Source organism: Coregonus clupeaformis, chromosome 19 (assembly GCF_020615455.1).
Source record: "Coregonus clupeaformis isolate EN_2021a chromosome 19, ASM2061545v1, whole genome shotgun sequence".
Taxonomy (NCBI): domain Eukaryota; kingdom Metazoa; phylum Chordata; class Actinopteri; order Salmoniformes; family Salmonidae; genus Coregonus; species Coregonus clupeaformis.
In genome coordinates, this window is record NC_059210.1 from 3,605,852 (window position 1) to 3,750,030 (window position 144,179).

Consider the following 144,179-nt stretch of genomic DNA (forward strand, 5'->3'; position numbering starts at 1 on the left):
CTTCAGAATTGTTTGTCAATTTTGGCTACTCGTGGCTGTAGATTAGAGGATTTGTGTGCTAAGGGCTGGAATGAACACTGACCCTCCTGGTTTGGAACCTAATCTGAGTGGGAATGTGGGTTAGTGTAGGGGTTCTTGTCAGAGGAGACTGGTCCCGGCCCTATAATCCTCCCTCCTGTCAGTCCTGTGCCTACAAAATAGTGGACAACATTATAAAAACTTGCAGACTTTATTAACAAATTGTCCAACTTCAATGGTATAGAACAGAAATCAAAACCAGGGAAATGCACTGTTATTCTGTTACATCTCAATCAAATACATGGCATAATCAGAGATGAAAGCAAAGGACCTACATAAATTTATACACAAAAACATAATTACAAAACATATTTTTCATCATAATCTTAAATCATATGTTATAGTCATTGTTTAATTTTGACTGGATGAAAGCTTTTCACAGACAAAAATAACAGTAAGTATTGATAGATTGAACGACTCAACAGAATTCAATGCTGTCTGGGTAGCACAAGAGAGGAGTGCTGGTAAAAAAATAAACGCAACGGGTTCTCCCAAACTAGGTGTCTTTGTTGGAGTGTTTCTTCCCAAGTCTGGGGTGTTACAGCTTTGAGGGGCGCACGAACGCACACACCTCTGCTCAGTTTTAAGGGGTGTTAGGAGTAGGCTAGGGGCTTCTAATATGTATGTATGTATGTATGTATGTATGTACGTACAGTGCATTCGGAAATTATTCAGACCCCTTGACTTTCTCCACATTGTTACGTTAGCCTTATTCTAAAATTGATTAAATAAATAAAAAATCTCAATCTACACACAACACCCCATAATGACAAAGCGAAAACAGATGTAGAAAATGTTGCTAATATTTATAAAAAAATAGTAAATAAAGACCTTATTTACATAAGTATTCAGACCCTTTGCTTTGAGACTCGAAATTGAGATCAGGTGCTTCCTGTTTCCATCCCCCTTGATGTTTCTACAACTTGATTGCAGTCCACCTGTGGTAAATTCAATTGATTGGACATGATTTGGAAAGGCACACACCTGTCTACATAAAGGTCCCACAGTTGACAGTGCATGTCAGAGCAAAAACCAAGCCATGAGGTGAAAGGAATTGTCCGTAGAGCTCTGAGACAGGATTGTGTCGAGGCATAGATCTGGGGAAGGGTACCAAAAAATGGCTGCAGCATTGAAGGTCCCCAAGAACACAGTGGCCTCCATCATTCTTAAATGGAAGAAGTTTGGAACCACCAAGACTCTTCCTAGAGCTGGCCGCCCGGCCAAAATGAGCATTCGGGGGAGAAGGGCCCTGGTCAGGGAGGTGACCAAGAACCCGATGGTCACTGACAGAGCTCCACAGTTCCTCTGTGGAGATGGGAGAACCTTCCAGAAGGACAACCATCTCTGCAGCACTCCACCAAATCAGGCCTTTATGGTAGAACGGCCAGACGGAAGCCACTCCTCAGTAAAAGGCACGACAGCTCGCATGGAGTTTGCCAAAAGGCACCTAAAGGACTCTGACCATGAGAAACAAGATTCTCTGGTCTGATGAAACCAAGATTTAACTATTTGGCCTGAATGCCAAGCGTCACATCTGGAGGAAACCTGGCACCATCCCTACGGTGAAGTATGGTGGTGGCAGCATCATGCTGTAGGGATGTTTTTCAGCGGCAGGGACTGCGAGACTAGTCAGGATCGAGGGAAAGATGAAAGGAGTAAAGTACAGAGAGATCCTTGATGAAAACCTGCTCCAGATTGCTCAGGACCTCAGACTGGGGCGAAGGTTCACCTTCCAACAGGACAACGACCCTAAGCACACAGCCAAGACAATGCAGGAGTGGGTTCAGGACAAGTCTCTGAATGTCCTTGAGTGGCCCAGCCAGAGCCCGGACTTGAACCCGATCGAACATCTCTGGAGAGACCGGAAAATAGCTGTGCAGCGACGCTCCCCATCCAACCTGACAGAGCTCGAGAGGATCTGCAGAGAAGAATGGGAGAAACTCCCCAAATACAGGTGTGCCACGCTTGTAGCGGCATACCCAAGAAGACTGGAAGTTGTAATCGCTGCCAAAGGTGCTTCAACAAAGTACTGAGTAAAGGGTCTGAATACTTATGTAAATGTCATATTTACGTTTATTTTTTTATACATTTGCACAAATTTCGAAAAACCTGTTTTTGCTTTGTCATTATGGGGTATTGTATGTAGATTGATGAGGGGAAAAAACGATTTAATCCATTTTAGAATAAGGCTGTAACATAACAAAATGTGGAAAAAGTCAAGGGGTCTGAATACTTTCCAAATGCACTGTATGTATGTATGTATGCATGTGTATATATATGGGGGATTCCTATCTGGGAATGTCAGAATAGGCACACATTGACAAATCTACCTTTTGCATGGTTACAGCGGAGGCCATTTTACAAGTACATTTATCAACTGTTTTTACAAGCAAGGAGGGAAGCGCTCACAGCTCACAACAAATCAAGAACAAGGCAATGACATAGTAGCAATGAGGGGAAAACTACTCTAAAAACTCATTTACAAGGCATAACAGTTTGTTTTGAGAAAACTATTGTTGAATCATCGTGAGAACGCATTTCAACTCCTCCTCGAGAGGAGGGCTTTCCTCTGTTTGGATTGGTTAAAGTTTAGATCACACCTGAATAAGAACTTTTGAGTTCAGTAACTAAAACCGAGCCAAGATTCTCCTGGAGTGACAACATCCAGCACCTCCCCCAAACTCGTCCCCACCACCACCGCCCTCTTCCCCTAACCTCGGCTCCCAGGCTTCACTCGAAGGTAAGGTGAAAGCCTGTGGCTACTCTTAACCTGGTCTAACAACAGGGTACTTCACAGGCAATGAAGAAAAAAGGCAACGAGAACAATCAAATCAAAAAACGACTCACCAACTTTGACCATTAGTAAACAAATAAATAACGCTATTACCAAAAATACATATACATACATACTACCAGTCAAAAGTTTGGACACACCTACTCATTCAGGGTTTTTCTTTATTTTTACTATTTTCTACATTGTAACTATGAAATAACACGTATGGAATCATGTAGTAACCAAAAAAGTGTTAAACAAATGAAAAAATATGTTATATTTGAGATTCTTCAAATAGCCACCCTTTGCCTTGATGACAGCTCTGCACACTCTTGGCATTCTCTCAACCAGCTTCATGAGGTAGTCACCTGGAATGCATTTAAATTAACAGGTGTGCCTTCTTAAAAGTTAATTATTTCCTTCTTAATGTGTTTGATACAATCTGTTGTGTTGTGACGAGGTGGGGGGGGGTTTGCAGAAGATAGCCCTATTTAGTAAAAGACCAAGTCCATATTATGGCAAGAACAGCTCAAATACGCAAAGAGAAACGACAGTCCATCATTACTTTAAGACATGAAGGGCAGTCAATCCGGAAAATGTCAAGACCTTTGAAAGTTTCTTCAACTGCAGTCGCAAAAACCATCAAGCACTATGATGAAACTGGTTCTCATGAGGACCACCACAGGAATGGAAGACCCAGAGTTACCTGTGCTGCAGAGGATAAGTTCATTAGAGTTACCAGCCTCAGAAATTGCAGCCCAAATAAATGCTTCACAGAGTTCAAGTAACATACACATCTCAACATCAACTGGTCAGAGGGGACTGTGTGAATCAGGCCTTCATGGTCAAATTGCTGCAAAGAAACCACTACTAAAGGACACCAATAATAAGAAGAGACCTGCTTGGGCCAAGAAACACGAGCAATTGACATTAGACCAGTGGAAATTTGTCCTTTGTTCTGGAGTCCAAATTTGAGATTTTTGGTTCCAACCGCTGTGTCTTTGTGAGATGCGATGTGGGTGAACGGATGATCTCCACATGTGTATTTCCCACCGTAAAGCATGGAGGTGGTGGTGTTATGGTGTGGGGGTGCTTTACTGGTGACACAGTCTATGATTTATTTAGAATCCAAGTCACACTTAACCAGCATGGCTACCACAGGATTCTACAGCGATACGCCATCCCATCTGGTTTGGGCTTAGTGGGACTAAGATTCCAGGCTGTGTAAGGGCTATTTTACAAAGAAGGAGAGTGATGGAGTGCTGCATCAGATGACCTGGCCTCCACAATCCCCCGACCTCAACCCAATTGAGATGTTTAGGGATGAGTCGGACGGCAGAGTGAAGGAAAAGCAGCCAACAAGTGCTCAGCATATGTGGGAACTCCTTCAAGACTGTTGGAAAAGCATTCCAGGTGAAGCTGGTTGAGAGAATGCCAAGAGTGTGCAAAGCTGTCATCAAGGCAAAGGGTGGCTATTTTAAGAATCTCAAATATAACATATTCTTTCATTTGTTTAACACTTTTTTGGTTACTACATGATTCCATATGTGTTATTTCATGTCTTCACTTATTCTATAATGTAGAAAATAGTACAAAATAAAGAAAAACCCTTGAATGAGTAGGTGTGTCCAAACTTTTGACTGGTACTGTGTGTGTATATATTATATATATATATATATATATATATATATATATATATATATATATGAGAGAGAGAGATAGACATAAAATAAAAATGTGCAATGGTTCCAGTATCCTTTCAAACTAAATCTTCAGATCTCTATAAGCGTTTATATTTATTTTATATCTTTTTTTTGTTTATTGTTCTTGACCCTTTGTACCACCAACCATTCTTCAATACCAATGTAACACTGCGCTACCAATACCCTTGGTTTAAACCTGCTACCCTGCAGGTTCACTACTTGAAAACTAGATGGGACGCTTTTTAGAAGCCAGTTTTCAAAAGGAGACTTATCTTTCTGCACCATCCGTCAGTGTTGTGTCCACTCAGACAAATAGACCCAGCTCTCTGTCAAATGTTCATTGTTAACTGAGTACCTTGAGAGAAATGTGTGTGAATACTAGTCTGGTGTTCCAGCTATCTGTTCGATGTAAACCGTTTCTCTACCATACCACCCATTCGGTTAGCATCATGCTAACCCTACCACAAGCCAAGCATGGAGTGACTGGAGTACCGTTTCAGACTGTACTAAGCAGGCATCCTTGGCACTGGAGCCATCTATGATACACTGCCAGGTCTGTCAGCATAACCACGAATAGAGTAATCAATATTATTATCATCAGCTTTTAGGAGTGTAAGACTGATATAATATACTGTAGGCTGTAGGACTCCTATCCCATGAGGCTCAGTCTGTGGAGGGCATCTCAACACAACACAACACCTGGCAGTCCCATGGCAATTCAGTGAATCTAATACACATCGGGCAACCTAAAGTCAGTCAACCACCCCATCCTCTCAGGAGAAGAACAAAAATTTTACAGAAAAACAGCGTTAATACTCCCCTTCCACACACTGTCAAACACACAGTCACACACTTTCATTCTCACACACAATCGCTCTTACTAATATCAATCTATCAGCACTGAAATCATTGAAAGCCTCTTAGGCAGGCCATAAGTAAGGAGAGGTTCTTTCTCTCTCACATAATAACTCTTCATGCTTACTGAGAACCCACCTCCCCTTCTGACCCACCAACCCCCCACAAATGAAATATTACTTAAAATAAATATTGCATCTAAATGAGGTGAAGAAAAAAAAGAACACTGCAAAAGAAACCAAAAGCAGAATCCAAATCAATAAATAATGCTTATGCCCAAGCAGGCTGGCCTAGCCGGGCCGCCTGGTGGTACAGGTCTGTTAGCGTTAGCTGGTTAGCAGTGGAGTGATAGAGGATAAAGAGGTGGCGGCATCGTCCTTCTAGAAGTCTGCTGTAGAACATAACGTGAAGACTTGGCTTTCATCAGTCAGACACTGGAATAGGGTTGGAGGGGTTATGTGTCAGTCTCACAGTCGGGGCATGTGGGCTCTCATACCAGTGAAGCTGGGAGACCAACCACCATAGGGGAGTCTGGGTAATGTAGGCCCCAAAGTAGCCCTCCGACAACATAGCGATGATGACAGGGAAGCTTGAATGGCTCCCCCATAAAGCCCAGTCTCAGGGAGTGACGTGGAGGAGGCTGGGGGGTAAAAGTAGGGGGACATGGTTTGTACATGGAGCCAGGCTGAGGTGGGAGTAGTTGGGGCTATGCTGAGGGAGGGGAGGGCCCTGTCCAGGTTGTTTTGCTGTTGTGGCCCTCTGAGGCCCCCCTCTCTACCTGTCCTTCTGCTCCTGCATTACTCGCTTGGTGATGCGGCCACACAGCAGGCCGAACAGGAAGAGAACGCACACGCCCAGGCCAAACATAGCCAGGATGTAGTTCTTGGAGGGTGATGTCATCACCTGCATGGCCAGGTCTGAGAAGCCTTCGGCTGGGGCCACCTGGGAGGGACAGAGAAGGAGGGGAGCAGGTGTGGGTGTCAGTCAAAGTATGAAAAAGTAGAGAGGGTTCAATGTGAAATTGTGTGTTCAATGCTAGACCATAGGAGGGTAGCATCCACTGTAGTGTCGCACGGTATACCGGTAATATCACGGTACCAAAACCTCATGATCCCAACATTTTTTAATACCGTAGTACCGTTTCATATGATAGTGCAGACTTTTCCAGCCCTACCGATCTAAAGAACCTGCTGGTGCCTGTTTTAAAATGTTGTATAAAGTCAGTTTTGTTTAAAAATTCAGTTGAATTTAATATCCACTTTACTTTAATGCGCATATACGTGTGGCAGCTGTAATCAACCAGCTGCATCCCCTACCAGCCCTCACTCACCTGCTTCTCTCAGCCTACTCTTCATGTGCATCTATTCCTCCATCAGTTTTTAAAATATAATTTAGCTGTGATGGCGATTGGGGATGCAGACCCAGACCCTGATGAATCTTCTGTTGTTAGATTTGTACATTTGTTACATCGGAGCAGCGAGCAAAGCAAGCAATGTGGATACATTGTCTTATTTCATCGCCTGTTATAACCAAGAGCACAGACCAGTCTGAGTATGTGAGCGGAGCTGGAGGAGAGCGTGCCCAATTTGACTGGAGCGCGGAGCGAGATTCCCAAAGGATGGAGCGTCGGCCTTCTCAACCCCTCCAATTTCGCTCCAGTAGCACTCACTTCACGAGCTCAGGGCATGCCCGGCCCAGCATGCATTTGCAGTCTACTTGTGTGCTGCTATAGACCCTTGCTTTAGCTACTGTCATGGAGTTCGCTAAATATTTTCAAAGAAACTGATAGAACACACAGGTGCTAAATCAAGGTGACTTACAAAGATGTGGACCAAGAGCAAGAGAGGGAGAGCAGTGATGTAATGTCCACAACTAAATAATCACTGTGGAATCTGAAAATACATGATGGTGTACTTACTATGTGCATATGCTAAAAGAAAGGAATGAGGTGGGTAGATAACTAAGTGTGTCATTGTCACAAAAGTATTTATAATATTTAAAAAAAATCTTATCTCTTAAACGTTTAATTCATTTTTGTTCTATGATCTATACAATAGGCCATAATTGATTTTGGCCCAATAGGCCTGGCATATTCCCATGTTCAAGGAGCTTTCCGTTTTGATTGGGTTATTTTGCCTAAAAACCTTCAGGCCTACCTATAGAAAAATAAAAAATAAAACTGCATCTCTGCCCAGCCTGGCCAAAAGGGTGTTTAGCATCCCCAGTGGCTCTGCAAGTATGGAGAGGATATTCTCCACTGCTGGCATGCTCTCCAGGCACCATCGCATGAGACTGAAGCCACAGACTGGCCAAACTCGTGTTTCTAAAAATGAATTAAAAAGGCACTAAGTCATTTTTCATTTCATTTCATTCTAAGTAAGTCACAGCCTACAGTGCCTTGCAAAATAATTCATCCCCCTTAGCGTTTGTCCTATTTTGTTGCATTACAACCTGTAATTTAAATGGAATTCTATTTGGATTTCATGTAATGGACATACACAAAATACTCCAAATTGGTGAAGTGAAATGAAAAAAATTGTAAATAATCAATAATGGAAAAGTGGTGCGTGCATATGTATTCACCCCCTTTGCTATGAAGCCCCTAAATAAGATCTGGTGCAACCAATTACCTTCAGAAGTCACATAATTAGTTAAATAAAGTCCACCTGTGTGCAATCTAAGTGTCACATGATCTCAGTATATACAGTTGAAGACGAAAGTTTACATACACCTTAGCCAAATACATTTAAACTCAGTTTTTCACAATTGCTGACATTTAATCCTAGTAAAAATTCCCTGTTTTAGGTCAGTTAGGATCACCACTATATTTTAAGAATGTGAAATGTCAGAATAATAGTAGAGAGAATTATTTATTTCAGATTTGATTGCTTTCATCACATTCAGAGTGGGTCAGAAGTTTACATACACTCAATTAGTATTTGGTAGCATTGCCTTTAAATTGTTTAACTTGGGTCAAACGTTTTGGGTAGCCTTCCATAAGCTTCCCACAATAAGTTGGGTGAATTTTGGCCCATTCCTCCTGACAGAGCTGGTGTACCTGAGTCAGGTTTGTAGGCCTCCTCGCACACGCTTTTCAGTTCTGCCCACAAATGTTCTATAGGATTGAGGTCAGGGCTTTGTGATGGCTACTCCAATACCTTCACTTTGTTGTCCTTAAGTCATTTTGCCACAACTTTGGAAGTATGCTTAGGGTCATTGTCCATTTGGAAGACCCATTTGCGACCAAGCTTTAACTTCCTGACTGATGTCTTGAGATGTTGCTTCAATATATCCATATAATTTTCCTCCCTCATGATGCCATCTATTTTGTGAAGTGCACCAGTCCCTCCTGCAGCAAAGCACCCCCACAGCATGATGCTGCCACCCCCGTGTTTCACGGTTGGGATGGTGTTCTTCGGCTTGCAAGCACCCCCTTTTTCCTCCAAACATAACAATGGTCATTATGGCCAAACAGTTCTATTTTTGTTTAATCAGACCAGAGGACATTTCTCCAAAAAGTACAATCTTTGTCCCCATGTGCACTTGCAAACCGTAGTCTGGATTTTTTATGGCAGTTTATGGAAGAAGGTACTCTGGTCGGATGAGACTACAATTGAGCTTTTTGGCCATCAAGGAAAACGCTATGTCTGGCGCAAACCCAACACCTCTCATCACCCCGAGAACACCATCCCCACAGTGAAGTGTGGTGGTGGCAGCATCATGCTGTGGGGATGTTTTTCATCGGCAGGGACTGGGAAACTGGTCAGAATTGAAGGAATGATGGATGGCGCTAAATACAGGGAAATTCTTGAGGGAAACCTGTTTCAGTCTTACAGAGATTTGAGACTGGGACAGAGGTTCACCTTCCAGCGGGACAATGACCCTAAGCATACTTCTAAAGCAACACTCTAGTGGTTTAAGGGGAAACATTTAAATGTCTTAGAATGGCCTAGTCAAAGCCCAGACCTCAATCCAATTGAGAATCTGTGGTATGACTTAAAGATTGCTGTACACCAGCGGAACCCATCCAACTTGAAGGAGCTGGAGCAGTTTTGCCTTGAAGAATGGGCAAAAATCCCAGTGGCTAGATGTGCCAAGCTTATAGAGACATACCCCAAGAGACTTGCAGCTGTAATTGCTGCAAAAGGTGGCTCTACAAAGTACCTTCAAAAGTGGTAGGCATGTTATGTAAATCAAATGATACAAGCCCCCCCAAAAAATCAATTTTACATTTACGTCATTTAGCAGACGCTCTTATCCAGAGCGACTTACAGTTAGTGCATACATTATTCTTTTTTATTTTCATACTGGCCCCCCGTGGGAATCGAACCCACAACCCCGGCGTTGCAAACACCATGCTCTACCACCTGAACTACCTCCCTGCCGGCCATTCCCTCCCCTACCCTGGACGACGCTGGGCCAATTGTGCGCCGCCCCATTGGTCTCCCGGTTGCGGCCAGCTACAGCAGAGCCTGGATTCGAACCAGGATCTCTAGTGGCACAGCTAGCACTGCGATGCAGTGCCTTAGACCACTGCGCCACATTTTAATTCCAGATTGTAAGGCAACAAAATAGTAAAAATGCCAAGGGGGGTAAAAACTTTCATAAGCCATTGTATATGCGCAATTTATAGACTATAATGATTTAATACAACAAAATGTTGTTTAAATGCTGAGCCCTTTATGTCCCTACCAGCCTATTGTGTCGCACTCGCAAATGCTTCACAATGTATTTCTTTGTAGGCTGTAGCCTTGAAGTAATTGAAATAATATAGCCTAAATAATTAATTTTCATTCCTTCCTCCTTCGGCTCCCTGTCTGGCTCCTGACCTATTTAGAATGTGTATATGCTGTTTAATATGACATGTAGACTATTTGAAATGATGTGCGCTTCTTACATTCACCTTTTCATGTTTATTAAAATACTTTTCATTCAAATCCATATGATTTGGTTTCAATACTTGAAAACCAAATGGTAGGTCCAGGGAGTCACAAAATTAGATTGGTGTTGGTTAAATTGTGATTTTAATGAATGAAGCGAATTTGGAGTGGCAGTTTTTTTTACTGTGAGCACGGAGCTGTTTTTAGCAGAGCGGTTGGAAAGGACATGGAGCTCCAGAGCGGCGAGCAGGATTTCCAACCGTTCAACTCCGCTCACATGCTCTGGTCTGCAGCTTTACATCTAAGAAAATGGCTTGTCTCTAGCCTAAACTGTAAAAAAATATATATATACAGGTAAAAGTCAGTAAATTAGAATATTTTGAAAAACTTGATTTATTTCAGTAATTGCATTCAAAAGGTGTAACTTGTACATTATATTTATTCATTGCACACAGACTGATGCATTCAAATGTTTATTTCATTTAATTTTGATGATTTGAAGTGGCAACAAATGAAAATCCAAAATTCCGTGTGTCACAAAATTAGAATATTACTTAAGGCTAATACAAAATAGGGATTTTTAGAAATGTTGGCCAACTGAAAAGTATGAAAATGAAAAATATGAGCATGTACAATACTCAATACTTGGTTGGAGCTCCTTTTGCCTCAATTACTGCATTAATGCGGCGTGGCATGGAGTCGATGAGTTTCTGGCACTGCTCAGGTGTTATGAGAGCCCAGGTTGCTCTGATAGTGGCCTTCAACTCTTCTGCGTTGTTGGGTCTGGCATTCTGCATCTTCCTTTTCACAATACCCCACAGATTTTCTATGGGGCTAAGGTCAGGGGAGTTGGCTGGCCAATTTAGAACAGAAATACCATGGTCCGTAAACCAGGCACGGGTAGATTTTGCGCTGTGTGCAGGCGCCAAGTCCTGTTGGAACCTGAAATCTCCATCTCCATAGAGCAGGTCAGCAGCAGGAAGCATGAAGTGCTCTAAAACTTGCTGGTAGACGGCTGCGTTGACCCTGGATCTCAGGAAACAGAGTGGACCGACACCAGCAGATGACATGGCACCCCAAACCATCACTGATGGTGGAAACTTTACACTAGACTTCAGGCAACGTGGATCCTGTGCCTCTCCTGTCTTCCTCCAGACTCTGGGACCTCGATTTCCAAAGGAAATGCAAAATTTGCTTTCGTCAGAAAACATGACTTTAGACCACTCAGCAGCAGTCCAGCTCTTTTTTCCTTAGCCCAGGTGAGACGCTTTTGCGCTGTTTCTTGGTCAACAGTGGCTTGACACGAGGTATGCGGCAGTTGAAACCCATGTCTTTCAAGCGTCTCTTGGTGGTGGATCTTGAAGCCCTGACTCCAGCAGCTGTCCACTCCTTGTGAATCTCCCCCACATTTTTGAATGGTTTTTTTCACAATCTTGACTAGGGCGCGGTGATCCCTATCGCTTGTACACTTTTTTCTGACCACAGTTTTTCCTTCCCTTTGCCTCTCTATTAATGTGTTTGGACACAGAGCTCTGAGAACAGCCAGCCTCTTCTGCAATAACCTTTTGTGTCTTTCCCTCCTTGTGCAATGTGTCGATGGTCGCCTTTTGGACAGCTGTCAAATCTGAAGTCTTCCCCATGTTTGTGTAGGCTTCAGAACTGGACTGAGAGACCATTTAAAGCCCTTTGCAGGTGTTTTGAGTTAATCAGCTGATTAGTTTGTGGCACCAGGTGTCTTCAAAATGTAACCCTTACACAATATTCTAATTTTGTGACACACGGAATTTTGGATTTTCATTTGTTGCCACTTCAAATCATCAAAATTAAATGAAATAAACATTTGAATGCATCAGTCTGTGTGCAATGAATAAATATAATGTACAAGTTACACCTTTTGAATGCAATTACTGAAATAAATCAAGTTTTTCAAAATATTCTAATTTACTGACTTTTACCTGTATATGCCCTTATTACCAGAGAAGCCTTATTTTTCCTTTCTATCGGGATTCGGGCGCATTTGATATAATTTCACAAACCATGTCGTGGGCCATTTTAAACTAATCCTGGGTTACTAATTATTGGTGTTGTTCAGTCCTCTTACCTAGCTAGCTAACAACCTGGTAATTTGACAGTAGGTTTAAGCAAAGTTGATTGTCACAGGAAGAAAGGAAAATGGTCTGCTACTCATGAGATGTGCTTGAAAAGGTAAGATTCATATAGGCCTAATGTAAGCCTAAACTATATTAAAAAATAAATATTTCTGGTGCTTCTTAAATTCAGTTTGTGTGTGTGTTTATGAGAGTGAGGGAGACAGAGAGAGTGTGTGAGGAAGGGAGGGAGAGCGTGTCTCCGTTAACTGAAGAGTAAAAAATCAAATCAAATCACATTTTATTGGCCACATGCGCCGAATACAACAGGTGCAGACATTACAGTGAAAGGCTTACTTAAAGCCCTTAACCAACAGTGCATTTATTTTTAACAAAAAATAAATAAAACAAAACAAAAAGTGTTGAGAAAAAAAAGAGCAGAAGTAAAGAAGGTTTCATGCAGTGTTTTCCCCTTACCGACACAATGAAATGCAGATCATTATGAATGTATATCATAGGAGGTTGGTTGGACCTTAATTGGGGAGGACAGGCAAGTGGTAATGGCTGTAGTGGAGTAAGTGGAATGGTATCAAACACATGGTTTCTATGTGTTTGATACCATTCCATTTGTGCAATTCTAGCCATTATTATGAGCCGTCCACCCTTCAGCAGCCTCCACTGATGGGGGGGTCCATAATAAATACAAATACTGATGTATATTCCTTCCACCAATTCCTCCAGCCAAATCTCAGGTAGGCCTTTGCAAATATGAGCAAATCAGCCATTCTATGCAGTATTATATTATACACTGAACAGTGTGAAGTTAAATTGAAATATGTTGTATTGAGTAGAAGTGTCAATTTCAGTGACAGGTTTTTGGAGAACGTTTGGGAAACATGAAAAAGCGTCCGGGGGACGGGGCGAACAGGATGCTAGACAACTGTGGTACTGTGATACTACTCGGTATCGTGACACTTGGTCTGCTATCATATTGTTTGTAAGATTTTGGTATCGTGACAAGCCTAATCGACTGATAATTCACGACAGAAAATGTAAGTGCTTTAAAAAGTACAATGTAACGTTCCATAGGTTCTCTCTTGTTTTGAAGGGACACGGGTGTGAGTGTTTAGTCAAGCTAGTGACGTGTTGTTGGTGTATGTGTCTTGTTCACCTTGGCAGCGTAGCTCCACATGTCGATGCGGTCCTGCAGTCTCTTCTTACACTCTGGCTGCAGACGCACCCTCTTATCCTGCAGAGCCTCCATCAGACAGGACATCTCTGAGGAGGAACGAACACACACCGTCAGGTAAACAAATCAAATATACACATATATACATAAATCGCATACACATATTATCGCAGGTGCAGCGAAATGCTTACGTTTCTAGCTCCAACAGTGCAGTAAGGCCATTCAACACAGAGGAAAAGGGCCAAAGGGGTAAGGGATGTGTGTACTAGGGACAGAGGTGTGTATACAAATTGACTGTGTGTGTGTGTGTGTGTGCGTGTGTGTTACTCACGGCGTCCTCGTCCTGGTGGGATGGCAGCACAGTGATGTTTGATGTCCAGAGCACATGCTGTGTGGAGGACAGGGTCCACAAAGATGTCTGCCTTACTCTCCTTCAGTATGTTCAACACCTCCTGAAGAGAAAACAGAGAAAGTGGTGAAGAAGAGGGAGTTTATCAGACTATTGACTCCAAGAAAGCGGAACATTGTCAGTTTGAGGAGATGAGAAACACCCACCTTCTTGCAGCCCTCCACTTTGATCTTGAGCAGGTTGACTTTGAGACACTCCTCTACTTGACCCGTCTGTTCCTGGGCCGCAGCCTCCTCTGGACACAGCCGAGAGATCTGACACACACACACACACACAGTGTGTTACTCAGTGACTTACCCAATGTGTAAAAAACCTTGACACGTGTGTAAACAGTAGAAATAGTATTGTGCAGGACCGGCCGGCCTACTCACCTCGTCAGTGCAGTGCACCTGCAGCTGAGGGTCCAGTCTGTAGTCCAGAGCTGACTCCTGTAGGATCACCCTGATCTGATCCTCACAGTCAGGAGACAGACGCTGTGGACAACATTACACGTTTAGTACACACACCCAAACAGAGAAATATGCAGAAAAAATTGAAAACGCCTCAACACAGTAGTAACAACCCCCCCCCAAAAATGGTGAACGAAATAAAAAGAACCAGTGCCTTCTGACCTGGTCGGCGTATTTGAGTTTGAGGCAGGAGACGACCTGTCCCTCCAGCTCACTGTCTCCTGTAGCCTTGTTTAGGATGCTCTGGCAGAACTTCGGGATGTCAGCCTTACACGACTTCCTCAGCACCGGGTTCAACCTGTAGTCTGGACAGGACACACAGGAGAGGAGACAGGGTGAGAACCCCGGGTTTAGAGACCAGGTGAGAACAAATAATGCACAAATAATACTACAGAGGTGCTGTGTATGCATGCTGGAAGCCATAATCTCTGCTCATATTGTGAGCAGTAGTGGCTGGTGGGAGGAGCTAGAGGACAGGCTCATTGTAACGACTAGAATGGAAGAAATGGAACAGCGTCAAATATGTGGTTTCATATGTTTGATACTGTTCCATTTATTATATTCCAACGAGCCTGTCCTCCTATAGCTCCTCCCACCAGCCTCCTCTGATTGTGAGCTATAGTGTGTGTGTGTTCAGTATCTACCCGTGTTCTGTGTGATCTGTCTCTTGGTGATCATCTGTTTACACTTGGGGTCCATCAGCTCACTGTTCTTGTTCTGCTTCAGGCACTGCAGCATGTTCTTGGCATCAGCCTCAGCGCAGAACCGCTGGTAGAGACACAGACAGACAGAACACTATGAAACTCAGATGAAACCCTGATGAAGGCAGTGTAGCTGTCGAAACGTTGGTTGTTATTATAAATGACGTTCATTTCAAGAGAGCCACAGACTATGCAGCTTTTCTCTTGTAAGAGACCAGACTATAAAAACACTGGGAGAGAAGACACATGGGAGAGACCAACATAGACACCACAAGCCACAGTCATCCTGCCTGTATGACAGTTTTACTAACCGCCAGGAACCTCTTTTTCAGAAAATTATAATTATACAAAATACACTAACATTTTATTTCAAATGCAATGTAATCAGCAATCATGGTTTGACTGAGGCGCCTTTGAGCATAGCTACATTGTTGAAGACTTCCTTACAATGTTTGCATTTGCCTTGTGTTTGGACCTGTGTTATGCTAAAACGACTCAGTGAAAAGTACATACCCGGATCATCTGCTTGCAGACCCTCATGAGTTGGTAGTCCAGCTCTGGGTCCATCATCTCTACCTCCTGCAGCTTAAACACCCTGTGGTGACAGCGCTGGGTCAGCTGCCTCTTGTTCTCCTTCAGACACTCGATCACCTATTACAGAGAGAGGGCACTCATCTTCATCGTCACAGTCATCAATAATTCTCATGTAGAAATATTATAAATTAAATAAATAAATTGGTCATTTAGCAGACGCTCTTATCCAGAGCGACTTACAGGAGCAATTAGGGTTAAGTGCCTTGCTCAAGGGCACATCGACAGATTTTTCACCTAGTCAGCTCGGGGATTAGAACCAGCGACCTTTCGGTTACTGGTACAACGCTCTTAACCACTAAGCTACCTGCCGCCCCATATTACCGTTGCTAAACGCTTTGGTCTAGGGCACGACTGACAAGTGAGGCTGTAGTCAGGCTGATGGGGATCAGATGGAGGGAAATGCGTTTAGAATCCTCATTAATAATACTGACCTGTGCGTTCCCGAAGGCCACGTTCTGGCACAGCCTCCCGATGTCCTGCTTACAGGAGTCATAGAGCTCAGGCTCCAGACGGACATCCTCAGACATCTCCAGCTCCTCCACCCTCAGCTGCTTACGACACTTGACAGACACACGCTGCTCCTTCATGTCCTGCAGAGTGTCGTTCCTCACCGTGGTGCTCAGACAGAGCACTACGTCCACCCTGGAGGGAATGTGAGAGAGGGGGAGCGAAATAACGTTTGTTTGACAGTTTGTTCAACTATTTCCGGGTTCTCACTCAGACAGCACTCACTTCTTCTTGATGTTGGGGCAGAGTTTGAGCACGTCATCTTTGCAGGCCATCTTAAACTTGTAGGAGAAACGGAAGTCCTTAATCTGGACCTGAGAGGGAAGAGCAAAAGGAGAAGGAAAGAGCAGAGAAATGGGAGTGAAGCAACGGTCAAGGTCGTGGGTTCAATTCTCGCAAGGATCACACACATACTATGAAGAAAGCGTTTGTTAAGTGGCATATATTATGTTTCAGATCCACACCAGTGTTGGGAGTATTTTTGGAGTTGGCCCACAGACAGACTCACCAGTTGGAAGTGTGTGACGCCCACGGCACACTTGTCGTTCATCTCCTTCTGGTGTTTGTTCTGCACCAGACACTCCATCAGATCCCCCGTGTCGATCTGGTTATCTGCCACCTCCTGGGAGAGAGGGAGAGAGAGAAAGAAAAATAGAAAGTGGTCAGGAGCCAAGACTATAAGGAAAAAGGTTAGAGTACTGATAGAGTCAAAATACAAAGCCATTGAAATGCAGTATATCTCTTGTCCTTATAAGAGTCAGTGAAATCAGTTAAAGATGCACTATGTAGAAATCGTTCCGCCATTTCCTGGTTACAAAAATTCTAATAGTTCGCCTAGTTTCAGTTTATGTGACAAAACATGCAAGTATAGTGTAGAGAATTATTGTACCATCTAAACCGCTGTGAAATATATTTTCCATAACCAGAAATATTGTATTTTCAGCTGTTTGAAGCTGGTGTACAAAACAGAAAGTACAAAAACTAAACTTAAAAACGGGAAGCATAGAAATAGAGCACATAGAACAGATCTACTGCTTCTTTGGCTTGCTTTCAATGAGAATGACCGATCAATGAGAAAACTCACATTTCTATTTGAATAATGGATCATTTGAAATTCTAGACTCTTGACAGGAGATATATCCCTGTCACTGGAAGTGGAAGTGGAGTTGAAGGGGGGTTGATGGTATGAGAAGCCCTGAGAGAGCGCTCAGGGCTGGGGTAGAGGTAGGACTCACGTGACAGTGGGACTGGATGACTGGCTCACAGGCTCGCATCAGCAGGGTCTCAATCTGAATGTCCTGGTGGGAGGAGAGAAGAACACCCTTTTACCATGTGACCAACCATAGTTCACCACAGCCAGTTCCTCATACAGAGCAGTCAGTCAATGTGTCCCTGGTACTCCTATTTTACCTCAGACTCCAGTTCAGTCAGGTTGCCCACCACATCTCTGCACTCTGACACCAGGTCCTCTAGGTGGTCCTGTAGACACTCCAGCTCCTGGAACACGATAAAATGCCATGTCAGACTTCAATACAGAAAACGTACACCTTGGTTGTGCAATTATTACTGTCCCCCTGATCTACGCCCAATACGGTTGGCCACATGTTATAGTTAAGGAGTATGTAGCGTTCTAAATAAAAATGATCACGTCAGCACTTACAGGCTACAATAAAATAGATGGATGATATTATTTAATATGCAAGTGATAAGAATGATGTGTGACAAATAGCAGGTGGTCTCCTCCAGTACCTGTCCAGACTCGGCCTTCTCACTGCACCACTTCCCCAGGTCGGTCATACAGCGTCTCTGCAGCTCCGGGTCCAGCTTCACATCCAGCGCCCTCTGGTGGAGGATACGCTGCACCTCCACTTTACAGTCCCGAGACAGCTAGGTAATATCAAAGAATAGAACTCAACATTATAGAATTCAGGATCAGGGTTTGGGTCAATTCCATTTCAATTCAGTCAATTCCAAGTCAGGCTACTTCCTGAATTGAAATGGAATTGAGGCCAACCCTGTTTAGGATGCAGGACAAGAGACAACCAGGCAGTAGGGGAGATAGGAGCCCAAGAAAGATAAGCAAGTGCCAATGCTAATGGTATGTCCCATCAAAATGAATGATGTGTTTGCTTGTAGTGTACCTTCAGTATATTGATTGGGTGATCACAAGACATAATCCCACTGTTGTCAATGAGACCAAGCAACCATTCCAGTCTAATATTCAGAGATTATTCAAATGATAGTTATTTTCATTGAAAGGCTAAAGATCATTCCTGAGTATAGAGACAATTACATTACCGAATTCCACTTCTGACACCAATGACACATTCAACATGTAAAGGTGCGCACTGATACATTAAGCCATTAGATAACTAAATAATTGCATTTTCAGAAATGTGTTCGAATTGACATTCCTCAACAACAAAACATCCATAATTTGCCCTCATTTTGACTAGAATAATCTTCAGGAATCAGAACCCAATCACATCATGATAATCATCACCACTTAACTTACTTACAATGAAACCATGTTTTCCTGTTTGTTCCACTGCATTCCCCTTTTAAAAGGACAACACTTTTAGAATGTACTGAGGACAGATGTATAGTATTTCTAAAGGTCTTAGATCACTTCAGACAATAGTTATTTCTGTGATTATTGTAAGTAAATCTATATCGCTATTCCTCTACATTAGGTACTGATGCGTTTCCTGTGTGCAGTGCGGTGCAGTCAATCATGAGTATATGAAGACATAGAAATATATATGAATGTATGCATGTCTATGGGTGCAGTCCCACCCGCCGTCCCTGCTCCTCTGTGCGGTAGGCGTGGCGGTACAGACAGGAGAAGATGGCGCCGGGTGGCATCATCTCGCTGGTCTCATTCCAGCCGTGGGTGTGGCACAGGCGGGAGGCGTCGCCCTGGCACTTCTTATACAGGATGGGGTCCAGTCTGGGAGACAGAAAGTGTGAGGATCAATCAATCAAATGCATTTAGAATGCCCTTTTTACATCAGCAGTTGTCACAAAGTGTTTTACAGTCATCCGGCCTTGACCCCAAAGAGCAAGCAAGAGTACGTCGGAGGAAGCCATACTAGGAAAATGCACACTGACCAGGCACACTAAAAACCCTTATATGGAGCCTGGTCAGGCTACTATATTAACGTTACAGTGCTTAAAAGGCTTTGAATGTGTAGGATCGCCACGTGTGTGGAGGATCACCATAAACTAGTGTTGCCCCTTACTTCCAATCCCGCGCTATGAAGTACTGCAGCTCCAGCAGCCTGTGTTCACAGTCCTCCACCATCTTCTCTGTGTACAGGTGCTCCATCAGACAAGACAGGATCCTACACACGTACAACAAACACACATTACTAGAGCTGAAGTATGACAGATTGTTTTTTTAAATCACTGTTCTAGTAGTTCTCTTTCCTATTATCTTTGTAAAGTGAGCAGGAGAGTGGAAGAGTTTGGTGACTCACATGGGGTCTCCGTTGCGGATGTGTTTGCAGGCGGTCTGGATGACAGACTCACAGGCCTCGTTTAGGGCCCGGTCGATACGGTAGTCTGCCCCAGGGTCTGCCTCTTGGATCAAGGTCTGGAGCTGAGGGGGGGAATAACAACAACCAATCAATCGATAGAAATAAAAGTAGGAAAAAAACATGATTTGAAGTGGATACCTGTGTACAGTATGTCTTTTTGTTCTGGTCCTTGGCTGCTCTTTAAAAGCTCCACGCTAAATGATTGTGCTCTTAATCTCAGTCTAAATAACGAATCTCCTAATATCTATGGTGAGATTTTGTAGGTGAACTGAACTCACAGCTTTCTGGCAGAGGTTGTCGATGGCGCCCTGGTCTCCTCGGCCTACCCTCATCAAACAGTGCAGGGTGCGTCCCTTGCGGTGGAGGCCGGAGCAGTGGGCCTCGATCTCCCCACGGCAATGCAGCACAATCTCTGGGCTCAGAGAGAAATCCTCCATCAACATCCTCCTGTAGTCCAACATCTCCCCCTGACACTCCCCGCTCACCGTACGACCTGGAACACACACAGGTCAGGAAATGTCATACAGGAACTGCAAGTGGGGCACTTGAAAGACATTTCATTTAATTATCTGGAGAAAAACACTAAAAGTAACACCAGTGTGACACCATATGAGAGTTTTGTAGTCCAAATACCGATATAGATTGACAAAACATAAGAGACAGAACAGGTAGACACACAGACATAGGTTAGGAAGACAAGAGCCAGCCCAACCTCTGTGTACGGCAGACTCCAAACAGAGCAGCAGGTAGGAGAGGCGGGCCTCGCGGGCGCGGGGCATGTTGGTGTCTGCGCTGCAGCGATACTTCCTCAGGTCCGTCTTGCAGGCCTTGGCCAGGGAGTAGCTCACCTTGTAGTCCTGGGCTATCAGCTTCTGACGAGTGGTCAGAGCATCTCTGCACTGTGGAGGACAACCACAACACACCACAGCTCTGGTCACAATCACTATCTGACTCATTGACTAATGGCCAGAAGAATGGAAATATAATTACCAGAACAGACAATCCAGTGTTTCCCCTAGGATTTGTGGGCATGGCCAATGGCACTGCCTCAGGCCAAAATTTTAGAGGCCCTCCTCTTGGCCGCAGAGACAACATTTTGCTGTTTTAAAGTAACTGCCCAGTGTTTCCAGATTTCTATGAAATACGACCTATAATTACTTACAATACCAGTGAAACAGTTATTTCCCAAAAATATTAATTGATTGTGTTAAAAAGCAGCTTTTCTGTGTTGGAATGGTGTGGGTGTACCCAAACAACAGAATGGTGTGGGCATATACCGGATTTTGAAGTGTTTTTTCTCCAATTTATACTTTGGCCACAAAACAACATTATTTGTGAGATTTTCACTGGGCAGATACTTTAAAGCTAGTTTCCTGCAATTCTACACATTTTGCAGGGCTCGACATTAACATAAAAAAATATATATAAACGCAACAGGAAACAATTTTACTGAGTTACAGTTCATATAAGGAAATCAGTCAATTGAAACACATTGATTAGGCCCTAATCTATGGATTTTACATGACTGGGCAGGGGTGCAGCCATGGGTGGGCTGGTGTCCCAGGTCTAAAATCAGTCCCTGATTAGAGGGGAACAATGAAAAAAAGGCTTGATTCTTTCGACATACTGTAGAGACACGGTTCGTTCAGATCAAATGGTCACAAGACCGGAGCGTGAAGGACAGTGCCTGTTGCGCACCGCACATCACCCACCTTGAATCTGAGCGGAGGCGATCAGCATTTAGAAACTATTTAACCATAAACTTCATAGTTTAAAACCTGGACGCTGTGTCATTTTTGAAGCATGTCTTACCTTGTTTCAAAGTAGCCTAGCCTAGCCAAAATACGACCATAGAAATATTGAGGGAATTATTTTATAAACACACTCATGTTCTATTGGTTTTCAAATCAAAGTTATTTTAATGTCCAGCAGCCAAAGGCATAATCCCAGTCATATTAGTAATATATATTTTAATCTCTGTCACATGAAACCGCTTGCCCGTGCAATGCACTTTTGAGAACAGTGTTTTCCCACTAATTGTATTTTGGAACATTCGCGCGTAGCCTACAGCCATGTGCGCATTGTTGAGCTTATAAAATAAAGAAATACAACTTTAGCAGCATTTTAAGCTAAAACGGTCTGATCTGTTGCATCAGCCTCACTGCTTTTTATTTATTTATTATCATGTGCAGTCGTATGAATTTTGGATCTGTCGACCCAGAACTTTCCCAGAGTCTGTTTTAAACCGTCCTATACATCTTTTTTATTGTCCCAGAGATGACTGGACGCCCTTAATTTCGAGCCCTCGAGGGAATTATTTTATAAAGACATAAGAATTATTATATTTGGTTATAATTGTAATGTTGCAACATTTTATAGGCTACCAACAGTGACCAACCATCCTCCAGGAGAGCCTTAAAAATGGGGCAGTGTTGTATTTTGAGACAGGCTGATTATTCAAAGAAGCCAATAGGCAGAGGGTAGCCTACATTTTTGTCTGATTCTCTATGGTAAAAAGGTTAGTAATGCATTATATTTTGTAAAGTGGTTCCTACAACAATGTAAAAATGGTGTTACAGACCATGCAGTCCTACTTGTCAGAAGGACAAGTGGCTAAAAAACTTAAATGTCAAGCCCTGTTTTAAAATATATAGCTCCATTATTTTTTCTACACACTTCATTTCCTGGTTGCTAAAAATCGAATAGTTCGCCTAATTTCAGTTTGTGACAAAACAAGCAATGTATAGTGTGAAGAATCATTGTACCGTTTAAACCACTGTAAAATACACTACATGACCAAAAGCATGTGGACACCTGCTCATCGAACATCTCATTCCAGAATCATGGGCATTAATATGGAGTTGGTCACCCCTTTCCTGCTTTAACAACCTCCACTAGATGTTGGAACATTGCTGCGGGGACTTAGGCCTGGCTCGCAGTCGGCGTTCCAATTCATCCCAAAGGTGCTCGATGGGCTTGAGGTCAGGGCTTTGTGCAGGCCAGTCAAGTTCTTCCACACCCATCTTGACAAACCATTTCTGTATGGACCTCGCTTTGTGCACGGGGGCATTGTCATGCTGAAACAGGGAAGGGCCTTCCCCAAACTGTTGCCACAAAGTTGGAAGCACAGAATCGTGTAGAACGTCACTGTATGCTGTAGCGTTAAGATTTCCCTTCACTGGAACTAAGGGGCCTAGCCTGAACCATGAAAAACAGCCCCAGACCATTATTCCTCCTCCACCAAACTTTACAGTTGGCACTATGCATTGGGGCAGGTAGCATTCTCCTGGCATCCGCCAAACCCAGATTCGTCCATTAGACTGCCAGATAGTGAAGCGTGATTCATAACTCCAGAGAACGCTTTTTCACTGCTCCCAGAGTCCAATGGCAGCGAGCTTTACACCACTCCAGCTATGCGCTTCAGCACTCGGCAGTCCCGTTCTGTGAGCTTGTGTAGCCTACCACTTCGAGGCTGAGCCGTTGTTGCTCCTAGACATTTCCACTTCACAATAACAGCACTTACAGTTGACCAGGGCAGCTCTAGCAGGGCAGAAATTTTACAGTGCCACGTTGAAAGTCACTAAGCTCTTCAGTAAGGCCATTCTACTGCCAATGTTTGTCTATGGAGATTGCTTGGCTGTGTGCTCGATTTTATACACTTGTCAACAACGGGTGTGGCTGAAATAGCCGAATCCACTAATTTAAAAAGGGATGTCCACATACTTTTGTATATATAGTATATATTTTCAATAACCAAAAATATAGTTTTTTCTACTGTTTGAAGGTGGTGTACAAAACCAAAAGTAAAAGACGCAAAAACGAAACTCAAGAACGGGAAGCACAGAAATAAAGCACATAGAACATATCTACCACTTATTAGACTTGCTTTCAATGAGAATGACAGATCTATAACTAACATTTCCATGTGGATTTGTTAGAGTAGCCCAAAAAGTTCCATATGACCTTTTACCATCCCAAAAATTATTTTGTCAAATATATTTTTGGGAGTGGTGGCCCTGATTTAGCAGAGGCGGCATACCGCTGCTAAATGAATATAGGTGAAAGACTGCATTACCATTTAACTCTGTTCACTTGATTCTACTTTAGCCAACCATGTTGACAAAGTGCCTTGCAATCGGAGCATTATTCATATGGACAAATGACAAGTAGCAGACGATGGATATGATTATTTTGGTAATGACTCTCCATTGGGAAATTCCAACCAGGCTCAACAGTAGAACACGTACCCTTTCAGACATGGCCTCCTCAAACTTGTGATTGAAGAGACACTTGTAAACTCTGCCCTCTCCAGCTGGAGTCTAGAAATCAAAGACAATGGAATTGTGATTCAATTAGCAATAATTTTTCACATTCACAAAGTGACAAATACCTTTCAGTGAGCTGAAGGTTCAACTCTGATAAAAGTATGAATGTATCAAACTCGGAATCTTAATATTATGCCTCTTGAAAGAGACGTGAGGGAATAAGAGGAGGGGGGAGGCAAGGTACTCACGTTTTCACAGAAGCGCTCGCGGTCCTCCCGGCAGGAGAAGTATAGGTATCTGTCCAGGTGGAAGTCGTCTGAGGAAAGTTCGGCCACGCGCATGATGGCCTTCTTACAGTTGGCCCCAATGGCGTGGGCCGCAGGCTGCTCCTCTGCCTCCCTGACCAGACCCTTCTCCAGGCACGCTATCACCTCGCCCTGGGAGTGCACGTCCTTAGGTACATGGGGAGAGTGAGATGGATAGGTTCAAGTTGGCTACAACACTGATGGGCCTTTGTGTATTGATGATGCATCTCTGTGTGAGGCCTGAAGAAGCGTTTGCTCTCAGAGTAGCGCTTTGAATCAGTTATAACGTTTTCCCTTTAAAATGATTTTTGTGTGCAATTTAATATAACACACAACCACAAAAACATACAAACAGCCAGAGGGGAGGACAGACGCTAGTAAATATAGAAAAGTTCAATATTTAAAATAAATAAATAATATTAATTCAGCGTGATGAGTTATTGCTGTTGTGTTGCCCTGACAACCGGCATTTGCTTTTCGAAGGCATGGTCATTAATCATCTTTTATAAATGAATAATTCATTAGAGGAAGCCAGGATAAAAAATATGTTTTATTTAACACTGGGAGTATAGGAAGCGTGGAAACAACATTTGTCATCAATCATGGAGGTACAGTGGATATCATAAATACTCACCCCACTTGGATTTTATTTTTTATTTTGTTGTGCTACGAAGTGGGATTGAAATAGACTTAATTGATCTACACAAAATACTCCATAATGTCAAAGTGAAAAGACAATTACACAAATGTTTACAAATTAATAAAAAATTCTATAACTAAAATATAGTCCTTGCATAAGTACTCACCCCCTTTGATTAGGTAAGCCTAAATTAGTTCAGGAGTAAAACTTGGCTTAACAAATCACATAAGTTACATGGACTGTGTGAAATAATAGGGATTGTACGTATGTACACTACCAGTAAAAAGTTAGGACACACCTACTCATTCAAGTTTATTATTTATGCATAGTCAGTTTAACTCTACCTACATGTACATATTACCTCAATTACCTTGACTAACCGGTGCCCCCGCACATTGACTCTGTACCAGTACCCCCTGTATATAGCCTCCCTACTGTTATTTTATTGCTGTTCTTTAATTATTTGCTATTTTTTATTTATCTATTTTTTCCTTTATTTCACTGTAAGGTCTACACCTGTTGTATTCGGCGCATGTGGCACATTTGTCTGTGATTTATTTATAATTCAAGGCACACTTAACCAGCATGGCTACCACAGCAATACACCATCCCATCTGGTTTGGGCTTAGTGGGACTATCATTTGTTTGACAACAGGACAATGACCCAACACACCTCCAGGCTATGTAAGGGCTATTTTACCAAGAAGGAGAGTGTTGGAGTGCTGCATCAGATGACCTGCCCTCCACAATCCCCCGACCTCAACCCAATTGAGATGATTTGGGATGAGACGGACGGCAGAGTGAAGGAAAAGCAGCCAACAAGTGCTCAGCATGTGGGAACTCCTTCAACACTGTTGGAAAAGCATTCCAGGTGAAGCTGGTTGAGAGAATGCCAAGAGTGTGCAAAGCTGTCATCAAGGCAAAGGGTGGCTATTTGAAGAATCTCAAATATAAAATATATTTTGATTTGTTTAACACTTTTTTGGTTACTACATGATTCCATGTGTTCTTTCATAGTTTTGATGTCTTCACTATTTTTCTATAACATAGAAAATAGTAAAAATAATGAAAAATCCTTGAATGAGTAGGTGTTCTAAAACGTTTGACCGGTCTGGATAAGAGCGTCTGCTAAATGACGTAAATGTAAATGTAATGTATGTCAGATACTCCAGTGAGTGTAATTGGCTCCAATGAGTGTAATTTGCTAATAGGAATTGAAAAATAAAAGTTGACATAATTAGAAAGAAGATACTCCTCTTTTCTACTGTATGTATGGAATTCAACATTTATTCTGTTTTTTGCTATCGATATTCATAAACACATTGGGAAGAGAAAAAAAAGTGAACCCATTGCAGTACCTCCGCGGACCCCCGGTTGAATACCCCTGTCTTAGAGTGTTCACACACTTGGTCCCTTTCAAACAATTTATGTGAACTCAGCGCGGTTTTTGTGCCATGTGAATGCTCCAAAAGGAATTCAGACCCCTCAAAAGAACCCTCGAAGCGAACCGAACTGAGACCATCTCGAGAGGTGGTCTGAGTTCGGTTCGCTTGAATTCTGTGGTCCGTTTTTGGATATTGATTATCGATTGTCAAGGAAGCACAGAAATTCCCAAACATTTGTAGAGTTTTGTACCAACACGATGTTCCGATTATTTGTTTGCAATATGTGATCTATTAGGCTAAGAGAGCTTCATAAGCTGTTTATTTGATTGTGGGCTTTGAATAGTGTGAGAAGACAACATCTGGTGAGAATCACAACATAGGTTACAAAATCAATGCAGTAGCCTACATTGGATGTACAATTTTCAATTACATCATTATTACATCTGCAGTTATTCTTCTACTATTTATAATATTTACATGTTATTATCTTCTGATGCATTGTTGGTTAAGGGCTGTAAGTAAGCATTTCACGGTAATGTCTACACCTGTTGTATTCGGCGCATGTGGCAAATACATTTTTATTTTATTTGACTATATACTGAACAAAAATAAGCGCAACATGCAACAATTTCAAAGAGGGCCAGTTCATATAAGGAAATCAGTCAATTTAAATACATTCATTAGGCCCTAATCTATGGATTTCACATGACTGGGAATACACATATGCATCTGTTGGTCACAGATACCTTAAAGAAAAGGAAGGGCATGGATCAGAAAACCAGTCAGTATCTGGTGTGACCACCATTTGCCTCATCCATGAAGAGCACACATCTCAAGCGTGCCAGTGGCCATCGAAGGTGAGCATTTGCCCACTGAAGTCGGTTACGACCCTGGTGAGGACGACGAGCACGCAGATGAGCTTACCTTAGACGGTTTCTGACAGATTGCGTAGAAATTCTTTGGTTGTGCAAACCCACAGTTTCATCACCTGTCCGGGTGGCTCATCTCAGACCATCCCGCAGGTGAAAAAGCCAGATGTGGAGGTCCTGGGCTGGCGTGGTTACACGTGGTCTGCTGTTGTGAGGTCGGTTGGACGTACTGCCAAATTCTCTAAAACGACTTATGGTAGAGAAATGAACATTCAATTCTCTGGCAACAGCTCTGGTGGACATTCCTGCAGTCACCATTCCAATTGCACGCTCCCTCAAAACTTGAGACATGGGTGGCTTTGGGTTATGTGACAAAACTGCACATTTTAGAGTGGCCTTTAACTGTCCCCAGCACAAGGTGTACCAGTGTAATGATCATGCAGTTTAAATCAGCTTCTTGATATGCCATACCTGTCAGGTGGATGGATTATCTTGGCAAAGGAGAAATGCTCACTAACAGGGATGTAAACAAATTTGTACACACCATTTTAGAGAAATACGCTTTTTGTGCATATGGAACATTTCTGGGATCTTTTATGTCAGATCATGAAACATGGGACCAACACTTTACATGTTGCGTTTATATTTTTGTTCAGTATAAATATTATGTCTCATCTTTTAACTAAATGCAATCTATTAGCTTCCAAAATGTAAGTAAGTATATCTAGCTGTCCGATAACACAGAATGGCTTGTCCTGCACTTTGTAAAAACCCAGAGTGCATTGAGTGAATGTTGGAAAAAGATCTTGGTTCCTTTCTAAACATAGCAATGTGAATTCAAAGAGGACTCAAAAGAGGTGAGTCCTCATTCAACGGCAAGGGCAGTGTGAATACAAAGAACAGCGTGTACCCCAGAGTTCACTTTAAAGAGGACTGAGATCAGTTCTTTTAAAGAGGACCATATGTGAAAACACCCTTAGAGACTAACCCAAGAAGACTCACAGCTGTCATCGCTGCCAAAGTTGTTTCTAACATGTATTGACTCAGGGAGGTGAATACTTATATAATCAAGGTATAGTGTTTCATTATTTTATTACTTGAAGAAATGTTCGATTTTTCTCCCCATCCTGACAGTGTATTTTGTGTAGATCGTTGACAAAGAATGACAATTAAATCAATTTTAGTCCCACTTTGTAACAACATGTGAAGAAATCCAAGGGGGGTGAATACTTATAACACCCACTGTAGGTAAGTTTGTGACTGTAGGGAGAGCAAATAGACATTGGCCAGGAGACTAGCCTAACACTGGAGCTCAAGTAGCACAAAGGAGGCAAACCCGACCACCCTATGCCCAAACCTCATGTAGTCATGTCATGTTTAAACACAAGGTGTCAAATAAAACTGAAAACCAAAGTAACAAATTAGAAACCAGCACAAACAAATGGGCATATCCTGCGCCTGTCTGTTTTTGTGTTACCTCTACATATAGCACAGAGACAGATTCACACAAATCCAAAGTTTGAGCAGCTACTCCAAAAAGGCATCTTGACCAATTCCTGTGGCTTGTTCTATTTTTATAGACCTTATTAGATTTTACAGGTCACTGCAAATTGTACTTGAAAATGTGCAAAGAGACCAGTGTGTATGAAGGCAAGAGCCAGCCTATTACCTTCTCGCCGGTGGAGATGCTGCCACAGTGCAGGGTGTTGATATCCTCGCGACACTTGTCCATGAAGCCACAGATGAGGCGGTAGTCACTGAACACGATGCTGGTCATCTTGATGATGTACTGGTTGCACTGGTACTCTGTGATGTTGCCGCGGTGATCCACCAGGCAGGACACCAAGTAGCCCTTCCCTCTCTCCTCCGCTGCACATTCTTTTATCTGAAGGAAGGAGGAGGAAAGGAAAATGATAGATTGTGTTTCTCAAGGTCACAATATTTTTCTTACTTATATTATACGTAATTCACATAGGAGTCACGGTTTGTTCTAGGACTGCACAATTAATCACATTATTATCGAAATGGCAATATTGACATGTGCAATATCCATATCGCAAGTGGCTTCAATTTTTCAAATGTAACAAGGGTCCCCTGGGAAACTCTGACCAACACTTTGGCTCCTAGATAGATAGCTGGCTAGCTAAAAAGCTAGCAACAAACCAAAATATCGTAGATTGGCATACCCTAAATACATTTTTAAACGGATGAGTTCTTTTGATGTAAAAAAAAATAGAGCAGGTAACGTTGCTATTTGGACCAGGCTGCTGCATGCAGACTGCCATTTTTGTGTTTATACTTTTTCATAATAACAAGGACAAGTCGGACAACAACAATAGAACGTTCATGATTTAATGCGTGCCAAAGCCGGTAAAATGAAAGGGGACATTTATACTGAGGGGTTGGCGAGAACTTTAAATACATTACCGCAATCATGACTAAGTCGGTTGGCGGAAATAAAAGTAGAGGCTTTGTTTAACGGCAATACCTTTTAGTCTGCAAAAAGTTGGCAGGTTTTCGTCTTGGTTTGAAAGGGATTTTAGTTTGGACATCAAAGTCCTGTGAACATAGGGATTAAGCCAAAACGAATCCATAATTAAAGAAATGAAAGGAAAAAACTATTAGAGGCGGACCCCTTTTTTCTGTAATTGAATCATTTCCAGCTAAGTGCATGGGTGCTTTAGGCCTAGTTAACGGTATTCAAAGTGGTGTGTGTTGCTACTAGGTGTTCTACCAATTAAAAGTGCTGTGTGTTGCTAGGTGCCAGGGACAGTGACACTTGTAGCATGAGGGACCTATAGTCAGAGCCATAAAGCTAGCTAGCCAGCCAACTTACATCGGTGATGGTGGACTTGCACACCTCCACAGCCACAGACTCAAACTTGGGGTCAGTCGTCAGGTTCAGTTTGTAGTTCCACAGGAGCTGGAGGAGACATTAGGCATTGAACAAGTTTATTGATAGCTCAGAGAAAAGCCTAGGAGTACAAGGCCACCGTGTGTGGGGAATTTCAGTAGGGGTGTGATAGCCAGTCTGACCACTAGAGGAACTAACAACGCTGTATTAAATCATGACTCACGTTCAGTTACACAAACTGAAAGGGTGGTTTAATGAAGCGAGGGAGAGAGATCAGAACACTTACATGGTTGCAGTCAGCAGCGATCTCCGTTTCCTGGAGAGAGATAAGAGATAAGACAGTCAAACTATGATCATAACCATAAAGAATATAACTTGCAGCCTATTCGCTGCTGCTTTTTCAAAGCCTGTCAGATACTCTAGTGAGTGTGATTGGCTCTACTGAGTGTAATTTGCTCAATATTAGGAGTTGAGAAATAACGTTGACATCATTAGAAAGAAGATATTCTCCTATTTTCTATGTTGTTGGTAGCGATATTCATAAAAACATTAAGATCACTTATTTATTTTTGTATCTTAATTGATCGCTACACAGAATTTTCTCTTCTTTTCTTTCCACGTATTATTTTATTTATATTTTCACAGACCCCCTACAGTAGAGGTCTGCAGACCGCAGGGTTGAATAACCCTGTTATGAACTCCGAATGGCGCAGTGGTCTAAGGCTCTGTCGCAGCCGGCCGCGACCGGGTCCAGCGTCAACCAAGGTAGGGGAGGGTTTGGCCGGCAGGGATGTGGGTTCGTTTCACACGGGGGGCCAGTATGCAAAAAAAATTATACATGTATGCATTCACTAACTGTAAGTGACTCTGGATAAGAGCGTCTGCTAAATGACTAAAATGTAAATGTAAATGAACGTATCGTTTAATTTATCGTTATAATTCAGTCAATTTATCATGATATGGATTTGTGTCCATATTGCCCAGCTCTACTAAGCCACACTGATTTATGGATGGGATAGATGAGCTGCCAGGACACTCTGTGTATCCATACTAAACACCTAGGCTACATTTACATTTACATTTGACATTTTAGTCATAGGAATACCGTATTGCCCCTTTACCAATGCACCCAGAGCTTCTCTGTGCTGTTTAATTCCAATCTACAAAGTCTGTCACATTAGGGCTAAGGACTTCAATCTTGGGAAAAAGTCATTAAGCAAAGCCATGGTCAGTGTTTTGTGTGGGACCAACAGGCAAAAATCTCAATTAAAGATGAACTGTTGAACTTTGTATAATTTTAGCCAGTAGTTTTGAAAGTAGAGCTCACGAGCCAAAAGTGGTCTCCGAAAATTGCGTACTACGTCACAGACTTGAACACAGCGCGCGACACGGTTAGCTATTGTGGCTGGGACCGCGGATTGTCCCGGGCTTGTGGCTGTCTAGATCCCTGCTGTTTGTTGTTGTTTTCAATCTTCCTTGCGACCTGCCCTGTCTGGAACTGTAGGAGTAACAGCGTAACCTACGTTGTTGACTGTAAGGGCAGGTCGCTGCGACAGAGCCTTAGACCACTGCGCCATTCGGAGTTCATAACAGGGTTATTCAACCCTGCGGTCTGCAGACCTCTACTGTAGGGGGTCTGTGAAAATATAAATAAAATAATACGTGGAAAGAAAAGAAGAGAAAATTCTGTGTAGCGATCAATTAAGATACAAAAATAAATAAGTGATCTTAATGTTTTTATGAATATCGCTATGTAAACTTCTGAGCCATTGGAATTGTGATACAGTGAATTATAAGTGAAATAATCTGTCTGTATACAATTGTTGGAAAAATTACTTGTGTCATGCACAAAGTAGATGTCCTAACCGACTTGACAAAACTATAGTTTGTTAACAAGACATTTGTGGAGTGGTTGAAAAACGAGTTTTAATGACTCCAAGCTAAGCGTATGTAAACTTCCGACTTCAACTGTATATACTGAGATCATGTGACAATTAGATTGCACACAGCTGGACTTCATTTAACTAATTATGGGACTTCTGGAGGTAATTGGTTGCACCAGATCTTATTTAGGGGCTTCATTGCAAAGGGGGTGAATACATATGCACGCACCACTTTTCCGTTATTTATTTTTTTGAAACAAGTTTCATTTCACGTCACCAATTTGGACTATTTTGTGTATGTCCATTTCATGAAATCCAAATAAAAATCAATTTAAATGACAGGTTGTAATGCAACAAAATAGGAAAAACGCCAAGGGGGCTGAATACTTTTGCAAGGCACTGTATAATGCACAATGTCTCAGGAAAGTCTGGGTTGGCAAATCAGTATAGAAAACAACCTGCAGGCCAGCAACCTGAACCTACAGGGTGTGGTGAAAACATTTGCACACAAAAATACAAGGCGACAAAGTTGCATAGTATAGATACTATAGGCCTCTATGTAGAAAAAAAAGAAATGGAAAGTCTGTCTGTGCTTCTCTAAGAGAAAAAGAGAGACATACAGTGCATTCGGAAAGTATTCAAACCCCTTGACTTTTTTCACATTTTTTACATTATTATAAAATTAAATAAAAAATCCTCTTCAATCTACACACAATACCCCATAACAACAAAGCATTTTTTTTTTTTTTTTTTTGCAAAATCATTCAAAATAATACAGGATTAACTTCATTACATAAGTCTTCAGACCCTTTTCTATGAGACTCGAAATTGAGCTCAGGTGCATCCTGTTTCCATTGATTATCCTTGAGATGATTCCACAACTTGATTGGAGTCCACCTGTGGTAAATTCAATTGATTGGAAATTATTTGGAAAGGAACACACCTGTCTACATATGGTCCCACAGTTGACAGTGCATGTCAGAGCAAAAACCAAGCCATGAGGTAAAAGGAATTGTCCGTAGAGCGCCAAGACAGAATTGTGTCGAGGCACAAATCTGGGGAAGGGTACCAAAAAATGTCTGCAGCATTGAAGATCCCCAAGAACACAGTGGCCTCATATCATTCTTAAATGGAAGAAGTTTGGAACCACCAAGACTCTTCCTAGAGCTGGCAGCCTGGCCAAACTGAGCGATCGGGGGAGAAGGGCCTTGGTCAGGGAGTGGCCCAGCCAGAGGCCGGACTTGAACCCGATCAAACATCTCTGGAGAGACCTGAAAATATCTGTGCAGGGATGCTCCACATCCAACCTGAAAAGGCTTGAGAGGATCTGCAGAGAAGAATGTGAGAAACTCCAAAAAAAAGAGGTGTGCCAAGCTTGTAGCATCATACCCAAGAAGACTCGAGGCTGTAATCTCTGCCAAAGGTGCTTCAACAAAGTACTGAGTAAAGGGTCTGAATACTTATGTAAATGTGATATTTCAGGAATGTTTGTTTTTTTCTCCTTCATATATTTGCAAACATTAATAAAAAAACGTTTTTGCTTTGTCATTATGGGGTATTGTGTGTAGATTGATGAGGGGGAAAAAACAATTTAATCCACTTTAGAATAAGGCTGTAACGTAAAAGAAATGTGGAAAAAATCAAGGGGTCTGAATACTTTCCGAATGCAGCATTGAGGACTTCAGGAGATCAGGGGAGTCTCAAGTTGGACTTTTTTCCCCCATTGTTACTTTATTTGAAAAGTTTATAAATAGCAGCTAAATATGGTATATAGCTACACACTGAGTGTACAAAACATTTAGAACACCTGCTCTTTCCATGACAGACTGGCCAGGTGACTCCAGGTGAACGCTATGATCCCTTATTGATGTCACTTGTTAAATCTACTTCAATCAATGTAGATGAAGGGGAAGAGACAGGATAAAGAAGGATTGTTAAGCCTGGAGACAATTGAGACATGGATTGTGTGTGTGCCCTTCAGACGGTGAATTGGCAAGACAAAAGACAAGTGCCTTTGAACAGGGTATGGTAGTGCATCAAATCTTATTGAAATGCATCAATTTGTTCCCCTAGTAAAGCTGAATCACACCGAATGGTTTCAAACTAAAACGTATCGTTCCTGTATCGTATCGGAGCCCAAGTATCTAGATGCGTATCGACTCGGTCATGAATATGAGATTAATATATAACTAGTGACCATCAACCCGCACGACCTTGAGTGTCACAAATAGAACACTAGAAGTCCTGTGTATTACAGAAAGGGGAAGTATATAAATACACTAAACATTGTGTGACACTCTAAACTGAATATGAACTTCAACTTTATTGATCTTAAATCTCTATTACATGGGCAGGGCTAAGCTGACCTTTGTTACAAGGAGCACGTACACTGAGTACACAAAACATTAAGAACCTGCTCTTTCCATGACAGACTAACCAGGTGAATCCTGGTGAAAGCTATGATCCCTTATTGATGTCACTTGTTAAATCCACTTTAATCAGTGTAGATGAAGGGGAGGAGACAGGTTAAAGAAAGATTTTTAAGCCTTGAGACATGGATTGTGTATGTGTGCCATTCGGAGTGTGAATGGGAAAGACAAAAGATTTAAGTGCCTGTGTCAAAAACTGCAACACTGCTGGGTTTTTCACACTCAACAGTTTCCCGTATATATCAAGAATGGTCCACCACCCAAAGGACATCTAGCCAACTTGACACAACTGTGGGAATCATTGGTGTCAACATGGACCAGCAACCCTGTGGAACCCTTTCGACACCTTGTAGAGTCCATGCCCAGACGAATTGAGGCTGTTCTGGGGGCAAAGGGGGTAGGGGTTCCTAATGTTTGATACATTCAGTGTATATGCACCTACACTATATATACAAAGGTATGTGGACACCCCTTCAAATTAGTGGATTCAGCTATTTCAGCCACACCCGTTGCTGACAGGTGTATACAATTGAGCACACAGCCATGCAATCTACATAGACAAATATTGGCAGTAGAATGGCCTTAATGAAGAGCTCAGTGACTTTCAACGTGGCATTGTCATAGGATGACACCTTTTCAACAAGTCAGTTTGTAAAATGTCAGCCCTGCTAGCGCTGCCCCGGTCAAACTGTAAGTGCTGTTATTGTAAAGTGGAAACGTCTAGGAGCAACAACGGCTCAGCTGAGTGCTGAAGCGCGTAAAAATTGTCTGTACTCGGTTGCAACACTCACTACCGAGTTCCAAACTGCCTCTGGAAGCAACGTCAGCACAAGAGCTGTTCGTCGGGAGCTTCATGAAATGGGTTTCCATGGCCGAGCAGCCACACACAAGCCTAAGATCACCATGCGCAATGCCAAGCGTCGGCTGGAGTGGTGTAAAGCTCGTTGCCATTGGACTCTGGAGCAGTGGAAACGCGTTCTCTGGAGTGATTAATCACATCACTATCTGGCAGTCCAACAGATGAACATTTTACTCACATACTGGTATGCACATAAATATTTTGCTGTGCGACCTGGAATTAACCTTGCTCTGCACAAAACTGCAGTGTGAAATGAAATGTCAACACCACATTTCCTACAGTGATTAAGGCTGGATGTCAACATTTAGGCCTATTTGCTGTAAACAAAAAAGCAGTTGTCAGGATCAATGAAAAGCTATTGCATTATAGGGCCAATAATATCCTTTTGGGATTATACTTTTAACAAAACTATGAGCTTACAATGCATGTTTAGCTCTATTGAGACTATAAATAGCAATGAAACTCTTCAACCTGAGAGACATTGCAAAAATCCATCAAATTCCCCCAGAAAAGCTTTTTCAACACAGAACTCTAGAGGACTTTCAGAACTAAACGAACCAAGCCATGATTCCTGAAAGTAAAGCCACACTGCCATGGCCTCCCCCCTACTCTGTGAATGGACCAAGTAAACAAAACCACAACTACCATGGAGACTGGCAGTGAGCAGCAGCCTGGAGACAGGGAAATTGCTGTGTGCCTCTCTAAACCTACCCACACCAAAAGAGCTGAGCCAAGACGACTGACAGCCACCCCAATTAACATGCCACTGAAATCTGGTGAAAATAAATTAAGTAATAATCATCAGCATTATACAATGAAGAGAGAAACCACCAGTCATAAACAGAGGACAAGCTCCTCACCAAACTAAATGAACACCAACCCCCGCTCTAAACTACAATAGATAGACTCTAGACTAGAGTATGTCTACAGAATTACTAACAATCAAGGAAAACAAACCAAAAAGTGACTGCTCATTACTCTCAGACCACTGCAGGTACTAGCCCCTTGAGCTAACAGGGCCATTGCCTTGAGACTCAGGCTGCAAACACCTGATTAGGATAGACTGTCTCACATCAGTCTAGCTTTCTGGCCCCAGGCAGAGGTGGCCCCTCACCACATATTACTGGAGAGAAAGGCCATTCCCAAGCCTTTCCATAACCATTGGCTGGAAGTTTACAAAATGTCACTGAATCTACACATCTCCTCCTACATCCTTCTATCCTTCCTCTGAAAAGGACATTGCTGGAAATGTTGGCTCTGATAGGTAGTAAATATAGGACGGCAAATGTTAGACCAGGAATGGTCATGACTCACAACATATCATTAGAGGCTCAAGCTAGCCATTGCTAGTTTAATAAAGGTCATCATAGTTAGTTTGGCACATCTGTAGGTATTAACGTTACAGTAGCTGCCTAGCTAGTTAGTTAGCTAGCTAAACTGATGATGACTTCACTTTACTAACGTTACCACGGTCCTAAATGGCTGGTAAAAAAAGTGGCACTATTTTCAGTGGCTATATTCCTCGAATGATGAAGCTCTCAAAACATATTGAATAATCAATTGCAATACCCTATATCCTCTTTTTGCAACCCAACCAGCGAGATAGTTAATGTTAGCTAAGTAGCCAACTAGCTAATAGTTAGCATCGGCTAGTAGTTAGCTAGCTAACGTTAACTGAATAACGTTACAGCTAGCTTGAGTAAAGCCAAGGCACACCCAAGTTTTAGTCGGGCCACAATATCGCCCACACTCCAACATACCTCTTTCCTATCCTGGAGGCACTCAAGCACAGCCAGGTTATTGTTCCAGGAATGTTTCGGACAAAGCCTGGTCAAGTCCTCCCGACAAGCCCCCTCTTCCGCCAGCTTCCAGCCGCTAGTGCGTCTACGAAGTGGCAGGGCCGCGAGTACTTGAGCTCCATTTACAGCAGCCGGTGCTCCGCCTTGATTTTGAGCCGGGATATCAACACTAACTGCAGGCTTGGCGAGTCCATTAATCGCAGATTTCTGTCCTCGAATCGGATGCACATACAAAAAGAAAGACATCAAAAGCAGGAGAAGAGGAACACGTCTACAAGCCGCCATCTTCGGATAACTAGCCAGCTAGGATTGCTAGCTGCAAATTACGACTACAGTGAGGGGACGTTTTCGTGCATACGTCGGCGTGTGCGTTGTTGGCAATCTCAGTCATAGATCTACATTTACTAGACTGAAAATCTAACTGAGAAAACAGAGACGGTCTGCTTCGTTACTGTTTCTCTGTAATAACTTCAAAGACAATGGATCACCATCAATCACCCTTTTACTTGCAATGAATAAACACAGTTGGGAATCTAGACCACTAATACATTTTCATTAGCCATCTCTATGGGGAAATCTAGCACTTTTGTTTCCATTATCCGACTCCTGTCGGCTCTCATTTGTTCCTGACAACCCCTGTACTGATACGGATAATTCGCCTATGAAAATACCAAATCATTGATTACTGATCTCTAAAATATAGTTCTAGTCAGAATGCAGACACGGTTGTAAACACATTTTATTTAGTGAACATTTTTTAAAAATGTAAATAACGTTAAACATTGTGCCTCATCTGCAGTATCAATCACAAATCGGGATGAAAAATAACCAATGATTAATATTTTATTACATTACAAATTGTACACAAACATTTGGTATAAAATATACATGTATATACAATTTCCTCAAACTAAAATAAGGAAACAAAAAAACAAACCCATTCAGAATGATTTTTTTTATACAGCTTGCTGATCAGTTGCGCTAATCTGAATCCAGGAAATGTAACACTTGTTAGCTATTGATGTCCTGATTTTCATCCATGGATCTGACTCTAACATCAGAGATTAAACACAACGTTGAAAAATTAAAACATCGGCAGCATGAATAACTGACAACACCAATTGACCGTCACATGCATAAAAAAAGAGAGGGCAAAATAAATAAAAATTATAGGATGTTTTCTGTGATTCTTAATGTAAACATTTTGGGCAGTGGTGTATCTGAACAGGCACTCCAGTTATCAGTTCCTTCATAACACTGCAGCAGTGTGATGGCTCTCCAGTACCTCCACTGCAATGCAAACCCAATAAAGGCTAATCTGTAGTCACTTTGGGTAAGAAAAGGCTGTATTAAATGGATGCCATTTATACAGTGCAGCAGCACGCTGCTCATACATGTTCTATGCTGGTGGTGTGTGTGGTGTCCTCCATAACTCCTCATTCCCACTTGTAGATTTTGAGCATCTTCTCAGTGAGAGAGGCCAAGTAACTGCCCTGGTTCACCTCAAAAGGGCAGATGTCCAACACAGGGAGGTCAGCAGACAACTTCTGAATCAGGGATCCACTCCCAGCATCCCACACCTGGAAAAATGAAATGAAATGATTAGAAACAAAGGATCAATGTGAAGCTCTTGAGACCGTTTCATATTATTCAAACTATCCCCAAACTGCCTCAAATCAGAGAGTCAAGCCTCTCACTATTATGGAGTGCTTTCAACCACAAAACAGTTGAACCATTGATCCTTCCCCAATCTCAGCAGTGGAGTAAAGTTTAAATGAGCCTAACTCCTAATAATAGACCAGCCAACCTGGAAAAAGCGCTTGCTTTTTTGTTGTTGCTTGTTACAGGCTGTCAACCATGTTATATCAAACAATGATGGAGTGATACACAAAGTAAGGCCGGATGTCACGTAAATTTTTGCTTTTCTAGGGGTCAAATGTCAAATCTGGTAAAAATGGGCATAATGGAAATAGTAATAGATTTAGGGCAAATATCCTGAAATTCTTAACTAAAACTGAGTAGATTATCAAACATAAACACAGACTTCTGAATGCATTAATACACTATATATACACAAAAGTATGTAGAGACGCCTTCAAATTAGAGGATTCGGCTATTTTAGCCACACCCGTTGCTGACAGGTGTACAAAATCGAGCACACTGCTATGCAATCTCCATAGACAAACATTGGCAGTAGAATGGCCTTCCTGATGAGCTCAGTGACTTTCAACATGGTACCGTCATAGAATGCCACCTTTCCAACAAGTCAGTTCAACAAATTTCAGCCCTTTTAAAAGCTGCCCCGGTCAAACTGTAAGTCTTGTTATTGGAAGCATCTAGGAGCAACAACAGCTCAGACGCGAAGTGGTAGGCCACACAAGCTCAAAGAACGGGACCGCCAAGTGCTGAAGCGCGTAGCACGTCAAAATAGTCTGTCCTCAGTTGCAACACTCACTACCAAGTTCCAAACTGCCTCTGGAAACAACGTCAGCACAAGAAGTGTTCGTCGGGGGCTTACTGTAATGGGTTTCCATGGCCGAGCAGCCGCACACAAGCCTAAGATCACCATGCACAATGCCAAGCGTCGGCTGGAGTGGTGTAAAGCTCGCCGCCAGTGGACTCTGGCACAGTGGAAAAGCGTTCTCTGGAGTGATGAATCACGCGTCACCATCTGGCAGTCTGACGGACGAATCTGGGTTTGGTAGATGCCAGGAGAACGCTACCTACCCGAATGCATAGTGCCAATTGTGGAGTTTGGTAGAGGAGGAATAATGGTCTGGGGCCGTTTTTCATGGTTCGGGCTAGTCCCCTTAGTTCCAGTGAAGGGAAATCTTAATGCTACAGCATACAATGACATTCTAGACGATTCTGTGATTGCAACTTTGTGGCAACAGTTTGGGGAAGGCCCTTTCCTGTTTCAGCATTACAATGCCCCCGTGCACAAAGCGAGGTCCATACAGAATGGTTTGACGAGATCGGTGTGGAAGAATTTGACTGGCCTGCACAAAGAACACCTTTGGGATGAATTGGAACGCCGACCGTGAGCCAGGCCTAATCGCTCAACATCAGTGCCTGACCTCACTAATGCTTGTGGCTGAATGGAAGCAGGTCCCCGCAGCAATGTTCCAACATCTAGTGGAAAGCCTTCCCAGAAGAGTGGAGGCAGTTATAGCAACAAAGGGGGGACCAACTGCATATTAATGCTTGTGCTGGGGACAACAGGCCACTCAAAATGTGCAGTTTTGTCACAACACAATACCACAGATGTCTCAAGTTTTGAAGGAGAGTGCAATTGACATGCTGACTGCAGGAATGTCCACCAGAGCTGTTGCCAGAGAATGTAATGTTCATCTCTCTACCATAACCCGCCTCCGTCGTTTTAGAGAATTTGGCAGTACGTCCAACCAGCCTCACAACCGCAGACCACGTGTATTGCGTCGTGTGGGCGAGCAGTTTCCGGATGTCAACGTTGTGTACAGAGTGCCACAGGGTGGCGGTGGGGTTATGGTATGGGCAGGCACAAGCTATGGACAACAAACACAATTGCATTTTATCAATGGCAAATTTAACACACAGAGATACCGTGACAAGATCACGAGGCCCATTTTCGTGCCATTCATCCGCCGCCATCACCTCATGTTTCAGCATGATGATGCACAGCCCCATGTCGCAAGGATCTGTACACAATTTCTGGAAGCTGAAAATGTCCCAGTTCTTCTATGGCCTGCATACTCACCAGACATGACACCCATTGAGCATGTTTGGGGATGCACTGGATCAACAGCGTGTTCCAGTTCCCGCCAATATCCAACAACTTCGCACAGCAATTGAAGAGGAGTGGGACAACAGGCCACAATCAACAGCCTGATCAACTCTATCCGAAGGACAGGTGTCACACTGCGTGAGGCAAATGGTGATCACACCAGAAAGTAACTGGTTTTCTGATCCACGACCCTACTTTTTATTTATTTATTATTATCTGTGACCAACAGATGCATATTAATTTATTTCAACTGACAGTTCCTTATATGAACTGTAACTCAGTAAAATCTTTGAAATTGTTGCATGTTGCGTTTATATTTGTGTTCAGTATATGAACATTCAGATGTGTTCAGCTACAGTTGTGGTCTGTAGCGCCACCTAGGACCAATCTCAGATGATGTAGACCCTTCTCAGAACACTGCGGGAGACCACATTGACCCAGGATAATTTTGCCTCGTAAGATTCTGACTCTGAGCCAGAGATATTGAAACTGTAATGTAATTGTTAAGTGGTAAAACGTACAAGCAGCGAAATAGAGATGGTCACAGATTCAGACCAAATTTACTGAGCAAGTAAATACAAACTTAAATCATACTTTAAAATCATAAATACATTTATAGTTGCTTTTGGCGTAACTATTATCCTTAATGCCATGCATATAAACAGATAAAGCATATAGTATGTTCCATCATATTGGTCAAACTTGGGCATTAGCAAACCAAAATAATTCCCAGACAGTGTAGATTCCCTCTAACTACTCAGAGAGACACTTCTGAACAATAAGCACTTTACCTTGTGAGGTCCTCTGTACCTTGTGAGGTCCTCTGTAGCTCAGCTGTAGCTCAGCTGGTAGAGCACGGCGCTTGTAACGCCAAGGTAGTGGGTTCGATCCCCGGGACCACCCATACACAAAAAAAATGTATGCACGCATGACTGTAAGTCGCTTTGGATAAAAGCGTCTGCTAAATGGCATATTATTATTATTATTATTATAGATATTGGGACTAAGGATGTCAACAACTACAGACCAGTATCCCTTCTTTCTTTTCTCTCAAACTCTTAAGCGTGCCGTCTCTAGCCAACTCTCCTGCGATCTCTCTAAGAATGATCCAAACCAGACAGGTTTCAAGACTGGTCATTCAACTGAGACTGCTCTTCTCTGTGTCACGGAGGCTCTCCGCACTGCTAAAGCTAACTCTCTCTCTCTCTCCTCTGCTCTTATCCTTCTAGACCTATCTGCTACCTTTGATACTGTGAACCATCAGATCCTCCTCTCCACCCTCTCAGAGTTGGGCATCTCCGGCGCTGCTCACTCTTGGATTGCATCCTGACAGGTCGCTCCTACCAGGTGGCGTGGCGAGAATCTGTCTCCGCACCACGTGCTCTCACCACTGGTGTCCCCCAGGGCTCAGTTCTAGGCCCTCTCCTATTCTCTCTACACACCAAGTCACTTGGCTCTGTCATATCCTCACATGGTCTCTCCTATCATTGCTACGCAGACGACACACAATTAATTTTCTCCTTTCCCCCTTCTGATAACCAGGTGGCGTATCGCATCTCTGCATGTCTGGCAGACATATCAGTGTGGATGTCGGATCACCACCTGAAGCTGAACCTCAGCAAGACGGAGCTGCTCTTCCTCCCGGGGAAGGACTGCCCGCTCCATGATCTCGCAATCACGGTTGACAACTCCATTGTGTCCTCCTCCCAGAGTGCAAAGAACCTTGGCGTGACCCTGGACAACACCCTGTCGTTCTCCGCTAACATCAAAGCGGTGACCCGATCCTGCAGGTTCATGCTCTACAACATTCGCAGAGTACGACCCTACCTTACACAGAAAGCGGCACAGGTCCTAATCCAGGCACTTGTCACCTCCCGTCTGGATTACTGCAACTCGCTGTTGGCTGGTCTCCCTGCCTGTGCCATTAAACCCCTACAACTTATCCAGAACGCTGCAGCCCGTCTGGTGTTCAACCTTCCCAAGTTCTCTCATGTCACCCCGCTCCTCCGCACATTCCACTGGCTTCCAGTTGAAGCTCGCATCTATTACAAAACCATGGTGCTTGCTTACGGAGCTGTGAGGGGAACGGCACCTCCTTACCTTCAGGCTCTGGTCAGACCCTACACCCAACGAGGGCACTACGTTCATCCACCTCTGGCCTGCTAGCCCCCCCTACCTCTACGGAAGCACAGTTCCCGCTCAGCCCAGTCAAAGCTATTCGCTGCTCTGGCACCCCAATGGTGGAACAAGCTCCCCCACGACGCCAGGACAGCGGAGTCACTGACCACCTTCCAGAGACACTTGAAACCCTACCTCTTTAAGGAATACCTGGAATAGTATAACAGTAATTCTTCTTTCCCACCCCCTCCCATTAAAAAAAAGAAATAAAAAAAAAGGGGTGGTTGTCCCACTGGCTATCCTAAGTTGAATGCACCAATTTGTAAGTCGCTCTGGATAAGAGCGTCTGCTAGATGACTAAAATGTAAAATGTAATGTGTAAATGCAGTCGAAGTTGACATTTTTGGGGTAATGATAAATCTTTACCATATTCACTGAATAAATAAAAAACACATGTTCATCACATGCATACACACACACACACACACAAATAGCTCACCATGGTGGAGTTGGTGGCCTCGTCCCCGGCACACACCAGAGTGGAGCCCTCCCCGGCCGGGCTTCTGAACACGGCATTCTTGGTGAGCAGCTTGCAGGAGGAGCCGGCGCTGAATGTCTGGACTGGGTTGCAGGAATACGAGGGCTCCTGAGCCGCGTCCTGCTGGGGGGTCCTGTTCAGCTCCATCAGAACACAGCGCAGCGATGGTTTGGAGCGCCCTGGACGGGATCAAACACACAGACTGTCAGTCTAAATACTAGAGCAAGTGGTCACCTACCCTGGTCCTGGAGAGCTACTGGGGAGTGCAGGCTTCTGTTCCAGCCCAGCACTAGCTAAAACAAAACACCTAGAATAAATCATGCAGCAAGTAGAGAGAAGCCAGGACAACAAAGACCCTGGCAGCAGTACAATGCACACAAATGATATGCATATACATTTTATTACACACACAGGCACACATATATACACAGTACCAGTCAAAAGTTTCTACACACCTAATCATTCAAGGGTTTTTCTTTATTTTTACTATTTTCTACATTGTAGAATAATAGTGAAGACATCAAAACTATGAAATAACACATATGGAATCATGTAGTAACCAAAACAGTGTAAACAAATCAAAATATATTTTATATTCCTCAAATTAGCCACCCTTTGCCTTGATGACAGCTTTGCACACGCTTGGCATTCTCTCAACCAGCTTCATGAGGAATGCTTTTCCAACAGTCTTGAAGGAGTTCCCACATATGCTGAGCACATGTTGGCTGCTTTTCCTTCACTCTGCGGTCCAACTCATCCCAAACCATCTCAATTGGGTTGAGGTCGGGTGATTGTGGAGGCCAGGTCATCTGATGCAGCACGCCATCACTCTCCTTCTTGGTCAAATAACCCTTACACAGCCTGGAGGTGTGTTTTGAGTCATTGTCCTTTTGAAAAACAAATAATAGTCCCACTAAGTCCAAACCAGATGGGATGGTGTATCGCTGCAGAATGCTGTGGTAGCTATGCTGGTTAAGTATGCCTTGAATTCTAAATAAATCACAGCAAAGCACCCCCACACCATAACACCTCCTCCTCCATGCTTTACGGTGGGAACCACACATGCAGAGATCATCCGTTCACCCACACCGCGTCTCACAATGACACAGCGGTTGGAACCAAAAATCTCAAATTTGGACTCCAGACAAACGGACAGAATTACCTCTGGGTCTTCCATTCCTGTCGCAGTCCTCATGAGAACCAGTTTCATCATAGCGCTTGATGATTTTTGCGACTGCACTTGGAAGAAACTTTCAAATTTCTTGAAATGTTCCATATTGACTGACCTTAAAGTAATGATGGACTGTCGTTTCTCTTTGCTTATTTCAGATGTTCTTGCCATAATATAGACTTGGTCTTTTACCAAATAGGGCTATCTTCTGTATACCCCGCTACCTTGTCACAACACAATTGATTGGCTCAAACGCATTTAGGAAAGAAATTCCACAAATTAACTTTTAAGAAGGCACACCTGTTAACAGAAATGCATTCCAGGTGACTATCTTATGAAGCTGGTTGAGAGAATGCCAAGAGTGTGCAAAGCTGTCGTCAAGGCAAAGGGTGGCTAATTGAAGAATCTCAAATATATTTTTTGGTTACTACATGATTCCATGTGTTATTTCATAGTTGAAGTCTTCACTCTTATTCTACAATGTAAAAAATAAAGAAAAACCCTTGAATGAGTAGGTGTGTCTAAACCTTTGACTGGTAGTGTACATACACACACACACACACACACACTTTAGGCCCTTCATTGCCCCTCATAGTCCTCCCCAGGATGGTAGTGTCTCACCTGGTCTGTAGGTGACCAAACAGTGTCTGCTCTCTGGCTGCACCTGGATGTCTGTGCAGCATCCCGTCTCCAGGGGCAACATGTGGGGTCTATAGGTGGTCCCGTCTACTTGCTCCCAGAAGCAGCCCCCCTCCAGAGAGCCTGAGATGAGGCCACCACATGGGAACGAGCTGGAAGCGGTGCGAGGCACATAGGACAGGGATGCCACGGGACACCTGGGAGGAGCCAGAGGTCATTGTTTGTGCCTGTGGTTTTAAATCACACTGCATACTAAATATGTATTACATACAGTGCCTTCAGAAAGTATTCAGACCCCTTGACTTTTTCCACATTTTATTAGGTTACAGCCTTATTCTAAAACAGATTCTTGTTTTTTGCCCCTCATCAATCTACACACAATACCCCATAATGACAAAGCAAAAACAGATTTGACATTTTTACTAACTTATAAAAAATTAATAAAAACGGAAATAATACATTTACATAAGTATTCAGACCCTTTACACAGTACTTTGTTGAAGCACCTTTGGCAGTGATTACAGCCTCGAGTCTTCTCGAGTATGACATTACAAGCTTGGCACACATGTAATTGGGGAGTTTCTCCCATTCATCTCGGCAGCTCCCCTCAAGCTCTGTCAGGTTGGATGGGGAGCGTTGCTGCACAGCTATTTTCAGTTGTCTCCAGAGATGTTTGATGAGGTTCAAGTCCGGGGCTCTGGCTGGACCAATCAAGGACATTCAGAGACTTGTCCCGAAGCCACTCCTGCGTTGTCTTGACTGTGTGCTTAGGGTTGTTGTCCTGTTGGAAGGTGAAACTTCGCCCCAGTCTGAGGTCCTGAGCGCTCTGGAGCAGGTTTTCATTAAGGATCTCTCTGTACTTTGCTCCGTTCCTGACTAGATCCTGACTAGTCTCCCAGTCCCTGCCGCATGATGCTGCCACCCCCATGCTTCACTGTTCAATCTTGGTTTCATCAGACCAGAGAATCTTGTTTCTGATGGTCTGAGAGTCTTTAGGTGCCTTTTGGCAAACTCCAAGCGGGCTGTCATGTGCCTTTTACTGAGGAGGATCTTCCGTCTGGCCACTCTACCATAAAGGCCTGATTGGTGGAGTGCTGCAGAGATGGTTGTCCTTCTGGTAGGTTCTCCCATCTCCACAGACAAACTCTAGAGCTCTGTCAGAGTTACCATCTGGTTCTTGGTCACCTCCCTGACCAAGGCCCTTCTCCCCCGATTGCTCAGTTTGGCCGGGCGGCCAGCTCTAGGAAGAGTTTTACTGGTTCCAAACTTCTTCCATTTAAGAATGATGGAGGCCACTGTGTTCTTGGGGACCTTCAATACTGCATTTTTTTTTTCTGACATGCACTGTCAACTGTGGGCCCTTATATAGACAGGTGTGTTCCTTTCCAAATCATGTCCAATCAATTGAATTTACCACAGGTGGACTCCAATCAAGTTGAAGAAACATCTCAAGGATGATCAATGGAAACAGGATGCACCTGAGCTCAATTTCGAGTCTCATAGCAAAGGGTCTGAATACTTATGTAAATAAGGTATTTCTGTTTAATTTTTAATACATTGGCACAATTTTCTAAAATCCTGTTTTAGCTTTGTAATTATGGTGTATTTTGTGTAGATTGCTGAGGATGTTTTATTTATTTAATTAATTTTAGAATAAGGCTGTAACGTGACAAAATGTGTCTGAATACTTTCCTTAGGCACTGTATTATAATATATTACACTATGTGAATTACATTTTACACACACACCGTATAAATTAATATTAATTCCACTATCTTTGAGAATGAGTAGCAAAACTCAACTGCTAGAAATAAAATACAAAATCTAAGCCCAGAACCTGGTCAGATCCTGTGGTGAAGGTCAAACTAGCTAGGATATATTGACAGGTGTAGTTCAAACTGTGGTGGCAAATACAGACTAGCTGATCTTCGCCCCCTGCCTGGCTGTCAGACTGACCTGGAACGTAACGGCTGTAGCTCCTGGACGTGCGTGCTGGTGTCCCTGGTGTCATACACCAGCACAGAGCCGTTACTGAGACCAGCGTACACATAGTTGTTATTGTCCAGGCACCAGCAGCAGCTCCACACTGGTTTACCTGTGTTGTAGGTCTGCACCACCGTGTTGGTCATTAGACTGCAGGAGAATAATGGTAGTTAGGATATTAGATTTAGAAGGTAAAATACTGTCCTAAATAACCATCAAGGGTTTTGTTTTCAATCTAGGTCTGAATGGTTCTTGCAACTTAGCAAAGATCAATGTTCTTCTCCATCAGAGCCTAAGGCTATGAAGTCAACACCATTCTGGAACACACGGTCCTGATAAATCTCTCTCTGTTTGGACACAGACTGACTATCTGGTTACCTGGTGAGTTTGATGGTGTTGTCCAGGGCAGCAGAGAGCAGGAGGCTGTCGGCCTGTCTGTTGAAGGCCAGGCCTCTGATCTGTTTGACATGGATAGGAATGTACTGGCAGGCCTTCAGATTCATCGTGCTCACCTTCTTCACCCCGCAGCCTGGCAGGTGGGGGCGGGGAGCGCAGAGGGAGATAAATTATTCCAAGAGGTAGCAAATATTTCCCTTTGATATTTTCACATTATGAAATCTGTGCAAAAAACAAACGTTCACAGCTATTTCGTACTGAAAGCGCATCAAAGCTTATCAAAGGTCTTACCGGGCACCAGGGGGGTATGTGGGGAGGGCTGAGAGGCCAGCAGGCAGCTGAGGGGTTCACAGTAGGATAGCACCCTGCAGCCCCCCGCCTGGGACACCAGCACGGCCTTGGAGAAGACGTAGTGGCCCCCCTGGGTGCTGTCTTGTCTCCGAGAGTGCCCAGAGAGAGAGGCCCCTGAGCTCTGAGAGGGCCCACAGCCAGGCTGGGCCATCAGCGTCTTCAGCTCCTGACAGAAGTGGAAGGAAGAAAAAGTGACCCACCAGCACTGTTCAATACCAATGGAAGTCAAGTCAAGCATACCAGATACAGTATGTGATCAGCAAAACATTGAAAATCAGGATACAGTCATCATAGTGGATTTGGGGGTTGATCAATCTCAATGATTACAGCTCGGTATTCTAGTCCACCTGATAAATGGATGGGAGACTGGGGGATGACTGGTAAAGCAATGGGAATAAGGTACCTGTAGCTGCTTGAGCAGTTTCCCACATTCGTCGGTCATCACCTGCAGTTGTAGCCGGCACTGCGCTGACTCCAGTTCAGCCTTCCTACGCAGTGAATGCTCTTGCTCCAGTGACCTGCAGACAACAACACATTCAAACAGACAGACAGACTCACTCTCAACAGCTCCCTCCCTACAGAAGTGAATCAGGCCAAATCAATGCCAATATCAGCAGATCAGAAGACAAACTAAAGCAGCTACTTTACCTCTTCATACTCTCCTGCTCGGTGTTGTCCAGAGCCCTCAGCTTGCGCGCGTACAGGAGGACGATATCGGAGCGCTTGGCCTTCTTGTTGCACTGCAGACATACAGCAAATCATCATTACAAGAGCTAGATGGAGTCTGATGGGACGCCTTCACATCACTGCATATTAAGTCAATTGTTTTTTGGGGTCATATTAGTATTTTCTCAGATGTAAGTAATTCAGAGGGCATTTTTGAATGCTTGAGGAAACTGCGCCTTCAGCACAGATTCCACCTGGTGCCAGTCACTACAGTGGAAGTAGGAGCTCGTTTTTTCTACTTACGATGGAATACATTTTCCTTTCTTTCACTGCAAATGCTTTTGTAATTTTCCTGTTCATAATGGAACCAGGAGCAATTCCAGTCCTCTCCCCCCAGACATACCAAGGCTGACAGACAGACATGAAGACAATGACCTGGGGACACTTGGCTCCATGGCCTTGGCCCTTCACCCAGCGGTCGATGCAGGTGTAGCCAAAGAGATGTCCGCAGCGCAGGGTGGCCAGGCGATGCTCCCCTGACGTGGTCCAGGGCTCAAAGCAGATGGAGCAGGTCTCCCCTTCCCCCTCTGCCTCATCCCCCTGGGATGATCGAAGGGCCGGAGCACTGGAGGCTAGTGGGGCTGATACGCCCTAGAGGGGACAGAGAGATGATGCATGACATTTCTGACAGTGCATGGGAAGAAATACAATGGCACACAATGCTACTAGAGAAACTGCACTAATGAGCTAATCATGTAAATATTAAGCCCATCCAAGAGTGTAGGCCTATCACTGGCAATGAATGTGGTCTTACCTCAGGATTAACTTGATTTCCAGTCTCTGTTCTCGCAGCCTCTGTGGTTGCATTAGAATCTATACACAGGATAGGCATGGTGAGATTCAACTTTTTATAGGTGACAGTGGAAAATGGCTATGCATGGATCAGACTTAAGCTTGGTTTACCTGAAGAATAAAGGCCTTGGGGTGGCGTGACTGTAACTGGAGGGTTTGGACGAGGGCTGGAGGGAACGGCAGGGTTGGGAGGGTCTGCTGCTAGCCCTGGGGCCTCTGCCTCATCCTCTGACTCGCTCACCTCCGTCGTACTCCCAGAGTCGCCCTCGGCTTGGTTGGCTGCAGGGACTCGCAGCAGGAAATCCAGGAAGCTGCTAGCACGAGCAGCGGTCTGGGTGGAGTAGTGCACCCTGACGCCTGGCCTTTAACCACACAGAGACAATACAGGTACAATCAATGAGTATAACATGGGGTGAAATAGGTACTCAATGAAGCATACAATTATGTCTCCAGTATGGATATACAGTTTAGAGTGAATCCTGTCCAACCATAACTACCTGGCTCTCCGCTGCCTCTGGGTGGCTGCTGTGGTGACCCTGCGCCCAATATGACCCTCCATTCTGATCCTGGGTCCAACTTGACCCTCCACTCTGACTCTGTTCTGACTGAACGCCCAGGTGTTCGGGAGCCGTGGTGGGTCACGGGGAGCTGCGTCTGCCTCATCCTCTACCTCTGTTTCACTGCCAGAGTCAGGGATGACGATAGGGAGATGTACCTGGTCTGCCACATCATCTGGCTCTGGTTCCCTACTGGGGCCCCCCAGCTGCAAGTCCACCTCCATCACCTCCATCTCACGACCTATGGGGTGGGGGGGCTGAAAATGAATTGCATTCAATAGGCAGGATAACCCAACTGCCTGAGATGTTCACAAATGATTTCACTCTTGACTTCAGTGTTATCAGACACTAGCGTAGCCAATGGTTTTAAATGCAAGCAAATGTGTGTAGTGCAGGCAATGCTGCCTGGAGCAACAAACGGTGACAACAAAAATGCTAACTTTGCTAGCTACCTAAATGTACATTCTTTGACATCTAGTTAACACAAGCTAAATTAGATAGAAAATCTAACGTTAGTGATGAGACTAGTTAGCTATTATGTAAATGAGAATACATTAGCTACATAACGTTAAAGGGGCAATCTGTTACTACATCCATTTTTGGACTTATCATTTACTCTTGAAGAATATAAATGATAAATGCCTAATGAGCTTAGTTTAACTGTCGTACCCCATCAGAACCCAAAATATAAGCATGTTTTACTCCAACGTTTGTTTACATTTACTTTGTTTACAAACTTCATAGCCTCAAAACGAGGTTAAAACTTTAATGTTGATATCATGACTGCTAAGTCCTTGCATCCATAACTTTGTATATGAATTTGAGCGTAATTACATTTCTATATCCCTCAACCGATTTCTAAAACTGTGGCGGGGACTCACTTTGTTATTGTTGGAAATCATAGATTGGCGCTTAAAAGTTAGGTTACAATGATAGTTTAGTTAGCCACATGCCATTGCTAACTACGTAGCTAACTATATAGCTAGTTACAGTGCCATAGCCAGCTGCACAGGCGGAGCGAAAGAGAACTCGGAACAGGATTACGGATGCAGGTTTCAGAAACTGGCAAGTAGCCAACGTTACATTGAGAGACTAGCTGAATAAAGTAAATTCCATGGGGAACAAAGTTTACATTGACGGAAGCCAAAGCAAAGGCCGCTCTGCTAGCTAGCTACAGTAACGTTAGCTACTTGAAACAGTAAACAGCACAACTAGTTAACTAGCTAGCTAAGGTACATTACCAATTTGATTATTTGGTGACAGTCTCGATTGTGATCAATTAAATAACGTTACCACAGAGTTTTCATAGCTATTTACTTTTTTTGGAAATAGCCTAAATTAGCTAGAATGGTAGCTAGCTAGTTCCCCTCAGATCAGTCTCTGCTTCTGGCAGTGTTGCCAAAGATTTGTATAACTAAACCATCCGTTGCTTCTTCTTCTTCAATAGGGTTTATCGGAGGGTTGGCATCCAACGTTATGGTGCATTACATTACCGACACATACTGTAACGGAGTGTGGTCCAGAGACAGGGAGAAACTAAATCCTACCTGCCAGCCCAGTTGCTCTTAAAAAAGAGAACATCTTTGAGACTATATCTAATGACGTTCTACTCAATATACTCTAAACTAATTTGCTGTATCCCCTTCTCCCGCATACTAGATATCAGCCTCTCCCTTTCCCTCTGATACTGCTCACACTGTAGCAATACATGCGCCACGGTCTGTTTCCAGGCAATAATCACACTTTCCTGTTGGATGCTTTCCTATCACATTTAAAGTATTATTCTACCGGCTGTGTCCCACCCTTAATCTTGTATAAAAAAAATAGTCTCCTCTCTTCTGTCCCTTCCTGCCGTCCCCCCCGACTTTCCTCTGTACTTAAAATAAATGCCTGCCCTTAGTATCTCTATTCCACTGCTCCTGCCATCTCTGCATCATGACTGTCCATATCAGGCTTTTTGCCTTGCTCATTGAAATTACAACAACATCCCCACTACTAAGTGCTTGTTTAGCCAGTACATCAACTGCCTCGTTCCCCTCCACCCCCACATGCGCTGGGACCCAAGTAAATCTTATCCGTATACCAACCTGTCTAATCGTGTCATGGGTTTGTAATGCTGCGGCTAACTGTTTAAATTAGTTTCATGGGCAGTGTAGCATCTCACATCTACTTCTTACCTTGAAAATTTGCGTTTGACACAAACTATCCTTGCCAGTGTCAAACTTCGTGGGTTACCATGAAAAGGTAAATGGCTCAACTCAATTGCCTTTAACGTCAAAGGCATTATATTTGGTGTAACAATCCGATCGCAGTCATAGTTTCGTTGCTAGCCCTTCTTCTTTTTCTACTTCTTCTTCTTCTGTGGATTTTATGGCGGACTACAACCCAAAAATGTGTTTGCCGCCACCAACTGGACGGGTTGAAAAAACAAAACAAGGTCAAAAGAAAATCCATACGTGATAGAGAAACTAACTTAATCCACCCAAATAAAAATAGTACATTGACAAAAACAAACCCCCCACTTCTTCCTTCTTTCAAATCTCCATATCTCCCTTCTCAGGCTCTAGGGCCGAGAGGGTGATACAGCTTGTGACAATATTCCATGTAACTTCTCCGCAGATAAATATTTCAGTCCCAGGAACCACTCCGCCGCATCCACAATGATATCTATCTTCCTGGACCTTCTCTCCACCTTGGCAGTGACATTCATCACCATAGCTATAAAGGCCACAAAGTCCACCTTCTTAACCTTTAAAATGTCAGGGTCCTGCTGGTGAAAGACAACCCCTGTAGCCTGCAGTGAAGGCCTATCCACCACCATGGACTCTTCAGGAGCACTATTCAAACCCTCAACCCTTTTAACAGCTGCTGCATATGAAATGCTCTCGACAGCCCTGACTTTGGCCACCCTTGTCGGGCAATCGAAAGACGTAGCTTCATGGTTCCCACCACAATTGCAACATGTCACATTTTCAGCACTTTAAAACACATGACATTATCTTTTCCACAACTTGGACATCTCAGCTTCTCGCTTCTGCAAACACTTGAAACATGACCAAAAGCTTTACAATGATCACACTGCATTGGTCTTGGGATAAATGCTCTGACTCTGTAGTTTATATACCCCAACTGCACTTGAGTAGGGAGAGACTCCATATCAAAAAAACTAAAGAACAGATAACTTCACTTTTTCACCATTCACCACACGATTCATCCGACGTGCAATCAATCACTCCAGGAATAATTTTAATCTCTTCAAATTCGACTTCCCACGAGGTGCCAGATATAACCCCCGAAGAGACACACTCGACACTTCAAACTTATCAAATCAGGTGAGACACAACGCACGTTCCTTCTGATCCGCAGAAGCCCAAAAAATCTAAACATGCCCGCCTCTCGTGATCCTCACAGCCTTCACTTTACCCAGCACTCTCTACACCAGTTTGGATATCTCAAATGGTTTCTTCAAGATTGGTAATCTGCTCAGCTGCTCCTCATTAACAAACCGTACTCCTACTAGATACGAAGGGACATTCTCTTCACTATTCCAATTCTCCTTGATTCTACCGCCATTAGATTCAGAATCAACTTCATCGTCCGCTTACGCCATATTTTTCCCCTCCCTCACTGTCATTTCGAAGGCTGGAAAGTCCCCGCCACCAGGCTTCAATCATTTTCTTCTTCGATGAGGTTTAACGGCGGTTGTCATCCAATACATGTTGCATTACCGCCACCTACTAGACTGGAGTATTTTTTTATTTTTTTATTTCACCTTTATTTAACCAGGTAAGCCAGTTGAGAACAAGTTCTCATTTACAACTGCGACCTGGCCAAGATAAAGCAAAGCAGTGCGATTAAAAACAACAACAACACAGAGTTACATATGGAATAAACAAAACGTACAGTCAATAACACAATAGAAAATCTATATACAGTGAGGGAAAAAAGTATTTGATCCCCTGCTGATTTTGTACGTTTGCCCACTGACAAAGACATGATCAGTCTATAATTTTAATGGTAGGTTTATTTGAACAGTGAGAGACAGAATAACAACAAAATAATCCAGAAAAACGCATGTCAAAAATGTTATTAATTGATTTGCATTTTAATGAGGGAAATAAGTATTTGACCCCTCTGCAAAACATGACTTAGTACTTGGTGGAATAACCCTTGTTGGCAATCACAGAGGTCAGACGTTTCTTGTAGTTGGCCACCAGGTTTGCACACATCTCAGGAGGGATTTTGTTCCACTCCTCTTTGCAGATCTTCTCCAAGTCATTAAGGTTTCGAGGCTGACGTTTGACAACTCGAACCTTCAGCTCCCTCCACAGATTTTCTATGGGATTAAAGTCTGGAGACTGGCTAGGCCACTCCAGGACCTTAATGTGCTTCTTCTTGAGCCACTCCTTTGTTGCCTTGGCCGTGTGTTTTGGGTCATTGTCATGCTGGAATACCCATACACGACCCATTTTCAATACCCTGGCTGAGGGAAGGAGGTTCTCACCCAAGATTTGACGGTACATGGCCCCGTCCATCGTCCCTTTGATGCGGTGAAGTTGTCCTGTCCCCTTAGCAGAAAAACACCCCCAAAGCATAATGTTTCCACCTCCATGTTTGACAGTGGGGATGGTGTTCTTGGAGTCATAGGCAGCATTCCTCCTCCTCCAAACGCGGCGAGTTGAGTTGATGCCAAAGAGCACGATTTTGGTCTCATCTGACCACAACACTTTCACCCAGTTCTCCTCTGAATCATTCAGATGTTCATTGGCAAACTTCAGACGGCCCTGTATATGTGCTTTCTTGAGCAGGGGGACCTTGCGGGCGCTGCAGGGTTTCAGTCCTTCACGGCGTAGTGTGTTACCAATTGTTTTCTTGGTGACTATGGTCCCAGCTGCCTTGAGATCATTGACAAGATCCTTCCGTGTAGTTCTGGGCTGATTCCTCACCGTTCTCATGATCATTGCAACTCCACGAGGTGAGATCTTGCATGGAGCCCCAGGCCGAGGGAGATTGACAGTTCTTTTGTGTTTCTTCCATTTGTGAATAATCGCACCAACTGTTGTCACCTTCTCACCAAGCTGCTTGGCGATGGTCTTGTAGCCCATTCCAGCCTTGTGTAGGTCTACAATCTTGTCCCTGACATCCTTGGAGAGCTCTTTGGTCTTGGCCATGGTGGAGAGTTTGGAATCTGATTGATTGATTGCTTCTGTGGACAGGTGTCTTTTATACAGGTAGCAAACTGGGATTAGGAGCACTCCCTTTAAGAGTGTGCTCCTAATCTCAGCTCGTTACCTGTATAAAAGACACCTGGGAGCTAGAAATCTTTCTGATTGAGAGGGGGTCAAATACTTATTTCCCTCATTAAAATGCAAATCAATTTATAACATTTTTGACATGCGTTTTTCTGGATTTCTTTGTTGTTATTCTGTCTCTCACTGTTCAAATGAACCTACCATTAAAATTATAGACTGATCATTTCTTTGTCAGTGGGCAAACGTACAAAATCAGCAGGGGATCAAATACTTTTTTCCCTCACTGTACAGTGTGTGCAAATGTAGTAAGTTATGGAGGTAAGGCAATAAATAGGCCATAGTGCAAAATAATTACAATTTAGTATTAACTAAATTATAACTGTGTATAACTCCCTTATACTTTGCTTAAAAAAGTAATAATAATAATACCCTACCATCTAACACTATACTCACAAAAACATAAAATAAAAATAAATACCATACTCCACTATTTAAATCTATGTAGTCCTACTTCAGGCCAACAGCCTGAAAGGATGGGACACCACCACTTAACACACCCTGTAACTGTCACGAGTTGCTAAGCCAGAACCCAGAAGCAGACCAGGACAAGGTAAGTTGAAACGAAGGTGAGTGTTTATTTACAAGTTCAAGAGTGATGCTGAATAATCCAGGGAACAGAGCGGGCGGCGTTGATTAGTTGTTGGGGGTGCAGTGGTTGATCCCATCCTGGGTCGGCAGCCGCCGACCACCAGGCAGAGGTTGGATGAAGGTTCCGGACGGGTGACTGCAGATGGAACAAAACGGGGGTAAGTAAGCAACAAACCAACAAGGTGCAAAAACAACAAAACTAACGCTAGGCTCTAAGACTGATACTCTGGTAAACCTACTGTTCATGGCTAACGATCCGGCAGGGAATGGATGTTAGGCCAGAGCCTAAGAAGGGTGATGATCAGGACCAGGTGTGCAGATTGCTGATGGGATGCAGGTGCGGAAATCAAGAGAGCTCCCCGGAGCGTTCCAGAACCCTCGGGAAACTGGAGATCACGAACATAACAACTAGTCCACAGACAGGACCCGACTCAGACTGCCGGGATCGTTACAGTACCCCCCCCTCCGACGAACGCCACCGGGCGGACTCCCCGGAGCGCCAGGATGGAGGCGGTAGAAGTCACTGATGAGGTCAGCATCTAGGACCTGTCGCCGCGGAATCCAACTCCTCTCTTCAGGACCATACCCCTCCCAGTCCACGAGATACTGGAAACCCCGGCCCCGCCCGTCTGGAATCCATGATGCGACGCACCGTGTAGGCAGGACCACCTCCGATCATCCGAGGAGGAGGAGGAGGAGGCGGAGGAGGCAACAGAGGACTGAGGAAAACAGGCTTGAGGCAGGAGACATGAAAGGTGGGATGGACTCTGAGCGTCCTCGGGAGTTTGAGTCGAACTGCCACCGGATTGATCACCTTCTCCACCACAAACGGACCAATGAACTTCGGTAACAACTTCCTAGACTCAGTCCGTAAAGGAAGATCCCGTGTGGCCAACCAGACCCTATCTCCGGTGGTGTAGGTGGGAGCGGGGATCCGGCGACGATTCGCCTGGAGCTGATACCGGTCCGAAACTCTAAGGAGTGCTTTTCTGGCCCGATGCCAGGTCCGGTGGCAACGACGAATATGGACCTGAACAGAAGGCACTGAGAGCTCCTTCTCCTGAGAAGGGAACAAGGGAGGTTGGTAGCCATACAGGCACTGGAAGGGAGACATCCCAGTGGCAGATGTAGGGAGAGTATTGTGGGCATACTCAACCCAAGGCAACTGAGAGACCCAGGAGGTGGGGTTGGAAGAGGCCAGACAGCGTAGCGTGGATTCCATCTTCTGGTTGGCTCTCTCCGCCTGACCATTAGATTGGGGGTGAAAACCAGATGTGAGACTGACTGTAGCTCCAATGGCCAAACAGAAGGACTTCCAGACAGCAGAGGTAAACTGAGGGCCACGGTCGGAAACGATATCACTGGGCAACCCGTGGACCCTGAAAACCTCCCTAACCAGGATCTCGGACGTCTCCGAGGCAGAGGGAAGCTTGGCAATAGGCACAAAGTGGGCGAACTTGCTGAATCTGTCCACGATAGTCAGAACGACCGTGTTCCCCTCAGAAGCGGGCAACCCAGTGACAAAGTCCAGGGCCAGATGCGACCATGGTCGCCGGGGAATAGGAAGGGGGTGAAGTAGTCCAGAGCTGGGCCGATTGGTACTCTTATTCTGCGCACACACTGGACAGGCAGCAACATAACCCCGAGTATCCTCGGCCATGGCAGGCCACCAAAAACGTCTGCGAAGAAACGCCATTGTCCGAGCCACGCCAGGGTGACAAGCCATCTTGCTGGCGTGGGACCATTTGAGGACAGCAGGACGAACCGACTCAGGCACAAACAACCGACCGGGTGGACCGTTACCGGGACCGGGCTGAGTCCGAAGGGCCGCCAGCACCTCCTCCTCAATCTTCCACATAACTGCTCCCACGACGCAGTTCCGGGGGAGAATTGTCTCGGTCTTGGACCCACTCTCCTCCGTCTTGGAGAACATCCGGGACAAGGCGTCCGCCTTGCCGTTCTTAGATCCAGGTCGGAACGTCAGGGAAAACTTGAATCGTCCGAAAAACAACGCCCACCTGGCCTGACGGGAGTTGAGACGTTTAGCCGATTGCACGTAAGCAAGATTCTTGTGGTCAGTCCAGACAATAAACGGTTGCTCCGCCCCCTCCAACCAGTGGCGCCACTCCTCCAAGGCAAGTTTCACCGCGAGAAGCTCCCGGTTACCCACATCGTAATTCCTCTCCGCAGGCGAAAGGCGACGAGAGTAGTAGGCGCAGGGATGGAGTTTACTGTCCGTGGAGCATCGCTGCGACAGGATGGCGCCAACTCCCACATCAGACGCGTCCACTTCAACGACGAACTGACGGGCCGTGTCCGGTTGAGAGAGAATCGGTGCGTTGGTGAATCGCCTCTTCAAATCCAGAAACGCTCGATCCGCCTCCGGATTCCACTTGAAGGTCCTGATACTGGAAGTCAAGGCAGTTAACGGAGCGGCCACACGGCTGTAATCCCGGATGAATCTGCGGTAGAAATTCGCAAACCCCAAAAATCTCTGGAGCTGCAATCTCGTACCGGGCTGGGCCCATTCCAGAACCGCTCTAACCTTCTCCTGGTCCATCCTAATCTCTCCCCTGGAGATGATGTACCCGAGAAAGGATGTCGTGTGGGCGTGAAACTCGCACTTCTCGGCCTTCACGAACAGGCGATTCTCCAACAATCGCTGCAGAACCTGCCGGACATGCTGGACGTGGTCGGAAGGTTCCTTCGAGAAGATCAGAATGTCATCCAGGTAAACAAACACAAAGAGACCGATCATATCTCTCAGGACGTCGTTCACCATACTCTGGAATACCGCTGGAGCATTGGTCAGTCCAAACGGCATCACCTGATACTCAAGTGACCCATCGGTGTATTGAAACCCGTCAACCACTCGTCCCCCTCTCTGATCCGGACCATGTGATACGCATTGCGTAGGTCTAGCTTGGTGAACACCGTAGCACCCTGTAAGGAGTCGAAGGCAGAACTCATCAAGGGCAGGGGATACTTGTTCTTGACCGTGATGTCATTCAACCCCCGATAATCAATACACGGTCGAAGAGAGCCATCCTTCTTACCCACAAAGAAGAATCCTGCCCCCAGGGGTGATGACGAGGGACGAACGAGACCAGCAGCTAGGGACTCCTTGATGTAGGTCTCCAAAGCCTCACGTTCAGGTCGGGAGATACTGTATAACCTTCCCTTGGGGTAGACAGCTCCAGGGAACAGGTTGATGGCACAATCATATGGTCGGTGGGGGAGGGAGTGACAGAGCCTTCTGCTTACTGAAAACTTTCCCCAAATCGTGATATGTCTCGGGAACCAGGGACAAATCTGGGGGTTTAGCCTCAATCACCTGACTGGGAACCGAATGGGGGCAGGCAGTCTTGAGACAGTTAGCATGACAATCAAGGCTCCAACTCGTTACCTTGCCCGTCACCCAATCGAACGTGGGATTGTGTTCCTTCAGCCAGGGGTATCCAAGGACCAGAGGAACCTGGGAAGACGGCAGAATGAAGAATGAAATCATCTCAGAATGATTCCCCGACAACCGCATCTTAACCGGTTCAGTCCTCATCGTGATACGTGCCAGACTACTGCCGTCCAGAGTGGTAGCTTCAATGGCTTCCCGGCAATTGCTCCTTGGAAAGCCCCAGCTGTTCCACCAACTCGGCATCTAGAAAGCTTCCATCGGCACCTGAATCGATAAAAGCGTTAATCGCTAAGCTCTGATTCCTGTTCATAAGGGTAGCCGGGAAACGGGGTCTGACAGAGGTATTGAGAGGTCGAAACTGGCTCGCTAAAAGTCCTCCCAACTTTAGCGAGCCGCGCAGTTTGACGCACCCGACTGGAACCTGAGAAGCTGATCGGTTGGACGGAGCCCATTGCTTCTCCCTCCTTCGCTCTCGGACTCGATTATCCACCCGAATAGACAAGGCTACCAAGCTGTCCAGGTCACTAGACTCCGGATAGGAGATCAACTCATCCTTGAGCTGCTCCGACAGACCCTGGTAAAAGGCCGCTTGCAGAGCCTCCTCATTCCACCCACTCTCCACAGCCAACGTCTTGAACTCGATCACGAAGTCGGCCACGCTGCGAGTTCCTTGGCGAAGAGAAAACAGGCGCCTAGCTGCGTCCCTCCCTCGGACGGAATGGTCGAAGAGCTTCCTCATCTCGGCCGTGAACCCCTGGTATGAAGCCATGCAGGGATCCTGTCGTTCCCAAACGGCTGAAGCCCACTCCAGCGCTCGACCACGCAGCAACTCAATCACAAAGGCTATCCTAGCCTTGTCTGTGGCATAAGAGTAGGGCTGTAGATCGAACACTAATCCACACTGCATAAGGAAGGAACGGCATCTTCCCAGCTCCCCCTCATATTTCTCCGGTGTCGGAACCTTGGGCTCACGGAAGGACACAGCTTCAGAAGCGGCAGGCGAGATGGGTGAAACCGGTAGTGGATCTTCCACCGGACACTTGCGTTGGTTCTGGACCTCCGTCAGACCGGTAGAAAGGTTCCGAACTGACAACGCGATCTCCTGTAGTACCGTGCTATGATGGCCCAACATCTTCTCCTGCTGGGTAATGGCATGGCGAACAGAGTCCAGGTCCGCTGGGTTCATTACTGGCCGGATCGTTCTGTCACGAGTTGCTAAGCCAGAACCCAGAAGCAGACCAGGACAAGGTAAGTTGAAACGAAGGTGAGTGTTTATTTACAAGTTCAAGAGTGATGCTGAATAATCCAGGGAACAGAGCGGGCGGCGTTGATTAGTTGTTGGGGGTGCAGTGGTTGATCCCATCCTGGGTCGGCAGCCGCCGACCACCAGGCAGAGGTTGGATGAAGGTTCCGGACGGGTGACTGCAGATGGAACAAAACGGGGGTAAGTAAGCAACAAACCAACAAGGTGCAAAAACAACAAAACTAACGCTAGGCTCTAAGACTGATACTCTGGTAAACCTACTGTTCATGGCTAACGATCCGGCAGGGAATGGATGTTAGGCCAGAGCCTAAGAAGGGTGATGATCAGGACCAGGTGTGCAGATTGCTGATGGGATGCAGGTGCGGAAATCAAGAGAGCTCCCCGGAGCGTTCCAGAACCCTCGGGAAACTGGAGATCACGAACATAACAACTAGTCCACAGACAGGACCCGACTCAGACTGCCGGGATCGTTACAGTAACTCTTCTGACGTCAAGTCTCGCACACCCAAATACCTCTCTGCAGCTGCCACCACAACCTCAATTTTCTGCGACTTACGTTCCATCCCTGCAGTACAGTTGATAACCATTGCTATAAATGCTAAAAAGCCAATCTTACTGAAACATATATCACTTGTTGGTTTATCCCTCTGTACTGGTACAGATCTACTCACACCACTGCTCTCAGGATCCCTTCCCTTGATCCATCTTCCTCTACTTTCTTCACTGCCTCAGCATATGACAATTTCTGCACTACTCTAACCCTGGAAACCTCAACCTGCCTCTCTTGCACGGGACATTTCTGATCCCCACCCCCATGGGCACCCCTACAATTAAAACATACCACTACTTTTGCCAATGCTACACATTCCTTTGTCTCATGCCCTTCTGCACACTTCTCAAACCTAGGAACCTCCCTCTTACACACTGCTGCCACATGCCCATAAGCTTGACACCTGTAACATTTTAATTTATTCGGCACAAAAGCTCGTACAGGATAACTTATATATCCTAACATCACTTTGTTGGGGAAAGACTCAACATCAAAACTCAAAAGAACAGACAACGACTTTTGTTTCACCACTCACGCCACCCTGTCTGCTTTGAACCAAATGACAAGCACCACAAACACAGGGATTCTTCCCCTTCAGTTGGTCAGCTTTCACATTTACCATTACCCCTTTCAATGGCGCCGTTTTCTTGAGATCAAAACAATTCACATCTCTTGCCCCCATTCGTTTAACGCGGAGCGCCCGCTCCCTCTGATCAGCAGAAACACAAACAATTATCACAAGACCCCTTCTGGTTACCCTCACTGATTCCACAGCACCCAACTCTGTTTTCACCCACCCTGAAACCACAAATGGATCAGCCAAAAGGCAAGGGTCCACTTTTTCCAAAAACTTCACTCCTACTGTCACAGACTCATCTTTATCCTGACCCTCGGTGCAAGCTTCGGGCTCTGAGAACTTCACCACAGCTACCACCTCCAAAACTTCGCCCTCATTCACTTCCATTTCTCCTCCTGTCTTCAACTCACTCTGCTTACACTTTCTAACATTATTTCTTTCACAAACCATCTCCCTTTTTTCCACCATTTTTAACCAACTCAAGCTCACCCTCTTCCTCCCTCTCTCTCTTAGACCTCCTCCGTATTCCAAGTATACGTCTCCTTATGATAATACTGCACATCTCCTGACATACAGTGGGGAAAAAATGTATTTAGTCAGCCACCAATTGTGCACGTTCTCCCACTTAAAAAGATGAGAGAGGCCTGTAATTTTCATCATAGGTACACGTCAACTATGACAGACAAATTGAGGGGAAAAAATCCAGAAAATCACATTGTAGGATTTTTTATGAATTTATTTGCAAATTATGGTGGAAAATAAGTATTTGGTCACCTACAAACAAGCAAGATTTCTGGCTCTCACAGACCTGTAACTTCTTCTTTAAGAGGCTCCTCTGTCCTCCACTCGTTACCTGTATTAATGGCACCTGTTTGAACTTGTTATCAGTATAAAAGACACCTGTCCACAACCTCAAACAGTCACACTCCAAACTCCACTATGGCCAAGACCAAAGAGCTGTCAAAGGACACCAGAAACAAAATTGTAGACCTGCACCAGGCTGGGAAGACTGAATCTGCAATAGGTAAGCAGCTTGGTTTGAAGAAATCAACTGTGGGAGCAATTATTAGGAAATGGAAGACATACAAGACCACTGATAATCTCCCTCGATCTGGGGCTCCACGCAAGATCTCACACAGTGGGGTCAAAATGATCACAAGAATGGTGAGCAAAAATTCCAGAACCACACGGGGGGACCTAGTGAATGACCTGCAGAGAGCTGGGACCAAAGTAACAAAGCCTACCATCAGTAACACACTACGCCGCCAGGGACACAAATCCTGCAGTGCCAGACGTGTCCCCCTGCTTAAGCCAGTACATGCCCAGGCCCGTCTGAAGTTTGCTAGAGTGCATTTGGATGATCCAGAAGAGGATTGGGAGAATGTCATATGGTCAGATGAAACCAAAATATAACTTTTTGGTAAAAACTGAACACGTCGTGTTTGGAGGACAAAGAATGCTGAGTTGCATCCAAAGAACACCATACCTACTGTGAAGCATGGGGGTGGAAACATCATGCTTTGGGGCTGTTTTTCTGCAAAGGGACCAGGACGACTGATCCGTGTAAAGGAAAGAATGAATGGGGCCATGTATCGTGAGATTTTGAGTGAAAACCTCCTTCCATCAACAAGGGCATTGAAGATGAAACGTGGCTGGGTCTTTCAGCATGACAATGATCCCAAACACACCGCCCGGGCAACAAAGGAGTGGCTTCGTAAGAAGCATTTCAAGGTCCTGGAGTGGCCTAGCCAGTCTCCAGATCTCAACCCCATAGAAAATCTTTGGAGGGAGTTGAAAGTCCGTGTTGCCCAGCGACAGCCCCAAAACATCACTGCTCTAGAGGAGATCTGCATGGAGGAATGGGCCAAAATACCAGCAACAGTGTGTGAAAACCTTGTGAAGACTTACAGAAAACGTTTGACCTGTGTCATTGCCAACAAAGGGTATATAACAAAGTATTGAGAAACTTTTGTTATTGACCAAATACTTATTTTCCACCATAATTTGCCAATAAATTCATAAAAAATCCTACAATGTGATTTTCTGGATTTTTTTTCTCATTTTGTCTGTCATAGTTGACGTGTACCTATGATGAAAATTACAGGCCTCTCTCATCTTTTTAAGTGGGAGAACTTGCACAATTGGTGGCTGACTAAATACTTTTTTCCCCCACTGTACATCTTGTTCTTGCCTTCTCAAGGGACGCCATTTAACCGGCTGTCACAATCTCCGTACAATCAGCACGAACCCCTCGGGAGTCTTCAATAATGTTCCAACAACAGCACCTAGAGCCCCACAGAGGATGCGTTACAATACCCATAAAACCTAGCGGTCAAACACGGAAATAGTTCTAATCGTCTTTCCACCATAACATTTTTGACATAGTGAATTTTACAAACACTTCAAATGTATTATGTTTGGTGTAGGCTTACCATGGCGTGACATTTTCATAACTGTTTAATTTTCTCTCAGACAAGGTGAGTTTTATCAATATATTCGCCTCAATGTACTCTCAAAAAGTTTGAAATGCTAATTAACAACAGAGAAGACCTCAGCAAGACTCCAAATTCCTGCAGGATGCACCTGCATGTCATCTCTAGCCGGCACTGTCAGCTACCGTTCACCAGTGCCATCAGAGACCTTATGTCCCCTTTCTCTGTCTTAGTTAGCCACTGACTACACTTTAGCTAGCTAGTTAGCAGAGCAGTAGATCAAACAAATATTTTTGTTTTACTAAGCGTAGATAATTGTTTGTACAATATGTTGACTTTGGTGTCTAGTTATGACCTTAAGGCATTTTTCAAGGATGAGCATTAAAAGGGGAGAAGACCACTATAAGTCTGGCCATGTGGAGAAGTGCAGCTATAGTGAGGGGCAACTTACCGGTCTGGTCCAGCATGAATGGTAAAGTTTATCCTGTGTCGCTGAATGTAGCTATTAAGATAGGTTTCAGCATTTTAGCAATTCTATGTGTTCTATACAGCTGTCAACATTCTACAAGGAAAGAGCCACGTAATCAATTATATAATCATTAACCAGATTACCCCAGATACCAGACTTAGATGAGTGATAACTCAGTTGTAGAATGTTGTCATTGATGAGAATGAATCAAAAAATCTATTGACATTCAGAATGATTTACTTTATTTAGATATACATTTACATTTTAGTCATTTAGCAGACGCTCTTATCCAGAGCGACTTACAGTTAGTGAATACATATTTTTTTATACTGGCCCCCCGTGGGAATCGAACCCACAACCCTGGCGTTGCAAACGCCATGCTCTATCAACTGAGCTACATCCCTGCCGGCCATTCCCTCCCCTACCCTGGACGACGCTGGGCCAATTGTGCGCCGCCCATGAGTCTCCCGGTCGCGGCCGGCTGCGACAGAGCCTGGATTCGAACCAGGATCTCTAGTGGCACAGTTAGTACTGCGATGCAGTGCCTTAGACCACTGCGCCACTCAGGAGATATCCAGCCTGTATTGTAGTTGCATGACCAGAGACAAATCTTCAAAGGCACAGTATTTATTTATTCGGAGTGGTACATGCATTCACACAGTCTTGATTAATAGGATCCTTCCCACTGTATGATTGATATGTCAAGTGATAAAATCCCAATTTATAAATTAAAAGTTTATGGAGAAACTGCACTTGAAAATTAGTTTATAAAATATTCTACACTCTAATGACATCAACCAAATCAAACTCGTTTTAGAGAATTTGGCAGTATGTCCAACCGGCCTCACAACCTCAGACCACAAGTAACCACGCCAGCCCAGGATCTCCACATCCGGCTTCTTCACCTGTGGGATCGTCTGAGACGAGCCACCCGGAGAGCTGATGAAACTGAGGAGTATTTCTGTCTGTAATAACTCACTTTTGTGGGGAAAAACTCATTCTGATTGGCTGGGCCTGGCTCCCCAGTGGGTAGGCCACTGCCCAGTCATGTAAAATCCGTAGATTAGGGCCTAATGAATTTATTTAAATTGACTGATTTCCTTATATGAACTGTAACTCAGTAAAATCATTGAAATTGTTGCATGTTGCTTTTATATTTTTGTTCAGTACACATATAAGTTTTGCTCAAAGCAGCCAACTAAAGTAATTTATACCATGACATTGAATACTTGTTTCTGGTTGACTTGAAGGGCATTCTAGAGCATGTATTACTTAAGCGATAATGCCCGAGAAGCCGGTGTTTGGAGGATATATTGGCACAGATGTTGTTAGGCCAGAGACGAAGTCGAAGGCCGGCAAACCGTGCCAATATATCCTCCAAACACCGGCTTCGAGGGCATTATCACTTTTATACAACAGGTTACCAACATACTCAAATAATGATTAAAAAAATGTTATTTTTATGAATTTATTCATACTATTTCATCCTTCCACAAGATATATTCTCGACACAAATCTAGGTTTGCTAGCCAAGCCGTTCGTTCTAATGTTCCATTGCCATACTGGCTGGCAACATTCTTATCCCTTCCTTGCTAGCTAGCCAACTATGGCTAACTTACAGTCACGTCAAAAAGTGCAGCCAGAATAACAGCAAAGTAGCTGCATTTGCATTTGTTTAAGCTGTTTTTCTAGTGATATTTATTTGCATACATCCATAAGTATGTATGCAAGCTGGAAAGACTGCAAACTAGCTGCACTTAGTTTCTTTTGACCTTTTTTCAATTGACATGTCTTTGTATATACAGTGGGGAGAACAAGTATTTGATACACCGCCGATTATGCAGGTTTTCCTACTTACAAAGCATGTAGAGGTCTGTAATTTTTTATCATAGGTACACTTCAACTGTGAGAGACGGAATCTAAAACAAAAATCCAGAAAATCACATTGTATGATTTTTAAGTAATTAATTTGCATTTTATTGCATGACATAAGTATTTGATCACCTACCAACCAGTAAGAATTCCGGCTCTCACAGACCTGTTCGTTTTTCTTTAAGAAGCCCTCCTGTTCTCCACTCATTACCTGTATTAACTGCACCTGTTTGAACTCGTTACCTGTATAAAAGACACCTGTCCACACACTCAATCAAACAGACTCCAACCTCTCCACAATGGCCAAGACCAGAGAGCTGTGTAAGGACATCAGGGATAAAAGTGTAGACCTGCACAAGGCTGGGATGGGCTACAGGACAATAGGCAAGCAGCTTGGTGAGAAGGCAACAACTGTTGGCGCAATTATTAGAAAATGGAAGAAGTTCAAGATGACGGTCAATCACCCTCGGTCTGGGGCTCCATGCAAGATCTCACCTCGTGGGGCATCAATGATCATGAGGAAGGTGAGGGATCAGCCCAGAACTACACGGCAGGACCTGGTCAATGACCTGAAGAGAGCTGGGACCACAGTCTCAAAGAAAACCATTAGTAACACACTATGCCGTCATGGATTAAAATCCTGCAGCGCACGCAAGGTCCCCCTGCTCAAGCCAGCGCATGTCCAGGCCCGTCTGAAGTTTGCCAATGATCATCTGGATGATCCAGAGGAGGAATGGGAGAAGGTCATGTGGTCTGATGAGACAGAAATATAGCTTTTTGGTCTAAACTCCACTCGCCGTGTTTGGAGGAAGAAGAAGGATGAGTACAACCCCAAGAACACCATCCCAACCGTGAAGCATGGAGGTGGAAACATCATTCTTTGGGGATGCTTTTCTGCAAAGGGGACAGGACGACTGCACCGTATTGAGGGGAGGATGGATGGGGCCATGTATCGCGAGATCTTTGCCAACAACCTCCTTCCCTCAGTAAGAGCATTGAAGATGGGTCGTGGCTGGGTCTTCCAGCATGACAACGACCCGAAACAAACAGCCAGGGCAACTAAGGAGTGGCTCCGTAAGAAGCATCTCAAGGTCCTGGAGTGGCCTAGCCAGTCTCCAGACCTGAACCCAATAGAAAATCTTTGGAGGGAGCTGAAAGACCGTATTGCCCAGCGACAGCCCCGAAACCTGAAGGATCTGGAGAAGGTCTGTATGGAGGAGTGGGCCAAAATCCCTGCTGCAGTGTGTGCAAACCTGGTCAAGACTTACAGGAAACGTATGATCTCTGTAATTGCAAACAAAGGTTTCTGTACCAAATATTAAGTTCTGCTTTTCTGATGTATCAAATACTTATGTCATGCAATAAAATGCAAATGAATTACTTAAAAATCACACAATGTGATTTTCTGGATTTTCTGGATTTTTGTTTTAGATTCCGTCTCTCACAGTTGAAGTGTACCTATGATAAAAATTACAGACCTCTACATGCTTTGTAAGTAGGAAAACCTGCAAAATCGGCAGTGTATCAAATACTTGTTCTCCCCACTGTATATCCATAAAAATTATGCCAGCTGATTCATGATTTCAACTGGCTGAGAAACGCTGCCTGCCTGTCTGTCTCATCCCGACTCCCGACATATTCATTACTATTGGAAGCTGGAGATCAAATTTGAATATTGAAACAATGTTGTAAATGTTGGAGAGACAGACAGCACGATTTATACAAATCTCCGCTGCTAAAATCTAAATGTTAGTCTAAAAGAAATGTGAGATAATGTCTAGATGCTTTTTATAGTGGAGATCAAGTTTATAAATTGCTTAGCTGGGCTGATGAGACAGTGGATTGCGCAATCAGATGGAACAGAGTCATAGATTTAGCCGGTGCAGTAACTTGTGGAATAGACACCGGCTGGAATGCGGTTTTAAACACTCAGTATTCAGGATTAGACCCACCAGTTGTATAATTAAGCAATAAGGCCTGAGGGGGTGTGGTATATGGCCAGTATACCATGGCTAAGGGCTGTTCTTATGCACGACGCATCGCAGAGTGCCTGGACACAGCCCTTAGCAGTGGTATATTGGCCATATACAGTTGAAGTCAGAAGTTTACATACACTTAGGTTGGAGTCATTAAAACTTGTTTTTCAACCACTCCACAAATGTCTTGTTAACAAACTATAGTTTTGGCAAGTCAGTTACAACATCTACTTTGTGCATGACACAAGTCATTTTTCCAACAATTGTTTACAGACAGATTATTTCACTTATAATTCATGTATCACAATACCAGTGGGTCAGAAGTTTATATACACTAAGTTGACTGTGCCTTTAAACAGCTTGGAAAATTCCAGAAAATGATGTCATGGCTTTAGAAGCTTCTGATAGGCTAATTGACACCATTCGAGTCAATTGGAGCTGTACCTGTGGATGTATTTCAAGGCCTATCTTCAAACTCAGTGCCTCTTTGCTTGACATCATGGGAAAATCAAAAGAAATAATCGAAAAAAATAGTAGTCCTCCACAAGTCTGGTTCATCCTTGGGAGCAATTTCCAAAGGCCTGAAGGTACCACGTTCATCTGTACAAACAATAGTACGCAAGTATAAACACCATGGGACCACGCAGCCATCATACCGCTCAGGAAGGAGATGCGTTCTGTCTCCTAGAGATTAACGTACTTTGGTGTGAAAAGTGCAAATCAATCCCAGAACAACAGCAAAGGACCTTGTGAAGATGCTGGACGAAACCGGTACAAAAGTATCTACAGTGAGGGAAAAAAGTATTTGATCCCCTGTTGATTTTGTACGTTTGCCCACTGACAAAGAAATGATCAGTCTATCATTTTAATGGTAGGTTAATTTGAAGTGAGAGACAGAATAACAACAAAAAAATCCAGAAAAACGCATGTAAAAAATGTTATAAATTGATTTGCATTTTAATGATGGAAATAAGTATTTGACCCCCTCTCAATCAGAAAGATTTCTGGCTCCCAGGTATCTTTTATACAGGTAATGAGCTGAGATTAGGAGGACACTCTTAAAGGGAGTGCTCCTAATCTCAGTTTGTTACCTGTATAAAAGACACCTGTCCACAGAAGCAATCAATCAATCAGATTCCAAACTCTCCACCATGGCCAAGACCAAAGAGCTCTCCAATGATGTCAGGGACAAGATTGTAGACCTACACAAGGCTGGAATAGGCTACAAGACCATCGCCAAGCAGCTTGGTGAGAAGGTGACAACAGTTGATGCGATTATTCGCAAATGGAAGAAACACAAAATAACTGTCAATCTCCCTCGGCCTGGGGCTCCATGCAAGATCTCACCTCGTGGAGTTGCAATGATCATGAGAACGGTGAGGAATCAGCCCAGAACTACACGGGAGGATCTTGTCAATGATCTCAAGGCAGCTGGGACCATAGTCACCAAGAAAACAATTGGTAACACACTACGCCATGAAGGCCTGAAATCCTGCAGTGCCCGCAAGGTCCCCCTGCTCAAGAAAGCACATATACAGGGCCGTCTGAAGTTTGCCAATGAACATCTGAATGATTCAGAGGAGAACTGGGTGAAAGTGTTGTGGTCAGATGAGACCAAAATCGAGCTCTTTGGCATCAACTCAACTCGCCATGTTTGGAGGAGGAATGCTACCTATGACCCCAAGAACACCACCCCCACCTTCAAACATGGAGGTGGAAACATTATGCTTTGGGGGTGTTTTTCTGCTAAGGGGACAGGACAACTTCACTGCATCAAAGGGACGAGGCCATGTACTGTCAAATCTTGGGTGAGAACCTCCTTCCCTCAGCCAGGGCATTGAAAATGGGTCGTGGATGGATATTCCAGCATGACAATGACCCAAAACACACGGCCAAGGCAACAAATGAGTGGCTCAAGAATAAGCACATTAAGGTCCTGGAGTGGCCTAGCCAGTCTCCAGACCTTAATCCCATAGAAAATCTGTGGAGGCAGCTGAAGGTTCGAGTTGCCAAACGTCAGCCTCGAAACCTTAATGACTTGGAGAAGATCTGCAAAGAGGAGTGGAACAAAATCCCTCCTGAGATGTGTGCAAACCTGGTGGCCAACTACAAGAAACATCTGACCTCTGTGATTGCCAACAAGGGTTTTGCCACCAAGCACTGAGTCATGTTTTGCAGAGGGGTCAAATACTTATTTCCCTCATTAAAATGCAAATCAATTCATAACATTTTTGACATGCGTTTTTCTGGATTTTTTTGTTGTTATTCTGTCTCTCACTGTTCAAATAAACCTACCATTAAAATTATAGACTGATCATGTCTTTGTCAGTGGGCAAACGGACAAAATCAGCAGGGGATCAAATACTTTTTTCCCTCACTGTATATCCACAGTAAAACGAGTTCTATATCAACATAACCTGAAAGGCCGCTCAGCAAGGAAGAAGCCACTGCTCCAAAACCGCCATAAAAAAGCCAGACTACGGTTTGCAACTGCACATGGGGACAAAGATCGTACTTTTTGGAGAAATGTCCTCTGGTCTGATGAAACAAAAATAGAACTGTTTGGCATAATGACCATCGTTATGTTTGGAGGAAAAAGGGGAACGCTTGCAAGCCGAAGAACACCATTCCAACCGTGAAGCACGGGGGTGGCATCATCATGTTGTGGGGGTGCTTTGCTGCAGGAGGGACTGGTGCACTTCACAAAATAGATGGCATCACGAGGAAGGAAAATGATGTGGATATATTGAAGCAACATCTCAAGACATCAGTCAGGAAGTTAAAGCTTGGTCGCAAATGGGTCTTCCAAATGGACAATGACCCCAAGCATACTTCCAAAGTTGTGGCAAAATGGCTTAAGGACAACAAAGTCAAGGTATTGGAGTGGCCATCACAAAGCCCTGACCTCAATCCTATAGAAAATGTGTGGGCAGAACTGAAAAGGCGTGTGCGAGCAAGGAGGCCTACAAACCTGACTCAGTTACACCAGCTCTGTCAGGAGGAATGGGCCAAAATTCACCCAACTTATTGTGGGAAGCTTGTGGAAGGCTACCCGAAACGTTGGACCCAAGTTAAACAATTTAAAGGCAATGCTACCAAATACTAATTGAGTGTATGTAAACTTCTGACCCACTGGGAATGTGATGAAATAAATAAAAGCTGAAATAAATAATTCTCTCTACTATTATTCTGACATTTCACATTCTTAAAATAAAGTGGTGATCCTAACTGACCTAAAACAGGGAATTTTTACTAGGATTAAATGTCAGGAATTGTGAAAAACCGAGTTTAAATATATTTGGCTAAGGTGTATGTAAACTTCCGACTTCAACTGTACCACAAACCCCCGAGGTGCCTTATTGCTATTATAAACTAGTTATAAATAAATGTTTTTTCATACCTGTGGTATATGGTCTGATATACCACGGCTGTCAGCCAATCAGCATTCAGGGCTCGTTCAACCCAGTTTATAGTTTCCTATAATGCACGGTATATTTGCACGGTAGAATTCAATGGCTATAGTTCATTCTTACATGTTCTATGTTTTGAGCTGCTTTTGAAAGCAAAAGTCGAATTGAAAACATTGGCATTGTTGAATTTGATTTTCATAATAGCAAGCTAGGACTGATTGTTTGGTTAGCTAAACTAGCAAGTCTGTTTGTTTGGTTACCACGGCAACTACTGTAGCTATGTAGTAAACTTGCTAGCTACTTCAGTGGATGTTTAACACATTTGTACCAGCAAATTAACACATTTCTAGTGGAAAATGTGAAATTATAGCCATGGTTAAAAGGGATAATCAACTCGGGGGTCTATGCCTTCTCTGGAAAATATTGCAACTCCATGGAAGGTCATTTCTACTCTGCTAGCGTGTCGTGGAACACACCTTCCATGTCATCCATTATTTTCCATAGAACGCATAGCCCCTCGTTGATTATCCCTTACAAAGTTTACGTTATCATGGGCACAGTGGGAATTTATATCTGTGATGTTGAAATAATTTCTTACCCCGTGTCTTACTTGCTGAAGGCCCCAGTCATCCCTGCCTGTACCCGACATTGTTGAAAAACACATGAACAATGAAAAAATATCATACACAAACAATAATCGCCTAGCATAGGTCATATTACATTCAAGTTTTGCTCAAAGCAGCCAACTAAAATCATGTATACTGAACAAAAATATAAACGCAACATGCAACAATTTCAAAGAGTTACAGTTCATAAGGAAATCAGTCAATTGAAATAAATAAATAATGCCCTAAACTATGGATTTCACATGACTGGGAATACACATATGCATCTGTTGGTCACAGATACCTTAAATAAAAAGGTAGGGGCGTGGATCAAAAAAACAGTCAGTATCTGGTGTGACCACCATTTGCCTCATGCAGCGCGACACATATCCTTCGCATAGAGTTGATCAGGCTGTTGATTGTGGCCTGTATGAAGTTGCTGGATATTGGCGGGAACTGGAACACGCTGTCATACGTCGATCCAGAGCATGCACAATGGGTTACATGTCTGGTGAGTATGCAGGCCATCAAAGAACTGGGACCATTTCAGCTTCCAGGAATTGTGTACAGATCCTTGTGACATGGGGCCGTGCATTTACATGCTGAAACATTGCCATCGATACAATTTAATTGTTTTGATTGTCCGTAGCTTATGCCTGCCAATACCATAACCCCACCGCCACCATGGGGCACTATGTTCACCACGTTGACATCAGTGAACCTGCTCACTAATAGGGATGTAAACACATTTGTGAACAAAATTTGAGAGAAATAAGCTTTTTGTGAGTATGGAACATTTCTGGGATCTTTTATTTCAGCTCATGAAACATGGGACCAACACTTTACATGTTGTGTAGTGTAGTTAATCTCTGTACAGTATGTTAGTTTGTCAGCTAACTAGCCAGCCAGTTTAAGTGAAATGATTAACTGACAATATTTCAAATGAACTGCCAACATCAAAGCAAAGGGCTACCTGCTATCCTGGCATCTGGCATCATCCCTCATGCCTGGAACTTCAATGTTTCCATTGAACTCCAAATAAGAAGTGAGTAGAGTTGGATAGGACACACCCTATGAAAATCATCCGGACTGCTTAATAACTAGAGAGAGAGAGTACATCTAAGGATGGGAGAGCCATCACTTCCAGCAGATCTCCTTGCTGAGGGTGACGTTGATCATGCACTGCTTCTCATGGGGTGTGATGTCACGCCTCATGTCCAAAACATGGGGAAAAGGGGACATAAAGTAGAATTTCTAGATGCATAGAAATGTTTATGTTTTACACAATATTTATCTGGACAGAAAACGCATTGTTTCTCATAACACAAACACACCTTGGACAATGTGACAGGTGGTCCCTCAACACCCAATCTTAAGTCTTGAGAACCTTACACAAACATGACAAACATACTGTGCAGATATATCTACAAATTCATGTTATACACAATATTGTATCACATTTGATGAGTTACTGACCTATCAGTCCACAGGCTCAACCTGCTGTAGTCTCTACAACTGGACGCTTATCAAATCAAATTGTATTTGTCACGTGCACCGAATACAACAGGTGTAGACCTTACCGTAAAATGCTTACTTACAAGCCCTTAACCAACAATGCTGTTTTAAGAAAATATAGAAAATATTTACTAAATAAACTAAAGTAAAATAAAAATAAAAGTAACACAATAAAATAACTATAATGCTCGGATCACACTGGCACATGATGTCCATGCACCGGATGGCCAAAGAGACATTTTATCAGTGGTGGGTCTTTATCTGGACAGAAAACACATTGTTTATCATAACACAAACCCACCTTGGACAATGTGACAAGTAGTCCCTCAACACCCAATCCTCATGCCTCATTGCTTGTTTTTGTTTCCCAATCAACAGCTACTTCTCTGGTGAGTGGGTCTTGGAGGTTTACAAGTGCACAGCAAGTCTGCACCAGCACATTACTATAACAACGCAGATAAGGTGGGATGATTCTCAGGATTTAAAAATCTTTTAGTTGAGCAGTTGCCCTCTCAACATGGATCCTGTTTCTCGCTATGTATTTTGTGAGATGCATCTCACTCTCTGTGAATCTTCCATGGTTCAGGAATGGAGGAACGTTCACAGTGACTCATGTAGGCAACAAGCTCTGGATCAAGAAGCCTATGTCTGCCAAAATCATGTCTCCAGACGTGAAGATCTTCTCAAACCTGACTTCTGGACAATGGCTTTGTTCGACACAGATCCTGGATACAGATCACTGCAGTATGTTATCACCGCATTAGGTGTAACTCCCAGGAGTAGCTTGACGGAGTGCATGGAATGGTACACAGAGTAGGTTTGCGTCTGCAGATCCATCTGACTTGGAGTAGCAACTTCTATGTCAGTACAGTCAATGACCATCCTGCAGTTTCTGCTGGACACCTGAAAAGATGCAGGCAAGCTCGTTTGGTTCTCCTCCCGACTTGGAACAGTCTTCATGATGCTAATGAAAAAAAATTAAATTGATAGTAACATTGCTGACAGTGCTTGCACTACAACAGAATAGTTGAGGCAGGTTCAAGTTGCTGTAGCTGTGACATAACTTCATAAGCGCCATAAACACTTGATCCTCAAATGACAGCACATCTACCCTCCACTTGGCAAAGTAGACAACGCAGTCCTTGTAACGTTCCAGGTATTCAACAACGATTGTAGTGGCTTCCTTACCAACTGACCATAGCCACTGCCCAAGCCTGAAGCGGGGTTGTTTTGGACGCATACAGTCCACATTCGAAGTTCCCAAACAGCAAAAACATTCAATGAGATCCAGGGATATGGTGCAACAAAAAAGTGTATTCTTCTTATATCTAACAAGAAATGATTCTCCAATCAACTTAAAGCATAGATTACTTGACGTGAGGAATACATAATATTATTGTCTGTATGGTCAAAAGACTATATGCTCCCGCATCAAGCTAGGACTCCCCTCCCCCTGAAGGCCCAAATTCCTGCTTTTATCCTATCACTAACACACTTACCACCGTGCAATGAATGGCAAGAGGGGGAGACAAAAACTAAGTTACACTAATAACAAAGGACTATATCTCAATCAGGTAAATATAAATCATAAAGGTACGTACCTAATATTTCATCACATACATTCAGACATTTACCCACACGTACATGTAGCTCTGTATGTTATGTCTTTTATACAAATATGTCTAAATCGGCTCTAACATACCGGCCCCTAATTGTTAACTGCACTGAATGCATAACAATTACTTAATATTCAAAAATAGAGCCAATACACAAAACATGCTATACCAGAGCAGTATTACAGTTCATTGCTATATATAAATATTCAAGGTCCCATATAGGACAAGAGTCCATTGATCTCAGTCCTAGATTTGAAGTGTTCAAGTGTTCAACATTCAAATAATGTCAAGAGTTTGACGTCCAAAAATGTAAGAGTACGACATCCAAGAATCAGAGGTGCACGTGATTAAAAGATGGAGCACTGTGTGTGTGTGTGTGTGTGTGTCTCAGTCAGCCACCTCCAGGAGCAGACAGAGTTTATTGATAGCTTCTCTGTTAGATGTTGGTCTTTGTCTTAACCATGACGCTCCGGACAATACCTTTTGGCCCCTGGCAAAGCCTCCACCACATGCCCCATTAGCCAAGAGTTCCTTGGGGCTGTGTCATCGACGATGACAACAAGGTCACCAGGACTGAAGTTTCTCTTAGTTTTGTTCCACTTGTTCCACTCCTGCATAAGTGGAAGATACTCCCTTTTCCATCTCTTACTTGTTACTGGGCCCCTTCGACAGATGAACCTGCGCAGGGCATTGATGCAGGAATCTGTATCCAGATAACTAGCAACTTCTAGATGGACAGCTCGACTCACAAGGCAAGTAAAGATCACACCATACCGCTTCACATGAACTCGGCCTCGCTTCACCTTTATGGGGCCGAAGTAATCTATTCCCACATGGGTGAAAGGCGACAAATCAGGTGACACCCGATCTTGTGGAAGGTTGGCCATCTTCTGTTCTCCAGCTCTAGCTTGCATCCGCCAGCAGAAGACACAGCTCTTAAGGATCTTCCTTGCCAAGGAGTTGGCACAGGGCATCCAATATCGCTGGCGAAGTCTAGAAAGCATGTGACCTCTCCCAGAGTGGCCAACATGCTCATGGATGTGGAGTAAGATCAGTCTGGAGATGTGGGAGTCTTTGGGCAGGATCATAGGATTCTTTAGTTCCGTAGGCATAGCAGCTTTGCTTAACCTTCCTCCCACTCTCAGAATGCCATTGTCAACAATTGGATCAAGCTTACAGATTGAGCCACTTCCCTTGGCACATTGTCTTCCTTTCACAACGAGTGCAATTTCTTGTTTAAAGTGCTGTCTTTGGTCAAATCGAATTATGACCTTTTCTGCTTCATCTAGGTCATCCACAGACATACTTTCTTTTCCATATGTCAGTTTGAACTTGTCAATTTGTTCCTTCAGTGAGTTTGTTAAACTCTGATCTGATCCTGGATCAGTTTTGTGAGAACTTTCCTTTTCTGGCCTAACTGTAGAATAAGTCTCTTCAGTTTCAGCATCCAGACAACTGCTTTCTTCAAGCTGTTCCATGTCGAATAGTATTCAATCAGTTTGCTGGTCGGACTATTTTCTTCCACACTTGTACTGTTCACGATGATGTCTTTTCCCGGAGGGATGGAGCCAAGCTCCTCGGGGACTTTCGGCCATTGTGTTTCTGCTTTCTCCAGGAATTCTGGTCCTTTGAGCAATCTCTGAGTTCAGGAAAGTTTCATTATGTAACCCTCGAGGCATCGTCGGCTGGGTTGTGTTTGGAGTTCAAATACCTCCACTGTTTTGCTTTCGATAGGTCACAGATCACAGCAACAATATTAGCCACAAATGTATGGAATCTCTTGGTATCGTTGCAGATGTATTTTAGCACAGACTGACTGTCTGTCCAGAAAGTTGACTCCTCGAGTTCAATCTGGAGCTCCAACCTTAACATCCTGTCCACTCGCACCGCCATTGTTGCTGCAGCAAGTTCCAGTCTGGGGATCGTTATCTGCTTGAGTCGAGTCACCCTTGATTTCCCCAGCATGAATGCGATGTGGACCTTTTCCATACCATTTGTGAACCTAAGGTAACTTGCCGTGCCATAACCTTGTTCACTTGTCACCGAAGTGATGCAGCTGTGCGGTCTTGACTTGACCAAAGTTCTCAGGCATCATGCATCTGTCAATCTGAAATCTGGACAGCTGGTCCAGCTCTGAGAGCCATCTCTTCCATGAAAGAGTGTTCTTCGAGGATGACTTCGTCCCATCCACACTATAGCTTGCAGAGCTCTTGAAGAATTTGCTTTGCTTTTAATATGAATGGGGCGAGGAAACCTAATGGATCATAAACAGAGCTGACTGTTTTTTTTATTTCTTTTTTTGTCATTTAGCAGACGCTCTTATCCAGAGCGACTTACAGTTAGTGAGTGCATACATTTTCATACTGGCCCCCCATAGGAAACGAACCCACAACCCTGCTCTACCAACTGAGCTACACGGGGCCCAGGGACACAGTTGAGAGAATACCTCTTCTTGTAAGGGGTCTGTTCTTGATAGTGACTCGGAAGGTAAACGCATCACTTTCAATGTTCTAACAGATTCCAAGTGCTCTTTCAGAAGCCAGCACAGCGTGGCTGTTGTTGACCCACTTGGTCAACTAGAACCCACCCTGAGAGCACATCTGAGGTTTTTTGTGAGAGCTATGGCTTGTTCTTCTGTGGCCACTGATTTGAGACAGTCATCAACATAGAAGTTGGACTTGACTGTTTCAATCACCTGTTCATCGTACTTCTCACACTTGTCTTCTGCCATCTTTTGCAGTGCAAAGTTTGCGCAACTTGGAGAGGATATAGCCCCGAAAAGATGTACCGTCATTCAGTACTCCTCCAACCTTTTGTTAGTATCTCCATCTGACCACCATAGGAATCGCAGGAAGTCTAAGCCATTTCATGGACACGTACTTGATGGAACATTCCTTCGATGTCTGCCATCATGGCAATATGCTCTTGTCGCAATCTTAGCAAGACTCCGATGAGCATGTTTGCCAGGTCAGGGCCTTGAAGGAGTTCACTGTTGAGAGATGTGCCTTTATATGATGATGAGCAGTCGAACACCACTTGTATTGTTCCTTTGCGCGTATGGTGAACACCATGGTGCGGTATGTACCATACCTTGCCTTTCTCTCTGAGAGCTGTTCTTGTGGTACCTTCTCGGCATAACCTTTTGTTATTACCTCTTCCTTTGTACTCTGCAGCATAAATTTCGTCCTTCTTGAACTTCCTGATAAGATTTAGAGCCCGCTGCTCTGCCATGTCACGGTTATTTGGCAGGACTACATCTTTGTTGCGAAAGGGCAACGGTAAGTAGTAGTGATGGTCTTTGAGGGTTATGGAGCTTGATACCATCTCCATAAACATACAATCCTCAGATGACATCTCACTTTTCTTTTCATGCTCTCTCTCAGGAAAGTCATGGTTGTACTGATATACAAGAAGAACACATACTAGCATGCCCACATAGAAAATACTACATAACAAAGAATATACACACCCTGACTCAACATATACGAGTCCCCTGAGTCAGGGCGTGACACATTGCCTTTGGAGCATCTACGCCAATCAGGACTTCAACGTCGGCATTAATCTCCTTCAACTGAACCTCTTTCAGGTATGGCCACCTTTTGAGATCTTTCTGAGTGGGAATGTTCTCTCGTCATTGGGATCTTACTCTGGGTGTAGACGTTTGGTAATCCAAGAAATGTGTCGCCTTCCATGTTGCCAATCTCTAATACAGATATCTCAAAGCGCTTGGTAGGACTCTCCTGCCCCATTGTGCATAGCAGAATTTCAGTCTCACTGCCTTCAGCTTTCAGCTGCCTCATGAGTCTCTCCGAACAAAATGTTGCTGAGCTACCAGAATTGGGAAACGCATAGGTTAACACAGACTTGCTTCCATTTGCCATCTTTACTTGAACTGGCACAATTGCAGGTGCACAATCTGTACCGGCCCCGGTATCTTCACCAGCTTCCAGTGAAACAAGAGCACTGCTGACGGTCTCCTCCCGCTTTACTGCTACACCACTCATATCCACATTTTGAGATCTAAATCTCTCTCTTCCTTCAATGTGCAGGATAGTGGGGTGCTTTCTTTGACAGCTCATCCTTTTTTTACATTCTTTGCTTAAGTGTCCTCTCATCAAACAGCAAAAACAAAGGCCTCTTGATCTCAGAAACTCAACCTTGAATTTGTGTGGCTGTGCCTTCACCTGTTGGCAGTCGACCAATGAATGCGCACCAGCACAAAATACACAATATACTGGGATCAGCAGAAGGGTAGGTACCTGGTCTCTTTACTTTGAATGTTTGTTCTTTTAAAAGCTTTTTCAGAGTCTCCATCTACCGTCACAAGGTCACTGAACTGGGCCCTCAGGTGGCTTTTCTCTAAAATATCACATGCTGTAGTTTGTAGGGAAGTTTTGACATGATCAACTTTATGTTATATTGGAGGGAAGGATTAAGCTCTTCCATGTTCTTTAGGTCTTGCATAGCTTTACAGCAACCTCTAAGATAGATTGCATAGCCACCCAGTCCCTTTCCATCATTCAGTTTGATGTTTGTCCAGTTCCGAACTTTTTCAATGTAAGCAGTGGTGACTGATTTCATTGCCAAAGTGTTCCTTTAACAACCTCTTAGCCTCTGCATAGCCTCTTCTGGCTTCCATATGCAGACAACTGCAGACCAGAGGTGTACTGTTCCAGGTATTAGAGCCCATCCTGGTGGCTGCTTGTCTTATTTACATTTACGTCATTTAGCAGACACTCTTATCCAGAGCGACTTACAGTTAGCGAGTGCATACATTTTTCATACTAGCCCCCCGTGGGAATCGAACCCACAACCCTGGTGTTCCAAGCGCCATGCTCTACCAACTGAGCTACAGGAGGCTACATGCTCAAATGCATGCATAAATGGCCTAAAGTTTAGAGGATCACCGTCAAACATAGTTATCTCCCTAACGGGGAGTGTAGCCTGTTTGTGCTGTAGTACAAGGAGGTCAGCAATTTCATTCTGCCTTTGCATGACAGTAGAGAGGTTATCATGGCTGGTATTATGACTGATACCCACAATGTTGATTCTGTGTTGATTGCTAGACCTTGCTGTTGGCTGCTGAAGGGTGTGGTTTATGACTGTTTTCTGAATGGGTTTTGATGGCTTTGTTGTCTGTTGTTGTAAAACCCTTTGTAGTGGGGTCTTTGGAACTGCACCTACTCCTGTAAACTCAACAGGTGATGGTTCAGGTTCCTCAAAGACCTCGGCACTCTGGTTCTCAAAATAGGAGTTCATTCCATCTTCTTGGCTTAGTAAGTGGGCTGCCACGGCATGGGATTGAGAAATTGACTCAAAACTCTCTAGGACCTTCAGTGTGGCATTACAGTTGAAGTCGAAAGTTTACATACACCTTAGCCAAATACATTTAAACTCAGTTTTTCACAATTCCTGACATTTAATCCCAGAAAAAATTCCCTGTCTTAGGTCAGTCAGAAGTTTACATACACTCAATTAGTATTTGGTAGCATTGCCTTTAAATTGTTTAACTTGGGTCAAACGTTTCGGGTAGCCTTCCACAAGCTTTCCACAATAAGTTGGGTGAATTTTGCCCCATTCCTCCTGACAGAGCTGGTGTATCTGAGTCAGGTTTGTAGGCCTCCTTGCTCGCACACGCTTTCTCAGTTCTGCCAACAAATGTTCTACAGGATTGAGGTCAGGGCTTTGTGATGGCCACTCCATTACCTTGACTGTTGTCCTTAAGCCATTTTGCCACAACTTTGGAAGTATGCTTGGGGTCAATGTCCATTTGGAAGACCCATTTGCGACCAAGCTTTAACATCCTGACTGATGTCTTGAGATGTTGCTTCAATGTATCCATATAATTTTCCTTCCTCATGATGCCATCTATTTTGTGAAGTGCACCAGTCCCTCCTGCAGCACCCCCACAGCATGATGCTGTCACCCCCCTGGCTTCACGGTTGGGATGGTGTTCTTCGGCTTGCAAGCGTCCCCCTTTTTCCATAACGATGGTCATTATGGCCAAACAGTTATATTTTTGTTTCATCAGACCAGAGGACATTTCTCCAAAAAGTACGATCTTTGTCCCCATGGTGGTTTTGGAGCAGTGGCTTCTTCCTTGCTGAGTGGCCTTTCTGGTTATGTCGATATAGGACTCGTTTTACTGTGGATATAGATACCTTTGTACCTGTTTCCTCTAGCATCTTCACAAGGTCCTTTGCTGTTGTTCTGGGATTGATTTGCACTTTTCGCACCAAAGTACGTTCATCTCTAGAAGACAGAACGTGTCTCCTTCCTGAGCGGTATGATGGCTGCGTGGTCCCATGGTGTTTATACTTGCGAACTATTGTTTGTACAGATGAACGTGGTACCTTCAGGCATTTGGAAATTGCTCCCAAGGATGAACCAGACTTGTGGAGGTCTAAAGTTTATTTTCTGAGGTCTTGGCTGATTTCTTTTGATTTTCCCATGATGTCAAGCAAAGAGGCACTGTTTGAAGGTAGGCATTGAAATAGATCCACAGGTACACCTCCAATTAACTTAAATGATGTCAATTAGCCTTTCAGAAGCTTCCAAAGCCATGACATCATTTTCTGGAATTTTCCAAGCTGTTTAAAAGCACAGTCAACTTAGTGTATGTAAACTTCTGACCCACTGGAATTGTGATACAGTGAATAAGTGAAATAATCTGTCTGTAAACAATTGTTGGACAAATTACTCGTGTCATGAACAAAGTAGATGTCCTAACCAACTTGCCAAAACTATAGTTTGTTAACAAGAAATTTGTGGAGTGGTTGAAAAACAAGTTTTAATGACTCCAACCTAAGTGTATGTAAACTTCCGACTTCAACTGTACAGTCGTGGTCAAAAGTCTTGAGAATGACACAAGTATTGGTCTTCACAAAGTTTGCTGCTTCAGTGTTATGAGATATTTTTGTCAGATGTTACTATGGTATACTGAAGTATAATTACAAGCATTCCATAAGTGTCAAAGGCTTTTATTGACAATTACATTAAGTTTATGCAAAGAGTCAATATTTGCAGTGTTGACCCTTCTTTTTCAAGACCTCTGCAATCCGCCCTGGCATGCTGTCAATTAACTTCTGGGCCACATCCTAACTGATGGCAGCCCATTCTTGCATAATCAATGCTTGGAGTTTGTCCGAAATTTGGGTTTTTGTTTGTCCACCCGCCTCTTGAGGATCGACCACAAGTTCTCAATGGGATTAAGGTCTGGGGAGTTTCCTGGCCATGGACCCAAAATGTCGATGTTTTATTCCCCGAGCCACTTAGTTATCACTTTTGCCTCATGGCAAGGTGCTCCATCATGCTGGAAAAGGCATTGTTCGTCACCAAACTGTTATTGGATGGTTGGGAGAAGTTGCTCTCTGAGGATGTGTTGGTACCATTCTTTATTCATGGCTGTGTTCTTAGGCAAAATTGTGAGTGAGCCCACTCCCTTGGCTGAGAAGCAACCCCACACATGAATGGTCTCAGGATGCTTTACTGTTGGCATGACACAGGACTGATGGTAGCGCTCACCTTGTCTTCTCTGGACAAGGTGTTTTCCGGATGCCCCAAACAATCGGAAAGGGGATTGTTCAGAGAAAATGACTTTACCCCAGTCCTCAGCAGTCCAATCCCTGTACCTTTTGCAGAATATCAGTCTGTCCCTGATGTTTTCCTGGAGAGAAGAAGGATTACTGTTATACTATTCCAGGTATTCCTTAAAGAGGTAGGGTTTCAAGTCTCTCCGGAAGGTGGTCAGTGACTCCGTTGTCCTGGCGTCGTGGGGGAGCTTGTTCCACCATTGGGGTGCCAGAGCAGCGAATAGCTTTGACTGGGCTGTGCGGGAACTGTGCTTCCGTAGAGGTAGCGAGGCTAGCAGGCCAGAGGTGGATGAACGTAGTGTCCTCGTTTGGGTGTAGGAATGATGACGGCATGTGTGTCCTTCCATGGTTAACAGAGGAAGAACAATGATTTCAAGCACCACCCTCCTTTTAAAGCTTCCAGTCTGTTATTCTAACTCAATCAGCATGACAGAGTGATCTCCAGCCTTGTCCTCGTCAACACTCTCACCTGTGTTAACGAGAGAATCACTGACATGATGGCAGCTGATCCTTTTGTGGCAGGGCTGAAATGCAGTGGAAATGTTTTTTTGGGATTAAGTTCATTTTCATGGCAAAGAGGGACTTTGCAATTAATTGCAATTCATCTGATCACTCTTCATGACATTCTGGAGTATATGCAAATTGCCATCATCAAAACTGAGGCAGCAGACTTTGTGAAAATTAGTATTTGTGTCATTCTCAAAACTTTTGACCACGACTGTATATGCTGCTTTGTCCGTTTCCAGTTCCATTTTTTCCATCCTAACATTCAGTTGAGCTTTCTCCAGTTCCAATGCATGCTTGTCCTGTAATGACACTTGGCGAGCGAGTAGAGCTGCTCTCTCTGCCTCAGCTTTTAGGCGTGCAGAGGACACTGAGGATGATGCAGCCTTAGAATACTTTGTTTTACTTGATATTTTGATACATTGGAAATGCTGTCATGTGGTTTAATGAGTGTTTGTGGCTCCACTTCAGCATTTTTCCATATTTCCACCTCTTTCAGGAAATGTTCATAAGTCATTCTTGGTTGATAATAGTTTCCTCCTCTGTGACCAGCTATAGTATAGATTCATGAGCATTCTTAAAGTCATTGAGAACAACATCAAATGCTTCAAGACACTCATTCACAGTTTCGACATTTCCTCCATCAACAAGAAGGACTTCATTCATTTTGTGTGTACATACTCCAAGTTTGCCTCTCAGGGCTGCATAGAGTGAATTTAGAGGCTCCTCTGCCCTCTCCAGTGGGGTCTTATTTGGGATTTCATCCGCCATCATTCACTTTTGATTAACTCAATTTACATTGACACAGTTGTTGATTTGATTGTTAAACGCAATGCCCCTTTAGACCTCCTTTAACGCTTTAAAACACAGTCATCCATTTCAACATTCTGACCAATTTTGCTTTCAAATTCGGCATTTTAGATGTGTTTAAACACTTCATCCCATTATAGTTTTGTCCCCTTTAATTACATTTAAACACGCAGTATCTTTAGATCCTTTAGTTGCGTTCCATTGATGTCTTGCATTTCCACGTTAGGCCTAATATTAGACATTTGATTAGGCTACATTGTGCATAGGATCTCAGTGTTGCCCAAACTCAAACGTATTAATTGTTTTCACAGCGCTGTGTTTTGATTTCCATTCCCAAGTTTATCAAGCATAACAATTATGAGCACATTTGCGGTTCCATAATATGCTTGATCAAACGATTGCATTGAACTGAAATGGTCCACCCACGCAGACAGTGTGGTGAAGAAGGCACAACTGAGCATCTTCAACCTCAGGAGGCTGAAGAAATTCGGCTTGGCACCTAAAACCCTCACAAACTTTTACAGATGCACAATTGAGAGCATCTGGTATGGCAACTGCACCGCCCGCAACCACAGGGCTCTCCAGAGGGTGGTGCGGTCTGCTGAACGCATTATTGGGGGCAAACTACCCACCATCCAAGACACATACAGCACCCGATGTCACAGGAAGGCCAAAAAGATCATCAAGGACATCAACCAAACTGAGGGTTTTGCATTGAACTGAAATGGTCCACCCACGCAGACAGTGTGGTGAAGAAGGCACAACTGAGCCTCTTCAACCTCAGGAGGCTGAAGAAATTCGGCTTGGCACCTAAAACCCTCACAAACTTTTACAGATGCACAATTGAGAGCATCTGGTATGGCAACTGCACCGCCCGCAACCACAGGGCTATCCAGAGGGTGGTGCGGTCTGCTGAACGCATTATCGGGGGCAAACTACCCACCCTCCAAGACACATACAGCACCCGATGTCACAGGAAGGCCAAAAAGATCATCAAGGACATCAACCAAACTGAGGGTTTTGCATTGAACTGAAATGGTCCACCCACGCAGACAGTGTGGTGAAGAAGGCACAACTGAGCCTCTTCAACCTCAGGAGGCTGAAGAAATTCGGCTTGGCACCTAAAACCCTCACAAACTTTTACAGATGCACAATTGAGAGCATCTGGTATGGCAACTGCACCGCCCACAACCACAGGGCTCTCCAGAGGGTGGTGTGGTCTGCTGAACGCATTATTGGGGGCAAACTACCCACCATCCAAGACACATACAGCACCCGATGTCACAGGAAGGCCAAAAAGATCATCAAGGACATCAACCAAACTGAGGGTTTTGCATTGAACTGAAATGGTCCACCCACGCAGACAGTGTGGTGAAGAAGGCACAACTGAGCCTCTTCAACCTCAGGAGGCTGAAGAAATTCGGCTTGGCACCTAAAACCCTCACAAACTTTTACAGATGCACAATTGAGAGCATCTGGTATGGCAACTGCACCGCCCGCAACCACAGGGCTCTCCAGAGGGTGGTGCGGTCTGCTGAACGCATTATCGGGGGCAAACTACCCACCCTCCAAGACACATACAGCACCCGATGTCACAGGAAGGCCAAAAAGATCATCAAGGACATCAACCAAACTGAGGGTTTTGCATTGAACTGAAATGGTCCACCCACGCAGACAGTGTGGTGAAGAAGGCACAACTGAGCCTCGTCAACCTCAGGAGGCTGAAGAAATTCGGCTTGGCACCTAAAACCCTCACAAACTTTTACAGATGCACAATTGAGAGCATCTGGTATGGCAACTGCACCGCCCGCAACCACAGGGCTCTCCAGAGGGTGGTGCGGTCTGCTGAACGCATTATCGGGGGCAAACTGCTATCATCCAGAAGGCGAGGTCAGTACAGGTGCATCAAAGCTGGGACCGAGATAATGAAAAATAGATTCTATCTCAAGGCCATCAGACTGTTAACTTGCCATCACTAGCACATTAGAGGCTGCTGCTGCCTATTGAAATCACTGGCCACTTTAAGAAATGGAACACTAGTCACTTTAATAATGTTTACAGTCACTTTAATAATGTTTACATATCTTGCACTACTCATCTCATATGTACAGTGAGGGAAAAAAGTATTTGATCCCCTGCTGATTTTGTAAGTTTGCCCACTGACAAAGACATGATCAGTCTATAATTTTAATGGTAGGTTTATTTGAACAGTGAGAGACAGAATAGCAACAAAAAAATCCAGAAAAACGCATGTAAAAAATGTTATAAATTGATTTGCATTTTAATGAGGGAAATAAGTATTTGACCCCTCTGCAAAACATGACTTAGTACTTGGTGGCAAAACCCTTGTTGGCAATCACAGAGGTCAGACGTTTCTTGTAGTTGGCCACCAGGTTTGCACACATCTCAGAAGGGATTTTGTCCCACTCCTCTTTGCAGATCTTCTCCAAGTCATTAAGGTTTCGAGGCTGACGTTTGGCAACTCGAACCTTCAGCTCCCTCCACAGATTTTCTATGGGATTAAGGTCTGGAGACTGGCTAGGCCACTACAGGACCTTAATATGCTTCTTCTTGAGCCACTCCTTTGTTGCATTGGCCGTGTGTTTTGGGTCATTGTCATGCTGGAATATCCATCCACGACCCATTTTCAATGCCCTGGCTGAGGGAAGGAGGTTCTCACCCAAGATTTGACGGTACATGGCCCCGTCCATCGTCCCTTTGATGCGGTAAAGTTGTCCTGTCCCGTTAGCAGAAAAACACCCCCAAAGCATAATGTTTCCACCTCCATGTTTGACGGTGGGGATGGTGTTCTTGGGGTCATAGGCAGCATTCCTCCTCCTCCAAACACGGCGAGTTGAGTTGATGCCAAAGAGCTCGATTTTGGTCTCATCTAAGCACAACACTTTCACCCAGTTCTCCTCTGATCATTCAGATGTTCATTGGCAAACTTCAGACGGGCCTGTATATGTCCTCTCTTGAGCAGGGGGACCTTGCGGGCGCTGCAGGATTTCAGTCCTTCACGGCGTAGTGTGTTACCAATTGTTTTCTTGGTGACTATGGTCCCAGCTACCTTGAGATCATTGACAAGATCCTCCCGTGTAGTTCTGGGCTGATTCCTCACCGTTCTCATGATTATTGCAACTCCACGAGGTGAGATCTTGCATGGAGCCCCAGGCCGAGGGAGATTGACAGTTCTTTTGTGTTTCTTCCATTTGCGAATAATCGCACGAACTTTTGTCACCTTCTCACCAAGCTGCTTGGCGATGGTCTTGTAGCCCATTCCAGCCTTGTGTAGGTCTACAATCTTGTCCCTGACATCCTTGAAGAGCTCTTTGGTCTTGGCCATGGTGGAGAGTTTAGAATCTGATTGATTGATTGCTTCTGTGGACAGGTGTCTTTTATACAGGTAACAAACTGAGATTAGGAGCACTCCCTTTAAGAGTGTGTTCCTAATCTCAGCTTGTTACCTGTATAAAAGACACCAGGGAGACAGAAATCTTTCTGATTGAGAGGGGGTCAAATACTTATTTCCCTCATTAAAATGCAAATCAATTTATAACATTTTTGACATGCGTCTTTCCGGATTTTGTTGTTGTTATTCTGTCTCTCACTGTTCAAATAAACCTACCATTAAAATTATAGACTGATCATTTCTTTGTCAGTGGGCAAACGTACAAAATCAGCAGGGGATCAAATACTTTTTTCCCCTCACTGTATATACTGCATTCTATTCTATAACAAGAAATGATTCTCCAATCAACTTAAAGCATAGATTACTTGACGTGAAAAATACATAATATTGTCTGTATGGTCAAAAGACTATACCCCTCCCGTGTCTAGTTAGGACTCCCCTCCCCCCGAAGGCCCAACTTCCTGCCTTTATCTTATCACTAACACAGTGCAATGAATGGGCAAGAGGGTGAGACAAAAACTAAGTTACACTAATAACAAAGGACTATATCTCAATCAGGTAAATATAAATCATAGAGGTAGGTACCTAATATTTCATCACTTACATTCATATTTCATATATTTACACACACGTACATGGATCTCTGTATGTTCTGTCTTTTATACAAATATGTCTAAATCGGCTCTAACAACAATGTTGAACATGTCTTTGTCTGGAAGTCCTGTTTCCATCCTAAGTATTTTATCAGACAGCTGTGATGCTGAATACCTGTTGTCGGTATACAGTTGATTCATACATTCTTCAGCGGCCGAGGGGCCTGGAACTTCAATGTCTGCCATGGTGGATGTGTCTGGGTCTTCCTCTTCTGCCATGGTGGATCTTCCTCTTCTGCCATGATGGATGAGCTACCTTTTCTGGTAAATACAGGTCAATTTCTCTTTCCCAACGGAAAATGGCAGCTACAGACCAAAGTGTTGTCACTGGGTTTCTGGTCCGCCTGTCTGAAAGACAAAAAAAAAGTTTATTTTACTAACTAGCTAGGTTGATTACTAAAATGGTAACATCTATATTTAAATACCATAACCCACAGACTTGGCTATAGTAACGGTAAAAGACTCGGCTTTTGTCTATTTGCATATCTAAAATCACACTGGGACATTTTTGCTGGGATGGAGGAATGATCTGGAATGCTCAACTAGATGATCAGGACAGTCTAGGGTACTATTTGCCCAAAGAGGTGAAGTATTGCAATGAGCTATACGATTCCAATTCTAATGAGGAAAGTTAAAACCCTCAGTTTGGCACATTTTCTACTAGCCATTTCACTGCTGTGTAAGGCTAGTATGGCACATTGTCTACTAGCCCAGTCTGAAAGCAGGTTTTCATCAAGGATCTCTCTGTACTTTGCTCCGTTCTCCTTGCCGTCGATCCTGACAAGTCTCCCAGTTCCTGCCGCTGAAAACAATTCCCCACAGCATGATTCTGCCACCACCATGCTTCACCGTAGGGATGGTGCCAGGTTTCTTCCAGATGTAACGCTTGGCATTCAGGCCAAATAGTTCAATCTTGGTTTCATCAGACCAGAGAATCTTGTCTGTCCTTTAGGTGCCTTTTGGCAAACTCAAGTGGGCTGTCATCTGCCTTTTACTGAGGAGTGGCTTCCGTCTGGCCACTCTACCATAAAGGCCTGATTTGTGGAGTGCTGCAGAGATGGTTGTCCTTCTGGAAGGTTCTCCATCTCCCCAGAGGTACTCTGGAGCTCTGTCAGAGTGACCATCGGGTTCTTGGTCACCTCCCTGACCAAGGCCCTTCTCCCCCGATTGCTCAGTTTGGCCGTTCTGACAGCTCTAGGAAGAGTCTTGGTGGTTCCAAACTTCTTCCATTTAAGAATGATGGAGGCCACTGTGTTCTTGGGGACCTTCAATGCTGCAGACATTATTTTGTACCCTTCTCCAGATCTGTGACTCGACACAATGCTGTCTCGGCGCTCTATGGACAATTCTTTCAACCTCATGGCTTGGTTTTTGCTCTGACATGCACTGTCAACTGTGGGACCTTATATAGACAGGTGTGTTCCTTTCCAAATCATGTCCAATCAATTGAATTTACCGCAGGTGGACTCCAATCAAGGTGTAGAAACATCTTAAGGATGATCAATGGAAACAGGATGCACCTGAGCTCAACTTCGAGTCTCATAGCAAAGGGTCTGAATACCTATGTAAATAAGGTATTTCTGTTTTTAATTTGTAATAAATATGCTAACATTTCAAAAAACCTGTTTTCGCTTTGTCATTATGGGTTATTATGTGTAGATTGATGAGGAAATAAAAAGTAATCAATTTTAGAACAAGAATGTAATGTAACAATATTTGGAAAAAGTGAAGGGATCTGAATACTTCCCGAAACCACTGTAACTACACTACATGGCCAAAAGGGCCAAAAAGGATTCAGCCATAAGAGCATTAGTGAGGTAGAGCACTGATGTTGGGCGATTAGGCCTGGCTCGAAGTCGGCATTCCAGTTCATCCCGAGGCTCCCGAGTGGCGCAGCGGTCTAAGGCACTGCATCTCAGTGCTTGAGGCGTCACTACAGACCCCCTGGTTGGATTCCAGGCTGTATCACAACCGGCCGTGATTGGGAGTCCCATAGGGCGGCGCACAATTGGCCCAAAATCCCAAAGGTGTTAAATGGGGTTGAGGTCAGGGCTCTGTGCAGGCCAGTCAAGTTCTTCCACACCGATCTCGACAAACCATTTCTGCTTTGTGCACGGGGGCATTGTCATGGTGAAATAGGAAAGGGCCTTCCCCAAACTGTTGCCACAACGTTGCAAGCACAGAATCGTCTAGAATGTAATTGTATGCTGTAGCGTTAAGATTTCCCTTAACTGGAAATAAGGGGTGTAGCCCGAACCATGAAAAACAGCCCTAGACCATTATTCCTCCTCCACCAAACTTCACAGTTGGCACTATGCATTCGGGCAACTGCCAAACCCAGATTAGTCCGTCGGACTGCCAGATAGTGAAGCGTGATTCATCACTCCAGAGAATGCGTTTCTACTGCCCCAGATTCCAATGGCGGCGAGCTTTACACCACTCCAGCCGACGCTTGGCATTGCGCATGGTGATCTTAGGCTTGTGTGCGGCTGCTCGGCCATGGAAACCCATTTCATGAAGCTCCCGACGAACACTTCTTGTGCTGACATTGCTTCCAGAGCCAGTTTGGAACTTGGTAGTGAGTGTTGCAACAGAGGACAGACGATGTTTATGCGCTACGCGCTTCAGCACTCGGCAGTCCTGTACTGTGCGTTTGTGTGGCCTACCACTTGACGGCTGAGCCGTTGTTGTACCTAGATGTTTCCACTTCACAATAACTAGATGTTTCCACTTCACAATAACAGCACTTACAGCTGACCGGGGCAGCTCTAGCAGGGCAGAAATGTGGCTTGTTGGGAAGGTGGCATCCAATGACAGTGCCACGTTGAAAGTCACTGAGTTCTTCAGTAAGGCCATTCTACTGCCAATGTTTGTCTTTGGAGATTGCATGGCTGTGTGCTCGATTTTATACACCTGTCAGCAACGGGTGTGGCTGAAATATCCAAATTTACTCATTTGAAGGGGTGTCCACATAGATATAGTGTATGTCTCTAGCCAAGTCTGACACTTCTTCTGGACCGTCTCAGATACTGTTTCACTCGTTAGCTAACATTAGCTAAGTTAGCTGGCTAGCTAAATTACCATAGCTAGATTTGACTTATTTTCCATCTGGGTTAATTTAACCAAGTTATTTGGCAGGGTTATCTCATGCTTGCATGGTGATTGATTGAATTAGCTAGCATTACTGTACTGGTTTTGAATGGTTTCTAAGTTCTGACAGTGGCAGCTTTAGTCAGACTTGTGAAGTTGAGGATGGATCTAAATTCTGTTAGCTAGCTAACATTAGAGTTTGCTTGAAATTTGATGTAGCCAGGTTAGTAGAGCTAAGCTAGCTAGCTAGCTACAGTGGGGGGAAAAAGTATTTAGTCAGCCACCAATTGTGCAAGTTCTCCCACTTAAAAAGATGAGAGAGGCCTGTAATTTTCATCATAGGTACACGTCAACTATGACAGACAAAATGAGAATTTTTTTCTCCAGAAAATCACATTGTAGGATTTTTAATGAATTTATTTGCAAATTATGGTGGAAAATAAGTATTTGGTCAATAACAAAAGTTTCTCAATACTTTGTTATATACCCTTTGTTGGCAATGACACAGGTCAAACGTTTTCTGTAAGTCTTCACAAGGTTTTCACACACTGTTGCTGGTATTTTGGCCCATTCCTCCATGCAGATCTCCTCTAGAGCAGTGATGTTTTGGGGCTGTCGCTGGGCAACACGGACTTTCAACTCCCTCCAAAGACTTTCTATGGGGTTGAGATCTGGAGACTGGCTAGGCCACTCCAGGACCTTGAAATGCTTCTTACGAAGCCACTCCTTCGTTGCCCGGGCGGTGTGTTTGGGATCATTGTCATGCTGAAAGACCCAGCCACGTTTCATCTTCAATGACCTTGCTGATGGAAGGAGGTTTTCACTCAAAATCTCACGATACATGGCCCCATTCATTCTTTCCTTTACACGGATCAGTCGTCCTGGTCCCTTTGCAGAAAAATAGCCCCAAAGCATGATGTTTCCACCCCCATGCTTCACAGTAGGTATGGTGTTCTTTGGATGCAACTCAGCATTTTTTGTCCTCCAAACACGACGAGTTGAGTTTTTACCAAAAAGTTATATTTTGGTTTCATCTGACCATATGACATTCTCCCAATCCTCTTCTGGATCATCCAAATGCACTCTAGCAAACTTCAGACATGTACTGGCTTAAGCAGGGGGACACGTCTGGCACTGCAGGATTTGAGTCCCTGGCGGCGTAGTGTGTTACTGATGGTAGGCTTTGTTACTTTGGTCCCAGCTCTCTGTAGGTCATTCACTAGGTCCCCCCGTGTGGTTCTGGGATTTTTGCTCACCGTTCTTGTGATCATTTTGACCCCACGGGGTGAGATCTTGCGTGGAGCCCCAGATCGAGGGAGATTATCAGTGGTCTTGTATGTCTTCCATTTCCTAATAATTGCTCCCACAGTTGATTTCTTCAAACCAAGCTGCTTACCTATTGCAGATTCAGTCTTCCCAGCCTGGTGCAGGTCTACAATTTTGTTTCTGGTGTCCTTTGACAGCTCTTTGGTCTTGGCCATAGTGGAGTTTGGAGTGTGACTGTTTGAGGTTGTGGACAGGTGTCTTTTATACTGATAACAAGTTCAAACAGGTTCCATTAATACAGGTAACGAGTGGAGGACAGAGGAGCCTCTTAAAGTAGAAGTTACAGGTCTGTGAGAGCCAGAAATTTTGCTTGTTTGTAGGTGACCAAATACTTATTTTCCACCATAATTTGCAAATAAATTCATAAAAAATCCTACAATGTGATTTTCTGGATTTTTTTTCCTCAATTTGTCTGTCATAGTTGACGTGTACCTATGATGAAAATTACAGGCCTCTCTCATCTTTTTAAGTGGGAGAACTTGCACAATTGGTGGCTGACTAAATACTTTTTTCCCCCACTGTATGTTTCTAACATTTCTTTATGTACTTAAATGCAGAGGTCTAGGCCAATGGACAGCTTTGTAAAGGATACGCTGAATGAGTGGAACCTGGCCTCTTTGATTGCAAAGTTTGAGGGTAAGTAAAACTGAAATTCCTTTTTGAGAGTGGGGACAGAGATTTTTTGGGGAAAAAACACAGATTTTCTTTTACCCTGCCCTTATAAAACAAATATTGCAATCAGAGTGCTGTATAAATGCAGTATGATGCAAATACAGCGTCCAAAATAACACCTTTTTTTACTGCAGTAATTTTGCAGTGGAGTTGCAGTTCGACTGCAGTTACTGCACTTTTACTGCAGTTTCAAAACTGCAATCTTTTTTTATAAGGGTGTGAAAAACAGCATCTACGCGTTCCACATTGTCATTGTTAGCCAATAGTACAACCTTAATGGAAACTTGAAAGACTTAACTTCACCAGAGCCTCTTAGAACCATGCAGCCACTTTGAGACTAGATACATTATATGAACTGCTACCATGGGTAGTGTCGTGGAAATTACCACCAGGGACTCAAAGTCAAACTTAAAAGAGTAATTATTTATTATCAGCAAGCTGGAGAGGTTCCATCAAACTTAATACACCATAGTACACGTAGGTCGGGAGCTCCCCGGGGGTAGTCCCAATCAGAAAGTATTCAGACCCCTTGACTTTTTCCATATTTTGTTACGTTACAGCCTTTTTCTAAAATAATAATAATAAATACATGTTTTTCATTATCAATCTACACACAATACCCCATAATGACAAAGCGAAAACAGGTTTTTAGACATTTGGTAAATTCAATTGATTGGACATGATTTAGAAAGGCACACACCTGTCTATATAAGGTCCCACAGTTGACAGTGCATGTCAGAGCAAAAACAAGCCATGAGGTCGAAGGAATTGTTGATAGAGCTCCGAGACAGGATTGTGTCAAGGCACTGATCTGGGGAAGGATACCAAAACATTTCTGCAGCATTGAAGGTCCCCAAGAACACAGTGGCCTCCATCATTCTTAAATGGAATAATTTTGGAACCACCAAGACTCTTCCTAGAGCTGGCCGCCCGCCCGGCCAAACTGAGCAATCGGGGCCTTGGTCAGGGAGGTTACCAAGAACCCGATGGTCACTCTGACAGACCTCCAGAGTTCCTCTGTGGAGATGGGAGAACCTTCCAGAAGGACAACAATCTCTGCAGCACTCCACCAATCAGGCCTTTATGGTAGAGTGGCCAGACGGAAGCCACTCCTCAGTAAAGGCACATGACAGCCCGCTTGGAGTTTGCCAAAAGGCACCTAAAGACTCTCAGACCATGAGAAACAAGATTCTCTGGTCTGATGAAACCAAGATTGAACTCTTTGACCTGAATGCCAAGCGTCACGTCAGGAGGAAACCTGCCACCATCCCTACGGTGAAGCATTGTGGTGGCAGCATCATGATGTGGGGATGTTTTTCAGCGGCAGGGACTAGGAGACTAGGCAGGAGGGAAAAATGGGGGGAAAATGAACGGAGCAAAGTACAGAGAGATCCTTGATGAAAACCTGCTCCAGAGCGCTCAGGGCCTCAGACTGGGGCGAAGGTTCACCTTCCAACAGGACAACGACCCTAAGCAAAAAGCCAAGACAACGCAGGAGTGGCTTCGGGACAAGTCTCTGAATGTCCTTGAGTGGCCCAGCCAGAGCCCGGACTTGAACCCGATCGAACATCTCTGGAGAGACCTGAAAATAGCTGTGCAGCGACGCTCCCCATCCAACCTGACAGAGCTTGAGAGGATCTGCAGATAAGAATGGGAGAAACTCCCCAAATACAGGTGTGCCAAGCTTGTAGCGTCATACCCAAGAAGACTTGAGGCTGTAATTGCTGCCAAAGGTGCTTCAACAAAGTACTGAGTAAAGGGTCTGAATACTTATGTAAATGTGATATTTGAGTTTTTAATTCTTATCAAACTTGCAAAAATTTCTGCTTTATCAATTTTGAATAAGTCTGTAATGTAACAAAATCTGGAAATACTCAAGTGGTCTGAATAGGGTTGGTTCCTGCATGTGACTGGCATCGTCTTCTATCTTATTTTATAGGATATATTCTGGGCGTTCTGCCAAAAGGTCTGAGGAGGTGGTCATGACCCTCTCCCCATCATATCTCTACCCAGCACCTACAGGAACCAATGATTGTATGAGACAAGATGTGCAATTCAACGTTATCTCTTCAGACAACAACATTTTCCTCACAATAGTCTGGCCTTCATTTTACTATACTTGCTTTATTGGTCATTTGCACAGATATTCTGTCACAGTGACCAACCTGACACACAACAAACACATCACAGGCTGGGAGCAGCTCATGGGCACTTAGGGATAAAGATTCATTCGTTTTGCTCGTTCATCACTCCCTTGACTTTTGTTCAACCATTTGACCTGGCCTATCAACCCTTCCCTCATCAAATGTAGTAATTTAGAAATGTGGGTGAAACTATCCCTTAAAATCTCCCCCCTAGTGATTAAGCCTAGCGGTTAAGAGCATTGGGCCAGTAGCCGAAAGGTCGCAGGTCGAAATCCCAGAGCCAGCAAGGTGGAAAAACCTGTCGTTCTGCCCTTGAGCAAGGCAGTTAACCCCCAACAACAACTGCTCCCAAGGCGCTGAAGACATGGATGTCGATTTAAGGCAGCCCCCCGCACCTCTGATTCAGTGGGGTTGGGTTAAATGCAGAAGACACATTTTGGTTGAATGCATTCAGTTGTGCAACTGATTAGGTATCCCCTTCCCCTTCATATTCCAATGCTAATATGCTCTTAAGGCACTATTTATAGCTCTGTTGGATGGACTTTTTGTTTTGTTTTTATGCATTTTTGCTAGCTTTTTGCCTACTGTATGCTATGTGCTTGTTTGCCTTTAGTTAAACTACTGTTGCACATAAATCTTCATATATTTGTATGATTAATGACTATTTTTAACCCAGCATTTTTTTGTGTAACAATAATTCATTTTGGAAAGATTATATGAATTGCCATATTAGGCATAACTCAATTTCAATTTTTTAAAGATGCTAATATAACACATTTTAGTGTCCTATTTTTTTCTGTTTTGTGTTTTCTTATTGTTTCAGTGCATGCATTCAACAAGCTTTGAATGAAGGACTTCCACAGGCAATAGTTCTGAACTGGGTTTGATTTAGTTTTAGTTTTAATTACAAAAAAAGTGTTAATTATCTTTTAAATTCCATTGGTTGAAATCTATTGCTCAGTTATCGCTTGTCTAATGTAAATAATTATGTTGTTGCCCCTTTAAACATCCTAAGGTCAACATCCCCATAGTGTTCACATTTCTCTCATGTAAATGTGGTAGTTACATAAAAATATTAAATAAACAATTTATTTGGGAAATATCCAGTCTTTGCTCTTTTCGTCATTACCATGCTAATGATTTCAAGTTCATTTAAAGTTATGTGATTTGGTTTATGTAGATACAACATTTCAATGTCAACATACAGTAACCAAAAACCTGATCTAATTTTCATATTCATATTGAGCTTGCATTAAATTTGCAGCAAACAATATAATGTTTGCCACAAGTTTCCCAGGATTGTTTGCCAGAAGTTCACAATTTGCGACAAATTGAACAAAGGTTTGCCAGAAGCCCATTTTTTTCGGTAAGGGGTCAGTTGGTCTTCCTTTGAACTGGGGAATGGGGATGATAGTGGTTCTTGGTTTTTCTCTTCTCCAGCCATGTTTCTGAGAGATGGAGATGGACCTCTGTGTTTGTTAGTCCTCCTCTAACTTCTCCACCACATTGCGCAGCTTGTCCACCAACACTGTGGAACAGAGAAACTTGATTAGTAAACAAGAATAACTGAGATGACAAATAGGAATCCATATGGAACAGCTGTATGTTCCTGTACATTCATCATATGCCATTTAATTGTGTTGTATTACCTCCCGCTGTTGGCCTGTAGAAGCTGTCGTAGGAGCGACAGTCATTGATCAGTTCTCCCAACTGTTGAGGGCAGTCTTCAAGAAAAGGTTCAGTATATTTTTCTTTTTGTGTGACCAGTCTGATCAGAAGGACAAGAGGACAGAAATGGAATGATACATTTCTAAATATGACAGAGCAACTACTGCATGCTTATAGAGAGAGAAAAAACCCAACCATGCTATTTTCAGATATACAGTTGTGGTCAAAAGTTTTGAGAATGACACAAATATTAATTTTCACAAAGTCTGCTGCATCAGTTTTTATGATGGCAATTTGCATATACTCCAGAATGTTATGAAGAGTGATCAGATGAATTGCAATTAATTGCAAAGTCCCTCTTTGCCATGAAAATGAACTTAATCCCCCAAAAACATTTTCACTGCATTTCAGCCCTGCCACAAAAGGACCAGCTGACATTATGTCAGTAATTCTCTCATTAACAAGGCTGGAGATCAGTCATGCATCTGTCATGCTGATTACATTTACATTTTACATTTACGTCATTTAGCAGACGCTCTTATCCAGAGCGAATTACAAATAGGTGCATTCACCTTATAGCCAGTGGGATAACCACTTTACATTTGGGATAACCACTTTTTTTTTGGGGGGGGGTGGGGTGGGTTGGAGTAAGGGCGGGGGGTAGAAGGATTACTTTATCCTATCCCAGGTATTCCTTAAAGAGGTGGATTGAGTTAGAATAACAGACTGGAAGCTTTAAAAGGAGAGTGGTGCTTGAAATCATTGTTCTTCCTCTGTTAACCATGGTTACCTGCAAGGAAACACATGCCGTCATCATTGCTTTGCACAAAAAGGGCTTCACAGGCAAGGATATTGCTGCTAGTAAGATTGCACCTAAATCAACCATTTATCGGATCATCAAGAACTTCAAGGTGAGAGGTTCAATTGTTGTGAAGAAGGCCTCAGGGCGCCCAAGAAAGTCCAGCAAGCTCCAGGACCGTCTCCTAAAGTTGATTCAGCTGCGGGATCAGGGCACCACCAGTGCAGAGCTTGCTCAGGAATGGCAGCAGGCAGGTGTGAGTGCATCTGCACGCACAGTGAGGCGGAGACTTTTGGAGGATGGCCTGGTGTCAAGAAGGGCAGCGAGGAAGCCACTTCTCTCCAGGAAAAACATCAGGGACAGACTGATATTCTGCAAAAGGTACAGGGATTGGACTGCTGAGGACTGGGGTAAAGTCATTTTCTCTGATGAATCCCCTTTCCGATTGTTTGGGGCATCCGGAAAACACCTTGTCCAGAGAAGACAAGGTGAGCGCTACCATCAGTCCTGTGTCATGCCAACAGTAAAGCATCCTGAGACCATTCATGTGTGGGGTTGCTTCTCAGCCAAGGGAGTGGGCTCACTCACAATTTTGCCTAAGAACACAGCCATGAATAAAGAATGGTACCAACACATCCTCAGAGAGCAACTTCTCTCAACCATCCAAGAACAGTTTGGTGACGAACAATGCCTTTTCCAGCATGATGGAGCACCTTGCCATAAGGCAAAAGTGATAACTAAGTGGCTCTGAGAACAAAACATCGACATTTTGGGTCCATGGCCAGGAAACTCCCCAGACCTTAATCCCATTGAGAACTTGTGGTCGATCCTCAAGAGGCGGGTGGACAAACAAAAACCCAAAATTCGGACAAACTCCAAGCATTGATTATGCAAGAATGGGCTGCCATCAGTCAGGATGTGGCCCAGAAGTTAATTGACAGCATGCCAGGGCCATAAATCAACAGGAAAACGCTCATCCAGATGCAGCGCTCCTAGTGGCCGGGGACTTTAATGCAGGGAAACTTAAATCCGTTCTACCTCATTTCTACCAGCATGTTAAATGTGCAACCAGAGGAAAAAAAACTCTAGACCACCTTTACTCCACACACAGAGACGCATACAAAGCTCTCCCTCGCCCTCCATTTGGCAAATCTGACCATAACTCTATCCTCCTGATTCCTGCCTATAAGCAAAAACTAAAGCAGGAAGCACCAGTGACTCGGTTAATAAAAAAGTGGTCAGATGACGCAGATGCTAAGCTACAGGACTGTTTTGCTAGCACAGACTGGAACATGTTCCGGGATTCTTCAGACAGCATTGAGGAGTACACCACATCAGTCACTGGCTTCATCAATAAGTGCATTGATGATGTCGTCCCCACAGTGACCGTACGTACATACCCCAACCAGAAGCCATGGATTACAGGAAACATCCGCACTGAGCTAAAGGGTAGAGCTGCCGCTTTCAAGGAACGGGACTCTAACCCGGACGCTTATAAGAAATCCCGCTATGCCCTCCGACGAACCATCAAACAGGCAAAGAGTCAATACAGGACTAAGATTGAATCGTACTACACTGGCTCTGATGCTTGTCGGATGTGGCAGGGCTTGAAAACTATTACAGACTACAAAGGGAAGCACAGCCGCGAGCTGCCCAGTGACACAAGCCTACCAGACGAGCTAAACCACTTCTATGCTCGCTTCGAGGCAAGCAACACTGAAGCATGCATGAGAGCACCAGCTGTTCCGGATGACTATGTGATCACGCTCTCCGTAGCCGATGTGAGTAAGACTTTTAAGCAGGTCAACATTCACAAGGCCGCAGGGCCAGACGGATTACCAGGACGTGTACTCCGAGCATGTGCTGACCAACTGGCAAGTGTCTTCACTGACATTTTCAACATGTCCCTGACTGAGTCTGTAATACCAACATGTTTCAAGCAGACCACCATAGTCCCCGTGCCCAAGGACTCTAAGATAACCTGCCTAAATGACTACCGACCCGTAGCACTGACGTCTGTAGCCATGAAGTGCTTTGAAAGGCTGGTCATGGCTCACATCAACAGCATTATCCCAGAAACCCTAGACCCACTCCAATTTGCATACCGCCCCAACAGATCCACAGATGATGCAATCTCTATTGCACTCCACACTGCCCTTTCCCACCTGGACAAGAGGAACACCTACGTGAGAATGCTATTCATTGACTACAGCTCAGCATTCAACACCATAGTGCCCTCTAAGCTCATCACTAAGCTAAGGATCCTGGGACTAAACACCTCCCTCTGCAACTGGATCCTGGACTTCCTGAAGGGCCGCCCCCAGGTGGTAAGGGTAGGTAACAACACATCTGCCACACTGATCCTCAACACACGGGGGCCCCTCAGGGGTGCGTGCTCAGTCCCCTCCTGGACTCTCTGTTCACCCATGACTGCATGACCAGGCACGACTCCAACACCATCATTAAGTTTGCCGATGACACAACAGTGGTAGGCCTGATCACCGACAACGATGAGACAGCCTATAGGGAGGAGGTCAGAGACCTGGCCGTGTGGTGCCAGAACAACAACCTCTCCCTCAACGTGACAAAGACAAAGGAGATGATTGTGGACTACAGGAAAAAGAAAGAGGACCGAGCACGGCCCCATTCTCATCGACGGGGCTGTAGTGGAACAGGTTGAGAGCTTCAAGTTCCTTGTTGTCCACATCACCAACGAACTATCATGGTCCAAACACACCAAGACAGTCGTGAAGAGGGCACGACAAAGCCTATTCCCCCTCAGGAGACTGAAAAGATTTGGCATGGTTCCTCAGATCCTCAAAAAATTCTACAGCTGTACCATCGAGAGCATCCTGACTGGTTGCATCACCGCCTGGTATGGCAACTGCTTGGCCTCCGACTGCAAGGCACTACAGAGGGTAGTGCGTACGGCCCAGTACATCACTGGGGCCAAGCTTCCTGCCATCCAGGACCTCTATACCAGGCGGTGTCAGAGGAAGGCCCTCAAAATTGTCAAAGACTCCAGCCACCCTAGTCATAGACTGTTCTCTCTGCTACCGCACGGCAAGCGGTACCGGAGTGCCAAGTCTAGGTCCAAAAGACTTCTCAACAGCTTCTACCCCCAAGCCATAAGACTCTTGAACAGCTAATCATGGCTACCCGGACTATTTGCACTGCCCCCCCACCCCATCCTTTTTACGCTGCTGCTACTCTGTTAATTATTTATGCATAGTCACTTTAACTCTACCCACATGTACATATTACTTCAACTACCTCAACTAGCCGGTGCCCCCGCACATTGACTCTGCACCGGTACCCCCCTGTATATATAGCCTCCCTACTGTTATTTTATTTTACTTCTGCTCTTTTTTTCTCAACACTTTTTTTGTTGTTGTTTTATTTTTTTTAAATAAATGCACTGTTGGTTAAGGGCTGTAATTAAGCATTTCACTGTAATGTCTGCACCTGTTGTATTCGGCGCATGTGACCAATAAAATTTGATTTGATTTGATTTGAGATTGCAGAGGTCTTGAAAAAGAAGGGTCAACACTGCAAATATTGACTCTTTGCATAAACTTAATGTAATTGTCAATAAAAGCCTTTGACACTTATAGAATGCTTGTAATTATGCTTCAGTATACCATAGTAACATCTGACAAAAATATCTAAAAACACTGAAGCAGCAAACTTTGTGAAGACCAATACTTTTGACCACGACTGTATAGTATCACTGGTATTGGTGATAGTGTTTGTTACACACAGCATTTAAATTAATGGAGTTGACACACCTTTGAAGGGAATCTTGCGGGTTGCAATCTCCCACAGGACAATGCCAAAACAGCAAAGAACACAACAATTCAAACAGAGTGAACGTGGAGTAGAAAATTTGAATATAAAAATTATTTATTTGATTTTGACATTAATTTACAATAGTTGAGAGTGTGTTGTATGTGTGATTGGAAGCAGACCTGTACATCTCACAAGCTTTGTTGTAGGGATGGTTGATACTCTCAAGCTGCTGAGGGGAGCTGTAGCATAAGGAGCTGCTCTTCCAGTCCTTAGTCCTCTTCAACGACGTCACTGTTTGGGCCAGCTTAAAACCTGCCAGCTGACCACACACAACAGAATTGCGATAGAGTACTTCAACACTGTAAACATGGAACATCAACTACACATCTTCAAAACAACCTCATCAATCACATATCGTTGACATATACTGATATAAACACATTTAGCTGCAATCATATGCCCATCTGCCTCTATTTAGCAGTGGCCTTACTTTCTGAGTTTATCGCTTTGTGGTGCCAACACATATGGCTGTGTAGTGGACAGCATTGAACCTCATACCTTTACTCTGTACCTGGCATCTACCAGGAACTTGCTGCTGTTGATGCATCCATGCACTTTAAACTTTTCCTCAGACTGGTGCAATCTATAGTGATATAAATATTAGCTAGTCTTGACAGGGTAGCTCAATGTGATTAAGGTACACTTTCTAGTGCTCTGAACTTTGGTGAGAGAGGCACAGGGCACAGATCCAGTGTACCTATTGTTTTAGTGAAGAAACAGAACATACTAATATTGGTGGACAGAAGTTTTAGTAGGTGGATCATGGACACAGCCAAATTGAATATAGCCAAATTGAACCTGCCGTGTTACCTGTGACACTTGGCCATGGCAGGGCCATCAGAGCTGCGACTTTATTAGCCAGCTATTAGCATTGCATTCCACCGCTCTGGTGAAGTCCTGTCATGTGTGCACAGGACACACGCCTTTGTACTTTTGGAGAGGTCGGGTGGGAAGGGTAGAAACTAGAAAGGGAAGGTGCTTGGACTTTACCCGACAGAGACATTATTCAACTAAAAGATTAGACTATAGATTGATTCTTTATTGTTTCAATATAACACATTTATGGCAACAATATGATAGAGATAGTGCTCTATGTGTCATGTGCAATAGGCTGGTTCTAATCCCAGAGCCGACTAGGTGAAAAATCTGCCGATGTGCCCTTGAGCAAGGCACTTAACCCTAATTGCTCCTGTAAGTCGCTCTGGATAAGAGCGTCTGCTAAATGACTAAAATATAAATGTAAATGTGTAGTGACTGGTCTACTTGTGTAGGGCACAGGGTAAAGACATTCATTTCTATGGTGGTATACCTGTAGACACCCTGTGCTGCGTCCAGACTCATGCGAGCCTTTCTGTCCCAGAGCATGTCGCTTTGGGAATCCAGCACCTCTCTCAGACTGCCCTTCTCACAAAACTCCATGACAATGAGGAAGTTTGGAATGGGTCCTGCAGGACAACCACGGTAGAGAAGAGGATTATTAAATGCAACAAGGGCACATAATCATCACATTTTGATATCATATCCTGAAATCACATGGTAATATCATATCCTGCAATCACTTGGTGATTACTTTGCTCATTATAACTGTACTTTGCTATACACATTCTTGCACATACGTGGTTGCCAATTTGCCCTCTGCCACTGTCGTAGAAATATTTGACTCAAAAATAGTCAACTCAAAAATATCTCTCAAGACATCGGAGCTTGTGAATCTAATAATTAGACTTTATTATTTGCATGACAAAGCTGAGCTTGCTCCATGGAACAACAACTGTCTCTCTTTGGCTTAGAGCTCCCTTTTATACACACAAATGCATAATCATGTTACATAGCATATACAGTCCCTCCCCTTAGGGCAAATGATTAACTTATTTTAGTGCCACTCTACCCTTATCTTTCAATGTCCAAATGTCACATGTGGTTTACTCCAAAAGGTCATGGGCGCTTTTCCACAGGAAGCCTCTTCCCTAATCTCATTATATTGGTAGCAGACCCTTTCCCTAATCTCATTACACATACATACATTTAAACATTTATCATTTACCATCCTCCCTGGCCCTTGAGATTATGTGCATGTGGCCATGTGTCAGGTCATAGGGTCATAAGCAAAACAAATGATAACACTAGGTCCATTGTTACTCCAATCTCCACACAGCCATCACATGTCATTGACATACCTAGACCAGCTGCAGAGAGTTTATGAAAAACACATAAATGTCTCTGCTCTGTATTAACCCTTCAACTGGTTCTCAATCCATAAACATTTTAAGGCATATAGGTGTTTAATTCTACAACATATGTACTTGAAAATCATCCATACCACTGACTGACTGCATGTATAGTTCCACTCCATTGCTGATAGATTAATTATTAATGACTAATTATTACACCCTGAAACTGTGTGTAATGTGTTAGAAATGTGTGAGTGTAGGACCAGTAAAGGCTATGGCATTGAGCCACTATTTAGCAATGTGAGTAAGAGTTAGGCCAGACAACAAAGGCAACTGATAACTGAGGAATTTAGGGAGTAGAGAAACTGTTATGAAAACATGGTGCAGAATATTGTGAGAACGGCAATAACTGAGTAATGCAGGGAGTAGGCTATGATGAGTGTGTGTATGCATGTGTGTGTGTGTGTGTGTGTGTGTGTATGTATGTATGTGTGTATGCATGTGTGTATATGTGTGTGTGTGTGAACTGATGGTCAGGAGAGCAGTTTTAGAGTGGAAAACTACAGCCCGCCTACAGAGGGGAGGGATTTTTTTGTATGACGTATGAGTATAAAAGATGGACTCTGAAATTGTAATGGCAGAATTCTCAATGAATAAATCTCTGACCATGATTCGTGTAAATTCTTCATCTACAGTGGGGAAAAAAAGTATTTAGTCAGCCACCAATTGTGCAAGTTCTCCCACTTAAAAAGATGAGAGAGGCCTGTAATTTTCATCATAGGTACACGTCAACTATGACAGACAAAATGAGAAAAGAAATTCCAGAAAATCACATTGTAGGATTTGTTATGAATTTATTTGCAAATTATGGTGGAAAATAAGTATTTGGTCAATAACAAAAGTTTCTCAATACTTTGTTATATACCCTTTGTTGGCAATGACACAGGTCAAACGTTTTCTGTAAGTCTTCACAAGGTTTTCACACACTGTTGCTGGTATTTTGGCCCATTCCTCCATGCAGATCTCCTCTAGAGCAGTGATGTTTTGGGGCTGTCGCTGGGCAACACAGACTTTCAACTCCCCTCCAAAGATTTTCTATGGGGTTGAGATCTGGAGACTGGCTAGGCCACTCCAGGACCTTGAAATGCTTCTTACGAAGCCACTCCTTCGTTGCCCGGGCGGTGTGTTTGGGATCATTGTCATGCTGAAAGACCCAGCCACGTTTCATCTTCAATGCCCTTGCTGATGGAAGGAGGTTTTCACTCAAAATCTCACGATACATGGCCCCATTCATTCTTTCCTTTACACGGATCAGTCGTCCTGGTCCCTTTGCAGAAAAACAGCCACAAAGCATGATGTTTCCACCCCCATGCTTCACAGTAGGTATGGTGTTCTTTGGATGCAACTCAGCATTCTTTGTCCTCCAAACACGACGAGTTGAGTTTTTACCAAAAAGTTCTATTTTGGTTTCATCTGACCATATGACATTATCCCAATCCTCTTCTGGATCATCCAAATGCACTCTAGCAAACTTCAGACGGGCCTGGACATGTACTGGCTTAAGCAGGGGGACACGTCTGGCACTGCAGGATTTGAGTCCCTGGCGGCGTAGTGTGTTACTGATGGTAGGCTTTGTTACTTTGGTCCCAGCTCTCTGCAGGTCATTCACTAGGTCCCCCCGTGTGGTTCTGGGATTTTTGCTCACCGTTCTTGTGATCATTTTGACCCCACGGGGTGAGATCTTGCGTGGAGCCCCAGATCGAGGGAGATTATCAGTGGTCTTGTATGTCTTCCATTTCCTAATAATTGCTCCCACAGTTGATTTCTTCAAACCAAGCTGCTTACCTATTGCAGATTCAGTCTTCCCAGCCTGGTGCAGGTCTACAATTTTGTTTCTGGTGTCCTTGGACAGCTCTTTGGTCTTGGCCATAGTGGAGTTTGGAGTGTGACTGTTTGAGGTTGTGGACAGGTGTCTTTTATACTGATAACAAGTTCAAACGGGTGCCATTAATACAGGTAACGAGTGGAGGACAGAGGAGCCTCTTAAAGAAGAAGTTACAGGTCTGCGAGAGCCAGAAATCTTGCTTGTTTGTAGGTGACCAAATACTTATTTTCCACCATAATTTGCAAATAAATGTGATTTCTGGATTTTTTTTCCTGAATTTGTCTGTCATAGTTGACGTGTACCTATGATGAAAATTACAGGCCTCTCTCATCTTTTTAAGTGGGAGAACTTGCACAATTGGTGGCTGACTAAATACTTTTTCCCCCCACTGTATATTCTGTTTGATTATTCTGTTTACTGTGGCAGCACCATTTCACCAAATCAAATTCCTGGTGTACATGGCGAGTAAAGGTGATTTGGATTATATCCAGTCTCCCATTTCTTCAGCAACTACAGTATTTCACATACTGCATAACAAATAGAGAAGCTCACTCACCGCTGTCTTCCTGGACACAGATCCCAACCATTTGTAGGATGTTTGGTGATTCAAAGTGCTTCATGGTTCCCACTTCCTTTTTAAAAATGGTTCTCACCTGACTGTGTGGGACAAACATAACCCATTAAACAAATAGATGTTTAGCACTGAAGTTGATATTACAAGACCTCTCTGAGACATCTTGTATGCTATGCTACATACCTCAGGCTTGTACTCCTTGAGTAGGTGTATCTTTTGATGGCCACTGGGAATTTGTTGTACTCTCCTTTGAATATCTCTGAATTTTTGATGAAGGGCTCTTTGGGCACGTCGTAGATCAGCTCCTCTGGCTTGATCTCTCTGATGTCTTGATAAAAAATACTGGGCTTCATTACTGTCAATGGGAAACACACAACAAAGTCAATGAGATAGATAGCAAGTCACACAGGGACTTAGGAACATAACACATCAATAACACAGAGAACTGAAGGTCCAACAGGACAACACACCATCATGCAAAATACAGTGCGGCTTGAGAGACCATGGGGTGCTTTCCTGGTGCAGGATTGAAACTGTGCTGGGTTTTGTAACCTGATTTGATTGACCCATTGTTTACTATCGCATGCTCACTACTTTCATCTGTACAGAGTGCCGTCAATATAGTTTGTATGAGTGGAACTTGAGTGATTGTAGTATCAAACAAAAACAGAGAAAGGTATAAACCACACAGGAACGAACAAGCAAACAGACCCACATTCTCCTTTATCATCAGACGCTGGTCAAGGGCAACGAGAAATGAGAAACAATAGTTGTTCAGATTCCAAATTAAGTAGTACAGCTAGTAAACAAATAAAGATTAAACTTTCTTAGTTTCATTCAATTGGACATTAATCTATAGAGGCATACTTGCATGTTTCCAAAACAGCTTTGATGTATTTTACATCTTCTTGGGTGGAGTCCACTTTCCCAAACACTGCTTCCACTTTCTCATGTAGCACTGTGGGATAAATGTTCACAATGTCACCTGCCTGTGATTAACCCCAGTCAAGCCACACACACACACACACACACACACACACACACACACACACACACACACACACACACACACACCGCTACATATGGTGTAGTCGGCAGGATCAGTGACTGGCCATAAAACAGCCCAGACCTCCTGGCAGTGACCACAGTACACATATACAGGGAAGCTACATGATTAATACCTTGCACTAGAAACTGCATGGTAGCAGCGTCTCACATTTCTGCAGTTACAGATTATCGATCTCCCTGTCCGCCTTATCCTCTCTCAATTGCATGTCCTCTCTGAACATCTGCTGTAGCTTCTCTCTGTGATCCACCTGCAGGGCTAGCGACAGCATCTGAGCTGAATCTTTCAGGCGCATGGTCTAACTCTCAAGCTCTTCTCACTGCTTGTAGGCCTTTAACACGCGGTTCATGAAGTTGGTGCTGGCGTAATTCTCAACCATGTCCTGGGCATTTTCCAGGGTGAGTTTGAGCTCACGCAGGCTGTTCTCCACAGGGGCAGGGTCTTCCCCCAGCCCCTTTACCATGCTCACCGTATTTGCCAAGGCTTTTACGCGCTGGGCCAAACGCTGACAGCACTTTTTATTGGCTTACACTTCAGCACATAAAGAATAGAGCTTCTTCGCTATGCCCATGTCACAGAATCTGCCGAGGCTGCTCCTCCTCCTTGTTCGGGCAGGCTTCGGCGTTCGTCGTCCCCGGAGTACTAGCTGCCACCGTTGAATGTTTCGATGTTCGTTTGGTTTGGTCTGTCTGTTACACCTGTGTCCGTTTGGTCTTGATTATGTGCCTTATAAGTTTCCTGTGGTTGTTTTCGTTAGTTGTGTGTTATTTTATTTCCTGTCTGTTGGTGGTATCCTTTGCAGTACTCTGGAATTGTTATTGTAACGCACTGTGTTGCGTTGTCGTTCTGCCTCCTCGTTAGAGGTACTTTATTTGGTACTGGTTGTACATTTAGTAAAGTCTTGTTTGACTTAGCTTATGCGTCCTGCGTCTGACTCCTCTCAACGCACCCACATCAACAGTGACAGAATAACACACCACCATGGAGTCAGCAGGAGCAGCGGCGGCACCCAAATCCCTCGAGGAACGGATCAGCAATCAAGACACCATGATCCAGCAACTTGGGGCCGCCATGAACGATTTGTCCAACACGCTGCGCCGTTTGGTTACTGGAGAGGTGCCCACATCTTCGCACACCTTACCATCACCATCGGCCAGTCCTCCTCTCCCAGTACCGGAACCCAGCGGCATTTGGCTCTCGCTCCCGAGGGCATATGATGGTACCGCAGCCGGGTGTCAGGGATTCCTCCTGCAGGTGGAACTCTACCTGGCCACCATACACCCGGCGCCCTCAGGATACGAGAGCGTCTCCGCCCTCATCTCCTGTCTCTCCGGCAAGGCGTTGGAGTGGGCTAACGCCGAATGGAGGGGAATAGACGCCGCTACCATCACCTACGCAGAGTTCTCCCGCCGCTTCAGGGCAGTGTTCGATCATCCACCTGAGGGGAATGCGGCGGGGGAGCGTCTGTTCCACCTCCGACAGGGGAAGAGGAGTGCCCAGGAGTTCGCCCTGGAGTTCCGGACGCTAGCGGCAGATGCGGGATGGAATGAGAGGGCCCTCATCGACCATTATCGATGCAGCCTACGAGAGGACGTTCGTCGTGAGCTGGCCTGCAGGGACACCAACCTCACCTTCGACCAGTTGGTGGACATGTCCATCTGTCTCGACACCCTGCTGGCTACCCGCGGACGTCCCGAATGGGGGTCGTCCATTCCATCCTCCAGCACCGCCGAGCCGATTCCCATGGAGCTCGGTGGTGCAGGCGCTAGGGAGAGGAGGAGAGAGAACCCGAGGGGGGCCGTCCCCTGCACCAACTGTGGCCGTGGAGGGCACACTGCGGCTAGGTGTTGGGGAGGGTCTCCTGGGAGAGGGGACAACAGGTCACGCACTGGGGAGTCATTTCAGGTGAGTAGATGCCCCACTTACCCAGAGCTCTCTGTTGGACACCTGTGTATACCTGTGAGATTTCCACAGGTGGCACCTCATTCCCAGCATAAGGCGCTAGTAGATTCAGGCGCAGCTGGGAATTTTATTGATCGTGTATTTTGTTCTAGGGTAGGAATTCCCCTTCGGCCGGTGGAACCCCCTTTCCCAGTTCATGCTCTAGACAGCCGGCCGCTGGGGTCGGGGTTGATTAGAGAAGTCACAGCACCACTGAAGATGATTACGCAGGGGGGTCATGAGGAGATCATTCAGTTTTATCTGATCGACTCTCCTGCGTATCCCGTGGTGCTGGGGCTTCCCTGGTTAAGCACCCATGATCCTACCATTGCGTGGCAACAGAGGGCTCTTATGGAGTGGTCTGCCCAGTGTGTAGGGAGATGTCTAGGTGTTTCCATAGGGGCAACATCGGTGGAGAGTCCGAACCAAGTGTCCGCAATGCACATTCCCCCTGAATGTGAGGATTTAGCACTGGTTTTCAGCAAAACTAGGGCAACACGGTTGCCACCTCATAGACAGGGGGATTGTGCGATAGATCTCCAAACAGGAGCGGCACTTCCGCGGAGCCGTGTGTATCCCCTGTCTCAAGAGGAGACCGCGGCTATGGAGACTTACATAGCCGAGTCCTTGGAACAGGGATACATACGGTCCTCCACTTCCCCGGTTTCCTCGAGTTTCTTCTTTGTGAAGAAGAAGGACGGGGGTTTGCGCCCGTGTATTGATTATCGTAGTATCAATCAGATCACGGTTAAGTACAGTTATCCTCTTCCTCTGATTGTGACTATGACAGAATCATTACGCGGAGCGCGGTTCTTCACAAAGTTGGATCTCAGGAGCGCGTACAATCTGGTGCGCATTAGGGAGGGAGATGAATGGAAAACAGCATTCAGCACCACCTCGGGTCATTACGAATATCTCGTCATGCCATATGGGTTAATGAATGCTCCTTCAGTCTTTCAATCCTTTGTGGACGAGATTTTCAGGGACATGCATGGGCAGGGTGTGGTAGTGTACATCGACGACATCCTAGTGTACTCTTCTACACGAGCCGAGCATGTAGCCCTGGTACGCAGAGTGTTGAAGAGGCTGTTGGAGCATGACTTGTATGTCAAGGCAGAGAAATGCTTGTTTTTCCAGGAGTCCATCTCCTTCTTGGGTTATCGATTGTCCGCGTCTGGTGTGAAGATAGAGGTGGACCGTGTGTCAGCCGTGCGTAATTGGCAAACTCCAACCACTGTAAAAGAGGTGCAGCAGTTTCTGGGTTTTGCTCATTACTACCGGAGATTTATCCGGGGTTTTGGACAGGTGGCAGCTCCCATTACGTCCCTGCTAAAGGGGGGTCCAGTGCGTTTGCAGTGGTCAGCTGAAGCGGACAGGGCATTTGTTAAACTGAAGGACCTGTTCACTTCGGCTCCGGTGCTGGCGCATCCGGATCCCGCTTTACCATTCCAAGTGGAGGTGGACGCGTCAGAAGCCGGTATTGGGGCGGTTCTGTCGCAACGGTCCGGCACGCCACCTAAACTCCGCCCCTGTGCGTTCTATTCCAAGAAGCTCAGCCCGGCGGAGCGTAATTATGACGTAGGGGACAGGGAGTTGTTAGCCGTGGTTCAGGCCCTAAAGGTGTGGAGGCATTGGCTTGAGGGGGCTCAACACCCTTTCCTCATTCTGACTGACCACCGTAACCTGGAGTACATCCGGGCAGCTAGGAGACTAAACCCTCGTCAGGCTAGGTGGAACATGTTCCTAACCCGGTTTGTTTTTAAGATCACGTACATCCCAGGGTCCCAGAACGGTAAGGCAGACGCCCTGTCCCGGCGGTATGACACAGAGGAGAGGTCCATTGAGCCTACTCCCATACTGCCGGAGTCTTGTCTGGTGGCTCCGGTAGTGTGGGAGGTCGATACGGAGATCGAGAGGGCGTTACGTGCCGACCCTACTCCCCCCGAGTGTCCTGTGGGGCGGACGTACGTTCCGCTCGAGGTTCGTGACCGACTTATTTATTGGGCTCATACATCACCCTCCTCTGGACATCCAGGTATTGGCCGGACAGTGCACTGCCTTAGCGTGAAATACTGGTGGCCAACGTTAGCTAGGGATGTGAGAGTTTATGTCTCCTCCTGCTCGGTGTGCGCCCAGTGTAAGGCGCCTAGACACCTGCCCAGGGGAAAGTTACATCCCCTGCCCGTTCCACAATGACCATGGTCCCACCTCTCGGTGGATTTTGTGACCGACCTTCCCCCCTCCCAGGGGAATACCACCATTTTGGTCGTTGTGGATCGGTTTTCCAAGGCCTGTCGTCTCCTCCCAATGCCGGGTCTCCCTACTGCCCTACAGACCGCTGAGGCCCTATTTACCCACGTTTTCCGGCACTATGGGGTTCCCGAGGATATAGTGTCTGACCGAGGTCCCCAGTTCACCTCCAGAGTCTGGGGGGCTTTCATGGAACGCTTGGGGGTCTCGGTGAGCCTTACCTCGGGTTACCACCCAGAGAGCAATGGGCAGGTAGAACGAGTCAACCAGGATGTGGGTAGGTTTCTGAGGTCCTATTGCCAGGGCCGGCCGGAGGAGTGGTCAAGGTATATCCCCTGGGCAGAGATGGCACAGAACTCTCTCCGCCACTCCTCCACCAATCTAACACCTTTCCAGTGTGTTTTAGGGTATCAGCCGGTTCTGGCACCATGGCACGAGAGCCAGATCGAGGCTCCTGCGGTGGATGAGTGGATTCGGCGCTCGGAGGAGACGTGGGACGCTGCACATGTCAATTTGCAGCGGGCCATCCGTCGACAGAAGGCAAGCGCCGATCGCCACCGCAGTGAGGACCGGTATACGCACCGGGAGATCGAGTCTGGCTCTCGACTCGAAACCTGCCCCTCCGCCTGCCCTGCTGGAAGCTGGGTCGGCGGTTTGTGGGGCCTTTTAAAGTCCTGAGAAGATTGAACGAGGTGTGTTACAGGTTACAACTGCCTATTGATTATAAGAATATTAACCCCTCGTTCCATGTGTCTCTTCTCAGGCCGGTGGTAGCTGGTCCACTCCAAGAAGATGAGATAGGAGAGACCCCTCCGCCCCCATTGGACATCGAGGGGGCTCCGGCGTACAGGGTCCGGACCATCTTGGACTCGAGACGCCGGATGAGAGGTCTCCAGTATCTCGTGGAGTGGGAGGGGTACGGCCCGGAGGAACGGTGCTGGGTGCCTAGGAGGGACATCCTAGATCCATCCCTCCTGACTGAGTTCCACTGTGGTCATCCCACGCGCCCGGGTCCGCGTCCTCCTGGCCGTCCCCGAGGCCGGGGTCGGCGCACGGCTGGGGCCGCGCGTCAAGGGGGGGGTACTGTCACGGAATCTGCCGAGGCTGCTCCTCCTCCTTGTTCGGGCAGGCTTCGGCGTTCGTCGTCCCCGGAGTACTAGCTGCCACCGTTGAATGTTTCGTTGTTCGTTTGGTTTGGTCTGTCTGTTACACCTGTGTCCGTTTGGTCTTGATTATGTGCCTTATAAGTTTCCTGTGGTTGTTTTCGTTAGTTGTGTGTTATTTTATTTCCTGTCTGTTGGTGGTATCCTGTGCAGTACTCTGGAATTGTTATTGTAACGCACTGTGTTGCGTTGTCGTTCTGCCTCCTCGTTAGAGGTACTTTATTTGGTACTGGTTGTACATTTAGTAAAGTCTTGTTTGACTTAGCTTATGCTGTCACGCCCTGGCTCTGGGGACTCTAATATGTTGAGCCAGGGTGTGTATGGTCTATGTGTGTTCTAGGTTTCACTTTCTGGTTTTGTATATCTATGTTGGCCAGGGTGGCTCCCAATCAGGGACGGCTGTAGCTCGTTGTCTCTGATTGGGAGTCATACTTAGGTAGCCGTTAGGCATTCATTTGGTGTGGTTTCTTGTTCGTATTTGGTTTGTGTATTGTCGTATCGGGTGAATGGTGGCAATTATTGCTGTCAACAAAGAGTCCGCTTATGCTGCACAATGATTAGAGGCTTTTATTAATATCACAAGGTTACAGCATAAGTTACAGACCCGCGGTGTCTGGAGAACAGCGTCCCAGATTGCAATGGCCGTTCTGCCTTCTCCTTCGGTTTTCCCCCTACTTATAAACAATGCAAAAAGATGCTCCCTCTTCTGGCCAATCACCAGTCTCCCCTGTCTACAACACACTTCCTGTCTGTTGTATGTGACGTTACACTAAAACATTCCCTCTTGATACTAAAATCAACATTCTTTCAGTTCCACTTAAAAACATTTAACAACGTCATAATCTCAATACACGACAGTATGACCATTGACTGTCACGTCATCGTTTTGTTGTTTTGATCGTGTGATCATTAATATAATAAATATGTTCTCATTCGACGCTGCGCCTTGGTCCTCCTCTCTCACCGACGATCGTGACAGAAGAAACCACCAAGATTTGACCAAGCAGCGTGTCCAGGAGCCATCGCCAGGGAGATCTCTAGCAGATCTCCTTCGCCTCCTCGACTGGGTCAAGCCGGGTGAGGAAGAGAAGGGCTTGACATTGAGGCAGAAGGGCGAGAGGCTGGCGAGGGACATGGAGACCTGGTCCACGGTAGGAGAGACGCCCAGAAAATGTTTAGGGGGGGGGCTAACGCCGTGGACGACGGGCCAGCAGGAGACCGCGGCAGAGCGGCCCAGCGGGTTGGCAGAGGAGGCCGCCAGGTTACGGGGGCCACTGGTCGAAGAGGGGGTGGAAGGTGTAGAGGCACGGCGAGAGGTACTGGGGTGTGTTACCAGTCCGGTCCGGCCCATTCCAGATCCCTGCGTAGGACCAGTGGTGTGTGTCCCCAGTACGGTCCGGCCTGTTCCTGCTCCCCGCACCAAGTCAGTGGTGCGCTTCGTCAGCCCGGCTCGGCCCGTTCCTGTTCCCCGCACCAAGTCAGGGGTGCGCTTCGACAGCCAGGCTCGGCCCGCTCCTGCTCCCCACACCAAGCCAGTGGTGTGCGTCGTCAGTCCGGCACGGCCCGTGCCTGTTCCACCGGTGGCTGGTCCGGCACCGGTCAGATGCTTCACGCCGGAGCTAGAGCAATCCGCTCCACCAGTGTGCAGTCCAGCTCCGGCCAGCGGGGCCAGACCGGACCAGGAGTACTTTGGGGGGTTGGAGAGGGAGCGGGGAATAGGCCCGGAGCCGGATCCGCCGCCTAAGCGGAGTGCCCACCCGGTCCCTCCCCTGTGGTATTTGGTGGGCGCGGTCGGAGTCCGCGCCTTTAGGGGGGGGTACTGTCACGCCCTGGCTCTGGGGACTCTAATATGTTGAGCCAGGGTGTGTATAGTCTATGTGTGTTCTAGGTTTCACTTTCTGGTTTTGTATATCTATGTTGGCCAGGGTGGCTCCCAATCAGGGACGGCTGTAGCTCGTTGTCTCTGATTGGGAGTCATATTTAGGTAGCCGTTAGGCATTCATTTGGTGTGGTTTCTTGTTCGTATTTGGTTTGTGTATGACCATTGACTGTCACGTCATCGTTTTGTTGTTTTGATCGTGTGATCATTAATATAATAAATATGTTCTCATTCGACGCTGCGCCTTGGTCCTCCTCTCTCACCGACGATCGTGACATATGCGTCCTGCGTCTGACTCCTCTCAACGCACCCACATCAACAGTGACAGCCCAAGACGGGCACTGTGATGTCCATGGCTGAGGAGAGAGGAGACAAAGGTTTAGAAATGCATTAGTTTCCCCCTAAAACATAGGTCTGAGAACGTCTCTAGCTACAGTATACAGTATATATTTTTATTATCAGAGGACATTGGAGTTCGCCAAAAAAACAGTAGATTATTCTGGTTGGAATTGTTACTTTCCTGCCATGTAAAAATTACTGCTATGGCAGATTCGAATGGGACTAAAATTACAGATGTGGTGTTTTGTGTTCGTGCACATAATTACAGTGAGGGAAAAAAGTATTTGATCCCCTGCTGATTTTGTACGTTTGCCCACTGACAAAGACATGATCAGTCTATCATTTTAATGATAGGTTTATTTGAACAGTGAGAGACAGAATAACAACAACAAAATCCAGAACAACGCATGTCAAAAATGTTATAAATTGATTTGCATTTTAATGAGGGAAATAAGTATTTGACCCCTCTGCAAAACATGACTTAGTACTTGGTGGCAAATCCCTTGTTGGCAATCACAGAGGTCAGACATTTTTTGTAGTTGGCCACCAGGTTTGCACACATCTCAGAAGGTATCTTAACATTTTAATTGTGATGTACACTACCGGTCAAACGTTTTAGAACACCTACTCATTCAAGGGTTTTTCTTAATTTTTACTATTTTCTACATTGTAGAATAATAGTGAAGACATCATAACTATGAAATAACACATATGGATTCATGTAGTAACCAAAAAAGTGTTAAACAAATCCAAATATATTTAATATTTGAGATTCTTCAAATAGCCACCCTTTGCCTTGATGACAGCTTTGCACACTCTTGGCATTCTCACAACCAGCTTCATTTCAATGAACAGGTGTGCCTTCTTAAAAGTTAATTTGTAACTTTCTCACTCATCATTATTGACGTTTATTCATGATTATCAGTAATGACACTCCAAAATGACAGAACACATTATTTACCATTCGTTTCTATTGGACACAACATCATCTAAAATACAACCAAATGCATTCAACAAGTTTGTAGAGGCACAAGCTTGATGTAGTCATTATGTGCTAGGAATATGGGACCAAATATGGGACCAAATACTAAACTTGACTACTTTAATACACTTCAATACACTTCATTTTTTACATTTTAGTCATTTAGCAGATGCTCTTATCCAGAGCTACTTACAGTTGGTGAGTGCATACATTTTTCATACTGGCCCCCCGTGGGAACTACTTATGACACCTTCAAATTGGGGGGGTAGATACATAAAATGCTTTAATCTCTAAATGGTAAAGCAGATATGAAACATTTGATATCTAATCCAAAATGCTGAAGGATAGAGCCAAAGTAAAAGTTTTAGCTTCACTGTCCAGATAAATACAGAGGGGAGTGTATATAAAGATGTTAAATAATTCACTGAATTTTGTTAAGAATGTGCCCAAAAAAGTTGTCAGATTTGTCACTGATTTCTGAAGATGGTAATAATTGCAATATTTAATCTTCAAACATGTAAAATGGATATGCACATGTGAGTATTCGTGGATATAAGCTGATTAAAATTATATGAGTTATTTTATAACATATACAACATTATCTTATTATCCTATTCAAATTTCATAAAACATAGGACTAGAAACTTGCAGCATTCCATAGGAATACCAGTACATTTTAACCTAATCTTGATGATGAGAGCAGTAAACCATTACACTTAGTTATTCAAATTAAGATGTGTTCTTACTATGTTACTAGAATACCAAAAATATTGATTAATATAAGTGGCCTCAAGAGGTCCAACATTGGATTTTACAACATTGTAATGGAATGTACGGGGCAGGTTTATAGTCCTCAAAATTAAAACAGTTAATAGGATAACTTTGTATATAATTTTAATCAGCGCACATCCAGGACTATTTACATGTATAAATACATTTTAAATAATTGAAGATTAAATGTTGCAAAAAAGGATCAAAACATACTCAGAAATCACAGATTCTGACAGGGCACATTCTTACCACATTTCTGTGAATAATTTAACATCTTTATATACCTGCTACACCTGACTCATTTGGTTGTGTATTCTACATCACATTTTAAGATATTATTGTGCATACTACAATTACATTTCATACAGGTATGGTCAGATGAGAACAGAGTTGTTTGGCAGCCATATTGGAAAAAGGCTTCTGTGGGGTTAATGCGTGAATCCTGTGTTAGCCCAATATCTACACACACAGCTAAAACCCTGTTCTAGCTGTGTGTGTGAAAAGTTACAATCCAAAAACATAACCGCCTCCCTACATGGGATTCTATGGCTGAGCTTCCAACATTCTAATGTCAATGGCACAATATGGGCGGTTTTTAACATTGGTGGAAAAAATACCCAATTGTCATACTTGAGTAAACGTAAAGATACCTTAATAGAAAATGACTCAAGTAAAAGTGAAAGTCACCCAGTAAAATACCACTTGAGTAAAAGTCTAAAAGTGTTTGGTTTTAAATATTCTTAAGTATCAAAAGTAAATGTAATTGCTAAAATATACTTAAGTATCAAAAGTAAAAGTATAAATTATTTCAAATTCCTTATATTAAGCAAACCAGATGGCACCATTTCCTTGTTTTTATTTTATTTACGGATAGCCAGCGGTACACACCAACACTCAGACATCATTTACAAACGAAACATGTGTTTAGTGAGTCCGCCAGATCAGAGACAGTAGGGGTGACCAGGGTTGTTCTCTTGATAAGTGTTTGAATTGGACCATTTTCCTGTCCTGCTAAGCATTCAAAATGTAACGAGTACTTTTGGGTGTCAGGGAAAATGTATGGAGTAAAAAGTACATCATTTTCTTTAGGAATGTAGTGAAGTAAAGTACAAATATAACAATATAAATAGTAAAGTAAAGTACAAATACCCCCCAAAACTACTTAAGTAGTACTTTCAAGTATTTTTACTTAAGTACTTTACACCACTGGTTTTTAAACAATAGTTGTAGCTGGTGCTTTCAAAGTTGGTTATATTATATATGATTTGAAAGGTAGTTTCATGACCTTTCAGTACCACTTGTCAAACAAAGTTTAAAATGTATCAGGGTTTCCTTTTCAAAGCAATCTGATATGTAACCTAGAGGTCAAAGGTCAAAGTTATGTTGACCTGAACATTTAAAAAAGTATATCTGATGGATAGTTGTGAATGTACGGTTTCCAATGATATATGATTAAAGCGTGAGCAATAACTTGTTGTATACTGACATTGTTGGTCATAGGGTAAAAAAAAATTTATGGGATAGAGGGATGAAAGAAAGAGTGGTAATACACAGAAAGCTACTATGGAAGAGGACAATTTAATTTGTTATCTTATATGGCCTGAAGAAAGGACAGGTCATCTTTTTCCTCTTAATTTCTGTAAGATTGCTCTGTTCTCTGATATGCTCTCAATCGCGTGTCCTTGAAATGATTTGTCTGCTGCCTCTGGGGCTGCTAACTACCTGACTCAAACGAATGGCATGTGAAACACCCCACCTATCCTGGGTCTGTATAAAATGTCTATGAGAATAAAGAGCGAGTTGAATTGGTTTTCCCATGCATGTTTAAATAAAGCTTTTGTATATTGAGACTGGACTGTCTTATGAGTGTTTTTTCTACCACACTAACATATGGCTGCAATGCTATAACACATTTCCCAAAATCACTATGAGACATCGTCACCCCAACTGAGCCTGATGGCCATCCATCCTCTTATCACTTGTGTGATAATAATCATTACATTTTAATGTAAGCATTTAGATTTGAGCTTCTATATCAAAATATTCTATATTCCTATTAAAGTAAGGGAAATCAACACACAAAAAAACAGACACTTCATCATTTCAAACCCTTCATTCTGGGTTGTACAATCCAATTAGTATGGTAATACTATGATTATAATAAAGGTTATACTTCTATTAATGGGAGTGAGTATCAAAAATACACACACATACACAAGGGATCTGTAGATTCAGAGGTGAATAAATCTCTCAATGTTAACTATTGTTTCCATATCTCTTACAACAATCGGGTTGGATTGACCTATGTTTTTCACTAACTGTCCCTGGGACATCAACTTAGTCAAAATATAAAACCATGTTGTTTAACAATTCTGCTAAGACCTTCAAAAGGTTGGTGCTGGCTCAACAGCTCAGTGTTCCACATAATGTAAACAGGTTAAGGGTTCAGATGACCTTACCCTCAACTTGTTAAATTAAAACAACCTTCAATCATTACTCATCGTCCATATCTACAGGGGGAAATGTGAGTTCATCCAGAGTTTCAGCTCATTCGTTTCACCATCCTCTGGAGGAGCAGAAAACATGATAGCTGTTGAAATCTTATCAGCCAGAGAGGCACAGATTGCCTTACAGCATGTTAATAACATTTCACAGGGAAAAGAGAGAGAACACATATTATAACAGTTTCACACCAACCTTGCTAAGAATTAGATTTGGGGAAGGTTAGCCCAAGCTACAATCTAGTGGCTCTCCTCACATTTTAGGGGCATATCTCTGTCTCTAGAAGCCTCGCCTTTCCAAATATGTGTTATCTATTGATAGAAAACTTCGCACACACCGATACTGGCAGAATGTACATTTACATTGACATACAGTATATTCATCTTATTTTTCTAGCATTAACTTTTCTCACCACTTGTGGTAATGACAGATTGGTATCTCAATGCATTCTTAGTCTAAATGACTATACATTTTGCAGTGTGCAGACCTCCACAATCAACCTGATACCCCAAATAAACTATTTTGGATAAGCCTAAATAAATTACGGGCACGGTTGACCACCCCCCTCCATCCCGGCACTGATCCTTCTGGCATTTCTTCATGTTCTTCTTCAGATAGTGTTTCAGTTCGTCTTTTTAATGGCACATGTTCAAAGTGGATGGCCCTTGATAATGTCTCTCACCTGAGCTGCCACTGTCCTTTACAGTCCATTATGTCTTTGTCCATTTTCCTACCAGTACACCACCAAGTTTAGACGGGATCTCTCTCCATGCTCACTCCACGTGGACCCATGTCGCACTCCTGAGAGAAAAAGGCATGAGATAAAAGGCAGTTGATAGCTTCGATTGGATGCTGTGTACAGGTTGCTGGCTCGGACTCAGCTCTCATGGTAGAAGTGGTGAAGGACCATACTGAACGCCATTATCGCCATTGCTTCAGCCGGTTAGAGGAGGTGTTGAGGTTCACACTGTTCTTGGTCATATTATCCCTTCCATGCATCTAGACACCATCTGTGGTCACCTTCGCCATAACCTCGAGAGAGGACAGACCAGAACAACATTTTTTTTTTTTTTTTTTTTTTTTGGGGGGATGGATCAGCTTAATATTGCAGATAGATTGTATCTTCTATCAATGTAATTGTCTGCATCACTTCCAATCCCCCATGTTTATTTTTATTTTTTATATATATATTCCCCTTTATTACTTTTCAACCCCGCCATCCTTTCCCTACTTGGAGTAAATTAGTGAACAACAACGCCCAGGCCTCTACTTCCGGTCTATACTTACTATCTACACCTTATGGACAGAGTTAATTTTACAATAATTCTATATCTATATATATATATATATATATATATATATATATATATATTTATTTATTTTTTTTTGCTCCTGAACTTCTTCTACTCTCAACCTCTCCGATCATTTTCATGATGTCCATCCGGTTTGCTTCTAAATGCCATATCTTTCTAACTGTGCTCTTTCCCAAAAGCTCCCAACATACAACCTATATACTTATTATGGACACAGTATGCTTACATTATTAGCTATCTTTGTTATTATTTGTTGTTATTTGTTATTAGTCCCATCCTTCAACTCTATTCAATACCTCCCATCTATCTCTTAACACCATCCATATAGGATTTCTATTTGCCATATATATTTCAACCGTACTGTGATGTTTTACAAAAGTTCTGAACCTTTCTATTCTCATTGCTTCTACAGATTGTGAATTAAAAATAAAATTTTTTGCTAAAAGTATTATTATATTATTGATTGATTGACTATGACTTTTCAGATCACCCAGTAATGCTATCTGCAAGGTTAGTTCCAGGTAAATATTGCAATCCTTTAGCCATTCCTGGACCTGTGTCCAAAAACAAGCTACAAATGGACAGAACCAAAACAAATGATCTAATGATTCTATCTCTTCACAGCAAAATCTGCAGAGCTGGGAAGATTGTATCCCCCATATAAATAACATTCCATTGGTAGCAAGAATTTTATATAATAATTTAAATTGAAAGATTCAAATTTTTTAATCCGGTGTCGTTTTGCGTGTCAGTTCATAAACACTATGCCATGGGATCGGTACGTCAAAGATCTCTTCCCAACTATTTTGCAATCTATATGGGACGGCTGTCAATCCTTTGGTCCTTAAGTGAAACTGATATACTTTTTTATTTATCACAGTTTTCCTTAACCAATTATGTTCTTTAATGCAAGGCCGACAGACAAGTTCCTTACTTTCTCCCCCTTCAACTTTCCTCTTCCACTTTTGCGGTAAGGCTGCAATTATTTGGTTGTAATTTTGGGTAGAGCAGACATTTCCATATGTTTTTGTTAGCTGCATGTGCGACATAACTCCACCAGTCCTACCGATGATATCATTTACGAAGATTATACCTTTTTTAAACATTCTGTCAAAAAAATTAAGGTTTTTGTCAATTAGTATATTTGAATTTAACCACAATATTTGTTGCATTATTTGTTCTGTCGTTTCTGGAGGATTAAATTGAAATTGCAACCAACTTTCTATGGCTTGTTTTAGAAATAGTGACATTTGGGAGATTGTTTCCTTTTCAAATAACTGAAAGTGAGAGGTTGTAATCTGAATAAAGGGAAAAAGGCCTTTCTTGAACAGTGGGTGAGACAATCTTACTAATTTGCTTGAGAACCAGTTCGGATTTAAGTATAACTTTTGGATGACTGAAGATTTTAGTGATAGGTCTAATGCTTTAATATTTAATAATTTCTGTCCTCCGAATTCATATTAATTATATAAATATGCTCTTTTAATTTTGTCTGGCTTGCCGTTCCAAATAAAATTGAATATTTTTTTCTCATATAATTTAAAAAACTGTTTGCTAGGCGTAGGCAAGACCATAAGCAAATAGGTAAACTGGGATAATACTAAAGAGTTAATCAGGGTGATTTTTCCACAAATTGACAGGTATTTTCCTTTCCATGGTAGTAAGATCTTATCTATTTTTGCTAACTTTCTATTAAAATTTATTGAAGTGAGATCATGTATTTCCTTTGGGATATGTATTCCGAGTATATCTACATCACCATCAGACCATTTTATTGGTAAACTACATGGTAATGTAAAAATTGTATTTTTAGTGATCCAATACGTAATATAGTACATTTGTCATAATTTGGTTTTAATCCAGAGAGGTTAGAAAATGTATCTAGATCCTCTATGAGGCTGTGGAGGGATTCTAGTTGTGGATCTAAAAGAAAACATGAATCATCTGCGTACAATGACACCTTTGTTTTTAAGCCCTGTATTTCTAATCCTCTGATATTATTATTGGATCTGATTTTAATAGCTAACATCTCGATGGCCACAATAAATAGATATGCCGATAGTGGACAACCTTGTTTCACTCCTCTTGACAGTTTAAAACTTTCTGAGAAATAGCCATTATTTACTATTTTACACCTAGGGTTACTATACATGATTTTGACCCATTTTATAAGAGATTCTCCAAAATTGAAATGCTCCAGGCATTTATATATAAATTCCAGTCGAACTTTATCAAATGCCTTTTTCGAAGTCTGCTATGAATAGCAGGCCTGGTTTCCCATATTTTCCATAGTGTTCTATTGTTTCCAATACTTGCCTTATATTATCTCCAATGTATCTTCCATGTAAAAAAACCTGTCTGATTAGAATGAATAATATCCGACAATACCTTTTTAATTCTATGCGCTATACATTTTGCTAGGATTTTTGCATCACAACACTGAAGTGTAAGTGGCCTCCAATTTTGTAAATGGACTGGATCTTTATATTTTCCACTTGTATCCTGTTTCAGTAATAATGAGATCAGACCTTCTTCTTGAGTGTCAGATAATCTACCATTTACATAGGAGTGGTTAAAACATGCTAATAACGGTCCTCTTAGTATATCAAAAAAGGTTTGGTATACCTCGATTGGTATGCCATCCAACCCTGGAGTTTTCCCCGGACTTAAAGTCTTTAATTGCATCCAGAAGTTCCTCCTCTGTAATTTCACCTTCACATGAGTCTTTCTGTGTGGCTGTTAATTTGACATTATCAATAGAAAAAAAATCTCTACAATTAGCTTCAGTTAGAGGAGATGGAGGCGACTGAAAAGAAAACATATGCTTAAAATACTTTGTTTCTTCCTTCAAAATATCATTAGGTGAATTATGGGTGACTCCGTCAATTGTAACCAGTTTCATTAAGTTCTTTTTGGTAGCATTCCTATGTTGAAGATTAAAAAAAGAATTTTGTGCATTTTTCCCCATATTCCATCCAGTTTGCTTTATTTTTATAATATATTACACTTGATCTTTCTTGAATAAGTTTTTCCATTTCTTTTTGTTTTTCCTCTAATTTATTCTGAGCCTCTATGTTACAGTGTTTATTGCCATCTATCTGTTCTGTTAGACTTTCTATTTCCTTTCTTAGTATAAACTCTTTTGACCTAAATTGCTTTTGTTTTCGAGATGAGTACTGAATTGCATGGCCTCTAAAGGCACATTTAAAGGTGTCCCATACAATAAGGGGATTCGCTGTACCTATGTTATGTTGGAAAAAGTCAGTTATAAATTCCTTTGTTCTAATTATAAATAAATTATCATCTAATAGGCTTTGATTAAATTTCCAATATCCTCGCCCACGTGGAAATTCAGTCAGAGTAATGTATATGCCTATTATATGATGGTCCGACTGCATTCTGTCCCCTATCAACACTTTTTTTACTTTTGGTGCCAACGAGAATGAGATAAGAAAGAAGTCAAGACGACTAGCTTGATTCAGTCTCCGCCATGTATATCTCACTAGATCAGCATATTTAAGCCTCCATATATCTACTAGTTCTAATGTATCCATGACATTCACAATTTCCTTAAGAGCATGTGGGTGATTGTTTGTGGTGTGATTTCCTTTTCGGTCCATTGAGCTATTTAAAACAGTATTATAATCCCCCACCATAATAATATTGTCTTGAGTTGCTTGCAGGCTTGATAATTTATTATATATATTGTCAAAGAATTGTGGATCATCATTATTTGGTCCGTAAAGGTTAATGAGCCATATCTGTTTATGGTCCAATACCATATTTAAAATAATCCATCTACCTTGCGTATCTATTTGGACAATTTGCACATTCGGATCGAAATTACTATTAATTAATATCATCACCCCTTTTGAATTTCTTTGCCCATGGGAGAAGTATATTTCCCCCCCCCCATTCTTTTTTCCACGCTACTTCATCTCGAATTGTTGAATGAGTTTCCTGTATACAATAGATATTATATTCCTTCTATTTGAGCCATGTAAATATTGTTCTTCTTTTGTTATTATCAGCTAAGCCATTACAATTATAACTGGCTATACTTATTTCACCATACACCATAATGAGATACAAGTTTCAAGTCTATTTATCATTATATATGTTTGTAAATTTACCAATAAAAAATAGCGTAATGATTGAGTGTCCATATAGCTGTACCGTGATATTTGCATTGCTACGGAGTAACCCTTCAATTGTTCTCCACTAATTCCCCCGCTAAAGCCCCTCCCCATCCCAAGTTGAGCCGTCATCCCAGTGATCAGCATCCCACCCACGTCCCTCCGTATCCCTAAGGCCCCGAGAGGCCAGGACCCATCCATCGAAAACAGCACACAGTGCCACCCACAAAACAGAAGCAGGTTAACCGCCAAAAGCATTTCCAATGCTTTCACCTCTATATATATATATCTATATAACTATTATTATTTTTTAATTATGCATATCCTATTTTCCATCATTATCAATTAATATGCGTAATAATGTCGGCAGTTCACGCATAGGATTCTAACATATAACCAGGATTGCCATTGTATTACATTTAATTCAATGACAAGCAATTATTATCCTAGCAAATAATTCCCGCGGTCCATCCCATACCCCCCCACAACAGATGCCAGACAAGCACACATGCACATACTCACATACTCCAACACACTCAACCCCCCTCCTCCACAATCCACCATAAAATCCGATACTCAACGGCTGTTATATCCCAGAGCCCAACTCGAGAAATAATCTACGAGTGCACATACAGTTAAAGCTGATTGAGAAAGCATGCAGATTGAGCAGAAATTGATAACAATGTGAGATTTGATTAATCTACTTAATCTATGTCAAGTCCTAGGTGATGGAGATCAGATCCACCCTCTTCACCTGAGACACAAACACTCTGATCCCCTGTTGTAACCATTTTCCCAAGCATCTCCATGCGGTCAGACCTTTGATTATTTTGTGCCACCTGGGCCACAATGATAAACCCCCTCTCTGATTGTCCGAGTGTGACCCCCTCCCCATGGGTTACTGCAGCCAGTGTTGCCAGCACTGCCACTACCTGGGTGGGCGTACCCCACCGGAATCCCCACCGGCTAGGTAAAAGGTCGTCAAGGTTCTCATTAGCAGCTTTGAGAATTTCCTTGTATATTATGCTCTCCCATCAGGGGGCTCTGGCTTTGTAGGACCAACCCTGCCAGGCAGGCTCAGAATCTTGAGGGGGCGGTGCTGCTCAAGTAGGTCTCTGACCGCATTTATTTCTCTGTTTAGGCTGCATATTCACAGCAGGTCCATAAAATAGATGGGAACTTCTCTTTGGTGTATGGGTCGCTCAGGTGGGTGTCCAGGTTATAGGGTTAGGGGATCTTTCCATCATGATAGGACAATGAATAATTAGATTAGATGTATACTATATTTAAAAATGTATATCCCTCATCTACACAAAATTGAAAGCTCTCTCTCTCACTACCCCTGTTCATAGACCCCCGGTCGGCTCTGGGATATGCAACCATTTCCCCTCTCACTCACTTAACGCCGCACCTTTTCAAACACAAAAATGCACACCACATGGTTGACTGCGGAAGAAATGGGCCGAGCGTGCAAACGCACCCGCATCCACATCTGCTGCAATGGGGAAAGGACGCCAGAGAGAACACAGGACCAACCACAACAACCATCCGCCAAAACAACAACCTCCCGCCAAAAAATCCATGTTCTAATTATTTGTATATAAAGATGTATTATTCTGCTTGTTATATCGTTTTATCCATTTATAAACTACTATACTTACTATAAATGTTATTTAATATTACAATCCCTATCATTGCTAGTATCAGGTGCTCCAATATTTGACTCCTCTATTACAACTTTTAGAATAGCCATGGAGTAGTCTTTGTGTCTCTGAACATTTGGTTGTCAATATATAATTTATCCACCACTAGTGCAACACGTTTCCCTTTTAATCTGTTTTCCTTGAAGATTGGATACAGAACTTTGCGCCTTTCTACAATCTCCTTCGGGAACTGATCATTCATGCCTATTTTCGTGCCAGCAAGTCTTTTTCCCAGGCTTTTCACCATAGCTTTGTCCTTAAAAAAAGCTAATTTGGCAACGATTGGGCGCTCATATTTCTGTCCTCTTTTTCCGAAACGATGTACACGTTCGAGTTGGATTTTATCGACAGCCTCGAGTGGGATTTGTAGCGCTGTATGCAGGAAGTCCTTCATAATATTCTCTGTTATTTCTCCCTCCTTTTCCTGAATACCCGTAAGTACTAGATTTTCCCTCATCGATCTAGTTTGGATGTCTAGTAAGGCTTCTCTCAGAAGATTATTCTCCTTTTTTAATTCCCTAACGTCCGTTTCCATTTTAGAGACTGTCACTTTTATTTCTTTGGTTTCTTTCTCCATTACCAAAGCTTTTTCGTCACTCATTTGAAGACTCGCTTTCAACTCTTTTACGTCTTTACTGACCAATTCTAATATGCCCAATTTGTCATTTATCGACTTCAACAGGTCGCTTTCCACACTTACCATACCCAGTGGTGAAAAGCATATATCATCTGTATCTGTCGATGAGTCGCGTTTCCTTTTGGGGATCGGCTCTCCACGCTTGTCTTCAGTCATGCTTGGGTGTTGCTTGTTGTAGTAATATTTGTCGATATATTTCTCTAGCCTTATGATCTTATTTCTGTTATTATCCAGATTGAATTATATTAACTGCGAATATATGAAATGCTAATATTTAGTCTAACTTACTGATTTTGAATATTATGTTTTTATCTTGAGGTGTTTTGTATCGATTTCTATTCAATACGCCATCTTGTTTACGCGTGCCCCGCCCTTCGCAGCTGAGCCGTCGTTGAAGTCTCCGAATAAGTCTACGTCCCAAGACCAGAACAACAGTTTAGGGCATTCCTGATTCAGGAAATCCAGACAAATTATTTACGGTATGACAAATTATTACTTCTACCAATATTCTTAATACAGATTTCTAAAACAAATGTCAAAGAGAATAACAACACACAGTTGAAACCATTTTTTCTCCAAATTTGCTTAAACTCCAGTTTCATCTTGGCGATCTCACTGCAGAGTTACAGGTCAGGGAGTTAGAGGGCTAATCCTTAGGGAGAAATCCCGACCATCCAGCAGATTTGTTATTGAAGCAAGACAAAAACAAACAAAAGAAAAGAAAACAACAACAGCAATACACATATCACTTGATGTGGGGAGAACTTCAATCCACTTGGAATAACTGTCAACCATTACCAACCATTACCAACTTTTACAGGCATGAGAAGAAAATCAATTTACAGAAAATAAATTTGCATATTTACCAAAGGGCCCCATGGGACTGGTAATTCCCCCTTGGACACATGACTCACATTGTGATTAATATGTCCAAAAAAACAACAACACTGCCTGTTAAATCAAAAATAAACAAATTAGAATAACAAATCAAATTAGAATTACAACTCTTGATAACGCCATGAGGAAATAATTGTATTCCATAAGGTAATGGTAAAATAGACTAGAGGCAGGGGCAGCGCTCTCTCTCTCTGTCCTTCTCGTGGTCCGAATCACACATGGGGCTATTGATAAATTACAAATGTATTCTATTAATTAGTGTTTACATAGCCCATTTAAATCTCAGCCAATGTCTCTAGGCTCTCTAGTGAGGATGATCAGGCCTCACCAGAAAATCAGAACAGAGGTCAGAGGTTATTCAACCCCATTAAGTGAGTGTCTTGTTCCCTTTTCTTCCCCTGTACCTCAGACATAATTTAAAGACATTTCAAACATTTTGTGTACCAGGTTTTCATTGGGTTTTTCCAGTACATTTCTTATCAGGAGAATTTACATGTGTGCAACCAAAACTCTGACAATAGAAACTTCTAAACATTTCATTTGTGTACAGAATCCTTTCTAACGCCTGAAAAACCCACTAAAACAAAAAAATAAAAAGACCCCACACCCCTACATCAAACAGAGTATTAACCACTAACAAATATTCATTAACAGGTGGGTTGTGTGTGGGTGCTGGCATGTGTGTGGCAAAAATCGTAGGGTAAACACAAACAAAATGGCCAGGCCTTGCTGAATTTAGGAGGTCCCTTAACAGCTGGATCCGGGTACTTTTTAACTTCTCTCCCAAGGCACTTGCCTTAGGAAGCCTTTCAAAGGTAGAGATACAGAATCATCGATAAACATGTAAACAAAACTTGGTAGCGGACATTCCATCAGTCCTGGAAGAAAGAAAATAAACATAATGGAGTTTACTGCATCTTGGGCAGGGAGTCTTAATAAACCCATGCGTATACAGAATTATACTTCAGACACATTTATACTTCAGAAACATCAGATGATACGGTGTCCCTTAAAGCTGAATTAGGCACCTGCTAAAGTAAACAATCCCAGAGCCCCTCTTAAATCCCTGGTGCTACCCAAACTATAGAATTGAGAAATAAATTGTCAAAAACGTGTCTTATTCAATTATTCACCTCTGTCCCAAATTTCCCACTATCTCTCTTACAGCCTGTTTGAGTTCAGTGTGTACTGGCGGCTATCTATTGTTCCACAGGAAGCTTATCTCTTAACCCAAACACCAGATGGCTTAAAGACGAGAGCAGTGGACCAGGCCTTGAAGAGTGTCTTACTTCTTCTTCAAATTACTAAGATATTGCATTATTGGATTGCTATCTGAAAGCCAATTACCGTTCACTTTGTTACTTTCACTAGTCTCCATATCTGTTTCCCTCAACTTGGACTTCTTTCCATATAGGAAGACCTCAATCACTACTGCTTAAACACACAGATCCCTCTCAAACAACATTCTGCTTTTCCCCCTAATTCAAGGTTTAAAACAAAACAAACATGATAACTTTCTCCATATTGGAAGGCATTGTTTTCATTTTAGTATACCTTCAAAAAGTTACTCTATATTTGTATTACCAATCTCTGTTGGATATTCACTTTCTGCTTCAATATTTATTAACCTTTTCACACGTACCACCAAACGGGTGTGATCATTCTACAGTGGTCCCTGCAGCGTACGATCAAACCGGTTTGATTAGAACGCTTATTTCGAACGTCCAGTTTTGATTGACACAACAGTCAGCATTTGAGCTAGCCACATTGTTTTGACAGAAACATTTCGCACAAACACAGTCCTTACAAAGTTATGTCCTGAATGTGACCAGTTTATTTTTGGATGGAATGTTCAGACATTCACAGAAGTAGCGACGGCATACACAATCATCCAAATCGGAAAATGTAGGCTACATTAGTCCTAGCTCTAACTGAGGAAAGATTGACATAACACAAGAGGTCATAATTAGAGAACTCTCAGCTGACAGAAACCACAATATGAATTAGCTAATAGCAATTACTATTTATAATTAATCACTTCACGGGTGAGCTCACCATTGATCAAAATAATTGAGTAAAACACATTCTATTAATCGAAAGTAATTCGATGATGGGTAGTTTGTGCGCGCCGCCATGTTTGTTTTTTCACTTCAACCAAAGATAAGAGGAGACAAGATGTGTTTGGCAGAATGCATGTTGAAGGGGGTGTGTCATCTAGGATCATTCACTTCCCTTCATTCACTTCCGGAGGTTTACGTGAAAGATGAAAGAACCATTCCTTCACCTCAGTATAACATCTTTGGTCTGACAGACGTTTATGTGACACCCAGAATGCATTGTATAATGTCAACAAAGATGGCGCCACACATTGCTGGCAAATAGCTTAGCATTAGCTCATTATAATCAGTACAACCTTCAAAAAAGTATTTTACACACATCATAGGTGTCCATTACAACCTATGCAATAATCGGAATGCATTAGCTGGCTCAGTAAAGCCTCAAACATAAATTGTCCGCAACACTGAAATGGGCTACTTCTATGTGAATGAATGAGGAGGCGGAACACACCTCAATTCAAACTGTTGTTAGAAAATAAAACTTGTTAGAAAATAATACGAAATTGACAAGTTAAAACATAGCCTATAGATAATTATCAGGCAGTACGTGTTAATTGTCCTATTGTGTCCCATTTCCACGAGCATAAAACAACTCACGCTGGGGCGACCGTTAGAGATATTTGGAACTCACGCGCGAAAAGGTTAAAAACCTTACTCACGTCAGCCTCGGAGAGCACGGCTCGCTGTTGTTTTTGTCGAAGCATGCATAAAAAGCATTGAGTTTGTCTGGTAGAGGGGCATCGTTGGCCAGATCACGACTGGATCTTCCTTTGTAATCTGTAATGGACTGTAGCCCCTGTCACATGCGTCGGAGCCTGTTTAATAGGATTCCACCTTGTTCCTATATTGTCCTTTTGCTTGTTTGATGGCTCTGCAGAGGTCGTAGCGGAACTTCTTGTACTTCTTTGTGTTCTCAGCCGTATCCTCGGGGTTGGCAGCAATAGTCCTGTTTGCGGTAGCTTTGCAATTTAGTTTAGTGCCAACTTCAGTGTTAATCCAGGGCTTTTGATTGGGGAAGCAGCAAACCTGCACTGTGGGGACGAGGGAGGGCCTTGTATGCTTGCTTGTGGGTAGAGTAACAGTGGTTTAGGACTTTACCGCCCCTAGTGGCGAAGGAGACGTATTGATGGAAATTGGGCATTACGTGTCTTAATGACGTGGAATTGAAATCACCGGAAACAAGGAAAGCTGCCTCCGGGTGCATGGTTTCCTGCTTGTTTATAGCCTCTTACAGTTAAGTGCCAGCTTGTTTTTTTCTTGTCCTGAGGTGGAATATATACAGCAGTCACGATAATAGATGAAAACTCTCTCGGGAGGTAGAAGGGTCGACATTTGACCATCAGGTATTCCAAAACAGGTGAACAATGGGTCGAGACTTCCACTGCGCTAGAGTCAGTACACCATTTGCTGTTGATGAAGAGGCATACCCCCTCCCCCTCTTGTTTTCCAGTCATACAGTACGGTGCCATCATCCTCTAATAACCCAATAGTCTCAGCCCACACCCTCTCTCCAGCAAGCTATCTCTTGAGTAACCCTGGAGTATCACAGGGCAAGAGAATATTAGATCTGGGGTGTGGCTGTGGAGACTCAGCTAGTCTCGCATTGCCTCACCTCCAAATTCACGTTGTTGTCACAGAAGCCTGGTTCGCGATGAAGCTAAGCCTCAGCTATAGATGTGGGTGTAAGGTAACCTAGCGATTATAGTGTTGGGCAAGTAACCAAAAGGTCGCTAGTTTGAATCCTTGAGCTGACAAGGTGAAATATCTATTGATGTGCCCTTGAGCAAGGCACTTAACCTTAATTGCTCCAGGGTGGCATACCCTGGCCGTGACTTCTCTCCGAGGGTGTCTCAGGGAGAATGTGTGCCTTCAGAAAGTATTCACACCCCTTGACTTTTTCCACAATACCCCATGATGTCAAAGTGGAATTGTTCTTTTCAAAAATGTAAAGCTGGAATGTCTTGAGTTAATAAGTATTCAACCCCTTTCTTATGGCAAGTCTAAATAAGTTCAGGAGTAAAGATTTGCTTAACAAGTCACATAATAAGTTGCATGGACTCACCCTGTCTGCAATAATGTGTTTTGCATGAATTTTGAATGTCTACCTCATCTCTGTACCCCACACGCAATTATCTGTAAGGTCCCTCAGTCGAACAGTGAATTTCAAACACAGATTCAACCACAAAGACCAGGGAGGTTTTCCAATGCCTCGCAAAGAAGGGTGATGGGTAAAAAAAAAAAAAGCATACATTGAATATCTCTTTGAGCATAGTGAAGTTATCAATACACCTAGTCACTACAAAGATACAGGTGTCCTTCCTAACTCAGTTGCCGGAGAGAAAGGAAACCGCTCAGGGATTTCACCATGAAAAGAGTGAAAAGAAGGAATCCTGTACAGAATGAAAGTATTCCAAAACATGCATCCTGTTTGCAATAAGGCACTAAAGTATAACTCCAGGGTCGCCATTGAATGGCAGACCCTGGCTGTGACCCCACTCTCCGAGGGTATCTCAAGAAAAATTGGATATGCAAAAAACACTGGACAAATTTAAGCACCAAATTATTATAGCTGCCAAGCTCAGCAGTGCTTCTCCTGTAGTAGCCAATGACATCGACCCTGGTAAATGATTCCGCATGCTTCCCAGCCGGAAGAGTTCGTGCATATATTAGGATTACATATTGTGATGTTATGACGACATTTTGTGACGTTTTTTGTTCGTTTGGGACTTTGTGAGGTTTTTTTCAGGCTGTTCAGGAGCACAACATTTTTTCTAGAGGCAAGCAGAAGTGGGTAGCCGAAGTCTACGCCCCTTCGTCGGTGTTTGGTCAACAGAAGGGATTCTTCAATAAAGTATTTGTTGTCATTCAACGAGAGACGACTCGTTTTCATGCAGAAGTTTTCATTGAGAAATATTGCACTAAACATCTTAGTTAAATTGCGTGACTAAGACCTCCTCAGCAAAAACGTCAAAATTAATGACAGATTTCTTGAGTTATCTTAGATTAATTCTGACTATTTTGAGGAAGTTGTAACGTAGGCGCAGGGAGTCAGGAAACAAGTGCAGTTAGTGAGTTTAATAAGAATGAACATGGACTGATACAAAACAAGCAAAGCGTCTGACATGGAAACATAAACAATACTACCTAACGACTACTAACAGAAGAGTACTATATAAAGGGTGAGTAATCAAGGGAGTAATGAAGTCCAGGTGTGACTGATGACGAGACACAGGTGTGCGTAATGAGGGTTGCCAGGTGTGCGTAAAGATGGGTTGGCAGGACCGGTGGTTAGTAAACCGGCGACATCGAGCGCCGCGGGAGTAGACGTGACATAAGTGTATACTGACTATAGCGTCTCAAAATGGACAAACAGTACTATTGAAAAAAATACAAATAAAATCAAGTCAAAATTTTTTTGTCACATGCACCAAATACAACAAGCCCTTAACCAACAATGCAAGAAAGAATACCAAAAAAAATAAATATATATATATATATATATATATATATATATATATATATAAATAATAAGAATAAATAAAAGTAAATAATAACTAAAGAGCAGCAGTAAAATAACAATAGCGAGGCTATATACAGGGGGTACCGGTACCGAGTCAATGTGCGGGGGCACTGGTTAGTCGAGGTAATTGAGGTAATATGTACATGTAGGTAGAGTTATTAAAGTGACTATGCATAGATAATAAACAGAGAGTAGCAGCAGCGTATAAGAGGGGTGGGTGGGGGGTGGGGCAATGCAAATAGTCTGGGTACTGGATTAGATGTTCAGGAGTCTGGATTATATGTTCAGGAGTCTTATGGCTTGGGGTTAGAAGCCTCTTGGACCTAGACTTGGCGCTCCGGTACCGCTTGCCCTGCGGAAGCAGAGCGAACAGTCTATTACTAGGGTGGCTGGAGTCTTTGAAAATTGTTAGGGCCTTCCTCTGACACCGCCTGGTATAAAGGTCCTGGATGGCAGGAAGCTTGGCCCCAGTGATGTACTGGGCCGTACGCACTACCCTATGTAGTGCCTTGCTGTCGGAGGCCGAGCAGTTGCCATACCAGGCAGTGATACAACCAGTCAGGATACTCTCAATGGTGCAGCTGTAGAACCTTTTGAGGATATGAGCACCCATGCCAAATCTTTTCAGTCTTCTTAGGGGGAATAGGTTTTGTCGTGCCCTCTTCACGACTGTCTTGGTGTGCTTGGACCAATTTCTATCTCTAATTAATCAAACTTAATGCTTTGAATAATTCCCAGAGGGTGTAAGGCTCTGGTTTAATCATGAATTAAACAAAGGTCCGCAACCAACAAGAATGATCTGTATGTTTTAATCATGGAGAGCTCTGCCGCCAAAAACATACATACAGCATTTATTCCCCTTGACACACAAAGGCACTTTGCTCCGCCCACCTTTAAACAGTTTATGTCCCCTTCATCCTGGAATGTTTAGGCTCAGCAGTTTCTAACTCACCCCCTCTGTTAGTGGGTTTATAATGATAACCTTAACACAGTTCACACAGTCATCATCAGTATTGGGGTTAACAATTTTAGTCATAATCATAATTCCTCCATCATGTGGACACCAAGGAACTTGAAGCTCTCAACCTGCTCCAATACAGCCCCGTTGATGAGAATGGGGCTGTGCTCGGTCCTCTTTCTTTTTCCTGTGGTCTACAATCATCTCCTTTGTCTTGATCACATTGAGGGAGAGGTTGTTGTCCTGGCACCACACGGCCAGGTCTCTAACCTCCTCCCTATAGGCTGTCTCGTCGTTGTCGGTGATCAGGCCTACCACTGTTGTGTCATCGGCAAACTTAATGATGGTGTTGGAGTCGTGCCTGGCCATGCAGTCATGAGTGAACAGGGAGTACAGGAGGGGACTGAGCACGCACCCCTGAGGGGCCCCCGTGTTGAAGATCAGCGTGGCAGATGTGTTGTTACCTACCCTTACCACCTGGGGGCGGCATGTCAGGAAGTCCAGGATCCAGTTGCAGAGGAAGGTGTTTAGTCCCAGGGTCCTTAGCTTAGTGATGAGCTTTGTGGGCACTCTGGTGTTGAACGCTGAGCTGTAGTCAATGAATAGCATTCTCACATAGGTGTTCCTTTTGTCCAGGTGTGAAAGGGCAGTGTGGAGCGCAATAGAGATTGCATCATCTGTGGATCTGTTGGGGCAGTATGCAAATTGGAGTGGGTCTAGGGTTTCTGGGATAATGGTGTTGATGTGAGCCATGACCAGCCTTTCAAAGCACTTCATGGCTACAGACGTGAGTGCTACGGGTCGGTAGTCATTTAGGCAGGTTACCTTAGTGTTCTTGGGCACAGTGACTATTGTGGTTTGCTTGAAACATGTTGGTATTACAGACTCAGACAGGGAGAGGTTGAAAATGTCAGTGAAGACACTTGCCAGTTGGCCAGCGCATGCTCGGAGTACATGTCCTGGTAGCGGGATTTCTTATAAGCTTCCGGGTTAGAGTCCCGCTCCTTGAAAGCGGCAACTCTACCCTTTAGCTCAGTGCGGATGTTGCCTGTAATCCATGGCTTCTGTTTGGGGTATGTACGTACAGTCACTGTGGGGACAACGTCATCGATTCCCTTATGCCATCGGAAGAATCCTGGAATATATTCCAGTCTGTGCTAGCAAAACAGTCCTGTAGCTTAGCATCTGCTTCATCTGACCACTTTTTTATTGACCGAGTCACTGGTGCTTCCTGCTTTAGTTTTTGCTTGTAAGCAGGAATCAGGAGGATAGAATTATGGTCATTTTTGCCAAATGGAGGAGGAGGAAGAGCTTTGTACGCATCTCTGTGTGTGGAGTAAAGGTGGTCTAGAGTTTTTTTCCGTCTGGTTGCACATTTTAAATCCTGGTAGAAATTAGGTAAAATGGATTTAAGTTTCCCTGCATTAAAGTCCCCGGCCACTAGGAGCGCCGTCTCTGGATGAGCGTTTTCCTGTTTGCTTATGGCCGTATACAGTTAATTGAGTGTGGTCTTAGTGCCAGCATCGGTTTGTGGTGATAAATAGACAGCTATGAAGAATATAGATGAAAACTCTTGTTAGATAGTGTGGTCTACAGCTTATCATTAGATACTCTACCTAAGGCGAGCAAAACCTTGAGACTTCCTTAGATATTGTGCACCAGCTGTTGTTTACAAATATACATAGACCGCCACCCCTTGTCTTACCAGAGGCTGCTGTTCTATCGTGCCGATACAGTGTATAACCCGCCAGCTGTATGTTATTCATGTCGTCGTTCAGCCACGACTCAGTGAAACATAAGATATTAAAATTTTTAATGTCCCGTCAGTAGGATTTACATGCTTGTAGTTCGTCCACTTTATTATCAAGCGATTGTACGTAGGCCAATAGTATCGATGGCAAAGGCAGATTAGCCACTCGTCGCCGGCTCCTTACCAGTGTCACGATCGTTAGACGGAGTAGACCAAGGCGCAACGTTGAAAGCAAACATACTTTATTAATCGAATGATAACACGAACAGCGAAACAAAACAACAAACGATACGTGACATCCAAAGGACAAACCTAACTAGGAACAAACCAACTGGAAACAAGATCCCACAACTATTGTGGGAAAAACAGCCTCTATAAATATGGCTCCCAATCAGAGACAACCAGCAACAGCTGACACTCGTTGCCTCTGATTGGGAACCACTCAGCCAACACAGAAATACAATACATACACACCCTGGCTCAACATATATAGTCCCCAGAGCCAGGGTGTGACAACCAGGCACCCCGATCTCCTTCCGTGATATCTCCTTTTCTTTCTACTGCGAATGATGGGGATGAGGGCCCTGTCGGGTGTCTGGAGCAAATCCCTCTCGTATGACTCATTAAATACAAATTATTAGTCCAGTTCAAGGTGAGTAATCGCTGTTCTGATGTCCAGAAGCTCTTTTCGGTCATAAGAGACGGTAGCAGCAACATTATTGCTGCTTTTTTCTTGTTTTCAAGTGAAGGTCTTTTAAGGGAGTATGCAAGCACACTCGTTCGGTTCGCTTAGCCGACTTCGGCTAGCCGCCAGCTGAACTAAAGCATGCTGACGCCTTAAGATATCAGGGTCGTTCCACCAATAAGAGTGCCTTTTGGGCAGTGTAATTTGGTCAAATTGACATTTACATTTCACCTCATTTTAACATTCTGTCATAAAGAGCACATGTTCAACTTCATTAAGAGGTTAAATACAAAAAATTACTATAGTAAGTGCCAATTAATTAACAGGGTTGACCATAACAGGGTGGATGTTTTCATCTTAAATTAGCGATACATCCCCTTGTGACAGGGGGAATGGAAGCTTGTTGTGTGCAACAGGGAGGGGATATTGAATTGCCATAATTTTCCAACATCACCATTGGTGCAGAGCCAGACTACTAATTATTATGCTACTTAATACATATAGCTACTGTATCTGGAAATAAGTTGTCACAAACAAATGGCTTTATTATATTTTATTTTTCAAAGAGTTGTGCCAGCAGAAAAAAAATATGGTGGTGCTTTAATGGTCAGATCAATTGCAAATAGTTTCAATCAAAGTTATTCCTGAATAATGCTTATAGTGAAAATGCATTCCATTATGCTAAATTGTCCATTGAGAGATATAGACATTCCTTCCTTCACAATATGTCACAGGCATTTGATCAACCGTCTGTCGGTGTGGTGTGGGTGTTGTTTATCTCATAAAGAATTTGAGACAGTAAATTGGTCTTCCTTTGACCTGGGGTTGATAACCGCTCTTGGTTTTCCTCTTTTCTGAGAACTGGAGATGGAAACCTGTTTGTTAGTCCTCCTCTAACTTCTCCACCACTTTGCGGAGCTTGTCAACCAACACTGTGGAACAGAAACTTGATTACTCAATCTGTCCTGGGTATGATAACACCTCTTAATGATGATTATAATGATGGAAATAAGAAATAAGGATAACTGAGAGGACAAATAGGAATCAATATGGACAGGTGAAATTATTGTATGTAGGGGTACAGTATATCATACAGTGCTCTCCGTAATAATTGGGACAGTGAAGCATTTTTTCTTATTTTGGCTCTATACTCCAGAAGTTTGGATTTGGTTAAAGTGGTTAAAAAAGGTTTAAGTGCAGATTGTCAGGCAAACTGTTTAGAAATTACAGCACTTTTTGTACATAGTCCACCCATTTCAGGGCACCAAAATTATTGAGACAAATTCACTTATGTGCATTAAAGTAGTAAAAAGTTAAGTATTTGGTTCCATATTCATAGCACGCAGTGACTACATCAATCAAGTTGGTATGATATTTGTGGGTCTAACTTTCTCACTCACCATTATTCACGATAAATTCAGGATTATACATAATCATGGTAGCATCCACATTAATGTAGAAGTTTTCAGAAACATATTCTATTCACAATAGAAGTCTCAAAATGACAATACATTATTTACCATTCATTTCTATTGGGCACAAAATAATCTGAAAGACAACCAAAACAAACAGCAAATGCATCCAACAAATGTGTAGAGTCACAAGCTTCATGTAGTCATTGCGTGCTATGAATATGGGACCAAATACTTAACTTTTTACATTATTAATACCTTCCTTCTAGGCGGAGTCAACTCCTTGCACATCTAGACAGCCAATACATCTCTGTTGCTAGTCAGGAACTTAATTGGTTCCTCTCACTGGTGTAGTCATGGCCCTGCCTCATGCTAGACCCTTCGTGGGCGTGGAAGTATGTGTGTGTGAGATAGGACTGTTCCTTCTCACTTCATCTGACCTGACCTCGGGCCGAATTACTCGCGCCTCCCTAATCCACGACTGTCCTACTTTATCAGTGACTGAAACCAGACTGTTGCCCTTTGCCTCATTCCTTAGGAGCCATGAGTTTTAACAATAACATATTTTGACAGAATGTAAACTTTCTGCACTCCCTCGTCTCAGTGTGTAACTTTCCATACACCTAGTTCTTATCCATCCTCCATTGACCCCAACATATACATTCCTTTTACATGTACAGTAATCAATAAGTTATAGTCTGGTAACATTAATAAGTACATTTCAAGCTAGAATCCAACACCACGTAGTCATTGTTTGATTTCAAATCCAAACATTTAGAGTATAGAGCCAAAAGAAGAAAAACTGCTTCACTGTCCCAATAATTACAGTGGGCGCTCTATACAGGTATCTTAGTGGGTAAGAGCGTTGTGCCAGTAACCGAAAGGTCGCTGGTTCTAATCCCTGAGCCGACTAGGTGAAAAATCTGTCGATGTGCCCTTAAGCAAGGCACTTAACCCTAATTGCTCATGTAAGTCGCTCTGGATAAGAGCGTCTGCTAAATGACTAAAATGTAAAATGTAAATGATATCTCGGCATATATGTTGTGTGTGTTGAAGGTATTACCTCCAGCCGTTGGCCTTTGGAAGCTGTCGTAGGAGCGACAGTCGTTGATCAGTTCTCCCAACTGTTTAGGGCAACCTTCAGGAAGAGGTTCAGTATATTTGTCTTCACACACCCTCTGATACACCTCTTTGTCTGAGCAGTCTGATCAGAAGTACAAGAGAAAACAGAAATGGAATGATACATTTCTAAATATGACAGAGCAAGCATATGTTTATAGAGGGAGCGAAAACCCAACCATGCTATTTCCAGATATACAGTATCATTGGTATTGCTGATAGTGTTTGTTACACACAGTACTTTCACTAATTGACACACACCTCTGAAAGGAATCTTGCAGGTTGCAATCTCCCAAAGGACAATACCAAAACTGCAAAGAACACGACAATTTAAACAGAGTGAAATTGCAGTAGACTGAGGCCTGAAGGGCCTACATTAGAACAACAGAGACCATTTCAACATAGAAAATGTACAGTGCCTTCAGAAAGTATTCATACCCCTTAACTTATTTCACATTTTGTTGTGTTACAGCGTGAATTCAAAATTGATTAAATATATTATTTTTCTCACCCATCTACACACAATACCCCATAATGACAAAGTGAAAATATGTTTTTTTAGAAATTACTGCACATTTATTGAAAATGAAATACAGAAATAATTCATTTACATAAGTATTCACACCCGAGTCAATGATATAATCACCTTTGGCAGCGATTACAGCTGTGAGTCTTTCTGGGGAAGTCTAAGAGCTTTACACACCTGGATTGTACAATATTTGCACATTATTATCTGAAAGATTCTTCAAGCTCTGTCAAGTTGGTTGTTGATCATTGCTAGACAGACATTTTCAAGTCTTGCCATTGATTTTCAAGGTGATTTAAGTCAAAACTGTAACTAGGCCACTCAGGAACATTCAATGTCGTCTTGGTAAGCAACTCCAGTGTTTATTTGGCCTTGTGTTTTAGGTTATTATCCTGCTGAAAGGTGAATTTGTCTCCCAGTGTCTGTTGGAAAGCAGGCTGAGCCAGGTTTTCCTCTACACTCCTAGAAAAAAAAGGTTCCATAACGGTTCTTCGGCTGTCCCCATAGGAGAAGCCTTTTTTGGGTCTAGGAAGAACCCTTTTTGGTTCCACATCGAACCCTTTTGGGTTCCATTTAGAACCCTCTGTGGAAAGGGTCCTACATGGAACCCCAAAAGGGTTCTACCAGGAACCAAAAGGGTTCTACCTGGAACCAAAAAGGGTTCTTCAAAGGGTTCTCCAATGAGGACAACCGAATAACCATTTTAGGTTCTAGATAGCACGTTCTTTCTAAGAGTGTAGGATTTTGCCTATGCTTAGCTCTGTTCCGTTTCTTTTTATACCAAAGAAACTCCCTAGTACTTGCCGATGACAAGCATACCCATAACCAAGGGTTGGAACCAGTTCAGGAAACAGAACCTGTACCGAAAGTGATCTATACCGGAACAGAACCGTTATTTTAAAAGCATGGGAATCAGTTAATAACATTATTTTACGCTCTGGGATGCATGCTTTGGAATATGTTTTATTCTGTACAGGCTTCCTTCTTTTCGTTCTGTCATTTAGGTTAGTATTGTGGAGTAACTACAATGTTGTTGATCCATCCTCAGTTTTCTCTTATCACAGCCATTAAACTCTGTAACTGTTTTAAAAGTCGCCACTGGCCTCATGGTGAAATCCCTTAGTGGTTTTCTTCCCCTCCGGCACCTGAGTTAGGAAGGACGCCTGTATCTTTGTAGTGACTGGGTGTATTGATACACCATCCAAAGTGTAATTAATAACTTCACCACGCTCAAAGAGATATTCTGTGTCTGCTTTTTAAAATTTGTATCCATCTTCCAATAGGTGCCTTTCTTTGCGAGGCATTGGACAACCACCCTGGTCTTTGTGGTTGAATCTGTGTTTGAAATTCACTGCTCGACTGAGGGACCTAACAGATAATTGTATACAGTGGGCTCCAAAATTACTGGCACCCCTGACTGGCAATGCACAAACAATACTTCATTATGCCATCAATCTTAACCAGTGCCCCTGGACCTCTGGAATTAAAACAGCCCCAAAACATCACTGACCCACCATCATATTTTACCGTGGGTATGAGGTGCCTCTCCTTGTATGCATCTCTGTTTCGACGCCAAACATGCCGATGCTGTTTCTGACCAAAACGTTCAATTTTGGTCTCATCTGACCAGAGCACCTTCTTCCAGTCATAATTTAAATGACGTTTGGCAAACTCCAAGCACTTGCGTCTGTGTCTTGTGGTCAGAAAGGGCTTTCTTCTGGCAACCTTTCCAAAGAGCCTGTGCTTGTGGAGGTGGCATCTGATTGTGCTTTTTGAAACCTGGTGACCCCAAGATGCCACCAAGGCCTGCAATTCTTTCACAGTGATTCTTGGGGATTTTGTTGCTTCTCTCACCATCCTCCTCCCTATCCTGGGGGGCAAAATGCATTTGCGTCCTCTACCCGTGAGGTTTTCAACTGTTCCATATCTTTAAAAAAATGTAATAATTGCCCTGACAGTGTTCTGTAGTATATTCAATTGTTTGTGGATCTTCTTGTTGCCATTACCAGATTTATGAAGGTCTACAACCATGTCTCTTTTGAACTGCCCGTTCTTTTGTTTTCTTCATGGTTTGGATGACAAAGGGATATTGCATGCGTGTTACCTAATTTTTATACCCTAGTGAAACAGGAAGTGATGTAATGGCTCATATAGTTCCTTAAGACTTAGATAAACTTAAATAAGTGGAATTTTATTCTTGGTTAAATTTTGGTAGATGTTATTTACAATAATCTTTAAGGGTGCCATTCATTGTGAAACCTTGATTTGGAGGACATTGATTTTTAATTAAAATGAATAAATTATTTTGGTGGGTTCCATTGGAACATTAATATAGTACAGTATTTCTCACATGTTGGTATTTTGAGTTTCTCTCTATAATTATATTGTAAGTCTTGTTTGTGCATTGCCAGTCAGGGGTGCCAGTCATTTTGGAGCCCACTGTATGTGGGGTACGGAGATGAGGTAGTCATTAAAAAGTCATGTTAAACACAATCATTGCACACAGATTCCATGCAACTTATTAAGTGACTAGTTAAGCACATTTTTACTCCTGAACTTATTTTAGGCTTGCCATAACAAAGGGGTTGAATACTTATTGACTCAACACATTTCAGCTTTTCATTTTTTATACATTTTTAAAAACCTAATTCTACTTTGACATTATGGGGAATTGTGTGTATGCCAGTGACACAAAATCTCAATTTAATCCATTTTAAATTCTGTAACACAACAAAATGTTGAAAAAGTCAAGGGGTGTGAATACTTTCTGAAGGCACAGTAATGAGTTTTATGTGATTTTACATTCATGGTTCAGTGGTTGAGAGTGTGTAGTATTTTGGCTTGAAGCTGACCTGTACATCTCACATTCCTTGTTGTATTTATGGTTAATATTCTCAAGCTGCTGAGGGGAGCTGTAGCAGAAAGAGCTTCGATTGCTGTCCTTAGTCCTCTTCAATGACGTCTCTGTTTTGGCCAGCTCAAAACCTCCCAGCTAACCATGTACAAAGGAAAACAGAAAATTACATTGAGATAGAGTACTTCACCTATCACTTTGTAGTGTCAAACACACATGGATGTCTACAGGACTGCATTGAACCTCATACCTTCACTCTGTACCCGGTATCTACCAGGAACTTGCTGCTGTTGATGCATCCATGCACTTTAAACTTCTCCTCAGACTGGTGCAATCTACAGTTAGAGAGGGATTAGCTAGTCATGACAGCTCAATGTGATTAGGATACACTTTCGCTTTCTGTGAACTTTTGTAAGAGAGGCGCAGGGCACTGATAAAGTGTACCCATTATTTTAGAGAAGAAGAAACACCAGAGCATACTGGATAGTATTGGTGGATAGAAGTTTAAGTAGTTGAATCATAAGCTGCATGAATAGGATCCAACGTTCCTCTGTCGATTTAGGCAAAATTGTACCTGACGTTACCAATGACATGTGGCTGTGGCAGGGCAATCAGAGATGCGACATTATTAGCCAGTTTTAGGCGTGGCATTCCACCATGCTGGCGGAATCCTTTCATGTGCACCAACACTTCATGTTGAAGGTGTCTGTACTTGTTGCGACAGAGACGTGGCATATTGGCATAATATATATATTTGAGCATCATGTAGTAGCCTAAGCCTATTGATGTTACATTGAGCTGGGTGAATGGAATATGAATGACAGTC

At 43.5% G+C, this 144,179-nt stretch overlaps 3 protein-coding genes, 1 non-coding gene and 1 pseudogene across 7 annotated transcripts in view; all 5 read right to left on the reverse strand.

Moving 5' to 3' along the window:
* Window positions 1-4,527: 4,527 nt before the first annotated feature.
* LOC121531707 (Golgi apparatus protein 1-like) lies at window positions 4,528-37,407 on the reverse strand. Of its 2 annotated transcripts, XM_041837093.1 has the most exons (26): window positions 37,014-37,407; window positions 30,369-30,398; window positions 30,065-30,151; window positions 28,898-29,113; window positions 24,278-24,481; window positions 24,012-24,083; window positions 20,477-20,663; window positions 20,043-20,257; window positions 19,705-19,826; window positions 19,468-19,569; window positions 19,022-19,175; window positions 18,745-18,783; window positions 17,975-18,112; window positions 17,636-17,722; window positions 17,461-17,523; window positions 16,734-16,847; window positions 16,451-16,539; window positions 16,150-16,360; window positions 15,638-15,775; window positions 15,068-15,191; window positions 14,586-14,728; window positions 14,346-14,447; window positions 14,121-14,228; window positions 13,897-14,017; window positions 13,548-13,654; window positions 4,528-6,351 (listed from the first exon to the last, which is right to left on the reverse strand). In XM_041837093.1, the coding sequence occupies exons 1-26, from the start codon at window positions 37,335-37,337 to the stop codon at window positions 6,184-6,186; spliced, it is 3,465 nt and encodes a 1,154-aa protein (XP_041693027.1). In that variant the 5' UTR covers window positions 37,338-37,407; the 3' UTR covers window positions 4,528-6,183. The 2 variants fall into 2 exon arrangements, with proteins under 2 accessions (XP_041693027.1, XP_041693028.1); XM_041837094.1 differs by lacking the exon at window positions 18,745-18,783 and having other exon boundaries at window positions 37,014-37,406.
* A 475-nt stretch (window positions 37,408-37,882) lies between these two features.
* Window positions 37,883-52,433, reverse strand: LOC121531709 (E3 ubiquitin-protein ligase RFWD3-like). 3 transcript variants are annotated; one of them, XM_041837095.1, is made up of 13 exons: window positions 52,264-52,433; window positions 50,027-50,327; window positions 49,641-49,891; window positions 49,492-49,550; window positions 49,113-49,328; window positions 48,660-48,751; window positions 48,415-48,529; window positions 47,952-48,177; window positions 47,643-47,793; window positions 47,238-47,414; window positions 45,264-45,478; window positions 43,433-43,650; window positions 37,883-38,632 (listed from the first exon to the last, which is right to left on the reverse strand). In XM_041837095.1, exons 2-13 carry the CDS (start codon window positions 50,317-50,319, stop codon window positions 38,489-38,491), a joined length of 2,157 nt encoding a protein of 718 aa, XP_041693029.1. In that variant the 5' UTR covers window positions 50,320-50,327; window positions 52,264-52,433; the 3' UTR covers window positions 37,883-38,488. The 3 variants fall into 3 exon arrangements, with proteins under 3 accessions (XP_041693029.1, XP_041693030.1, XP_041693031.1); XM_041837096.1 differs by having other exon boundaries at window positions 50,027-50,343; XM_041837097.2 differs by lacking the exon at window positions 52,264-52,433 and adding an exon at window positions 51,328-51,569.
* A 28,037-nt stretch (window positions 52,434-80,470) lies between these two features.
* On the reverse strand, window positions 80,471-80,544 carry trnap-ugg. Its single transcript has one exon. It is a non-coding gene; the product is annotated as a tRNA-Pro (tRNA).
* A 16,215-nt stretch (window positions 80,545-96,759) lies between these two features.
* On the reverse strand, window positions 96,760-108,470 carry LOC121531486 (annotated as a pseudogene).
* Window positions 108,471-137,980: 29,510 nt separating this feature from the next.
* LOC121531710 (mixed lineage kinase domain-like protein) overlaps window positions 137,981-144,179 on the reverse strand; it is a 20,401-nt gene continuing 14,202 nt past the window's right edge. Inside the window, exons 7-11 of the mRNA XM_041837098.1 lie at window positions 143,604-143,688; window positions 143,352-143,491; window positions 140,235-140,284; window positions 139,918-140,058; window positions 137,981-138,374 (exon numbers count right to left, since the gene is read on the reverse strand). Of these exons, the coding sequence (XP_041693032.1) occupies window positions 138,325-138,374; window positions 139,918-140,058; window positions 140,235-140,284; window positions 143,352-143,491; window positions 143,604-143,688 (466 nt within the window). The 3' untranslated portion in view covers window positions 137,981-138,324. The remainder of the gene's footprint in view (window positions 138,375-139,917; window positions 140,059-140,234; window positions 140,285-143,351; window positions 143,492-143,603; window positions 143,689-144,179) is intronic.

Bases quoted from the DNA above. Each gene is read 5' to 3' on its own strand.
- LOC121531709 (XM_041837095.1), bottom strand. From the start codon at position 50,319: ATGGAGGTGATGGAGGTGGACTTGCAGCTGGGGGGCCCCAGTAGGGAA. The intron at 49,329-49,491 runs GTAAGACCACAT...TGTCCCCTCTAG, and splicing joins GAAATCAAGTTAATCCTGAG to GGCGTATCAGCCCCACTAGC. The intron at 48,530-48,659 runs GTAAAGTAGCTG...TGTTGTCTGCAG, and splicing joins GAGCAGGAGAGTATGAAGAG to GTCACTGGAGCAAGAGCATT.
- LOC121531707 (XM_041837093.1), bottom strand. From the start codon at position 37,337: ATGGCGGCTTGTAGACGTGTTCCTCTTCTCCTGCTTTTGATGTCTTTC. The intron at 24,482-28,897 runs GTAATAGGCTGG...CATGTACCTAAG, and splicing joins GCATCTCCACCGGCGAGAAG to GACGTGCACTCCCAGGGCGA. The intron at 18,784-19,021 runs GTGGGACTGCAC...TCCTTTTAAAAG, and splicing joins CAGAGGAGCAGGGACGGCGG to GGGAATGCAGTGGAACAAAC.